At 39.1% G+C, this 144179-nt stretch overlaps 2 protein-coding genes and 2 long non-coding RNA genes across 8 annotated transcripts; 2 read left to right on the top strand and 2 right to left on the bottom strand.

The window, feature by feature from the left end:
* Window positions 1–27776: 27776 nt before the first annotated feature.
* Window positions 27777–89093, bottom strand: BZW2 (basic leucine zipper and W2 domains 2). 4 transcript variants are annotated; one of them, XM_019031272.4, is made up of 12 exons: window positions 88332–89093; window positions 69080–69144; window positions 60004–60180; window positions 52952–53055; window positions 51507–51572; window positions 48315–48450; window positions 44461–44570; window positions 39326–39496; window positions 37251–37397; window positions 36101–36239; window positions 29628–29750; window positions 27777–28235 (listed from the first exon to the last, which is right to left on the bottom strand). In XM_019031272.4, the coding sequence occupies exons 1-12, from the start codon at window positions 88634–88636 to the stop codon at window positions 28207–28209; spliced, it is 1572 nt and encodes a 523-aa protein (XP_018886817.2). In that variant the 5' UTR covers window positions 88637–89093; the 3' UTR covers window positions 27777–28206. The 4 variants fall into 4 exon arrangements, with proteins under 4 accessions (XP_018886817.2, XP_018886818.1, XP_055203349.1 ...); XM_019031273.4 differs by having other exon boundaries at window positions 88316–88498; XM_055347374.1 differs by lacking the exon at window positions 88332–89093 and adding an exon at window positions 73331–73370.
* LOC129523777 (uncharacterized) lies at window positions 45743–48507 on the top strand. The gene is made up of 2 exons (XR_008667388.2): window positions 45743–46160; window positions 48291–48507. It is a non-coding gene; the product is annotated as an uncharacterized lncRNA (long non-coding RNA).
* Window positions 88801–138262, top strand: ANKMY2 (ankyrin repeat and MYND domain containing 2). The gene is made up of 10 exons (XM_004045129.4): window positions 88801–89110; window positions 98140–98204; window positions 107317–107455; window positions 109405–109503; window positions 122144–122304; window positions 127283–127497; window positions 128279–128414; window positions 133195–133323; window positions 135531–135660; window positions 137096–138262. The coding sequence occupies exons 1-10, from the start codon at window positions 89044–89046 to the stop codon at window positions 137278–137280; spliced, it is 1326 nt and encodes a 441-aa protein (XP_004045177.2). The 5' UTR covers window positions 88801–89043; the 3' UTR covers window positions 137281–138262.
* Window positions 121889–143943, bottom strand: LOC129523776 (uncharacterized). Of its 2 annotated transcripts, none has more exons than XR_008667384.2 (4): window positions 143778–143943; window positions 135060–135178; window positions 133133–133277; window positions 121889–122022 (listed from the first exon to the last, which is right to left on the bottom strand). It is a non-coding gene; the product is annotated as an uncharacterized lncRNA (long non-coding RNA). The 2 variants fall into 2 exon arrangements; XR_008667387.2 differs by lacking the exon at window positions 121889–122022 and adding an exon at window positions 124837–124916.
* Between the last annotated feature and the right edge of the window lie 236 nt (window positions 143944–144179).

Genomic DNA, 144179 nt, shown 5'->3' with positions numbered 1-144179 from the left:
AAGGTGCGTATGCCCCCACACGCAGTTAATTAAACATTTTTTTTTTTTTTTTTTTTGTAGAGGTTTCACCATGTTGCCCGGGCTGGTCTTGAATTGTTGGGCTCTAGAGATCCTCCCACCTGGGCCTCCCAAAGTGCTGGGATTACAAGCGTGAGCCACCGTGACTGGCCTATTTTAAAGTTTCTTATTAATACAATAATAGGCTTGCAAAACAAACTTATTAGAATTTGTACTTTGAAAGTTATGGGCCAGCTGCAGTGGCTCACACCTGTAATGCAGGCACATTGGGAGGCCAAGGTGCGCAGATTGCTTGAGCCCAGTAGTTTCAGACCAGCATGGGCAACATGATGAAACTCCGTCTCTACAAAAAACACAAAAAGTAGCCACTGTAGTGGCATGTGCCTGTAGTCCATCCAGCTACTCCAGAGGTTGAGTTGGGAGCGTCATCTGAGCCTGGGGAGGTCAAGGCTTCAGTGAGCCATGATCACCCCACTGCATTCTAGCCTGGGCTACAGAGTCAGATTCTGTCTTAAAAAAAAAAAAAAGAAAGTTATGCATTTTCTTTAAGGGTAGTAGAGCATATACTTAAGTACCCATGCCTGGAAGTCATGTTTCCGTGACTTATTATCTAAAGATTTGGATGAGTTACTCAGCTTTGCTAAAATGGTTCATCAGCTGCAAAGTTAGATTAATAGCTCAACCTTACAGACTTGTTTTGAAGATAAAAGGAAAATTTATTGTTTGGCCATAGAGAATTTAGAATAATTGCTGAAATGACAATTATATTTGCCCATTCACATTTGCGGAAGCCTATGTGTTTATTTCATTAGTATATATTTTAATTTGGCAAATGTTTAAATTATGGCTGAGTGACAAGATTCCTAATATGGAAGCATTATAGAACACAATAGCGCACTGCATATTTAATAGTATCCGTTATATTAATCTGTCTCTAAAAGTAGTTCATGATCAATTTTATGTTGCCCACTTACTAGATATTTTATCATAATTATCTCAAATACTATAAAAACATTTTGACTTTTGTCTTATTCTAGTATCCCAAGTACTACAATAAGACATTTTGACTTATTTGACATTTTATCATTATTATCTCAAGTACTATAAAAGACATTATTAACATAAACTTGACTTCAGAAAATCAGCAGGGGCTGAGCATTGGGCCTCATGTCTGTGATCCCAGCAGTTTGAGAGGCCAAGGCAGAAGTATCACTTGAGCCCAGGAGTTCAAGAAAGAAAGAGAAAATGAAAGAAAGAAAGATAGAAAGAAAGAAAGAAAGGAAGGAAGGAAGGAAGGAAGGAGGGAGGGAGGGAGGGAGGGAAGGAGGGAAAGAAAGAAAGAAAGAAAGAAAGAAAGAAAGAAAGAAAGAAAGAAAGAAAGAAAGAAAGAAAGAAAGAGAAAGAAAGAAAGAAAGAATACTAGCAGAGCTGTTGTGCTTCATGCTCAATCTGGACTTCCCTGTGGGATTCGTAGTGTATTAATTGGCGTCTTGGTATCTTAGCTTCAGCTGCTACAAAAAAAAATCATAAGCCGGGCGCGGTGGCTCACACCTGTAATCCGAGCACTTTGGGAGGCCGAGGCAGGTGGATCACGAGGTCAGAAGATCGAGACCATCCTGGCTAACATGGTGAAACCCTGTCTCTACTAAAACTACAAAAAAATTAGCCAGGCCTGGTGGTGGGCGCCCGTAGTCCCAGCTACTCGGGAGGCTGAGGCAGGAGAATGGCGTGAACCAGGGAGGCGGAGCTTGCAGTGAGCCGAAATCGTGCCACTGGACTCCAGCCTTGGCGACAGAGCGAGACTCTGTCTCAAAAAATAAATAAATAAATAAATAAATAAATAAAATAAATCATAGACCGGGTGGCTTAAGCAACCAATGTTCATTCCTCACAGTTCTGGAGGCTGGGAAGTCCAGGATCAGGGGCCCAACATGGTTGGGTTCTCGGTGACGGCCCCGTCCCCAGTTTGCAAGGGCAGCTTCTCGCTATATCCTCACATGGCAGAGAGAGAACAACCTTTCTGGTACCTTTTTTTTATGTATATAAGGATACTAATCCCATAATGAGGGCCTGTTGGGAATGAAACTTTTGGAGTTTCTCTTCCATTTTGCCACACTAGATAGTAGCTACTGTCCCCAGCAGCCACTAGAGGTCTAAAGGAAAAATCACCAGCAGCGGATCCACCTGCATGTGCCCCTCCACAATGGCCTTGCCATCAGGGGTTGGATTTCGGGCACGGCTTCAGTGACATAACTACAGTGTGAAGGTTTAAGAGTTTTTACTACCTACAGACTCTGGAAGGCAGATTCCCCCACATGCCTGTAGGCCACCTACGTGGAGGTCAGGGAGTATAGGCAAGGAGAGACAGAGGGACCCATAAGCCAGTGCCCTTATTGGGTCCAGGGCATTTATCCCAACAGGTTTCCCATGGGGAGTTTTAATTGGTGGGTTTAGAGCAAGCAGGTAGGACTCTTGGGAGGTCACACAGTGACTGACAGGTGGTCAGGTGATCACTGTGGCATGTCTGCACAGTCCATGGGTGTAGGGGCAGTAGGCCAGTCACCTAGGTTGCTTCTAGCAGTCCCATAGGGCAGTGGTCAGCAGGGAGCAGTTGTATAAGGCAGATGTCTGGATCAGCCACACAGAGACACTGGGAGGAAGTATACAACTGGAAACTGTATCAAGGGTGACTGAGCCAAGCTTTTGGTACGGGAAAGCCCAACATGTTTCAACATAGGTGCTGAAGCAGCATAAATATAAGCATTCACTACAGGGCCCTGTCTTCATAACCTTATCTAAACCTAATCACCTCCCAAAGGCCCCATCTCCAGACACTATCACATTGGGAGTTAGACTTCGACATTTACATTTTGTGGGGGACACAGACATTCAGTGAGTAACATTTTGCTAGGGCTGCTGGGATCAACAGAATTTATTGTATCACAGTTATGGAGGCTGGGAGTCTGGAATCAATGTGGCAGCAGGGTGGGTTCCTACTGAGGGCTGCATGGGAGAATCTGCTCTCTTGGTTTCTGGTGGTTTGCTGGCAACCTTTGGTGTTCCTTGGCTTCTGCTGAATCATCCAAATCTCTGCCCCCATCAGCACATGTTGTTCTCCCTCTGTGCATGCCTGTGTCCAAATTGTCCCCTTTATAAGGACACAAGTCAGATTAGGAGACCATCCTACTCCATTATAACCTCATTTTTTTTTTTTTGACAGGGTCTTGTTCTGTCACTCTGAGGCTGGAGTGCAGTGGTGTGATCTTGGCTCACTGTAACCTCCACCTCCCGGGCTCAGATGCTCAGGAGATCCTCCCACCTCAGCCTCCTGAGTAGCTGGGACTACAGGTGCATGTCACCATGCCAGGCAATTTTTTAATTTTTTTTGTAGAGATGGGGTTCGCCATATTGCCCAGCCTGGTCTCGAACACTAGGCTTAAGCCATCTGCCTGCCTCTGCCTCCCAAAGTGCTAGGATTAAGGGTGTGAGCCACTGCACCTGGCCCATTATGCCCTCATCTTAACTAATTACATCTACAATGTTCCTATTTTCAAGTAAGTTCACATTCTAAGGTGTTGGGGATTACAACACCAACATATAAATTTGGAAGTTGATGCGATTCAACCCATAACACTTAGTTACCTTTAATATCTATACAACTTGGGTAAGGATATGAAACCTAGTTTTTCTAAGCTCTGAAGTGTTCACAGGCTATATTCATTTTCATACAATTATGAAATATGGTGTGATCTAACTTTTTTCACTTGATATCTTTCTTCTGTGAGAAGCATTGGTAATATTGAAATAAAATTCAGAGCTGTGTGTGAGGAACATTTATTTATAAAAAGGAACTGAATCCTACATGTAATGTAGGAACACTGCCAGATCAAATTAGCAATGTGCTAAGTTTCCTGGTATGGTACTTCCAGTGTTAAAAAGTGGTCTCTAAATTAGCTATTAAAAAGCATTTAATTTTGCATAAAGCAGCTTTCACTACAGAGCCTTAATTAAAAGCCAGTACTCAATTATTTATGTACCACTCAGGGTATTCAAATGACTTAGAAGAACTAGCAAGTGACATTTTACAGATTTGGGCCCTTTGGCATAAAGGAACTCAGGGTAAATTCAAAGTCTTGTTATGACTTTACTTCTTTGGGTTTGTATTCATTAGCCTTTAGAGAACACTGCCAGCTACTGCAGTCTCTGCTGAGATCAAAAGCCAAGGAGATGCTGGAAGTATTCTGAATATTTCATTAAAAGTTCTGAGAAATTTGAAGCTGTAAAAATTTTGCTAGCTCAAAGGAGAACAATTAGGCTGATAATACAAGCAGATTTCTCACCCCACGCCCCCTCAAGACGGAGTTTTGCTCTGTCACCCAGAGCTGGAGTGCAACGGTGTGCTCTCGGCTCACTGCAACCTCCGCCTCCCGGGTTCAAGCAATTCTCCTGCCTCAGCCTCCCAAGAAGCTGGGATTACAGGCACGTGCCACAACGCCCGGCTAATTAATTTCTCTGTATTTTTAGAAGAGATGGGGTTTCACCATGCTGGTCAGGCTGGTCTCGAGCTCCTGACCTCGTGATCCGCCCGCCTTGGCATCCCGAAGTGCTGGGATTACAGGCATGAGCCACGGTGCTCAGCCATACAAACAGATTTTTAAGAGCTAATTAATAATCACAGCCAAAGAAAGAAGACTCGGGTATCTAATGCAACTAGACCTCTGCAGCTCGGTGGTGACTAAGCAGGCTCTGAGGGTGTTGACGTCCCCACTGTGGTGAACTAGAGACATGGGCAGCTGCCTGCCTTGAGGATGCCTGAAGGGAGAGGAGTTTAAGAACATATCCATGCACCTCTAAAACAATGAGCAAAATCAGCAACATGGGCACCCATCCCTCCTCTTTGATACCTTGATGGTGTCCAAGAGGTGTTCTGCCATCGGGACATATACTGCAGGACAGCTTCAGAGGCTGACGCTGCCCATCAAGGGCAAGGAGCTCAGGGATGAATTATAGGAGTTGCATTCCATGTGTCCAAGAAGCAAGTCTAGTAGTTCCAGGTGTGGCTGTTTTGGGGCAGTGCTTGAAACCCAGTGGCTCAGTGGAGACTCAGGCCAGGTATGGCTCCAGCCAACAAACCTGAATCTCTGATTTTATATACATGGTGTCCCAAAAGTCTTAGTTCAGTTTTAGGTTGTAATATCTTCAGTAGTACAGATGCTGTGAATGCACAAAATGAGCTTACAAACTTACAAAATGAAGAAGACTATTTAAATTTATCTGTACTTAGTTTTGAGATATTTGAAAAATTAATTTTTAAAACATTTTAGTCCCTCTAAAGATGGCAGACACTGACACAACTAAAGATTAAGTTAAAAATGTGTTATTTGGCTAAGTGTATGAAATAATCATTAGAGAAATGCAAAGAAAAAAACACAATGAGATATCACTGCTCACCCATTTGGATGGCTACTATCAAAAAAAGGAAAGAAAAGAAAAGAACAAGTGCTGGCGCTGATAAGGAGAAAGTGGAACTCTTGTGCACCATTGGTGGGAATGTAAAATAGTGCCACTGCTATAGAAAACATAGTGGTTCTCAAAAAACTAATAATAGAACTACCATATGATCCAGCAATTCCACTTCTACACATATATCTGACAGAATTGAAAATAGGTCTCAAAGAGCTATTTGTACACCCGTGTTCATAGCAGGATTATTCACAATAGCCAAAGGGTGGAAGAAACCTAAGTGTCCATCAACAGATGAGTGCATCAACAAATGTAGCATATACATACAAGGGCATATGACTCAGCTTTCAGAAGGAAAAATATTCTGACGCATGCAACAACATGAATGAACATTGAGGACATTATGCAAAGTGAAATAAGCCAGTCACAAAGACAAATACTGTATGATTCCACGTATACGAAGTATCTACGGTAGTCAAATATTTAGAAAGTAGAATGGTGGTTGCCAGGGGCTGAGGGGAGAGGTAAATGGGGAGTTACTATTTAATGGGTGTCTTAGTTTGGACTGCTGCAACAAAATACCATAGACTGGGTGGTTTATAAGCAACAGAAATGTATTTCACGCAGAAGCTGGAAATCTAAGATCAGGATGCCAACATGCTCAGATTCTAGTGAGGGCTATCTTGTAGGTTGCAGATTGTTGACTTTTTTTTGTAACCTCATAAGGGGAAAGAGGGCTAGAGAGCTCTCTGGGGGTCTCTTTTATAAGGCCTAATCTCATTCATGAGGGCTTCACCCTTACCACCTCCCAAATTGTCTTCCAAAGACTCTGCCCCCTAATACCTCACATTGGGAAATTTCAACCTATAAATTCTGGGGAGACACAAACATCAGTCCACTGCAATGGATATAGAGTTTCAGTTTTGTAAGATGAAAAAGTTCTGGAGACTGGTTGCACAGCAATGTTAATATATTTAACGCTACTGAACTATACATTTAGAAATGGTTAAGATGGTAAAGTTTATGTTACATATTTTTTACTACAATAAAAAAGTATTGAAACTTTCTCAAAACTTCCTGATTGTGATACATTTAAATCATTACATTTTCACTTTTTAAAATTTTGAAGGACTTATTCTTCTGAAATTACTAAAACTTAAAACTGCAGTAGGACTTTTGAAAGATCCTATGCTTTGGGACTTCTCTCCATTATGGAGAGAACTCCATTTATGACAGTTGGTGTGCGCTATTAGTGGGCTTTAGGTTTGCAGAAGTGTCATTGCTCTAAAATCCATGTTGCAAATAAAAGCTTCCATATTACTTTGAAATACTTAACGTTTACAAAGTTTGTATGGATTTGAAACCATTTGCGTTATCACAGAAATTTCAATATCACATGAGGCAATGAAGGAAGTGAAGTGCCATTAGATTCTTAAAATATAATTTCAAACGTATATTTTTGTTTCTTTTCAAATGTGTATTTTTGAAGGGTCATAAGAACAGTTTAAATTGTTTCAATTATAATTATGAAAATTTCAACCCTATAAAAAAAAGAAATGCTGGGAGAATTGGACATCCACATGCAAGGTACAAATGCACTCTATTGAGAAGAGTCAGAAGGATCAGAAGACACATAAACATATTGTGCTACAGAGAATGGGAAGATTTTTTTGTCGTGTTTTAAAAATGCCAATTTAAAAAATCAATAAGTATTTATTTGCAAATAAAGTTTTACAAGTAAAGAGGCTATGAGTACATAGCCTTCTTAACTTACATGACTGAACTTTTATTTTTTTAACTGGCTGAATTGATTACAACAGTATCAATGAAATCATAGTCAGTAATGATCACCAGGCTGGTGAGTAAATTCAACCTCCTAGACAAACATTGTTCGCAACTTTAAGTGAACAAACAATTCTCTAAAACAAATATTTTCACAAACATTGTTTTCATAAGACGAAAGGGTTCTAAGGTCAATAGTCCTTACAGCATAACTAATAAAAATAAATTTTAAATATAAACGTAAAAAAAAAAACCCCAAATTGACATATTAAGGGAAATTTCCCTTCCCCTTTTAGTAAACAGACTAAGATATTCTGTTTTAGGATGATAAGGGACACACTACATGTAGATTTAACTTATTTTTTATGGCAAATAAAGGCTAAATATCTTTATTCATTCTCTTTCTCCCTTACCTCTCTAAGCACATAGTAATGACTAACCTAGTACCTTTCATTCTCAGTCTATTATTTCAACACCTTTTCATTTTTCCTTACAGGTTTGCTTTTAGAAATCTTTGTCTAGTACCTTTTTTTCCCGCTTAATTTAATCAAGGCTTAATTAAAGTATCTGGGGATATAATTTCTTTTACCTTATTCACTGTGAATGAGCATTATAATAAAACTTCTTTATATTCTGATTCACATTTTGACAGTCATTGTAGGCTGAATAATAGCCCCCAAAGATGTCCTTTTCCTAATCTCTGGAACTTGTGAATATGTTACTTCACATAGCAAAGTGTAATTTACAGATATGATCAAGAAAGGATTTTGAGATGGGGAGAGTAGCCTGCATTATCCAGGTGGGCCCCATAGAATCACAAGAGTCCTTTAAGAAGGGGAGTAGGCCCTGTGACCAGAGAGGTAGAAGCTATACTGCTGGCTTTGAGGCTGGAGGAAGGGTCCACTGGCCAAGCAATGTGGACAGCCTGTAGAAGCTAGAAAAGGAAAGGACCTGGATTCCTCCCTAGAGCATCCAGAAGGAATGCAGCAGCTCTGCCTATTGTAAAATAATACATTTGTGTGGTTTTAAGCCACTACATTTGTGGTAATTTGTTTCAATGCTAATAGGAAACAAATGCAGTGATCTGTAATCAGCTATCAGTCATCTCTTTTGTGGGATTTGCACGTTAAGCCTGTGGCGTTGCTTTTAGGTGTTTGTGAGACTAATGCTGTTCGAGTCACTGCCTCCATTTACTGACCAAACTGAAAGGTAGTTGAAGTCTCAGGTGAATTGTGTTGCCTAAGCTGTCTTATAATAAATAGTCAGAAGCTGGTGTGGGGTGGCTCACGCCTGTAATCCCAGCAATTTGGGAGGCCCAGGCGGGCGGATCACTTGAGGTCAGGAGTTTGAGACCAGTCTGGTCAGCAGGGTGAAACCCTGTTTCTACTGAAGATACAAAAAGTAGCCGGGTGTGGTGGTGGGCACCTGTAATCCCAGCTATTTGGGAGGCTGAGGTGGGAGAATCGCTTGAACACAGGAGGCAGGGGCTACAGTGAGCCTAGATTGTGCCACTGCACTCCAACCTGGGCGACAGAGTGAGACTCTATCTCAAAAGAAAAAGAAGCTAGGATTCTCCTACATGTGGCTAAGATACAGATTAGAAGGCGTATTCACTATAACAAAATCACTAACAAATTAATCTTAAAATAGACAATTTAGAGGACGATTCAAGGAAACACCAGTACCTAAACTCAATTAGTGACTCTTATCAGGAAATGTTAACTGCTCATCCCTGCTGAATCTAATTTGGGTTTCCTATAAATTTGAGTAGAATTAACTCACCCTGAACCTTTATTATTTGAGATAAGTCTAGAACCATCAGACCACATTGATATAAAAAATGTTTCTCCACCGCAATACTTTTATTTTCCTTAATTAAATATTGATCTTGGAAATTTCCTCTGACTATCCTCTCACCTGTTTGGTTCAGAGCCCAGATTGCCTACTGCTTACTTCTGCCTCCATGTAGAATAAAAATATTATTCCATCTCCCTTCATTCTCTAGGCCAAATTCAGTGCTTGCTCTCTCGTTCCGGCCTCATTTATGTTCTGAGGCAGTAAATGGAGGGCGGTTCTGCTGTGTGTGTCCTCCAGCACTTTCTGCTACAATCCTGCTGAAAGATGGGCTGTGGGAGTTCAAATTTTAAAAAAGGCAAGGCACAAAGTTAAACTTAGTTCATTTTGGGTGTTGCAATCCTAGGAACCAGCACTACCTCTAACCAGGCCAGTCATGTTGCAAAACTGAGATCTTCAACACTGTTTTTCATTTTTTAATTTTGTTTTCAGTGTTTAGGGGAAGAAAAGAAGAATGCATCCAAAAGAAACACTACTAGACCATAATCCTTAATTGATTATTGAACAATTCAAATTTATTACCTGAGTTTTTTGTTTTGTTTTGTTTTGAGACAGCATCTTGCTTTGTTGCCCAGGCTGGACTGCAATGGTACAATCACAGCTTACTGCGGCATTGAACTCCCAGGCTCAAGCGATCCTTCCACCCCAGCCTCCCAAGTATCCGGGACTACAGGTATAGGCCACCATGCCCGGTTATTTTTTTATTTTTTTATTTTGAGACGGAGTCTCACTCTGTCACCCAGGCTGGAGTGCAGTGGCACAATCTCAGCTCACTGCAGTCTCCTGCCTCAGCCTCCAGAGCAGCTGGGATTACAAATACAAGCCACCACACCCAGCCAATTTTTTATATTTTTGGTAGAGATGGGGTTTCACCATATTGGCCAGGCTGGTCTCAAACTCCCGACCTCAAGTGATCTGCCCGCCTGGGCCTCCCAAAGTGCTGGGATTACAGGCATGAGCCACCACACCAGGTCCTGGTTATTTTTTTTATTTTTTGTACAGACAGGGTCTCACTATGTTGCCCAGGCTGGTCTTGAATTCCTGGGCTCAAGCGATCCGCTTGCCTCAGCCTCCCGAAGTGTGGAATTACAGGTGAACCACTGCGCCCGGCCTATTACCTGAGTTTTTAAAAACAAAAATATAATTTGAGTTATCCACTTCGTATTTCTTAGAACACGGGCCTTTGCTTTTTTAAATCTTTCCCCCTCAAACAGTATTATGTAGTGTTCTTAGGCTAACTGCTGAGTTGTGAACAGGAGAAAGGGGCCATTGGAGCAGGCACTTCATTATGTCAGCACCAATCGACATACAATTCCTTTTTGTTACATACAATTCCTTTTTGTATCTCTCTTACTCTTCACACCACATTTTCCCCTTTCTTCTTCATTTTTCCATTGTGAGAACATGTCAGAAGGAAGAACAGCCCTCAGGACAAAAATGAGATTCAATTAAGAGACTCTGATATTCAAAATGGCACATACATTTCATCTGGGAGGCAGGCTGTTGGCTATAACTAACTTTCATGAGTTACTTTTGGGAAGCCCTCACTAGCTGGGTGCTATTTGTTTTTTTCCTGAGTGCACACATTTTTAGCATATTTTGCAGTCCAGTTTTCAAAGGCATCTACTGTATTGCTTCAGTTACAAATCTTTCACTGTTAGAATCATTCTTTACTTTCAGAATGATTTTAAGAACTAGAATATTTTCCCCATATCTAACATAATGCACGAATCATAATAGATTTTGGGGAGTTAATTTGTTTGCTTCCAACTTTGTTGGCCATTGTATATAGAAAATAACTTTTTTTTAATACAAGGGGGGAAATATCAGTGGCTTTTATGAATTTCATTGATTGTTAAAAAATTGTGATTTGTGGAATTAGAAAATCTTTCAATCTCTCTGTTTTTTTTTCTTTTCTTTTTTTTTTTTTTTTTTTTTGAGATAGGGTCTCTATCTTCACCCAGGTTGGAGTGCAGTAGCACAATCATAGTGCATTGTAACCTCAAACTCCTGGACTCAAGTGATCCTCCCACCTCAGCCTCCTAACTAGCTAGAACTACAGGCACACACCCCCACATCCAGCTAATTTTTTATTTTTGTAGAAACAAGTCTCACTATGTTGCCCAGGCTGGTCTCAAACTCCTGCATTCAAGCAATCCTCCCTCCTTGGCCTCCCAAAGTGCTGGGATTACAGGCATGAGCCACCATGCCCAGTCTAATCTTACTCTTATAATCATTTTTTAGGGTATCTTGAGAGTGTTGATTCAAAGAGGTCAGAAGGCAGTTCTGGATCATCTCTAAGTCTCAGGTCTTATTTATGGAACTGTGGAATAGTTCTTAGAAAGACTCAGAGAAATACTAGAGGTCATCGTGTCTAACCTCTGCATTGCAAGAGAAGGAACTCAAGACAAGAGGAGATAAGAATGAACAACAGAGAAGCTGTGATCTTTTGACTTCCAACCTGATGCACTTGTCTCAAAATTATGCTACTTCAGACTTTGAGCATCAACAAACATGGTTCCCCACAAACGATTATAAGAATAAAGAGGTTGTAATATCTATTTTAGAGATTTTTCTGGACTGTTTAGGGAAACATAATTTTGATCTGAAGAAAACTTGAATTCATAATATTTTCAGCACTTAAATATAATCTTGTTATCCCCACGTAATGGTGTGTAAGTCTGTTCTCACAATGCTATGAAGAAATACCCACAACTGGGTAATTTACAAAGGGAAGAGGCTTAATTGACTCACAGTTCAGCGTTGCTGAGGAGGCCTCAGGAAACTTAGAATCGCGGCAGAAGGCGAAGGAGAAGCAGGCACCTTCCTTACAGGGAGGCAGGATGGAGTGAGTGCAAGCAGGGGAAATGCCAGATGCTTATAAAACTCTCAGATCTTGTGAGATTCACTCATTATCATGAGAACAGCAAGGGGGAAACCACCCCCATGATCCAATCACCTCCCACCTGGTCCCACCCTTGACATGTGGAAATTATTACAATTCAAGGAGAGATTTAAGTGGGGACACAGAGTGAAACCATATCAAATGGAATAACCACATAATGGTTAAGAACATGGCTTCTGAAATAAGATTGCATTGGATCCATTTTTATTATCTGTACAACTTGGGTGTGTTCCTTAACTTTTCTATCTTTGTAATATGTGAAAATATAATCAATCACATTGATCTCAAAAAAATTATTTGTGAAGATCAAATAAATAAGGTATACACCATGTTGAACATCATTGCTAGAAATAAAGTCACTCAAATATAAACTATTAATTTTATTGTTAATAAATATAGAAAGACATTAATTTTGCCATCAAGTAAGAATAGCTCTTTAGAGAGATATGATATGTCAGAGAAAATGAGTTTTTTTTCTTTGTTGCTGTTTTTCTACTCTCACCCCTGATGAAATGAATTAAAAAGGAAGCTAATCTGAACTGAAAGTAAACTACAGAATTAATAGACCAATAGTCACCAATTTTTTGAAAGGACAATAACTCAAGATACTCACATAGATAGACACACACAACATAATAAGGATCAGTGTTCTCATGCATTAAAATATACTATTCCTAGTCTCCAAGTCTCATTGGCCATAATTAAGATCTGTATGCAACAAAATGTGGAACTTATTTTATTTTTTTAAGACTAGTCAAGTGAGGCGGTGCACGGTGGCTCACACCTGTAATGCCAACACTTTGGGAGGCTGAGGTGGGTGGATCCCTTGAGGTCTGGAGTTCAACACCAGCCTGGCCAACATGGCAAAACCACATCTCTAAAAATACAAAAATTAGCCAGGCATGGTGGTGCACGCCTGTAATTCTAGCTCCTCAGGAGGCTGAGGCAGGAGAATCCCTTGAACCCAGGAGGCGGAAGTTGCAATGAGCCGAGATCACGCCACTGCACTCCAGCCTGGGCAACAGAGAGAGACCACGTCTCAAAAAAAGAAAAAAAAGAGACAGACTCTGATATTCAAAATGGCACATACATTTCACTTGGGAGGCGGGCTGTTGGCTATAACTAACTTCCATGAATTACTTTTGGCAAGCCCTCACTCACTACCTGGATGCTAGTGGCTCTATCTCAAAAAAAAAAAAAAAGGAAAAAATTTATTTTTTTTTTAAAAGACTAGTCAAGTGCAGTAGTGAGAAAGGGAAAAAAATATACGGAATTTAAAAAGAGAAAAATGGAAATCTTGTCATTGCTGAGTTTTTCTACCTACCTCTTCTCATTGTCCTTTTACTGAGCACTAGAATTTAACCTTAAATGAAAACAATCTGTGAATATACATTTGATTCTAATGTAGAGAAATGTGAAAAATCCATTTCTTTTGCCAAATTTAATTATGCACTAAAAGAAATATTTTAGTAGTATTTTTATGAGATTGTTAGAAATTTGAAATTTTCATAAGAAATAAATTAATTAATAAGAATTTTTAAAAAACAAAAAAGTATTTTAGTAATCTGCCCTGATTTCTTTCTAAGGATATTGTTTGTTTAAATTTTTACTAAAAGTCGAATAGGAGGAGGGGATCGTAAAACTCCCTCTGTCTATACTAAGCCGTGTGTCTGTCCACATTTTACTTATACCTCATCCTTACTTCCAGGGAAGAGAAGCTGCTGATCTCACCATCGTATTTAAAGCCATGGATGAGGAAATAGTTGCTCATGAGTAGAAACATTGTATGTGTCAGAAAGTGAATATCTCAGTATTGAACCTCTTCCTGCCTCCATGCTGTAAGTACAGATAGCAGGGCCTGCCCTCTGGCCAGCAATTTCTCTTCTTCTTTTTCCATGTGGCTTGTCAGGTAAATAGTATCAGGGTCTCTCTGGGAGCCTGATAATCTCTTTCTGTCTAAAGATACCTCTAAATATGCTACAACCAAGATATAGACAGATGTGGGGAGGTAAAGGGAAGGAGTAGGCTCAGAGTGTCCTCTTGGTTTTACCCACACCCTGAAAAAGATATTGCAATATATAGGACATGGTGATATTTCTATTTACTCTTGATTCTTGTGTGTATAGTTCTCTTGGGACCCTCATAGGGAGTGAGAGTGGGGAGGAGCAGCAGAATAATTTATCAGGGGAGGATTTCAGCAGTATTGGGACTTTTGCCATAACAAACAAATCTTATTTTACTTCCTACTAGGCTATACATTCTCCATTTCCAGTAGGTTTGTAACTCAGTTTTTTTTGGTTATTCTATGATTAGTCCTATTTAATACTTAATGTTCTTAAATATGTAAATATGTGATGGTTTGCTTTGTGTGTCAACTTGGCTAAGGTGTTTTGTAGATGTGGTTAAGATCTACAATAAGGTGACTTTAAGTAAAGGAGATTATCCTCATAATCTGGGTAGGACTTATCCAATCAGTTGAAAGGTTTTAAGAACAAAAATTAGGTTTTTCTGGTTTCCCAAGTCTTCACAGGAAGAAATTCCACCTGTGAACTGCAATCTTAGCTCTTGCCCAAGATTTCTAGCCTGCGTTTTCTGTGGACTTTAAACTTGCCTGGTCACCCCTACAACACATAAACCAATTCTTTGCAATAAATCTCTCTCTCTCATACACAGACACAGACACTTATATACATGTACGTGCATCTGCAAATCTGTGTGTGTGTGTGTGTGTGTGTGTGTGTGTGTGTGTGTATATATCCTGCATTCTACTGGTTCTGTTTCTCTGGTAGAATACTAATATAGATTTTAGTATCCTTATATATAGATATTACACTACAGTAAATAATTGAGACATTGAGTAAGCTCTGGAAAGTAATGAAACCCATAATCTGTTTCTAAAATGGTTTATTATCATTATCTCTAAGTGCTTCGAACAAGTTGCTAATGGAGGTGATTCAAAAGCTATCAGGGAATATGGCAAGATTTGTAATTTTGTGTTTTTCCAATCAACTAGAGCATAACAAGGTATAGTATGTTTTGAAGGTGCTACAAGCCCACAAAACAATCAGAGCCCTGACAGCTGCCGTGCCTCTGATCCCCTGCTCAGATGGTGTGATACTGATGCTCGTTCACTGTGTGGTATTAATTTTGTGATGTGATAAGCTATGATCTAAAGAAAGTATTCCTTTCCCACATCACATAAATTCCCAGTTCCTAAGTTTTAATCAAGATTTTTATCCTATAGGACCTAATCAGTAGGTAGGTACATAGACATAGATAGATAGATAGATACATAGATAGATAGACAGACAGACAGACAGACAGAAAGATACATACATACATACATACATACATGCGTACATACATACATAGTATAGAGAGATAGCTTTTAGCCTGGGGGTAGTTCTAGAACAATGATTTGAAAGCTGCTTGACTTCTCATCAGGAAAAAATGGAGCCATAAGACAGTGGAACAAGATCTTTAAAGTGCTGAAAGATAAAAACTGCAAACCCGGAAGAACACTGTATCCAATAAAAATATTCTTTAAAAATTAAAGCAAAATAAAGATATTTTCATATAAAAGAAAACAAGATCATTTTTCAGCAGATTTACACTACTAGAAATTCTAAAAGTAGGGTTTAGTTTTTGTTTTATAATTAATTTGTACAATCATTATATGTATATGTAAAAAAAGAAATGATACCAGATGAAAACTCAGATCTTTAGAAAGAGGAACACTAGATACAGTAAATAAATGGATAAATACAAAACCTAGTTTTCTTTTTCTCTTTTGTTTTTAAATTTGTTTTTAGTTTTTCTAAGTTTCAGGGTCCATTGCAGGATGTGCAGGTTCTAACATAGGTAAAAGTGTGTGCAATGGTGGTTTGCTGCACAGATCAACCCATCACCTAGGTATTAAGCCCAGCATTTATTAGCTATTCTTCCTGATTCAATCCCTCCCCCAACCCCAACAAGCCCCAGTGAAAAACACATTTTTCTTAATTAAAAATGAATAGAACTGTTTAAAACAAAAATTTATAACATTGTATTTTGGAGTCCATAATGTTTACAGATGTAATGTATATGACAACTATTATACAAATGATTGAGGAGAGGGTAAATAGACCTGTACAATTACAATGTGTATTTTATGCAACAGGTTACAATAGTAACTCTCACTAGACTGAAAATTGAAGATTGTACAGTGAAATCCCTAGGGCAACCACTACAAAGATAACATAAAGAGGTGTAGCTAAAAGGCAATAGATAAATTAAAATGGAATTCTAAAAAATATTCATTTAATCCAAAAAGAAGGCAGGGAAAGAGGAACAGAAGAGTACAACCAGAAGGAACAAGCAGGAGAAAACTAAAATTATAGACTTAAAGCAACTATATTAATAATGAGCCAAACATACCATTTAGAAGGCTGAAATTATCATAATAATTTTTTTTTAAAGCAAGACTTGGCCCAGTGCAGTGGATCACGCCTGTAATCTCAGCACGTTGGGAAGCTAAGGCAGGATTGCTTGAGCCCAGGAGTTTGAGACCAACCTGGGTAACTAGGGAGACCCTATCTCTACAAAAAATATACAAATTAGCCAGGCATGGTGAGATGCGCCTGTAGTCCCAGCTACTTGGAGGACTGAGGTGGAAGGATCACTTAAGCCCAGAAGGTCCAGACTGTAGCTAGTCATGATCACATCACTGCACTCCAGCGTGGGCAACAGAGTGAGACTCTGCCTCAAAAAAAAAAAAAAAAAAAAGAATGCAAGACTTAGTAATGTGCTCTGTGCAGAGGAGTAATACTTTAAATGTAATGACACAGATAGGTTGAATGGAAATGGATGAAAAAGATATGTCATGCAAACAATATGCCTAAAAGGGTGGAGTGGCCATCCTAATGTCAGATAAAGTAGACAAGAGGCCAGGCACGGTGGCTCACGTCTGTAATCCCAGCACTTTGGGAGGACGAGGCGGGAGGATCGCCTGAGGCCAGGAGTTCAAGACCAGCCTGACCAACATGGCAAAACCCCTTCTCTACTAAAAATAGAAAATTAGCCTGGCGTGGTGGTGCACACCTGTAATCCCAGCTACTCAGGAGGCTGAGGCAGGAGAATTGCTTTAACCTGGGAAGCGGAGGTTGCAGTGAGCCGAGTTTGTGTCACTGCACTCCAGCCTGGGCGACAGAGCAAGACTCCATTTCAAAAAAAAAAGAAAGTTAAACTGAAGACTGTTAAAGTTGTTTATAAAAATCAGATATCTGTGGATTAAAAAGTAGACAAGACAAAGATTATTACCAGGTAAAGCGGGACATTTCATTGGCCAACTCATGAGAAAGACATAACAATCATAAATCTGTATGCATCTAATAACAGAGCTTCCAGATGTATAAAGCAAAATTGGCCAAATTAAACAGAGAAATGTACGGTTTACAGTCATAATCTGAGATTTTAATACCCCTTTCTCAGTAACTGATACAGTTACCAGGCAAACAAAAACAAAACAAAAACATTAAAGATGCAGAACTTCTGAACAACACTATCAACCACCAAGACCTCATCCATATTTGTAGAACACTCCACCCAACAACTGTAGAATACACATTGTTTTCAAGTGCAAATGGCATATTCACCAAGATAGACCATATGCTGGGCTATAAAACAAGTCTCAATAAATTTAAAAGCTTTGGAATCTTACCATTTATGTTCTCTTACCACAATGAAATTAAACTAGAAAGTAATTACAACCATATATTTTAAAACTCAAATATATGGAAATTATACAATGCACTCGTAAATAATTCATTGGCCATTGTCATTGCTCAAAATATTTCAAAGCCATTTAGCAGGTACAAGTTATGACGTGAAACAGGTTGTGATTTGAACAAAACACTAGAGGCCAAAGTGAAGTTTTTCTAAAATCCATGAAAAAACTTTAAGGTTGGTCCAAAGCAAGATACATGATCAAATATTTCATCTATTATTTTATCCTCAGCATCAGAATTTTAAAATCCTTTGTTGCAAGCTAGTTAGCCTGGTACCCTCCTATCTAGACTGCTAGAATCATATACACAGAAAATTCATCTTTCCCTACTCTGTAGCACCTGTGTTACTCTCTATTCTCTGAAAGTTTTAGATATGTTGTCAATAGTCATCTCTTAGATTTCCTTGTATTTAGAAAAGTTGTTTTTTGGTACTACAACAAAAATTGTTGTTTGGTTGTAATTGTTGGTGAGCACACTGGAAAAAAGAAAAAAAAACTAAATACATTTTCACTGTATTGCTCACTAAGATAAAAAAATCAAGAAAGATCAGTTTTAGGACTATTACTTTTCACTGTGTTCCCACACACTTGGGAATGAGTTCAGATTAGCTGTCATATGGCTAGAGGGCACTAACATCTTCTATCCTCTTACATCAGGTAAAACCCACTGAAGGATGCCAGGACATCTTTCTCCAGAGATATTTGCCAGTTTTTAATCAGCTTTCAGGAAAAAATGAAATCTACCATCTCACTAATCCCTTATCCTGTGCCAAAGCCTGGTCCTGCCTCAGTTCTTGTCTGCTTGCCCTTATGTCTCCTTGGGAATGTGTTCCAAGATGTTTTGACACCTGAACTTTGGGTTAGGTCAGTGTTCTTAAGCCCAAGCTTGCATCCAAATCACCAGGAGGGCTTGTCAAAATAGATTGCTCGGTCCACCCCCAGAGTTTCTGATTTTGCGTGTCTTGGGGGGATCCTGACAGTCTTCATGTCCAGCTAGCCCCCAGGGAATATCAGTGCTGCCAGTCTGGAGACTACACTCAGAAAACCATGAGGATTTCCTGCTAAAAAGAAAAGATAATGCTACGGAAAGGTCTAAGATTCCTCAAAGGATTTAGTTGGTTGTAAAACATCAAGGACTGCTTCTTCCCTGGGGACTAAAAAATAATAATAATAATAATAAAAAAATCAAGGCTATTTGAATTGAGACATTTCCCACTCTCCTGTGCCTCTTAAAATACTTTAAAAGTGTTTTATTTTATTTTATTTTATTTTTTTATTTTGAGACAGAGTCTGGCTCTATCACCCAGAGTGGAGTACAATGGCTCTATCTTGGCTCACTGCAACTTCTGCCTTCCGGGTTCAGGCTATTCTCCTGCCTCAGCCTCCCAAGTAGCTGGGACCACAGGTGTGAGCCACCACACTGGCTAATTTTTGTATTTTTAGTAGAGACGGGGTTTCACCATGTTGGCCAGGCTGGTCTCAAACTCCTGATCTCAGGGGATCCACCCACTTCGGCTTCCCAAAGTGCTGGGATTATAGGTGTGAGCCACTGTGCCCAGCTGAAAAGTATTTTTAAAAATACAAAATAAAAATACTTGAAAATACTTAAAAAGTAAAAAAAAAACTTTAGGATTTTATGGAAAAAAACCGTCAGAAGCAGAAAGTCAAATATCACATGTTTTCACTTTCACAAGTGAGAGCTAAACAATGGGCACACAGGGACATAGAGTAGAAGAATAGACACTGGAGACTACGAAAGGCAGGGGTGGGACTGAGGGGTGAGAAGTTGCCTGTCGGGTACAATGTACGCTATTTGGGTAGTGAGTACACTAAAAGCCCAGACTTCACCACTGTACAATCTATGCACCTAAGAAATCTGCACTTGTACTCCCTAAGTATATAAACATTTGTAACAACTTTTAAAAAAGAATAATTGGCATTGTTACAGAGCCTGGTTAGACAATCCTCACAGTAAAGTTCTTTTTGCTTCCTTTGAAAACAAATAATAAGAGAAAGTGTCAGGAGTATTTTATAAATAAATTATGGGCCCACAGTGTGTTGGCTCTGTTCCAGGGAATGACACAATCAATAATGATGTGTTGTTGTTTAGTGCATTAATCCAAATTCTCATGAAGTAGCAGTCAGGCTGTGGCTCCAATGCTGAACTTGTTAAAGAAGGTATAGGAAAAATTTAGGATGAATTTTTGATCAACTCTTTAAAAAGGATTTCTTTCTTTCTTTTTTTTTTTTTTTTTTTTGAGGCGGAGTCTTACTCTGTCGCCCAGGCTGGAGTGCAGTGGCGCAATCTCGCCTCACTGCAAGCTCTGCTTCCCAGGTTCACACTATTCTCCTGCCTCAGCCTGTCGAGTAGCTGGGACCACGGGCGACCGCCACCACACCCGGCTAATTTTTGTATTTTTAAGAGAGACAGAGTTTCATCATGTTAGCCAGGCTGGTCTCGATATCCTGACCTTGTGATCCGCCCGCCTCAGCCTCCCAAAGTGCTGGGATTACAGGCGTGAGCCACCACCTTCGGCCTAAAAAGGAATTCTTCTTAACGCACATTCTCTCACTTAGCCATTCGAACTTTACGGGACACCAACTTCCTGCCAAGCTATGTGCTACACTATATTGCAATTGAAGATACAGAGTTGAACAAAATACAATCTGTCTCCTTAACTGAAGACATAATGGACTTCAGAAAGTCAGCACAGAAATGGAGCTTAGTAACCATTCGGCCCCGCAGTTCTCCAAGTGTGGCTCTGACACAGAATAGTGTCATCTGGGAACTTGTTAGAAATGCAAATCCTTAGACCCCAGCCCTACTGAGTCAGACACAGGCTGGCAGGGGTGCAATCAACTGCAACAAACCCTTGGGTGATCCTGATGCATGCTGAAGTTTGAGGATCAGCAAGGTAGCCCAGTCATATTTTACTTTCCTTAGGTCACAGACCACTATCTGATGAAAACAGAATTTTGCAGATTACTTTGGGTGGCTCACACTATTGGTTCAAGGCTGAATCTTGTCCAAGCTCTTATTTTTACAATTAAGCAAAGTAAATACCAAGAGTTAAGTGACTAGCTAATTAGTTTAACAGCAAATTAAATGGCAGAATGGTGTCTTTGCACTCAAGCCAATCAATTCCAAGTTCCTATCTCTACCCCTTCACTTACACAGCAGCAAAAGTCAAATGTGGGAAGAAGTCCAAAGGACTGAAGCCACAGTCGTTTATGATTTCATTAAAAAAAAATCTATCTTGCCCATAAAGATGTGACTACTTTTCCAGAGAAGACGCGGATGATTTTTTTTTTTATGATGAGGAAAACCATGTGCTCCAAAGATTATCTCTGAAAAACAGATATGTACCTAGAAATTATTCTCTGCCAAGAACATAGTGCAACATTCAGGCTCATTAAAAAATAATGTTCTCATTTCACATGTTCCTGCTGAAGGAGCTGGGCATTATTGTTGCTAGGTCAACTGTGGCTACTTAATCACACACCAGAAAACAACTAAACATAAAGAACAAAAAAAAAGGTAAAACAAGGTTGAGTAAAAGAAGACATTAACAAAATAATATTAAATGCATCCATTTCAAACACAGGCAAAAATAATCCAGGATCATGATTTCTTGGGTGGAGGCTGGGGTTGGGAGAGGCAGCAGGAGGCTAACGTTCAATTTCTTCATTGGATCACTGATTACCCAGGTGTGCTATTTCCATTCAAGCCAAAGACTTAGATGCACTTTTCTATATGTTGTATGTCAATAAAATAGTTAAAACGCACATAAAACCAAGATGTAAAGGTTTCAGTCATGCAAAGATTAGTTCTAAAAAGGTGTTTTATGTGGAAGAAACATTTTACACCCATTTATTCCACAAGAAAAGGTGTACCAAGGTATATACCAGGTGTAGAGTATACCAGGAGGGACTTTGAAGTCTATCATTTCTCAAAAGTACAGAGAGCAGAAAGGAAATAATTACCATTAGTTCAGAGAAGATGAGGTCAGAAACACTGAATCAGCATGAGCTGGGAGGTGTTTTAGAAATTAGTAATGGGACGCACATTGTCTCAAGACAAACAATTCTGTGACTATGGAAGACATGATATGTTTCACAATTGTTGGTTTCTTGGTTTGCAAATGGAAGATTTTTATTTCCCTCTACCCCAACAAAATTTTGCAAATTGGAAACTGCTGAATTTCAGGTTTCGAAGTGTAGCGTTCTATTTTTAGACACTAACATAATTTTAAATTTCTTACTGAAATGATACTGCCTTGAACTATGCCCAAAATGGGAGTAAAATGTATTTAAAAGTATAAATGCAAATCCAGAAAGTGACATCACATTGTGTTAAAATGTTCAAACCCTTTAAGCCAAATTCCGTGTTTTTTCTAAATAACCATAGATGAACAAAAATTTATATAAAGGTATATTTTAAATGCTAATTTTTAGAAGCAAAAAGTTAAAGATACTTATACAGAATTCTGGAATAATTAAATAAATTGTGACCCTTCTGGACCAAGAACAATGACATGTTTAAAAATCATGTTTTTGAAGAATAGTTATTGATATTGTAAAACGAGAGTATGATTAAGGAGCAGGATATAAAAATAATATAGAATAAGCACATTAATTTTAAAATTATGAATGTATCAGATACTCTAAGGAAATCTAAATAGGTATGAAGAATAAAAATTATTGTTTCCCTTTCTTCGTCCCATCACTGTCCAAGATACATGCACAAATAACATTTATAACAATTATTAGATAATATTTTCTCTTTTATGCATTTATAAGGGTAAGGTATACATACACATAACTTTTTTGATAAAAAAAATTCTTTAAAACTTGCATTTTTCCTTGAATAATATATTATTAACATCTTTTTTAGTTTACCTTAACTTAAAATCACTATCTCAAGTTTTGTTTGGGAAAAATACTTCATGCTAGAAAATGTCAAGTAGTATTCTAAAACTGTTCGAGTCATAGATTAGAAATGCATATCATAGGACCACCCTGCTTAGCTGCTTCCAGATTCCTGACCTACAGAAACTATGGCAGAAAAAATGTTTTTAAAATGTTTATTGTTTAAAGCTGCTAAATGTTAGGGCAATTTGTTTCACAGCAAAAAAAAAAAAAAATTTGTTTCATGATATAGATTTATGATAATTTTAAAGGTAGTCATTTCCTTCCTTCCTTCCTTCCCTCCTTCCTTCCTTCCTTCCTTCCCTCCTTCCTTCCTTCCTTTCTTCCCTCTTTCCTTCTTCTTCTTCCCTCCCTCCCTCCCTCCCTCTCCTTCCTTCCTTCCTTCCTTTCTCCCTTCCTTCCTTCCTTCCTTCAGTTCTTTCTTGAGGCAGTTTCTCTCTTGTTGCCCAGGCTGGAGTGCAATGGCACAATCTTGGCTCGCCAGGCTGGTCTCAAACTCCTGACCTCAGGTGATCGACCTGCCTTGGCCTCCCAAAGTGCTGGGATCACAGGTGTGAGCCACCGTGCCCAGCCAAGTGGCTTTTTTCTTATACACATTTTACATCTACCAGCCTGTCACTAATACAGTGATCAGTGCACATAGGTCTTTGGGTACAACTGTGGAATGATTTCTAGAAATGGAGTGCTGGATCAATGGACATGCATTTTTAAAATCTTGATATTTATTGCCAGATTGTAACTGTAAAGGCCATATGTGAAAATAACTCACTTTTCATACAACCAACGTTATTGATTTTAGTAATTTTTTCTGACTTTATTATTTTAAGTTGTACATCTCCAATTAACAGTAAGGTTGAGCATCTTTTCATTTTAATTATCCATTTGAATTGACTCACCATACTTTGTATATTTTCAGTTAAATTCTTTATTTTTTCTTATTAATTTATAGAAGCTGTTTATATTTTATTAACTTTTGTTATTTTTATCCATCTATTGAAGCTCTGCTGATCCTGTATGCATTTGGTGTTTCTCATTCATATGCCTTTCAGTATAGACACATTTTAAACTTTCTATATTCAGAGCTTTTTTTTTTTTTTTTTTGCTTTTGTGTCTTGTTTTCTCTATGTGAAGGCTATAAAGACATTTCTCTGTTTTTTTAGTGCTTTCATTGTTTTACCATTAGGTGAAAATTTTAATTTATTTTTTAAAGACAGGGTCTCACTCTGTCACCCAGGCTGGAGTGCATAGCATGATCACACCTTATTGCAGCCTCAACCTCCAGGTCTCAAGCAAATCCTCCTGCCCCAGGCTCGAGAGTAGCTGGAACCACAGGTGGTGCCACCATGCCCAGTTTGTTTAACTTTTGTAGATATGGGGTCTCATTGTGTTGCCCAGGCTGGTGTTGGGCTCAAGGGATCAAGGGCTCCTCCAGCCTCCTTGGCTACCCAAAGTGTTGGGATTACAGGTGTGAGCCACCATGCCTGGCAAGGTGAACATTTTTAATTTATCAGATATTATTTTTGTATACATACTACTGTGGTAGCCAGTCTCCAAGTTGGCCTGAAATTATCCTGATGTACTGGTATTCACACTCTCACTCAGTTCTTGTATACATTATACAGGGCTGGTCTACGTGACCAATAGAATATAGCAGAAGTGATGTTATGTCACTTCCCATATTAGGTTATTAAAGGTGACTTCCTTCTTGGGCTCCTTGTCTCTCAGATTAATCTGGAGGAGGCCAGCTATTATGTCATGAGGTCACTCAGGCAGTTGAGTTGAGGTTCTGGCTAAAAGTCAGCAAGAACTGAGGTCCACCAACAACCTTGTGAGTCACCCTGAAAGCAGATTCTACAGCCCTGGGAAGACAGCGACTCCAGCCCATGGCCTGACGGCAACCTCATGAGGCTGAGCTGAAGCCACCCAGCCAAGCCAGTCCCAGATTCCAGATTCCAGACCCACAGAAGCTGTGGCATCACATATGTTTATTGTTTAAAGCTGCCAAATGGCCAAATGTTAGGGTAATTTGTTCCATGGCAATGGATAACTAATTTAACTACTTTTAAAATAGAAACTGGTTTTATTTAAAAACAAACAAACAAACAAACAAACAAACAGGAAATTGTCTTTCAGAGAAAGACAGGGCTTTTGGTTTGAGGATTCATTACTGAGTCCCTGCTGTTTGAGCATTCCTCTCCCCTCCCCATGCGTGCTGACCTTACAATCACTACTTCAAGTTTTGTTTGGGAAAAATACTCTGTGCTGGAAAATGTTAAGTAGTATTCCATAGATTTCTAGTTCCATGTTGGTTCCATTCTAAGCCCTTGGATAACTGTGCTTTTTGGTTACCTTGGAAATGCTGGAGCCAACAAAGTTGTTGGCTCACATTTTTTAGTCATATTCTGCTAAAGTGGAGCAATAACTCTCTTACACATTGACATATAAAAACACATAAAAGTTGACATAACATTTGTAGCATGTTTTCAATATTTTATCTTTAAATTTTGTCAATATATTAGAGATGCATATTTAACTTATTCAGTTTATAGAATATGCTGGCCATGTATCCTAACTGGCAGTCAGGATGTGTCAACTTAGTTGGCCAAGTTTATTTTTCAGTTAAAATTTTGCATTTTTTCAATTCAAATAAACACATTAATAGACACTCATGGTATAATTATTATTTATCTTCAAAATTACAATTTTTAGATACATGGAAGGGGGCAAGAGCAGTGACTTGCATCTATAATCTCAGCACTTTGGGAGGCTGAGGCGGGTGGATCACCTGAGGTCAGGAGTTCGAGACCAGCCTGGCCAACATGATGAAACCTCCGTCTCTACTAAAAACACAAAAATTAGCTGGGTGTAGTGGCTCACGCCTGTATCCCAGCTACTCCGGAGGCTGAGGCAGGAAAATCGCTTGAACCCAGGCAGAGGTTACAGTGAGTCAAGATAGTGCCACTGCACTACAGCCTGGGTGGCAGAGCAAGTCTCTGTCTCTAAAAAAAAAAAAAAAAAGATAGATGGAAGAGTAGATAGATAATAGAGACTTGCCACGAATTGATGGCCTGTTAGAAATCAGCCACCTCTCCCATCAGTTTCCAGCTTTTCACTCAAGGGACTAGCCTAAAAGAGCCACACATTCTAGAACTGTCCCTTTGTTTAATGCCATGTGCTTGTCATCCTTGGGGCAGTGTACCATATTGGAATGGATGCATTAGTACTTTCTTTTATAAAATAGGAGGAAGCCAACCATGAAGGGGAAGTCCGGGAAGGAAAATCAGCATATGAAAGAGGGACATCATCCAGTAGGTCAATTTTAGGACAGAATATATATGTTACCTCCAGGACTATGCTAAGCACTCCAAGGTGACATAAGCTCTTTATTCTGTGAATTTCTTCTTGGCCACAGTTGTCCTGTCATTATTTCTTGTGCAATGAAAATAGCATTCTCACATATAGATGATTTTTCAAACGGAGGCTGAGGCAGGAGAATCGCTTGAACCCGGGAGGCGGAGGTTGCAGTGAGCCAGTATCATGCCACCGCACTCCAGCCTGGGCAACAGAGCGAGACTCTGTCTCAAAAAAACAACAAAAAAAGATCGATTTAAACAGATATTACTCTGTCCATAGCTGGGGCAGAGAACTTGACAATGCTCTAACTAGGCAGAAAGAAAGACATTTATCAAATATTTAAAAGATGGGAAGACTGGTCCAGTACAGTGGCTCACACCTGTAATCCTAGCACTTTGGGAGGCTGAGGTGGGCAGGTTGCTTGAGCTCAGGAGTTCAAGACCAGCCTGGGCAACATGGTGAAACCCCATTACTACAAAAAATTTAAAAATTAGCTGGCTGCGGTGGCATGTGCCTGTAGTCCCAGCTACTTGGCAGGCTGAAGTAGAAGGATTGCTTGAGGCTGGCTGGGAGGTTGAGGCTGCCATGAGCTGTGATCATGCCACTTTACTTCAGCCTGGACCACAGAGGGCACGAGCCCCTCTCAAAAAAAGAGAAAATGATCTATCATTTTATGAATATAAATAGTGGTCGAGTCATATGGAAAATATTTTTTCTTTTCTGAAGACAAACAGGAAATCAGAAAACCCTCTTTAGATACAGGATGATGATGATACAACAATGACAATTTTCCTTTTGCTTATCTTAATGAGTACATGGGTTACTAATGTATCATCCTTTTGTTTCAAGTCTTAGATAAAATGTTTCCTTCTTAGAGATTACCATCACCCTAGCACCAGGGCAGTACCTTAAGCTTTCCAAAAGTCAAAAAAAAAAAAAAAAAAAAGACTTCTGTATAAAGCTTTCCTAAATGTTCAGATGTTTCGTACTGTTATGAATACTATTGAGAGAAGAATAACTTAAAGGATAAAATAACTTAGCCATAAATAAATATAAACAAAGACCTGAACCTATATACATAAATCTTTAGCTCTCCTCTAACTAGGGAGAAAATAGTGCTGAGGAAAACGAGTAATGTGAATCATATATTTATATGCTTAATTATTAATAATATAACCATGGTATTATTAATAAGACCAATGTGCATGTATTTGGGGGTTAATTTCTCCTTTGCCATGAGGATAACTGAAATGTATTACTCATGAGATCAGAGAAACAGAACAGTTTTTTGTTTTTTTTTATTTGAGACGGAGTCTCGCTCTGTCGCCCAGGCTGGGGTGCAGTAGCGCAATCTTGGCTCACTGCAAGCTCTGCCTTCCGGGTTCATGCCATTCTCCTGCCTCAGCCTCCCGAGTAGCTGAGACTACAGGTGCCCACCACCACACCCGGCTAATTTTTTGTATTTTTAGTAGAGATGGGGTTTCACTGTGTTAGCCAGGATGGTCTCGATCTCCTGGCCTCATGATCTGCCCGCGTTGGCCTCCCAAAGTGCTGGGATTACAGGTGTGAGCAGAATAGTTTTTAATAGATGACAAGAAATATAACCATTCAATATTGTGGATGGAAAGAGAAAAAACACCGAAATACTATCTGTGTAAGAAGTCATGTACAGGAAAGAAATAAAAGCTCTGACAATATAAGCCCAGATTTTTAAAAAGCCATTTATTTTAAAAAACTGGTTTGTCAAATCACATACATGAGCAGATACACAACTACCAAAGTGGCCTGTAATAGACACCAGTGGGGCGGTCACCACACAGTACCTGAAAAATACAGCTAAAAAAGGAGGAGTCTGTTGAGTATTTAATTTCAGATCCTACTTGACTCCTTGTTGAATGGCTTTAAGTTAGCATATAGTGAGTGAGAGGTAGAGTCCCAAGTATAATAGCTGATGCCTCAGGGCTCCATTTAAAAACAAAACAAAAACAAAACCATTTCTCCCTCTGCACAAGGGAAGCCTATCCTATTTTTTTTTTCCTTTGCGAAAACAGAAGCCAAGTTTCTCTTCTCAAATGGTTCAGCATTCCCAATCAAAAAGTGGTGTGTGGTAACCTAGGTATTGTGCTTGTTGAGCCATTTAATTTTCCTCACCTTCCGATTCGGATTCTAGGAGAGAAGAAAGAAGTGAGATATTTCCCCCCAGATTCCTCTAATTAAGGTCAAAAGTTACTACAGTCACCAACCCAGAACCCTGCCATTGCGCCAGCATACTTTTACCCTAGGCACCCATTATAAGGTAAAATAGTCACATGAGGGCAGATAGCAAACTCTTGCTCTTTTCTGCTTTCATGTAAATTTTGCCTGTCTAAAAATGCAACATGCATACATATACAAATACCTATAAATGAATACATTTTATATATATTAAATTTATACATATAAATTATATAAAAATTTGAATATATATAAAATTAAACAATATAACTTTTCTTCTTTGGATCACCTAAGATAAACTTTTTATTCTTTTTTTTTTTTTTTTTTTTGAGATGGAGTCTCACTCTGTTGCCCAGCCTGGAGTGCAGTGCTGTGATCTTGGCTCACTGCAACCTCCGCCTCCCATGTTCATGCCATTCTCCTGCCTCAGCCTCCCGAGTAGCTGGGACTACAGGTGCCCACCACCATGCCCGGCTAATTTTTTATATTTTTAGTAGAGACACGGTTTCACTGTGTTAGGCAAGATGGTCTCGATCTCCCAACCTCATGATCTGCCCGCCTTGGCCTCCCAAAGTGCTGGGATTACAGGCGTGAGCCACGGTGCCTGGCCTAAACTTTTTATTCTTAATTGAATTCACTTTATTTATTTATTTATTGAGATGGAGTCTTGCTCTGTCATCCAGGCTGGCGTGCAGTGGCGCAATCTTGGCTCACTGCAACCTCTGCCTCCTGGTTCAAGTGGTTCTCCTGCCTCAGCCTCCCGAGTACCTGGGACTACAGGCGTGAGCCACCATACCTGGCTAATTTTTTTGTGTTTTTAATAGAGACAGGGTTTCACTATGTTGGCCAGCCTGCTCTCAAACTCCTGACCTCAGGTGATCCACCCACCTCTGCTTCCCAAAGTGCTGGGATTATAGGTGTGAGCCACCACACCTGGCCTGAATTCACTCTTACTCACTATTATCCTTCCACTTTATATTTCCATTATTTAAAATTGCCAGTTAATTGGTAAAGGTGTCATAAAAATCTATAGAATTCCATAATGCGTGATTAAGCTAAATGTATTTTTCTCCTTTCACATCTACTGATCATTTCTTCCTTATTGTCCTCCATCAGAGTGGATAATTTAAGCATTTCATTTCTTTCTTTGTTTTTACGTGTAGAGATTTTTATTGCCGCGATTTCAGAAAGGAAAGCTAAGATGTTGGCAAAATGTTTGATACGAAAGATAACTCTAGAATTTTAGTTTTAGAAAATCAAGTAAAATCTGTGGAAGAGGTAAATATTTTGACATATAATGAGACAGTGTTTAACGGTCATCAATGTTTGTAAACAGAATCATACCTTCTTCTGCATTTTGTAACCACTCAACAAATTTCTTCATCTGGTCAAGAAAAACACTTTTGCCTTTAGCAACATGTGCTTCCTTATACCATTTCAGTATTGCTTCTTCGCTCAGAACATCAGCTGCAATTTTAAATAAAAGATTTCAAAGTTACTATACAAATGTCATGTTTCAAAACAACTTCATGTCTTACAGTTTAATAGAAAGCAATCACTTTAAATATAAAGCATTCTGTTACTTATCAGAAGACAGGAACCAAGTTGATTTGCATGTAGCATAGTGCCATATTTTGATAGCTTACTAAAGGCTTAAGTAGTGATGATGATGATATACATCTTCTTAGGCATGATATAATGCAAGCCTATAGCTCACTACTAGGACTTGGAAATCTCTCACAGTGCTAATTTGCTGGTAGGAAATAGAATTGTTTTGTAATTTTGAAAATGAATCAGCAATTCCAGCATTTTAAAACATTTTGTGTCCTGCCAAGTTCAACCATATCTTGATTAAAGAGTAACCTCAAATGACCAGTGTCTTTTAAGGGGATTGGGATTTTCTTTTTTTAGGAGAAAAATGACAAAGGAAAAAAATGTAGATAGTATGCAATAATGATGTTAGCAATTAGATATAAAGAGGAACTTCTGGGGTATGTTGTGGGAGTAATACACACCTAAACTGAAGTTCTACACTTTCTCCATCACTAAATCACGACTTATTTTCCCACAGTACATCCCAAATTACAAGAGTAATATTTTTCCTCTACTACATTAAGACAAAATAGACATATTAGCTAATTTCCTACAGGTTTCTAAAAACAACAAAAAAATGTTAACTATCTTTTGTCTAAAACTCTAAATTCCACAAATGTGCCTTGATATTCTCAACATAACATTAATTGAGAGGATTTAATGTTAAGAATAGGAAGGAGAATATAAAAATAAGTGTACATATTCTCCCAATGTTCTAATGGGTTGTTCTAACATTCTTCTAATGTTCCAATGTTCTAATGGGTTGTTGTTTGGGAATCTGTAGTGGGAAACGAGACAGAAAACAGGTACAAAGCATTTATTATTGTCCCCGAGATGTGCTCAATTCATTACAAATACTGATAAAGCCATATAATGTTAATAAATTACTTTAATGATATATTTTCAGTTAAAATATAATTTCAACTTATGAAAATGACAGAAACAATTTAATATTGTTTTCATTGAAAACATCACTGATATTTTCATAACAAAAACATTGGCTTTTTTTATTTTTAAAGAATTATTGGATCTGGGAAAATGTTCTTGAATTAAATTGAAGAGGCTGAGCTGACTAAAATGAACATGATTTGTTTAGGAAAATAAAAGGTTTTTTAAAAAAACATGTTTATTATCATCACTAAAAACATTACATTTTGCAAAGGAAGCAAGAAGTCTGGATTTACTTATACAGCCTGGATGTAAGAGCTACAATCAGGGGTCCTATAGACTTATTCTTAGCTTTTAGTTATTTTAGCTCTTTGTTTCCAGCTCTCCACTGAGATAAAAGAAATTTCTACTAGCCATCAGAGCCTAATTGTCACAGAGCTGAGGAGCAGGCAGTTGTGTCCCGAGGAAGTGACCTGTTATTGTGTAAGACTGCCTTGCAGAGACTTTTAAAGAACATTAACAGGGATTTTAAAAGACCCTTTTACATAACTTGTAAATTATCTTTAAGATGCTTATGATTAGATCAGTAATTATCAAACTGTTTGGATCATGTCTTCCTGCCTGTAGGATAATTTTGAGCATATACACCCAACATATGTATATTTTTGAGTTTATAAATTATATTCATGCACTATTAAACTACCATTATTAATGTTCTACACAAACAATATAATTTTAAACTGTGACAAACATGGAAAGGAGAATTGTTTTTTTTCTCCACACCTTAATGAATTGAGGATGATACAAAGTACAGGTTGGAAAGCTGATGTAGACTGCAGTTTAGTGATACTATTTGTCTGAGCTTTCCTTTTGAAGGTTGAGAGCTCATTCCTGTGTTTTATTGCCCCACAGAGGCTGAAAGAGACCATGCAACTACTAAAATGCTTGTCAATGTCACTGCTTGTGAAAAGCACACTAAATGATAGGTAAAACCTATCAAATGCATTGTTTATTGCAAATCTTGTGCCTTGATATTCTTAAGTTACCATTAATTGAGAATACTTAATGTTAAGAATAGGAAGGAGAATTTAAAATAAGTCTACATATTAACGGTGCAATGTGGAGTTCTTAGAACAACCCAGTGTAGTAACAACTACTTGCTGAAAGATCAAACTTCTAGTACCAGAGAATTATTAATTAAAAGCTACTGAAATATCTACACAGAGCACCATATGAGGCAAAGCATGAACATCGAAGAGTTTAAGAAGAAATTAAACTTCTCTTTAGTGAAAGGAAAGGTCTGAAAAGGAAGGAACTCCTTGAGGGACAAAGAATTCAGACAATTTTTTCCCTCACTAAGGATAAAGTAGGGAAAAGAGTTAATTAAAACTGAGAAACCATTTTTGGTGGGATATTCCATAAATGCCTATTAGGAATATAGAATAACAGTAAAAGACAGTAAGAAAGGAAGACATTGTATGATGGCACATAGAGACTGGAATATATGTTTTCCCCTTCTATCTGGCCAACTTCTTCATAATGTCTGGTGAGATACATGTACCTTGAGAGCCTTCACTTCTCCCCCTCCAAATTAGCTTTAACAAGTTAGGTCCCCTTCCTCTGTGGTCCTATCCCTTCTGACACCCTCTGTGTGAGGCTTATTTCAGCAATTGACATGGTGAGTATAATTCTTTGTTTTCTTCTACATCCTGAAATTCAGGAAGTCAGGGACTATATTTTGTTCATCTCATTTCCAGCATTTAATGAAAGACCTGCCCTATAGTATCCATTCAACACACATTTAAGGAATAAATTTGTTAACTTGATGAGAAAAAATAAATATTTCTCAATTTGTAGAGTTCTACTGTATTCATGAGGATCGAAGAGACAATACTGTAAAAGTGGCTTGAGAACTGCTAAATTTTAGATCATGTTAGTTGTTTAGAAACTTAGTCTGAAACTATGTCACTTGAAACTCTTGAAATTCAGAAATTTTTTTATTAGGAATGTCACATAGGGACACAAGTCAAAAATAATTTACCCTAAGAATGCTGGGAATATATGCTGAGAAGGGCACTCACCCTTTTTTAGAACTAGAATAAAAAACTCCTTTTAGAAAAATTTGCATGCAGGATAGAATTTAACCTAAAAAATTTCTGCAAACAAGAAAACCCATGATAGAGATAATAACAGTACTTGACAAGGTAGTTTTACACATTTTAGACCATGCTGAGTCTATAGGACTTATCTTCAGGGAAAAAAGAAGAGAAAATTATTTTTAAAAGTCAATAATGTGATGCTTGAAAGTTAGCAACGGATTTACTGTTTCTTACTACCTTAGAAATATGCAAATCTAGATTTTAATAGAGAGTCTTTGCAAAATGACCCATCACTACTTTTTTTCTTTGCTGACTAGTATTATTTAGTTTATTTGCTTTTATTCCACTGTTATTTATGTAAAAGATTTATAAATCTTTCAATAATGATACTCAATTAAGTAATTAGATTTGCCAAGGGGGACATGGCTAATCATATGCCCAAGTTTCTGCTATCATCAAGTTCTGGACATGTTGGGAAAGGGGAGGTGTGTGTGTGTCCATGTGTATGTTTGTGTGTGCTGTGTGTGTAAGAGAGAGATAAAAATGAAAATTAAAATGGAGCAATGGTTTCCATTACATTTTAAAAACTTGTTTTAGAGCACTACGTTCCTTATGACAAACTAAAGGAATCCACAGAAACTTGGTAAAAGAAGCAGAGAAGACTCTATTCCCTATGTGTAAAATGTGGATATGTACATGAAATCAAAGGTAAGTATAATCTTGAACATGTCACTGGAGTTCATAGCATCTGTTGCTTCTTGAATGCTATACACTTTACACCAGTGATCCTGGTACAACAGTCAGAGCATCACCTTGGAAACTTGTTAAAATGAAAATTCTCAGGCCCAACCCTGGCCCTACTGAATCAGAATCTCTGGGGGAGCTGTGTTTTATAACAAGCTCTCTGGGTAATTCTTAGGCATATTAGGAAAGGAGTGCTTTAACACTCACTGTTTATTAAGTTTCTCTCTAGGCATATAAAACACGGAATGAGAGCATCCAAATCTTTACAGAAACAAATCAAATACATGTCTCCTGGTGCACAAGTGTTTGGTGGACAAAATAAGGTGAAAGTAAAAATCTGGCAAAAAACAGACAAGATGGTAAACATAGTTAACACAGTAACGCTCTTAACAGTGGTATGGAACAATCATTCCTCAGGGATTGCATGTTCTCCAGAGAAAATATGGAATCATTTCACTTAAGAAAACAGACTATATATATCATTCTGTGGAAAATTACAAAATTACCTAGAAAATGGTATTGAAAATGTTAGTTCAGTGATGTGTTTTAGGTTTACATTTTTAAAAAAGTTTCCCAATTTCATTTCCAAAAATAACTAAGGCAGAAATAAAATTGATGTTGACACTCACCCTTCCTGTGTTCCCTGGGGCCAGGTCATACTTGCTGCAGACCTCACTAACTTTAGGTTATTTAAACGCTGATTACCTAGTTAATCAATGAGCCTAAGAGCTCATGCCTCTTCTTTTTACTTCCTAGTGCTTACTTCTTGAGTTATTTTATAATTTCAGGTCATACTGACCCTTAGCATCTGGGGCTGATGAAGAAGAAAAAACTCAAAGTAGCCAGTTTTACTACCTGTCAGTAGTTGTTATAAGAAGTCTAAAGGAAAAGGAGGTTGGCATTAGAGGTTAAAATGAGAAATCTGAAGGATTTTAATAGTTCATGTGCCACCTAGATGCCATTTCCCGTAACAATGGGTTTGCTGATTCTTTGTGATTTCATTACAATAATATGATAGGGTGCTCCTGAAGATGAGACTCCAACAACGATGTCTCAGTTAAAAAAAAAAAATTGGTGAGAAACGCTGGTTGGGTTATCTTTCAAATGACAAGAAAGCAAACTATGTTCAGGTAACTAACTAGTTTACGAACAGTTTGGTTTTCTGTAGTGGAAAAAATTTACCACCCTCAAAACAAATGTGAAACCTGTCCCATAGGTCTCTCTGCCAGTTTTACAAATGGAGCCAGCTGTGGCCACAGAAGGTTGGGCCCCACTTCTCGTTCTTGGCTGCTGGGTACCATCTATGAATTGGTAACATGGCTTGCAGGTTTGGTTCTGATGGGTGGATCGCTTTGGGTATCATTGGGTGGGGCCTAGTTTTAGGACACTGCTATCTTATGACTAAATCCAAGAAGACCCAACTCAGATCTGGTTGGAGAAAATACCAATTACTGAACTTCAAGTGGCAATGGGTGGCCATCATATTTTCCTCCTGACTATTATAATTGTTGCTGAATACCTTTGTGCCCTGAAAAAGTAAAATATCACCCAAACACTTGTGGACAAGATTCATTCATTTGAGGAATCTACGTGGCCAATAAAAATTCATTGTGAAATGCTATTAAGCATTTTTAAAAGAGCTATTATTTATCTAAAACCTTTATTTTCCAAATTCCCAAGATAAAATTCAAAATAGACAAATTTAGGAACACATGAAAGGGAAAATAAACATTTGGCTGGTATTATTTTAACTTTTCTGATATTTATGAATATAATAACATAAAATAAACATGTTATAATGTTCAAAATGTATCATTTCTTAAGTGTTCCTTTCTCTCCCTCACAAAACTACATAAATGTAGGCCCAAAAAATAGCCTAGGACATTTTTGTATGCTGTAGGTATACAGATTGGGATCGGTTAAAACCTTTAGCATTCATTTTTTAGTGCCAGTTGTCATGGCAACCTATTCCTTATAAATACAATGAAAAGACAGTAAATGTGAAAACCTAAAAATAGCCATTCCCTTGGAAAATAGGAGAATGGCTGGGCCATGTAACTAAAATACAAAGTAAAAAGGCTAATTACTTCAGTAATTTTAAAGTCAGATTTATGGTACCTAAAAGGGCCTGAACATAATATATATAGTATTTTGATAATCATTGTTATTAGAGCTAATCCTTACAATTCAAAAACAGGCTCAATTTTATATAATTACATTTTTTTTCCACCAACCCCAAGAAACAATTACCAGTTCATCTACCAATGAGAAGTGCCCAGGGGCCTAAGCAGGGTTTCCGAGGCAACGCATATATGGCGTGTATGCCCCCTCTCTCTACATGGTATGGTTGCCTCAATAAAACTTTCACAAATTAGCATCTTGCTGTTCCTCTCTAAACAGAGCCCCATGACCTCCTCTGCCTCATTGCCTGCTCTGCCTCTCAAAGAGCTTCAGCAAAACACAGAAGCACAGCAGTGGCACGTGGATGGATACCTTTATAAAAGAGAACCACAATCTTCTGAAAGGCTTTCATGAAATGGATGTTGTCGTAGCAGTATTCCTGAACCTTCTGGAGGAGGATCAGCTCTGACTGGCCTTGGGAGCTGAACACGGCCAGCAGGGGAGCATATTGCTAGAACAGAAGTGGAGAGTAAAAGCCGTCACTTGCGTGGGAGGTACAGAGCCGACACTGCTGGAACCATAACAGTAACCCGGAGGGTTGCTTAGAAAAGACTGACTTTCAGGATTGATACCTTTTATCATCATATTGTGCCCAATGGGGTGAGGGGAACAGAACAGTAGGAACAAAGCAGTATAGTCGACCTGTGAGGGAACTGGGAAGAAGATTCACACTTTTTCAATGGCAGAGCCACAGTCCAATAATACAATGGATATTCTATGAGGATATGACCTCATTTTCGAAATATCCCTTAGACATAGCAGGCCAGCAATTATCTTTAATATAGGCAGATTCTCATATGTGGTCTCTTAGTGGGTACAGGGAAAGAATCTTGATGAGCTGCTGGGATAAAAAGCATTCATTTAGAAATATCCTTGACTTTCTGACACTGATGCATAGCCATTGTTTTTCTGAGACTTACTCAATTCAATACTTATCTCTTTCAAAGGGCCTTCCCTGATCAGAGTAACATGGGCAGTTTACTCACTGCTATGTTCTCATGAATGCTGGGTGCAAACTTGGAAAAAAATTAGGAAGTATATGTTTAGTCTGAGTCTAGGGTAATTGTAGTTGGAACCCATTTGTCATACTCTCAATTAAGACAAATTTGGGCCTGGTGTGGTGGCTCACGCCTGCAATCCAACACTTTGGGAGGCCGAGGCAGGAGGATAGCTTGAATGCAGGAGTTCAAGACCAGCCTGGGCAACACAGCGAGACTACATCTCTACCAAAAAATGAAGAAATTAGCCAGATGTGGTGGCACGCGCCTGTAGCCCTAGCTACCTGGGAGGCTGAGGAGGGAGGATGACTTGAGCCCAGGAGTTCAAAGTTGCAGTGAGCCCGGATCGTGCCACTGCACTCTAGCTGAGGCAAAAGAGTGAGACTCTGTCTCAAAAAAACAAACAAACAAAAAAAGCTGCAGTTTGCCCTTGGCTGGGTCAGTTCCTTGCTAAGGGCTGTTACCTTCAGGTGCTTCAGAGCCTGCTCTGCAACAAGTTCTTCCTTCTTGTTCCACTCAACAGCGTTCATTATACAGGTCCACAGAAGACCAATCACTGCTGTTTCTGGAAGATCATTCCTCTTCATTTCTTCTTTGACATAAAGCACCACCTACATTTCATCGAAATGGGGTCAGAAAGTAACAGGCAGATGGAGGGCTCCCATCTCCCCCCTAGCTGCCCAGTCAATCAAGGTTTTGGGGCAGCTAAGAAACAATCTGCTTGGCTTCTCCTTTCCTTGTCTGCATTCTCAGACTGGAAGAGGGAGAAAAACTATAATGATTTGTTCTCAAAGCAAATTTATTTTTAGTCCCAAAATTAATAGGCTTAGCTCTGGCCAGGAGCTGCTGGATAATGTGGAGTAAGAAAGGATTTTTGTTTCCTCATAGAGAAACCCCTTTGAGTCTAGTAGAGTAGGGATACTTGAGCCAGTTTGACTTTTTGGAGATTTAAAGAAGGCAACAGAGTTGTGAACTTTTATCTCCATCCCTAAACTTTAAAACCTCTTGACGGATACCATCTTGGGTTTGTACAGGTCCATTCTCCACAATTTATTCTTCAATGATTACTTTTGATGATCCTTATGCCCCATCTCAGTGAAAAGTTAATTTGTAAATAAATTGTAAGTGCAAAGGCAATTTTTAAATTTCATATACATCAATTCAGCAGTATTCAGCAACTTATTTTCTCCTTTGAATTATGTATAAATATGCAAATTTATACTCAACCCTGAGAGTATGGAATATAGGCTTGCCTAACTTAATGTATCTCATATCAAATTTATTTGAAAGGCTTTTTCCTTTTAAAATAAAATAATAAATAGAGGTTTGGGCCTCAGAAGTGATTGAAAGTCATCATATATCTCCAGCATACTACTTTGTGAGTAGTAGTAACACCTTTTTTTCCTCCCTTTTCTTTTTTGCTGGAAACACATTGCTTTCTTGACTTCTGGCCTAGAGTGTAGAAATGCCAGCAGTGACTTGAGCAGCCTTCAAAAGCAGAAGGAGCTAGGCAGTCCCAGTCCCTGTGCTGGCTGGAGGAAGCCACATAAAAGTGTGACATCCTGGCATCTACAAGCATCACAAGGCTTTTTATGTTTGCTTCTTTTCCCCATGGAAAATCATGTACAAATTCTTGCTCGGAGAAATATGATTAAATATACTGCTATCCTTAATACCATGAGACTTAAGAATATTTGTCATTCCAACACCTCCACCTGCTGGATAGTATCAGTCCTACATTCTCCAGGCTTCAACCATGTGAGCTGCCATGCAGGGCTTGGAGCATGGAAGGAGGTGTGTGTGGGTCAGGCATTTTAGAGCACGTGGAAAAAAAGAAAGGACTCTTTATATTAATTTTTAGATTGTTGCATGAAAGATTTTAAAACTTCATATAGAAAGCTTTCTCCAGATACACTAAAAACAAAAAAAGATATAGTCATAGCTTTGTGAACTATAGCATGTATATATAAACTATGTATATGCATATTATAAAAAATATAGCTTTTACATTATAGGGAAACACAGCTCTTCCAAGTGTGAGTGGGATTAAACAAGTCACTGATCCAACTAGTCTTTTCCCATGACAGGAATTCAAACTTTTTTCACATAAAAAGCCTACATATTCATACAGAGTGATGAACAAAAAATCCAGTGTTAATTCCAAACACTAGACAAATGCTTAATCAGGTTAGATAACCTGCAACAAAATTTAAAAACTACCATATAATGGGCTATACTGATAGTGGATGGTCAAATCTCTTTGACAAATGAAATATTTTGAAAATCATAGCAGCCTGGTAAAATAAGTCAGTTGTGTGGAAATCACTATTAATTTCTGGACCATCCTAGAGTGTTAACAAAAATGGAGGATTCTAAATCAATACTTTGAAGCTGAGTTAATTTAAATGGTAGGAATAAGTGGATAAAGTTTACAGCAATAAGCATAGGACAGACTTGTTAAGGAAAGCCTTTGCTACACAGCCCATGTAATTCCTCTCATTCATGTATATTGAGGTGATGTCTGCCCATGGTCTCCCACCTCCTTGATCGGGCATTCCTGAGAAAGACGCTCCTGGAGCTCCTTCTGCAGTTCCTTCCTGGTGCCCAGGGACTGCTGGACTCGGAGGAAGTCGGAAAGCTCCTTAAGACCTGCATCAGTGAAGTATTTAGCAAAATGATCCACACTCTGTCTGTTAACTGGAAACAGTTCCTGAAAAAGGGAAAAAAGACTGCTATACAACAAGCCATTCAAATTTCAGCAAGCATAAAGGACAAAAGTCTTCATTTCACTTAGAATATCTCACATTTGGAAGAAAAGAATAAAGACTGTTTTACAAAACAACAAATCGCTGGTATATTTATTGAGCTGAACATCTTCTGAAATCAGGCAGTTTCACAAAGAAAAAGAAAAAAAGGGTAAGCAATTGAGATAAGCTTGGACCCTACTGTGGCAATACTGAGAGATGAGGCTTTTAAAGAGTTACTGGATTATAAAGGCTCTGCCCTCATGAATGGATTAATCCATTCATGGATTAGTGGGTTATGTTGGGAGGGGACCTTGTGGCTTTAAAAAAGAGGAGGGGAGACCTGAGCTAGCACACTCAGCCCCCTCGCCATGTGATACTCTGAGCCTTCCTGGGACACTGCAGAGTCCCCACCAGCAAGAAGGCCCTCACCAGATGCAGCCCCTTGACATGGGACTTAGCCTCCATAACTGTTAAGAAATAAGTTCCTTTTCTGTATAAATAACCCAGTTTCAGGTATTCTGTTATAAGTAATAGAAAAGGTCTAAGACACCCACCCTACCAACTCTAGTTTATTACATAATTCTGATGGAAATTTTCAAAAAGAGCAATATACCATAGCTGCTTTCATATTTTCACCTCATTTCCATTTTACCCTACACAGTTTGGCAGAATCTCAGTAACACTTAGTCATGATCTAATCCTGGGTGAGTTCAACTCCCATCTATGAAATTAAGATGATTTTCAAAGTTCTCACATTTTTCAGACTGCTGCAGGGTCTAAAAAATATATCCAAGCTTTTGTATTGGTTAGACTTGCATATATATGGCCAATGGCTATGTGGTTCCAGAAAGAGCCTCAGTAGATCGATCTGCAATGTGTTTGCCACCACCTATAGGAACACAGCTGGAGGGCTCCTATGTCAGGATTCAAATTTCAATGTTCTATCATCCTATTAATTTCCCCTGTTGAGTCATATGTTTCAAAAATGTCAGAAGAGAGCTGGTGGGAGCAGCTATCAAACACGCATTCATAATAAAGCAAACATTTTATACCACACTGAAACTGCGTCACTGATATTTCCTCTACTGCTCCACATCTTCCAAATCTGCAGGGAAGGGAACTAATGTATTTTTATTGAGTTTCTTCTATGAATCAAAATGTACTGGCACTTTCCTCATAATAACTGTGTAAAGCAGACATTTTTCTAGATGATAAACTAAGTTTCAACAAGGTTAAGCAGCTTGACCCAATTTATGCCACCAAAAATATTTAAGAACAGAGCTGTGTGCCCCCAAGTCAATACTTATTCCATACTCTGTGCTAGCATTCAATATTCTATTTAGGAAGAGTGTGACTGCAAAGTTTGATTTAAAGTTATGTTCAGAGCAATATGCCATTAAACATATCACTCATAGTTCACTTATGAACTACAGTCCAAATTCTTATGAATAGTATATAATACATTGAAAATCATTATTCAGATTAAGTTGAGGGGAAGCCTGGCTAAATCATACCATGTCATTTTTTGACTTGGAACATGGTTTGTATTTTTTTAGAGAAACCATACCCTGGTACAAATCTCTATCATCTCATCCCTAGATTAAGGTCTCTCTGCTTTTGCTCTTGCTCCTGAGTCTATTCCCAAAGTGACAGCAAGAGTGATCCTGTTGAGAGTCAAAATCACATTACACACCATTCTGCAGAGAATTTCCAAAAGTTTTCTATCTTATTTGGAATACAAGCCAAAGCCCTAGATGACATGGGCCTTGCTACTTCTCTGAGCTTATCTACACTTTTGCTCTCACCTGCTCTCCCCTTGCGGTCCCCAATATCCCATGCCCCAAGGCCTTCCCATTTCCCATTCCCTTTGCCTGGAATGCTCTATGTGGAGATATTTAAACAGTTCACTCCACACCTCCCTCAAGTCTTTACACCAATGTCATCTTATCACAGAGGGCTTTCCACCACTGAAAATTACAGCCCACATTTGGAAGCTCTTTAACTCTTTCCTACTTAATTTTGTTTTGTTTTGTTTTGAGATGGAGTCTTGCTCTGTCGTCCAGGCTGGAGTGAAGTGGTGTGATCTTAGCTCACTGCAGCCTCCACCTCCCGGGTTCAAGCAATTCTCCTGCCTCAGCCTCCCGAGTAACTGAGATTACAGGTGTGTACCATCACGCCCGGCTAATTTTTTGTATTTTTAGTACAGACAAGGTTTCACCATGTTGGTCACGCTGGTCTTGAACTCCTGATCTCAAGATATCCACCTGCCTCAGCCTCCTAAGGTGCTGGGATTACAGGTGTGAGCTACCACACCTGGCCCCTACTTAATTTTTACCTTTATTATAACACATATTTTACGGGTTTTAGTTTATGGCCCACTCTCCTGAAATAGAATGTAAGCTTCATGAAGGAAAGGGTCCGTTGGTTTGGTTCCTTTCAATCTCCCCATCTCTTGGAAGTTTCTGGCATATAATATAATTGATACATACTTATTGAATAAATAAAGGAAGAGATCAATATCTTTGATTTCTTAATCACTATTCTCTTTGTCAGTAATAAGGGTTGGCTTCTCCCATCCCCTCACCACTCTGAGTTGCTACAAATTGTTCTTTCTTCTGTATTGTAATAGTGGGTGATAGCTAAAGTCTGGTAATACACAACTTTTCCTAAAATGTAGTAGTTCAGAGTTAAAGAGAATTTTGTTGTATATGTTCATGAAACAAAATTTCCTCCTAAAGAGTGGAACTGACTCACTAGTTCCTCATTCTTTTGTTGATTCAACAAATATCAGGCAGGCATAGTGCATAGGCAACTATGCTGTTCTCACCCAGTTTATATGTTTCTCACAGAAACCACCACCTATGTTCCATATATATACACAAACACACAAATATGTACACACACACACACACACACACACAGAACCTAGTAAAAACAGCTAAATGACATGTGTTTCCAAAAAGAAAATGAATTTTATAAATGAAGCCATCTAATTAAGCTAACCGGGCTATAGTTGTGAATATCTTTAAGAAAATTACTGCTTTAAGAAATAACCGGATAGATTGTATCTTTGTTCCCAATCATCCACCTCCTCTCCTTCAAAAGAGTATTAAGAGAACCCCCTCCTTGCTATGTCTATCTGCAGAGGTGGAGAAGCAGCCTATTAGTGGACTGGATTTTCCCAATCTATTGCCAGGCATGGCAGCGTCCATAGGTGAGTTTTTAAGGTACTTGAGAGGTTCAGTTCAGTCTCTGTGTTCTGGTACTCTGCCATGAAGGCAGAATGGCCCAGATGGGAGCTGCTCCCTCAGCCTGTGCCCGAATGAAAAGGCATGTGGAACTAAGCTAGGCTTAGCCAAGATAGAGCTCATCTATAGACAACCCACAGCCTCATGGACAAGAAATATGTTCCCTTCATATGAACCTCCACCTTCCTCAGCAACCTATTCACTTATCTTCTTTGACTTTTGCTTCTGTTTACAGGGATTTGCCCTAAGTCCACTACAAAGTAGGTTTCACGAGGGCAGGCAACTTTTCTATCCTGTTCTCTACTGGCTCTGCAGCTTGTGGTACCATGCCCAGCACAGGGTAGACATTCAGGAAACATATGAGGAATGAAAATTATTATGAACTAGAATCTAGACTTCTGTACCTTTTTTACCATAATCTAAAAACTTTAAACACACAAATCTATTTAAGGTAAACTTCAAGAAACAAAGTATTCTTAAGTGATTTAAATTGCAAGTATTTACATTTAAAATTACTTTCATGTGTTCTTGAGGAAAAGAGATAGTCTTAGAATTATCTCATGGGATTGGACCCTTGCACACTGAAACACACTGGAAGAGAACAACAGAGAACAGGCCAGGTGAAGAGAAGATGGCAGGGCTGTGTCTTATTTTTACACTTCATCCTAGAACTGTAAAAGCAATTCCACCTGGAGAAATCTTGGCATTTCACAGCTGCTGCATCAAGAAGAAAGAAATTGTAGGGAGCAGATAGAAATTATAAGAACAAAATATTTTTCTGGATTTTCTTATAAGAACAAAATATTTTTCTGGATTTTCTTAGAAAAACACAAAGATGGAGAAATAAAAATATAATCAAGCAATTGTGACACAATTAACTTGTTTACTTTCTGCAACAGCTTAAGTATTTCCAGGGAAATCTTGTTTAAACTTTTATTTTGTTAGCAAACTATTTAACACACATTTGAGACTAGCACAGTCTGACTGCTACTCAAGACAGACATCATAAGTATTTGATTAAGTGAGATTGATGAAATTTTTATCATATTAAAACCTTAAAATGTCTAGAAAGTTATGATTATAGGCTGAGTGTGGTGGCTCACGCCTATAATCACAGCACTTTGGGAGGCTGAGGTGGGCGGATTACTTGAGGTCAGGAGTTCAAGACTAACTTGGCCAACATGGTGAAACCCCGTCTCTATTAAAAAAATCCAAAAATTAGCTGGGTGTGGTGGAGAGAGCCTGTAATCCCACCTACTCGGGAGGCTGAGGCAGGAGAAATGCTTGAACCAGGAGGCAGAGGTTGCAGTGAGCGAGATTGTGCCATTGTACTCCAGCCTGGGTGACAGAGCCAGACTCTTGTCTCAAAAAAAAAAAAGTAAAAAAGTTATGGCTATAAAACAAAGTCTTAATTCTGATGAAATGTTAATACTATGTCAACAAACTTACAAATTTGGAAGTCTATATTCTTCACAATTCTTTAATTTTATTGTGCCATTTGTTCACAAAATAAAGATTAAAATGAAATTAGTTTCTACTACCAATTACACAGAAATAAAAGGAACAGTGCTCCAAGTCAACACAGATCCAGGGATCTTACTCATATACTACATTGCAGGCATTGCTTAAGCTCCAAGAAAGGCATCATACATACAACCCTTTAACCAGAAAACACTTACAAGCAGCCTCTTGTCTAAGTTGGCTTTTCTCAAAGACGAGGTAACAGAGTTGGCATCTTTTTCTGCCATCCATGCTTTGAAAAGCTTGACAGCAAATGAGGCCGCAATGCCTGTTCAAAAACAAAAGAGAATTTCATTCCTTTTACGAGCAAAACCAACTGTGGTGGTGTGCAAAGCAACCAGGTTTCCTGAAATGGGTAAATAACTAAAAGACTAATTTTGGTACAAATGAAAAGTCAGTAGACCTCTAGGCAAATTCTCCTCTTCTCATTACTCAAAATAGAACATTTTCAGGAAAAGGAAAATAAATTAAAATATTTTTCAAATTTGGACTCCTTGAATCCAACCTGGTCTAACTGCAAGTTTATTTTATTTTACCTTGGTCAAAAACATATTTAACACCCAGTATCTTCAGTGTCATTGCCTTTATTTCACCCTCTGGTTCATATGTATTTCATGTTTGTAACAGTGATCTTGAGGCACAAGAAAGTAAATTAGGAGACACAAAACTGTAATGTCACCTTTATCAAGTAATTTGCTAATAAAGGATGCCAGTACAAGAACACTGATAGTGATAGATACAATAAGTATTGCTACGAATAGATGAACACATATCATTTACCTTAGTTTTGCTTTTTATAAAAAGCATTTTATTTATTTATTTTTATTTTAATTTTTTTTTTTTTGGGGATGGAGTCTCACTCTGTCGCCCAGGCTGGAGTGAAGTAGCACGATCTTGGCTCACTGCAATCTTCACCTCCTGGGTTCAAGTGATTCTCCTGCCTCAGCCTCCCAAGTAGCTGGGATTACAGGCATGCACCACCACACCCAGCTAATTTTTGTATTTTTAGTAGAGACAGGGTTTCGCCATGTTGGGCAGGCTAGTCCTGAACGCTTGACTTCAGGTGATCCACCTGCCTTGGCCTCCCAAATTGCTGGGATTACAGGCATGAGCCATTGCGCCCAGCCATAAAAAGCATTTTAAAATATTCTTGAGTTAAGCTATAAAAATACCGAGGCTGTTTCAAGTTAAACTCTTCTGGATTTAAAAAAAAATCATTATTAAGCTAGTTATGTTAAATCAGGAAACCATTTAATCACATGTCCACATTTACATCACCACTTATTTCCACATAGAAATAATCAGATAACAAGAAGACAGTTCTATGAACACTTCAAATTTCTAAATTTATGTTGCGGTTATTTAATGAAGAGTTAAGATGTAACTGAAACATTTAACTGATTTTTCTAAACTGAAGGTTCTACTATTGTTATGAGCTAATGATAATGTGGCCTAAGCAGCCTCTATTCTCTTTACCTCCTTCCTAAAAGAGGTCCCCTTTTATCCAGTCCAGGTGACTACTGATTAGTCTAAGTCCTGGTACCACCCCTTTCTGATGATTAATTTAGTGACCTCGCTTAAGCTCATCTGCCCAAGTCACGCCCCTGGCAATTGCTACTGGACCTGCACTGGTCATGCAGCCTGTGTCAGCCAATCAGCTGAAGGAAAGATAAATTATCCTCTGTTCAGGAGAAGTGTTCTTCCACTAAACCTGAACCAGGAAGAATATGCCATAACTGTGACAGCAGGCATCTTATAACAACTAGAGGGGGCACCATCCTTGGGATGAAGTTAATGCTATGAATGATAACAGGAGAAAAATACTTAAGTCCTGAATGATACTGCTGTTCAGCCTGAGGTCTGTCCTAATTTTCTATTTATTGTTACATAAGAAATCCATGTCCTTATATACCAATTTGACCCAGGTCTTCCAGCAACTGGAAAGTAAAAGCATTTAATTGGTCTATCATTCATATAGACACCAACTAAACCAGATTTTCTTCCCTTGAATAAGCAAAGAAACTAAGTTAAAAAAAAAAAAAAAACGGCTATAACAACAACTGAACTGAAAGTTCATGTTAAACAACTTAAGATGAATTTTTAGCATTATCATTAGCTCATAAAACCAATATAAAATTTAATATAAATTAACAATAGGCTGTAATCTGTATCGTAAAGAAAAACTATGCTTGAAACTAGGAGCCTAAAACTGAGATTTAACTTTCTTTATAGTTACTCCTCTGAGTAGGATAATCCCATCTCCCTTGGTCATTTATTGGACGAGTTGGGGAAAATGATTAATTTCTTAACCATTTTCTTTATTTCTTTTTTTAATTTTAGATAGTCTTTCTCTGTTGCCCAGGCTGTAGTAAGATGATGTGATTATAGCTCACTGTAGCCTCAAACTCCTGGGCTCAAGCAATCCCCTTGCCTTAGTCTCCTGAGCAGCTGGGATTGTACAGGTGTGCCAACACACCTGGCTAGTTTTCAAATTTTTTTTTGTAGAGAAGAGAGTCTTGCTTTGTTTCCCAGACTGGTCTCAAACTCCTGGCCTCAAGCAATTTTCTTACCTCAGCTTCCCAAAGTGTTAGGATTACAGGCATGAGTTACCATACCTAGCCATTTTCTTAATCCTTTTCCAATTAGGAAGCAAGGGTTTAAACCTCTAGTTTGTAAAAGATGGCAGAGTTTAAGGAAAAGCCGTATAACAGAGGTACTATGCTACTTCCATAGCAAAGTTATTTTTCTCCTCACCACCCCCCAAACATTTTACTATAATAATTTCCAGACATACAGAAAAGTTGAACAAATTGAACAATGAACACTCACATGCCCACCATCTAGTTTCTATAACTAATATTTTGCCATATTTGCTTTATCACATATCTATCCACCTAATAATGTAATTTTTGGATATATTACAAAGGAAGTTACAGACATCACTTAGGTTTTTAAAAAAACTAGAAAGGCAATTATTTTCTGTTAGGTTGGCTAGGATAATTTAAAATAATTAATGATTAACATTTATATTCTATGTTGATTTTCTGTGTGCAAAATGGCTAATAGCAAAAATAAGATGCGTGTTGTATTGTGAATTTTCTTCAGGGAAATACTTTAAAATGTCATAATACTAATAACATCCAACAATTACAGAGTCTGAATTGTCATAAATCTGAGTGATTTTAAGCTAAAAACTGGAGTCTCTGAATAAGACCAATTGACTCTCAATTTACTATTCTTTCCTTAGCTACAAGAAAACTATGACTCCTTTCTTTCACTATAGGCATGAATGAGGCTAGGACTTCATATACGTAGGAGGAAAACTTTAAGTTCTCAGAAGAAACAGATGTTCTCACAAAAGCTCTTTTAATTTATTTTTAAGGAAAAATAACTGTTTTGTGTTGCATTGTAATTTGACTATCATTATCCTCCTACAAGCAAACAGCCGACTTTTATTTTATTCTATAACCAAATCATGGTATGCATGCCTATCCAACCCTTAATGCCTTAAAATTAAAACAAGACTCCTTCTAATGCAGCAGACTTAAAATTGTTTTCTGAAACTGAGACAATGAATATCTTAAAAAGTGCAATCAAAATGAATATCTGAGCATCAGTTTCTCTAGACCTTGAGAGGGGAACAGTTTTTGTTCTTATAATAGGGGTGAGAGTTAAAGGCTGCCATTTTGTGTCAAAGGGCAAAAAGATTACCAGATCGATTTCGGGGTATTTGACCTAGGCATCAAGTCTTCCATGAGATTTTAATTTGCTATTAGTCTTTCTTAACATGTCTTTGTACAGGCGTGCATATTTTTTCCTTCAAACTTCCTACAATTAACACGTCCACTCCTTTTATTATTTGAAAGGCAATATACACCCATACACAGATATTCTCTTATATGAAGAATGAGTAATAGAGGACACCAAAAAGAGCCACTGGCATTTTTCTAACTATCTGTGACTTTATTTTTCTTTTGTTGTCTGACAGGCGAGAAAACAGGAGCCTCGTTACCTTCTTTGACTAAGCTGTCGGTGAAGAGACTGGTGAGGATGGTGGCGGGCAGGGTGCCATTGCCCAGCAGAATCCCCGACAGCATCGCCAACTTTGTCTGCTCTGTTTCGGAAAAGGCTTTAAGGAAGAGGAGAAGCTGTGGGTCAAAAAAAAAAAAAAAGAAAAAGAAAAAGAAAAAAAAAGGAACCATGTCTATGAAGCAAAGGACTGAAGTGGGAAGATAAACTGTGAACATCCATGGCTACGTGGCACACACACGGAAGGTCATATGCAAAGCATAGTAATTCATTTCATGATAAACTGGATGCTGTGGAAAGTGACTGGAGCAGGCAGAGTTCCTTTCTTCTCAGTTAATTTACTCACAGCTGTAGATAACATTCACGGAAAGGAAAAGAGATATTTGGATGATATGTAAACAGATGGATTTATGTTTGACTATGTGCATGCAAAAGAGTTAAGTATACATGATGGACATGTTTTCTGAAATGTATTGTTTTTCAAGTTTTTCCACTTCTTTGGGCGACTACCTCTTCCCCTGCTACATGTACCCATTTTCTCTGAATAGAATTTGTACGGCAAAAACATAGAAACAAAAAAAAGCCCCACAAAAAAAAAAAAAAACAGGAAAGAGTCGAAGTTAAGCTTTTGACATTTAATATATACTTTTCTGAGCTCACAGAATACAACAGTCTTCAAAACAAGACTGTTGAGGGAGAAAGGGGTTTTCTAGGTTCTTGATGTTTTTTTGGTAAACTTTTAGATTCTCTTGCCGCAGAGGCAGGGAACTGAAAAAGTAGCAACCCTAGAAAATTTGAATGTAAGCTCAAAGCAAATAAAACGAAAAACCCACTTCCTGTATTAAATTCTAAGAGTAGTCAGCCCTGTGGGATGCCCTTCTCTCTCCTGACTCTCCTCTGCTTTGTGCTTTGACTACATTCTACTGTTACTTTCTCCATTTCAGCAGTTATTAGGCTTGCCATGGAAATTCCTCAGGGGCCACTATCACCACAGGGGCCTTGCTGATTTTCCATTATTTTGCGCCAATGCAAAATTCACTGGCATTGATAGAGACTTAAGTGTCTCCACCCTGATGACATGATTATTCCACTAACTGCGTAGGGGATAAGAAAATATTAACTTACTATTCCCCAAGAATTGAAGGATTATTATATTGTAGACTATTGACATTATGTGAAAGTGGCAGAACTGGAACCAAACCAGTCCATTTGCCTCTCAATTTATACCTATTAAGTTCTCAACAAATTAAAAAGAAGTTAACATCTAAGTAAGTGCCAGGGAGTGAGGGAATGAGGGATTGAAAGGCTTAAGTTCCAAGGAGCATTAGAAATGGGGAAGAATGAAAGAACTAACATAAATATAGACAGTTCATGTCAATTTGTCCTTTCCCTCCATTATAAAAATAAATAACACTTAAACGAGAATAATAAAAATTAGCCTCTAAAATAAAATTTTAACACCACTTCTTTAAGCTCACACATATAACCATATTCATTTAAAATATACTTAATCACATAGAAATGGTACAAAAATTAGATCATCATAAAAATAATAACCACATTGCTCAATTATATTAATCAACATTAAAACATAATTACATGTATACACACATATTGTTTTTTACTGCATTATATGCTAATGATAGCTAAAACTTGTTGAGTGGACCAGACACTCTTCTGATCCCTTTATGTGTATTAATACCTACAACAGGCTCCATCTCCAATTACAGAAAAGAACACTAAGGTACAAAGATATTAAGTAATTTGCCCCAGGTCAAACTACTACCAAATGGTTGCTTTGCACCTCGCATTTCCACTTAATTTGTCATGGGCATTCCCTTATTAATACACGTAGTTATGCCTACATGTATAAAAGACTGCATAGTATTCCACTGTATAGATAGATTGTAATTTAATTAAACAGTCTTCATCTCCCACCAATGAACATTTAGGCTATTTTTCAATACTGTGGTGACATCTTTATACATATAGCTTTATATATCCATGCTAATGGATTCTTATAAATTCATGATGGCTGGGTCATGGGTTATGTAAGAAACATTTCTTTTAATGACTATTGCCAAATTGCTCTTCAGTATTATACACGGAACCACTTTGAACTGGGCGGGGTGGGGTGCAGTTAGGTGGGGAGGAGCGGGGAGAGTAAGTAAGTAGGGAAGAAGTAAGTATATGTTATGGTTACTTTTTTCACTTGGTTTTTTACTTTAGATAGTTATCTAAAATTGGAAGCAATGACAAAGTAACAAATCTGAAACAAGTAAAGGTAGTGGGTGCTATATATAAATACAGGAGTTACAAATTGGAAGAGGGAACATGCAATTACTCAAAAGAGGACATCTTTAAGGAGATGCTACTGTGGATTTCACTGATGAGAAAGAGTACTGAGATTTACACCCATACACTCTATCTCCAAAGAGGTGCTTTTATTCCCTTTGCTAAACTGCATACAATTAAAGAATTTTGCTGAACATTAGCTGCTGTGCTACGTTCTTTCATAGGCTTTAACTACTTAAATCACTTTATCTAGTTTTCATTTTAATCTCTGCAAGGTCAGAGGTTATAGCCCGTAAAACTATTCTTACTGAACAAAGCACACTGTCTTACATTAAATATTAATGGAAAAAGTCCAGAATAATCACATATTTCTTCCTATAGCTATTAGCTAATGATCTTTCATACTTATTTACCAAACATGTATTAAAAACTCACTATGTGTTTCACATACATGTTATTACATATATGGCACTTCTGCAATATCATTGTACATGTAAAATTTTATTCTATTTTATTTTATTTTATTTTTTGAGATGGAGTCTTGCTCTGTCGCCCAGGCTGGAGTGCAGTGGAGTGATCTCGGCTTACTGAAGCCTCTGCTGCCCAGGTTCAAGCGATTCTCCTGCCTCAGCCTCCCAGTTAGCTGGGATTACAGGTGCATGCCACCATGCCCGGGTAATTTTTGTGTTTTTAGTAGAGACGGGGCTTCAGCATCTTGGCCAGGCTGGTCTTAAACTCCTGACCTTGTGACCCACCCGTCTCGGCCTCCCAAAGTGCTGGGATTACAGGTGTGAGCCACCGTGTCCGGCCACTTATAAAATTTTTATCCACCCCCATGGCATTACTATAAAACAGATAGGCATTATATTTGAATTTTTACCTTTTTCATTTCATCTTCAAATGCCTTCTCCAAATACTTATATCTCCTGATGAGTTTATTGAAGACCTAAAAAAAAAACAACCATTAAATATTAGGTCAACCAAAAAGACACAGAAGGAGGTATAGAAACTCACTATAATGACACCATAGATCTATAGTAATAAAAGTGTATAGTTAAACAGGCTCACACTGTAATATAAGAACTATAAGGATTTCAAAGATGCTATCATGACCTAGGGGAACAAATATGATCAAAATGTACATGTAAGATAAAACGAATTCATTCAAGAATATAGCAGGTAGAAAAAAAAATTCGACGAAAATAAAATAAATGTGATTTTTAAACTGTGAGATGCAGAGACTAAAAATCACGGAAATGAAGGTGTTAAAGATATAACCACTTAGATAATGATGTGATGGGGAGGAGAGCAAAGTGCAGGACAGATTCTACTCTAGGTGGACAACAAACATGTTTCTAGCAGATGAGCAAAACGTGTTATAATTTACTGGCAATAAAGGATGACTGGCCCCTACAGTCCTGTTAGAACTCTGAAGCAAAGTTTGCAACTGTATTAGTAAGATTCTAGACAGTTTTCTAAGTGGAATGATGTTTTTATGTAAATGAGGATTTGGTAAATATTGGTTATTTTAATAACTGTGGAAATGATTTCTTAATCTAGTTCCTTTTTCTCCTACACACAGGCTATACTCCTACTTACAACTCTTGGTGTATTCGTTTCCTAATGTAATCAAGATGGAGTCCAAGAGTGAAAAATATGGTTGCCCTTTATGGAGAAAGAATGACTCAGGCAGGGAATTAACACACAATAAGAAAAACAAATAAATTGCATTAAAATCCCATAAATTTTATTTCCAACTTGCACTAATACTTACATATTCCTTAACATGTATACAAGAAAAACGAATTCTCCTGATCCAAGAATAAATATTTAAATTCCCACAAGAGAGGTTAAAAAAAAAAAAAAGCATTATATTCTTGTAGTTCTTTTTGTTTTGTTTTGAGATGGAGTCTCACTCTGTCACCAAGGTTGAGCAGTGGCACGATCTCAGCTCACTGCAACCTCCGCCTTCCGGGTTCAAGTGATCCTCCTGCCTCAGCCTCCCAAGTAGCTGGGATTACAGGCGCCCACCACCACACTCAGCTAATTTTTGTATTTTTTAGTAGAGATGGGGTTTCACCATGTTGGCCAGGCTGGTCACAAACTCCTGACCTCGAGTGATCTGCCTGCCATGGCCTCCCAAAGCGCTGGGATTATAGGCTCGAGCCACACTGCTAGGCCTATTTTTGTAGTTTTAATGCCCATTATTTTCATAAGTTTAAAGGCTTTCTAAGATTCCTATTTAAAAAGTGGGTGGACTGTAGAGCATCTATAGAGTTTTCCTCAATCCTCTTCAAGCGCTTCAATCTCTCAAACAGGCTCTACCTGAGCATAGTTTCGGATGGTTTCATGATCTTCATTTGCTGAAAACACACAGTGGTTGGTCATCTTGGTCTTGTCACCATCATCTATGCGCGTTCCTCCAGGGGCTAAAAAGAGAAAGGTAATTGTAATTAGGATAATACTGAAATTGAGAACAGCATTTGCAGAACAGATCAATTCTGGCAAATGAAAGAAAATAATCAAAGTAGATGTAAAATCTAAGAGTCACATAAAATTTCAAAGAATGACATGTATGTATAGATGTACACACGTTGCTGTATATTTTTTCCCTTTTTTTGAGATGGAGTCACACTCTGTCACCCAGGCTGTGACAATTGTGCAATGGCACAATCTCGGCTCACTGCAACCTCCACCTCCCTGGTTCAAGCGATTCTCCTGCCTCAGCCTCCTGAGTAGTTGGGATTACAGGCATGCACCACCATGCATGGCTAATTTTTATATTTTTAGTAGAGACGGGGTTTCACCATGTTGGTCAGGCTGGTCTCGAACTCCTGACCTTGTGATCCGCCCACCTCAGCCTCCCAAAGTGCTGGGATTACAGGTGTGAGCCACTGCACCTGGCCTATTTTTTTATTTTTATTTTTTAGACAGGGTTTCGCTCTATTGCTGGAGTGCAGTGGTGCAATTATGGCTCACTGCAGTCTCAACCTCCAGGGTGCTCAAGTGATCCTCCTGCCTCAGCCTCCCAAGTAGCTAGGACCACAGGTGTGTGCCACCATGCCCAGCTTATTTTTTTGTAATTTTTGTAGATACAGGGTTTTCCCATGTTGCCCAGGCTGGTCTTTAACTACTGGGCTCAAGTGGTCCTCCTGCCTCAGCATCCCAAAGTGCTGGGATTACAGACGTAAGCCACTGTAGTTGGCCTTGTATACTTCATGTTTCTAATATAATACAAATTAGTTGTTTCATTCATACTCCCACCATAGTGTACTTCATTTTTGTTCCACATCCTTGCCTTCACTACATCCTATCACTATAAGTCTGGTTCTTTCCAAAGTATATTCTTAATCATGGAAGCAAAGAACAACCTTTATTCAGTAAATTTTTCAGTAAATATTCAGTAATATTCAGTAAATATTCTCAATGCAACTCCAGACACTTCCCACTCCAGGACATAGTTCTTTCTTCAGGCTTGCTAACATTTTGCAAGTATTTTGCAGATACTCTACTTAGATCACCAACTACAAAACTGACCAGACCTGACTCATAGATCTTTTTGCCTTCTACTTGGGTAGCTATTACAATTGCTCCCTCCTTTGCTAACCCAGTTATCCACGACTGGTTGAATAGCATGGACTCCGATGCTTGCTATTTGAATTTGATTGCCCAGCTGCTATGTTGGCTAGAAGAAATTATTTTATTCTCTCTCATCTTTTTTTCCCCATGGACTCAATAGATTAGATGCCTTTTTCTTCAATAACTTTCCATATTCAAAGGGTCCTCCTGTAAGTTTCAATGGTAGCCATTAGAAGCATTAGTTGATTAGAAGAGCAGAATGAGAACATTAGGAATTTTTATTTTCTAATTTTACTTCATTGTAATTAAGGTAGAAGGTTTGGGTAGTTAGATTAATATCTTTCATATACACAACAAATGTTTGTAGTGTATATACTTATACCAGCTACTGTGCTAGGCACCAAGGATACAACAATAGTCAAAGCTGAAAAGACAAACACTCTCTACTCATTAGCCACTCCCTTTATTTGTTTGTGTATTAGTGTATAATCACCTTGACTTAACTTGTGACTTCAGATCTCTGGATTAAAAGGGCCACCCATAGCCACCTTTTTTAGCAGGCATAGGCAAATGAGAATTCAATCAAGTTATACTTTCCTTAGCTTATCATCCCCTCTATGGGCTTCAGACTTCAGCATAGAGTTTAGTAAGTAAATTAGTTTTTGGAGAAGTCAGCCCCTTCAAGAGTCTATTTTCACTCAGTTAATTTATGCATGAGATTTAATTAGCCCTTTTAAATGAATATAACCACCTGGAACTGTTGCGGGAAGTCAGGGAACCTGAACGGAGGGAGGGACCGGCTGAAGCCATGGCAGAAGAACACAAATTGTGAAGATTTCATGGACATTTGTTAGTTCCCCAAATTAATACATTTATAATTTCTTAAGCCCGTCTTTACTGCAATCTCTGAACATAAATTGTGAAGACTTCATGGACATTTATCACTTCCCCAATCAACACTTACGCAGTTGAAGATAAGGGATGAAATATGCCCTGGTCTCCTGCAGCACCCCCAGGCTTGTTAGGATTGGGAAATTCCAGCCTGGCAAAATTCTAGTCAGACCAGTTGTGTCTGCTCTCAACCCCTGTTCCCTGTTAAGATATTTATCAATGACAGTGTGTGCCCAGCGGGACATGGACCTTCATCAGTAATTCTAATTTCGCCCTGGCCTTGTGATCTTGCTCTGCCCCCATCTGCCTTGTGATATTTCATTGCCTTTGAAGCATGTGATCTCTGTGACCCACACCCTATTCGTACACTGTCTCCCCTTTGGAAATTGCTAATAAAAACTTGCTGCTTTTGCAGCTCAGGCCGACATGTGATGCCACCCCCGGAGACCCAGCTGTAAAATTTCTTTCTTTTGTACTCTTTCTCTTTATTTCTCAGACCGGCCAACACTTAGGGAAAACAGAAAAGAACCTACATTGAAATATTGCAGGCTGGTTCCCCTGATATGGAACAAACTTAGATAACGATCTTCTAAAAACTCTGGGCTAATTATTGCTATTGCTTTTGATAGAAATTATAAAACTGAAAAGTTTGATATTGAAACTACAGACTTTTGAGAGGTATGTTTTTTAAAGTTACATTGTTTAATGAAATAAAACACTTATTACATATTAATAATATTGCTACATCTTGCATTAAAATTTTCGCTGATATTAGGACCAAGTATTGTTTGCCATTTCTAACGTTTTTGGAGTGACTGCTGTTTTTCTCAAGGTAGAAGTGAACTTAATACTTTTATTGTATTTACTATACGAAGGGTAATATTGAAAGACCAAGATAGCTGCTGTTTTAAGAACAATGGGGCCGGGCGTGGTGGCCCATGCTTGTAATCCCAGCACTTTGGGACAGATCACCTGAGGTCAGGAGTTCGAGACCAGCCTAGCCAACATGGTGGAAAGCCCATCTCTATTAAAATTACAAAATTAGCTGGGTGTGCCGGCACACGCCTGTAATCCCGGCTACTCGAGATAATTGCCTGATCCCAGGAGGCGGAAGTTGCAGTGAGCCAACACTCCAGCCTGGGCGACATCATTAAAAAAAAAAAGAACAATGGAAGAACGTAAATTGTGAGTGTCAAGAAAATTTCTACATAACAATTAAACAAAGCATTTATGTAAGAAGAATGCACCTAGTGGCTTCAGTCCTTACATCACGTGTCCGGACTCAGTAGACATCTGGTGTTGCACAGCTTATACCAAAACGTTTGGCCCTATGTTCTTCTTGAATGTATAGACATGCAGTGAAGAAGTGAAATCTGGGCTGCACTAACCAATGGAAATTACTTAAAACCCTTCACCAAACCTTTCACTTAGGCATTGATAGCACCCAGATGGCCAAATTATTATTTACTGGACCAGGCCTTTTCAAAACTATCAAGCAGATAGTCAGGGCCTGTGAAGTGTGCCAAAGAAATAATCCCCTGCACTGCAGGCCATACATTTCAATCCCTGTATCTTTAACCTCCTTGTTAAGTTTGTCTCTTCCAGAATCGAAGCTGTAAAACTACAAATGTTCTTCAAATGGAGCCCCAGATGCAGTCCATAACTAAGATCTACCGCGGACCCCTGGACCGGCCTGCTAGCCCATGCTCCGATGTTAATGACATTGAAGGCACCCCTCCCGAGGAAATCTCAACTACACAACCCCTACTACACCTCAATTCAGCAGGAAGAAGTTAGAGCGGTCGTTGGCCAACCTCCCCAACAGCACTTGGGTTTTCCTGTTGAGAGGGGGTACTAAGAGACAGGACTAGCTGGATTTCCTAGGGTGACTAAGAATCCCTAAGCCTAGCTGGGAAGGTGACCACATCCACCTTTAAACACGGGGCTTGCAACTTAGCTCACACCCGACCAATCAGGTAGTAAAGAGAGCTCACTAAAATGCTAATTAGGCAAAAACAGGAGGCAAAGAAATATAGCCAATAATCTATTGCCTGAGAGCACAGTGGGAAGGACAATGACTGGGATATAAACCCAGGCATTCAAGCCAGCAATGGCTACCCTCTTTGGGTCCCCTCCCTTTGTATGGGAGCTCTGTTTTCACTCCATTAAATCTTGCAACTGCCAAAAAAAAAAAAAAAAAAAAAAAGAAAAGAAATCTGGGCTACAGAGATAAATCTGCTGATCATGGTAAAGGAAACTTTAAGAAACTCAATACAAATTATACAGATAATTTTATATGGGGAGGTGGTTAACAATGGAAGCCAGGAGTAATGTAAGAAGTGGCATGCAGAGAGGTAGAAGGAGGTCTAAGTGGTCTCGTGTAAGAGAAGAAAATAAAAGAGTTCAAGAATGACAAAAGGGCCAACAGTGCTGCCTAGAGGTCACTCAGTCTGAAAAGGGTCCATATAAGTGACTACTACAGTCATGTGACTTTGGCAAGAACCAAAACTCGCTGAAGATCACTCTGATAAAAATATATCATAATTAACTAAATACTAGAAGTCAATAATATATTAGGAAATATTCAACTCCACTATTAAAGTTTTAAAATGAAAATACTTATCCCTTACCTAATTGACAGAGATCTAGAGAACTGATGAAATTAGGTAGCTAACATTGTTCAAGGTGTATGTAAATAGGAACTCATAATTTTTGATAAAATATTAAATATAATGTTCCTTTTGAAGACTGTTTTTCTCTCTCAGCTAGGTAGATGGAGACAGATATAGATAAAAATATCTCCATCTTTTATTTAATCCATTAATCCCTTGCTAAGTAGGTAGAGATGTAATCAGGTAAAAGCACAAAGATATGTGCATACAGATACTGATAACTGTTGTTTATAAAAGCAACAACTGCAAACAGCCTAAATATTCTTTTTTTTTTTTTCCAGAGAGTTTCACTCTTGTTGCCTAGGCTGGAGGGCAATGGTGCGATCTCGGCTCACTGCAACCTCCACCTCCTGGATTCAAGAGATTCTCCTGCCTCAGCCTCCTGAGTAGCTGGGATTACAGGCACCCACCACCATGCCCAGCTAATTTGGTATTTTTAGTAGAGACAGGGTTTCTCCACGTTGGTCAGGCTGGTCTCGAACTCCCGATCTCAGGTGATCTGCCTGCCTTGGCTTCCCAAAGTGCTGGGATTACAGGTGTGAGCCACCATGCCCGGACCCTAAATATTCTTTAACATTCGTTTGGCTTTAATTCTTTTTAGAATCATCCAGTATAACACTCATGGGTGTGCAAGGCAGCAACATATTGCTGAATAAATACAAATCAGCATGCAGAATATCGTATTTGCATAATGTCACCCATTCTCAAAATTTTATGAGGTAAAGATATTTCTTTTTTCTTTTCGAGACAGAATCTCGCTCTGTCACCCAGGTTGGGGTGCAGAGGCTCGATCTCAGCTCACTGCAAGCTCCGCCTCCCGGGTTCAAGTGATTCTCCTGCCTCAGCCTCTCTAGTAGCTGGCATTACAGACAGCCGCCACCACATCCTGTTAATTTTTGTATTTTTTTATAGACACGGGGTTTCACCATGTTGGCCAACCTGGTCTCGAACTCCTGACCTCAGGTGATCCACCTGCCTTAGCCTCCCAAAGTGTTGGGATTACAGGCGTGAGCCACCACGCCCGGCTGCTAAAGAGATTTCCAGAAGGGAAGTAACCAAAATGTTAACAATGATTTTTCCCGGGTAATGGGATTTGAGCTCAATATAGATAGCTGTTATACTTAGACTTGAATTATCTACAGTCATAATGTAAGCTCTTCATAAACAATAAGAACAACAAAACTAATTCGGTATGTGGCAAAAACTAGCAATGCAGAATGACAGAAGGCCTAGTAGTCAATGGGGCCATGTACCAAACAGATTGCTTGAAATAAGAGCTCAGAGAAAAAGGAACTGACGGGCAGTTCCACCTCAAGATGGAGGAATGTATGCACATTCTTTTTCAAAGCCAAGGTAGGCTGGCTTAAGCAGTGTTTTCTCAAGGAAAGGCAATGATGGCACTTTGGGCAAGGCGATCTTTCATTATGTTGCATGTTCTTTGCATAGCAGGTAGACAAATACCTGCCCTCCCCCCTCAAGTCTTTTTAAGAACTAAAACACTTGCACACATTTGCAAACTGAAAATTCCTGGCCTAGTAAATTTGACGGTTTCTAGAGATTTACAGCTACGACAGGAACTAACGATAAGAACTCAGATCTAAGAATGACTATGAGAGGAAAAATGGGTGGCTATTATACTTAATAAATATTAGAATCATCTACTTAATAAACTTAAATAGTATTTGAAGCCTACTTTCCAGATGCCTCTGTTCTATAAGGTATAGCTTTTATTTTGTTTTCACCTATCTTTAACAATTTCTAATCTTCTATCTTTAATTTTTCTTACACTTAAAATTTAAATGATTTTTCACAAACCAGGTTTAAACTATATTCCTTATATGCTTTATTTATGGATGAAATGGCATTAATTAAACCTTGGAAATTTATACACTAAGTTATAGTCTTTTGCAGAAATTACCCCTTTTATGGCCCCTCCAAAAACACTGAAAGATTAGGGACATATGAGAAAGGCGGCTTTTAGGAGAAGCAAAGTGGCCGACTTTGTTGTAACGTCAACCAAAGTCCTCCATTCTATGCTTCTATTAACCAATAATCATTTCACATCTGCATTAATACCATTCCAAATCCTAAACCAGGTAAAATTATAGGCTTCCATTTGTATTTTTATTAACTCTAATAAACATAAACTTATAAAGACTCTATCTTATAAGGAAATACTTCAACAGAATTAAAAATATATAAATATACTACAAGAAGAGATAATGCATGGTTTACCAAGCATACTGCCAGCCACCAGGATATCGAAGAGTGTGTCTGCATAGCGACGATAATCTAATCTTGAGCCTGTAGAGTCCAGAAATTTGGCTACAGCTTCAAGGTCATCACCAGCCTCATTAAGCCCCTGGACAAGTGTATCCCTGAAGACTGTGGGTTCGAATTTCTCTTTTTCATCTAAAATAAAACAATTCAAAATAACAGTCAAATAAATAAATAAATACTGAGAGTATAACAATCAAAACTTTAATTCTATTTTATCTAAGATAGGAAAAAAAATCCACAGAGCATCGCCAAAGAATATATGAGAATATACAAATATAAACAAACAAATAAAGATGGCATAGGGGAATAAGAAGGGATGTCTCTTTTAAAATAAGTTACTGTAGGCTGGGTGCGGTGGCTCACGCCTGTAATCTCAGCACTTTGGGAGGCCAAGGCAGGTGGATCACCAGAGGTCAGGAATTCGAGACCAGCCTCGCCAAAACAATGAAACTCCGTCTCTATTAAAAATATAAAAAATTAGCTGGGCATGGTGGTGGGTGCCTGTAATCCCAGCTACTGGGAGGCTGAGGCAGGAGAATCACTTGAACCCAGGAGGTGGACGTTGCGGTGAGCAGAGATAGTGCCATTGCACCCCAGCCTGGGAGACGAGTGAAACGCTGTCTCAAAAAAATTAAAAAAATAATAATAATTTATTGCAGAGTACTTAAATATTTAATAGATGTAATGAGCCATATATGTATATCTACAGCTTCAGGACAGATGTGCTAAACTTTTTGGTCTCATGACCTCTTGACACTTAAAATGTACATTTGGAATTAGGATTCCAAAGGATCCTTTGGAAAAAGACTCTGGAATCCTAATTACAAAGGATTAGGATTCTGAACTTTGGAACCCTAATTCCAAAGTTTTGGATCCTAACCCAAAAACTCTTTGGAATCCTAACTCCAAAGCATTCCAAAGGGAGTTTTTGTTTATGGAGGTTCAATCTATGGATATTTATTTTAAGAAATTAAAACAAAACATTTTATAGTATTTATTTAACAAAAAAAATTAGTGAGAAGGATAGTATTGTTTTATATTCTTGCAAATTCTCTTTAATCCTGGCTTAATGGCAGACAGATCAATTTTCATATCCACTGCATTCAATCTACTGCAATATCACACACCTTTAAACTCTAGAAAACTCCACTGTAAAAGTATGAGAGAATGTGTGAAAGACGTGAATATCTTGGTATCATTATAAAAATGGTTTTGATTTTGTGGGGCTTCAGAGAACTGACAGGGATATAGATATTATGTAGCTTTTTTTCCTTAGAAAGTGGATAAGACAAGGCCAGGCGCGGTGGCTCACGCCTGTAATTCCAGCACTTTGGGAGGCCGAGGCGGGCGGATCACGAGGTCAGAAGATTGAGACCATCCTGTCTAACGTGGTGAAACCCCGTCTCTACTAAAAATACAAAAAATTGGCCAGGGGTGGTGGCGGGTCCCTGTTAGTCCCAGCTACTCGGGAGGCTGAGGCAGGAGAATCGCTTGAACCCGGGAGGCGGAGCTTGCAGTGAGCCAAGATCGCACCATTGCACTCCAGCCTGGGTGACAGAGCGAGACTCCATTTCAAAAAAAAAAAAAGAAAGTGGATAAGACAAATACAGAGCAATCACAAAGGCACACATGAAAAGCATAAATGAGCTGTCACAGTGAAATGGACACATGAGTCTGCAGAAGTAGTTTGGTGTGGTGATTGGAAGTTTGGGTTTGGAAAGAGTTTTGGTTTAGACTCTAGCAAAACCTTGTGGAAGGTCGACTTGGAGCCAGGTCTTGAACAAAGCAGGGATCATATACTGTTGATAAGAAGTGAAGATGACAAACTACATGTCAGATTTGGTGGAAAAGAATGAGTGGATTAAAGGTAAAGGGTCTGTAGTTCAACTCAAAGGACATCACCCTTTTTTTCCACACCCATGGAGAATAAGTCTGGATGTGAGGAGAGAGGAGCAAAGGATGAACCCAAAACTTCAAAAGAAAAAATTGTATCACAGATATCTCTAGAGAGAAAGGTGAAAGATACTGCAACAGAAGTGGGAGGGATGGAGGGAAGAGAATACTATAAAAATATTTCATAAATAAAGAGTTCTTGGAAATAAAAAATATGATAGGAAAAGTAAAAAACTCAATGGAAGCATTAAGAGAAAGCTAAGATTATCTTTCAGAAAATAGAAAAAAGGTCAAAGACCTAGAAAATAGTAGCAAAAAGAAGAGAAAAAGGGCAGACCTGTCAAATATCCAAAAAAATACATCGAATAGACAGAATGAGAAAACAAAGGAAAGGAAATTTTTTGAAAAATCTCAATAAATCTCACAGAAATGAAAGATTGTTTCCAAGTACATGGCTGTCTGGGAACCCAGCACAAAGACTGAAAGTGGATTCACACAAAGTACATTGATTACTGTGAGATTTCAGAATACTGGGAACAAAGCAATTATCTGAAGTTTCCGGGGTGATAAAAAAAACAAGCGGTATGTAAAACTTATCAAGCAACTAAATTGCTCAACAGAAATACCAGACACAGAAGACATTTCTTCAAAATTCTTAGGGAAAAGTATTTCCAGGCTAGAATTCTTGTTAGTGTTCCGATTTTTTTTTTTTTTTTTTTTTTTGAAACAGGGTCTCACTCTGTCACCCAGGCTGGAGGGCAGTGGTGCAATCTTGGCTCACCATAACCTCCGCCTCCTGGGTTCATGTGATTTTCCTGCTTCAGCTTCCCAAGTAGCTGGGACTACAGGTACATGCCACCACACCCAGCTAGCTTTTGTATTTTCAGTACAGACAGGATCTTGCCATGTTGCACAGGCTGGTCTCAAACTCTTGCCCTCAAAAGATCCACCTGCCTTGGCCTCCCAAAGTACTGGGATTACAGGCATGAGCCACTGTGCCTGGCCCAGCCAAACTACTAATCAAGGGTAAGAGCAATACGAACATACGTATACTGAAACACCCAAGGCCTCAAAAATGGATAATAACTGAAGAGTAAGTCATGAGATCCCAGGCAAGAGGGAAAAAACAAGACAGGCAATAGTACTCTTGTGGATAATGGTGAAAGGACATTTCAAGCTTTTTCTTAAGTGTTTTGTATTAAGAGATTTGTACAACAAAGGGAAAGGTTAGGGTTGGCTAGTTTTAAGGCACAGAAAACTAAGCCCCCCAACTCAAGAGATAATTACATTTACTAAATCAAGAGATAACAAAATAACGTTATTTTTTAAAAATGCAGTCATATCATAGTTCAGCTGTGAATAGCATGTACAATGTCACAAAACTATAAACCCTAAACATTGGTGTAGCTGAAACTATACGACACAATGAAAGAATAGAGAAGGACAGGAAGTATGGGGATGGGGGGAAGCAAGCAATGAAAGAGAGCTGAATCATCATTTTCCATAGTAGAAAAGGCATATCTACTATCTCCAACAGAAAAATCAAGAACTAGCCATACTATGTGCATGCATAACTTTGATAAAATTAAAAACTACATTTTAAAACCATATAGCAACTGCCTAGTTTGTACTGCTTGTAAGTGGTCTAACAGAAGGGCTGGGTTGTAAGTGGTTAACACTAGTCACATCAGCGTGAGAACCAGAGAAGAATGGCATTCCCAGTACCAGTCAGAGTCACGCAGCGTGAGATACCATAAAGACACACATAAATTAACTGGGACAATATTCATCATGAACAAGAGATAAAAAGTCCTTTTGATGCTGTAAGCAAAACATTATGCAGTCAAGAACATGCAAATGGTGACTGCAGAAAAAATATAATTAGGGTCTTGTTGTGTAGAGGGGGAGGAAAACGGATAGGAATTCTAGAGGAATACATTAGGTGGAGTGGGAGGAGGGGATAACTGGGTTTCTACACAAAAGGAACCCACTGAAAAACACAGAAAACTTCACCTCCCACTCAGGGTCTAGCCAACAGGCAATTTTCCTTCCTTGTTGAAAAAAGATATTTTCTTTCCTATAATATGAGAAAGGTGGAAGTAAAACAACTACATGCTGTTATATTAAGTCTTGTGACCAGTTTCCAAAACCAAATAAAGTCATTCCCACAAAGGCCCTACCACATGGTTGGATGTTGATTCAGGTGGTAGAACATATTTTGATGATTTGAGAATTACAAATGGAGGCACTGGGAAATGTAAATGGATAAATGAGGAAAAACCCAGATTATGCCAAGAATCCATGCAGAGGACTTTGTTTTCAATGTAAGACACAACTTAAAAACTTGTTTGTAAAAAGATCTTCATCCTCCCATTCCAAAAGAATTATCAGCAAACAGGAAAAGGAAGATAGCATACTACAGACAAGGATATTTCAACAGTGAGCAATAAGGGTGGTAGGTCAAAATGATTACTTACAGCTTGGAAATCTTAAAAACTTATGATGGACCGAAAAGACTAATAATTGTTTTGCAGGCTGAAAAAAGCTCCCAGCTGCTAAAACAAAGTGCCCATCAAAAGGACTAGAAAATTCCCACATAAGAAAATAGCAAGAACACTAATGAAAACTTGAGAAACAAGACAACATTGGAACTAAAGAGTCTTTTTCATCTGAAAGTACAGTAAATATAGTTTGTATTTTATTAGAGGACAGTCTAGCAGAAATACTAACAAAATTTGAATGAAAATATGCCATTGCCTCCTTGGATTTCCATTTGGCAGTTCAAGTCTCCCTTGAAGTGAGAAGGATATAATTAGGGTCTCCAATTTAAACTGTGCTGGTGAATCATAATTGTGATACTGAAGAGTTAGTCATCATAGCCCTTGTACTGACACACAGAAGAAATGGGCCTAATTCTGACACTCAAATATGCGTATACATTATCTAACTTGCTTACTGCGGGAACTACAGTAACTGGTTAAAAACACATTAGTGAAGTGATATAATAGCAGAACTTACATCCCTTTCTGGATGTCACTGAGATGTAGCAATGAATTTTAAAAATCACATATTTTCTTTTTTCCTGTAAAATCAAATGTATTTTCTAATTATGTATATACATATACTCATATTTGCACATATATTTCAAGATTTAAAGGTTTGCTCATTTAGTTATTAACACCACTTACTATAAAGCTAAAAGTGATTCAAAACCAATATTACATGGCTGGGCATGGTGGCTCATGCCTGTAATCCCAGCACTTTGGGAGGCCAAGGTAGATGGATCACTTGAGCCCAGGAGTTCTGAGACGAACCTGAGCAACATGATGAAACTTCATGTTTACTAAAAAATACAAAACTTAGCTGGGTGTGGTGGTGCACGCCTGTAATCCCAGCTACTCGGGAGGTTGAGGCACAAGAATCGCTTGAATCCGGGAGGCAGAGGCTGCAGTGAGCTGAGATTGTGCCACTGAACTCCAGCCTAGATGACAGAGTGAGACTGTCTCCAACAACAACAACAAAAAACATTATTTACAGAGCTAAAGTCTCAGGGAGAAACCTAAGCACATGGTCATGCTGAATGCCTGCAGTTTGGCCTTTTTTTCTCTCTCTTGTTTTCACTAATTGTAATCCAATTTTTCTAAAAATGTACAGAAAGACCAGTTTGATTATTAAATGTTTCATTTAGCAAAGCATAATCCAATCGCTCATGGGGGAAATTTTCATCCTTTCAGATTTCCACAAGTCACAGGAAAAAACATAATTACTATGGAGAATATATCATAAGTGAGATGTGTTTCATAAAGGAAAAGAGAATCTGATTAGAGTTCTATTATATAATGTGTCCTGCCATGACGTTTGTATTTTAATGCTAAGCAATAACGACAATGCAATAAGAAATACATTGTCATACTAACTTGGCACGCAGGAGCACTGGCTTTGCTAGGAAATGTTTCAAAGTGAAGACATATCTTCAGAAAACAGCCTATCACAAGGACCTTGAAATATCCTCAGTAGTAATTTTCCCCAGCTCTACAAAATTGCTAACCACTTATTTGATGTCAGCCCCTTCATAATAGCAAAGAAAAGTTAAGGATGAGAAATCATCAGGAGGCGTTTCACTACTAAGAGGAGCAGAAAATGAAGTTGACTCAGTTTTTATTCCCCCATCAGGAGTTTGGCACAAAATGGCTCAAGTGTTGCTTAAATCTCCAAGAGATATGAGTTATATGAATCTAGATCAACTGGCAAATAATATATATTTCTCAGTGGCTCTCCCTGAGTACTCCAACAGCACAATCTTGACCAAGTGATTCAGAGGCAAACCAGTTCTGAAGGAGAGAAAACTTTCTGGTTCTTAACTGAAGACAAACGTAAGGGCCAGTTTACTCGCTGACTCACTTCTGCTGTTGGGCAACACATTCTGAGGCCCTCTCTTGAGCTCAGTTCCAGTGAATTAGCGTCACACTAATAAAGATGCTTGAGGTGGAGATCCAGCTCTGAGATTAACACGATCCCCCAGGGGCAGGCAATAGCAAACATTTCTGTGCCTCATAGCTGGGCATATATTAGCTATTATCACATTACTAGGCTCCACAATACCTTCACTGTAATTAGGTTTCTGAACTATATTGTTCATTACTGATAAATCCTTTTAAAATCATCCATGTCCTTTTTTCCAAGACTGCTTTAAACAATAAGACAATGAATTCTGGTTAGCACTTTGTGTTTGATATCTGCTTCCAGATGGCAAGGGGCAATGTAGTGGGGCACAATTTGTAAGACTAAGATGAGGACTGAACAGAGAAGTGGCTCAGGCTATACTTGTACTTATTCTTCTTATGCGGATAGGCCAGAAATGAAAAAAAATAGAAAAGGGAGAGTGCAAAACAGAAAAACTGTACAAAGTAACTATTTTCTGGTCACTTATTTTTTTTTAATTTTTATATTTTACTTTGAACATGAAGCTTCCCAGCAGACAGCACACAGTTAAATTCAGTGTTACTGCTTCCTAGTGACTCTTACAAACTCTTCTGATCCAAATGATCTATTATATTGCAATTTCTTTTCCTTCTACATGACTAGACTTGTTACTTAAATGGAGACAGCACTGCAAGAGAACACAGGCTGCTTAGCACTGACTGCCAAAGGCATATAAAGTCAGTTATCAATGAAATAATTTAGTCCTCCAAGATCATTACATGGTCTGCTCCAACATCTTTTATCTTTATACATACTTCCTTAAATATTTTTCAGTAATTCCCTTAAACTTTATTTAATTTAACCACTCACATCATGTTTCCTCTTTGAAAAAGTTTCCCTATTGAGTTCCAGTTCAGCTTTTTTTTTTTTTTTTTTTTTGAGATGGAGTTTCACTCGTTGCCCAGGCTGCAGTGCAGTGGTGCAATGTCAGCTCACTGACCTCCCAATCCTGGGTTCAAGTGATTCTCCTGCCTCAGCCTCCAGAATAGCTGGGATTACAGGCATGCGCCACCACGCCCGGCTAATTTTGTACTTTTAGTAGAGACTGGGTTTCTCCATGTTGGTCAGGCTGGTCTCAAACTCCCAACCTTAGGTGATCCACCCGCCTCGGCCTCCCAAAGTGTTGGGATTAAAGGCGTGAGCCACCGCGCCTGGCCCCAGTTCAGCTATTCTTATATCCAAGAGGACCTCTATATAATTATGCAAAACTGACTAAATATAAAATCATGTTTAAAATATTCTTGGCTTGGTGTAGTGACTCATGCCTGTAATCTCATCACTCTGGGAGGCTAAGACATGAACATCGCTTGAACCCAGCTTCAACAACATAGCAAGACCTTGTCTCCACAAAAAAGTGGCTACTTGGGTGGCTGAGGTGGGAGGAGCACTTGAGCCCAGGAGGTTCAGTCTGCAGTAGCTGTGATGGCACCACTGTATTCCAGCCTAGGTGTCAGAGCAAGACCCTATTTCAAAAATAAATAAGCCCATAATTAATTAAAAATAAATAAATAGGCGGATCACAAGGTCAGGAGATCGAGACCAGCCTGGCCAATATGGTGAAACCCCATCTGTACTTAAAATACAAAAATTAGCTGGGTATGATGGCGGGTGCCTGTAATCCCAGCTACTTGGGAGGCTGAGGCAGGAGAATCGCTTCAACCTGGGAGGCGGAGGTTGCAGTGAGCCGAGATGGCGCTGCTGCACTCCAGCCTGACGACAGAGCAAGACTCCGTCTCTAAATAAATAAATAAATAAATAAATAAAAGTCTTTTATACAGGCCAGGTGCCGTGGCTCACATCCACAATCTCAGCACTTTGGGAGGCCAAGGGAGGAGGACTGCTTGAGGCCAGGAGTTTGAGACCCTGTCTCTACAAAAAAATTTTTTTAAAACGTAGCCAGGTGTGGTGGTGTGCACCTATAGCCCCAGCTACTTGGGAGGCGGAGGTGAAAGGACCACTTGAGCCCAGGTGTTTGAGGATGCAGTGAGCTATCATCACACCACTGCACTCCAACCTGGGTGACAGTGCAAGACCCTGTCTCTAAAAAAATAAAGTATTATTTACACAAAAAGAATGCTAAGATGAACATTATAAAAAAACAGTCACTCACACAAATAGAAATTTTACCAGTCATCATCAAAATGGGTCTATAACTACTGTTACCACAATTGAAGACACTTGAAAATATGGTTTTTAAGGGGAATTTAGTGCAGTAGATTTATTTTGACTTCTTCATTTCTGAAAAATTAAAAAACTCTTCAATATCTCACTTCCTAATTTACTTTTCATTTTATCATCTTTGCCATCAACGTTTTCATAAAACGACAAAGAAAGCAAAAACCAAATACAATGCTAATGTCAAAACCAGTAAAATTTATCAATTGCCTTCATAACCTCCTAAGACAACCTGAACAGAGATGTCTATCCCATTCTGTAGATGAAAACAAGTAGCACATTAATTAACTTTTCCAAATTAAATAACTTGTCCAACAAGTAACTGGCAGTTCTATGGTTTCACTAAAGCACTTCAGATTCTACACTCAGAGCTCAAATGAGTAGAATCAGTGAGGCTGGGGGAAACAGGGATCATTCAGATTCTTCTCCAATCTTATATTTTGGTTACAACTTCAAACAGACACACACACACACAACCTACCCCTTTTCCGAGTTTTGAACCGCTGGCCTGTTAGCACTGGCTTCTGATGCTTATTCATAAAATTTCTGAAAACAAAGAAAATAAAGATTATGTATTTCAAATAAGCAGTTTATATGGAAAACATATGGCCAATAAGTTTGGTTGAACATATGTTCAACCTCACTCATTACTGAATATGCCTTTTTTTTTTTTTTCAATTGAGACGGAGTCTCGCTGTCGCCCAGGCGGGAGTGCAGTGGTGTGATCTCGGCTCACTGCAACCTCTGCATCCCGGGTTCAAGTGATTATCCTGCCTCAGCCTCCTGAGTAGCTGGGACTACAAGCGTGAGCCACCATGCCCAGCTAATTTTTGTATTTTTAGTAGAGACGGGGTTTCACCATGGTGGCCAGGTCTTGAACTCCAGACCTTGTGATCCACCCACCTTGGCCTCGCAAAGTGTTGGGATTACAGGCGTGAGCCACGGCGCCCAGCATAAATACACTTTTAAAAATGAGATCTAATTTTAAGTTGGACTAGCAAAAATTTTAAAGTGTACCAATACTCAGTGTTGGCAAAGGACATAGGAAAAACAACCACAGACACCAACTTTGATGTAAAGGTTAAACTCCATGAAATACTTTGAGGAAAATTTTGGTGAGTATTTACTATATTTACTATAAATATTTACATGGGCATAACCTTGGTCCAGCAGTACCCTACCAGGAATTTATCCTGTAGTTATCTTCACACAAGAATGCAAATACACTTGCATATGTAAAAGGATTTAGTTGCAGCATTGTTGTATACATAAAAAATGGAACATGAAATGTCCTCAAATAGTTATAATTTAGGCACCAAGTGGAACACCACGAAGCTTTATGAAAGCAAGAATCAGATCTAACTGTACCACATTTCTGATCCTGGCTACCTTTCTGACGATGTATGTATGTTCAATACACATCTCGTCTCATCGCTCATTGAGTTCCAGTCACATTGATCTCTTTGTTGTTCTTCCAATAGGCCAGATAAGGTCTGGCTTCTGAGGCTCTGTTCCTGCCTCTCTTTCAGGAAAGATCTTCCCCAGCTGTCCACATGGCTATCTCCTTGCAATCATTCAAATGCCTCCCTGAAAACGGAGGTCTTCTCTGACCATCTCCACCATAGTGGGCTGTTGTCACTAGCTCTCCTTACTTAGCTTTATTTTTCTTTAGCAGTGCCTGCCATTTTATTATTATCTCTTTGTCTGGGGTCTATACCCTCCATGAGTGTAACCTCCACTAGGACAGGAACCTTGTAGGTTTTTATTCCATAGAGCTCCTTTAGCTCCTCCATTCTGTATCTTTTATATTGAGCAAAGTATAAACATATAATAAATACTTTTCAAATAAGTTGCTGGACTGTTATGGAAAGATGCTCAAAGGATATTGATAGTGGGAAAAAGCAAGCTGAATAAAAGAATGTAAAGCACTTGGTTAAAAGGAGGGTGTATAGAATATATGGTTTTCTATGCAATAACAATTTAAGAAGGCTACAAGAAACTGTTAATAGATTTTTTATTTTTTTGGTTTACCTTAATGGACAGGCATTTGAGTACTTTATACTATTTTACTGGATTTAATACACAATTTAAAAATTGCAATATATTATCTTTGAAAAAATGTAAGGCCTGCTCCACAAGACTTCTTAAAAACTGAGAATATGCTTGCTGACTTAAATATTATAAACTGAAAATATGTCTAGATTGCTTCAATTATGAAGGCCAAACATTCAATATAACATGCATTATTCAAGCAAATTATTTAATTACCTTCCAAAGCTTTTAGATATTCATTTGGAAATGTCTAGATTTCCTTAATTACTTATACCATCAAACAATAAAAAATTTACATTATTCAAGTAATTTAATTACTCCCGAAAGTTTTTTTTTAAAAATCCTTAAGAACATGAAAAAAATATGTACCAAATTTTCCTTCTTACACATAAAAGAGAAACTTGTAGCTTCACATAATAAAAAATCTGTTCATTATTGAAAACTTCAAGTTAATCATTATTTTAGAAGAGAAACTAATCAAAAGTCACATAAAAACAAAAAAAGTAATTACATGGCTTGAGAAATAATTTTTACCAACCCTATAAAGTAAAATGAACTTAATACATCACGCTGGGGGATACAAAGGTTATTAAGCCAGAATCCATGCCCTCGAGAAACTCACTAGGAGGGATACAATTCAAACATTTGCAACACAATGTAATAGTTCAAACAGTAGAAACACAGACCAGTGTAAGAATAAAGTAATTGATTGCTTATGTGTATGGGGGCAACAGCAACATATCGAAATCATTACAAATGCTATAAACTTAATCAATGAATTCCCATTTCATTTGATGGATGTCGAAAATAGAGCTTCTAATGCATCATTTATATTCACCGCAAAAGTTTCATTCAGAAACTTTCCTGCTGGCATTATAAACAGATTCACTCTGGATTAGCCAATACTTTATTGTTGCAAAAGTGATGATGATATACATATTATTGTCTCCATATTTCCCAAACACAAATATTATACAAAATGTATTTGTGTTAGCAAAGAAAAATATGTGTCAAGAATTTGGGTGTTGGGTCTTGTACCAAGATGCAAAAAGAATGTAGCTCAACTGGACAGAAATCTCTCCAGCAGACTTCTCTGCCAAAGATGTTTTTCTTCTTTCTTTCCATCCTTCCTTTTTCTTTCTCTCTCCTTCCTTCCTTCCTTTTTTCTCTCTCTCTACCTCCTTAGAGATGAGGGTGTTACTATGTTGACCAGGGTGACTTCAAACTCCTGGACTCAAGCAATTCTCTCATCTCAGCCTCTTGAGTAACTAGGATTACAGGCGCACACCACTGTGCCAAGCTAAAAATGGTTTTTAATTTGTAATTTCAAAAATTCTAAAGTGTGAGTCCTTCCTAAAAGTTTTGTTTTGGGGTTTAGAACACAAACTCATGGAATTCCCTAATTAACTCTTTGCACCTTGTTTTTATCTTTTCTGTTAATGGAGAAGTACCACCAAACACAGCATATGAAAGAATTACTCTATTTTCAAATGTTTAGCTTTTATACTTACTTCCTTTCTAAGTATAAAAGTTTGTTTCTTTATAACCCAGGTATGGGGGCTTACTTTTCATACCCTCAGTATATTCCATGTGGAGAAACACATGATAACATGTAAACATAAAAATGCATGCAAAGACTTTGGTATAACACCCAAAATTAACACAAACAAAAACTCACCCACTGGTGGTGACAGACTAAATGAAGATATTCTGCTCTCCAAGAGTGTCTATCCTTCAGCTGTTACTATTTGGAGCAGAGGCCCCACTTCCCTCTAAATATAGCTCTTCATGCTACACTATAATCTGCTCCAGTAAGGGTCAGCCTTTATAAGGTACTCACTGAGCCCTTATAAAAGCCCTGGCCTAAGAGAAGCAAGGACACTTTGAATAAGAAACTGCTCGCTTCAACCTAGGAAGATAACAAAGACAGTTCTATTAGGCCAATGTCAAAGGCTGTTAGTACACTGCCCTACAATGTATTTTCAAATCTAATAACTAAAAATACTTAAGTTTAAAAAAATAAAAGTTTAACAGTATCCTCAGAGACAAATCCCCACGGTGGTACAACCTATGCGTCATGACAATTTGGCTTCTGTTTTAAAAACTATAAGCCACACACAAAATACGCACATATTCTACCAAAATGGAACAGTTCCATGGTTTAAAATAATATTAAAATTGTATGTGAAATGGTAAACAAAATGGACTAAAGTATTTCACATGTCACCTAAGAGACTACATTTCTTGGGTACTCCACAAGGTAAAAGAAGGCGATAAGAATACCAAAATGATCCAATCAATCAAATATTTAGAAACTTGATACTATATTAATGAATTGAACACTTTTGCATAAATTCCTATTTTAAGTGTAAATTGAAAGGTTTTTAGGTCTAACCTATTACATTTATTTCTGTTACCTACCTCAGTCTGTTAATCTTCTAACTGTCCTAGCATCTTTTTCAAATTCGGTCCCTTAGCTTGCAATGAGACTCTGGGCCCAGGTGTGACAATGAGCCACACTGGCACAGATGAATCTCATGGCAACTGTGCACTAATCCTTCCAGTTACCCAGCCCACCTTAAGTGGATTAGCACCTTCGATGTAGACTGATCAGTCTTACCTAGGACTCTTCTTTAGTTCTCTCCATTTTGGAAAGGAACTGATCTACCAGAGGACTTACCTTGTAGTTGTCCCTACAAGGGAATGACTGCTCCTGTCTAATTATCCAGCACTTTGGTCTTAGATTCTATTTTTGACTGTTCTGGTATGACTCATCTTTGAACTATGATAACCTGCCTTACGTAACATGCTATATTACTAACATGTGCTATGCATATGTTATTCAAACAACTTTACGAGCATATATACTCTAAAGCAGGGAACACAACACTTTTTGTAAAGAAATAAAAGAAAAATATTTTACTCTCTCTGAGGGATATAAGGTTTCTGTTCCAACCACTCAATTCTGCTGTTACAGTGTGAAAGCAGCCATGGACAATATGCAAACAAATGGTCGTGGCTGTATTCCAATAAAACTTCATATTAACACAACAAGTGGTGGAACAGACTGGACCCCCAGGAGGTCCTTTGTGAACTCCTATTCTAGCGCATTGTATCCAATAGAAGTGTCTGTGATGATGGAAACGTTCTATATCAGCACTATCTAATATAGTAGCCACTACTGATCCCTTGAAATGTGGCTAGTGACTAGAGAAATAAATGTTTAATTTTATTTTATTTCCATTAACTAAATTTAAACAGTGTGGCTAATGGTTACTTATGTTAGGCCGTGCAATTCTTATGTCCCAAAACACTTAAATTTGATACAAAGATAAAAATACATCTAAAGAATAGACATTTTTAATTAATAGTTTTCAAATAAAGTAGCTCGAAGAGTAGTCTGCACAAATTTCAAAGCCAGGTGGCTATAGTGAGGAAAAAAGAAAAATTACCACATTTCAAAGTAACACTCTGTGTGCAGTCAATACTGTTTAAGACTTTAGGGAAAAAAGACCTTTTTTTTTTTTTTTAAATATGGAGTCTCGCTCTGTCACCCAGGCTAAAATGCAGGGGTGTGATATCTGCTCACTGCAGCCCCGACCACGTGGGCTCAAAAAATCCTCCCAAGTAGCTAGGACTACAGGCACACTACCAGGCCCGGCTAATTTTTTATATATTTTGGTAGAGACAGGGTTTCCCCATGTTGCCCAAGGTGGAAAAAAGACTTTGGAGTCTAAAAATTATAGGGCAACAACATAAAAAAGGATGAGTTCATGTCCTTTGTAGGGACATGGATGAAGCTGGAAACCATCATTCTCAGCAAACTATCTGAAGGACAAAAAACCAAACACCGCATGTTCTCACTCATAGGTGGGAACTGAACAATGAGAACACTCGGACACAGGAAGGGGCCTGTTGTGGGGTGGGGGAGGGGGAAGGGATAGCATTGGGAGATATACCTAATGTAAATGACGAGTTAATGGGTGCAGCACACCAACATGGCACATGTATACATATGTAACAAACCTGCACGTTGTGCACAGGTATCCTAGAACTTAAAGTATAATAAAAAAATAAAAATAAAAAAATAAAAACAAAAATTATAGGGCAACAATATCATCCCCAAAGTATAAAACGTTTCATAAAGATATAATAACAACACACAAAACTCAATAAAATTGAGACACTTCACTGCAGTGTTCTCATGAAGTACTTTGTATTTAATAACAAGTTTCAAGAATTACCTTTTATTCTATATTTTAAATGAGTAAAATTATCTACTATTAAAATAAACTTTAAAAATTACCCATAACTATACAACATTTTCCTTTCCATTAATGCTAAAATTAAAAGAACAAGTAAAATAAAATCCTTTACAGAAAATAAAGGAATCTAGGAATCTTTTGGGTTGATAACATTGTATTATCATTCTCTCCAAAGAAACAAAAAATAATTAAGTTGGTTCTAAAAGTTTAAATTATTGACACTCTAAGCAACAAACTAACTATATGCCTATAATAACACTATACAATTTGTTGCCTGAAATAACATTAGCTTGTTTAATATCCTTATCATGATTTTGTAACAGCCTCTGCCTACTCAAAATCACTCAGCCAGTACAAAAAGCTTAATTACTAACAAATACTATGAAAGTTGTAGTATTTATAATAATTGAAAAAAATTAAAATTCAAAACATGACACAAGTTATTTGGGCTTTAATAACTCTTTATAAGGTAGATAGTTGGCACAAGTAAAGAGTCCACCATTAAAGTTCCTCACTGTAAAATATATACATTTTTGAGGGGAATATACTTTTTTTTATTTTTTTTTTTAGTTTTTAAGAGTTTCGCCATGTTGCCCAGGCTGGTCTCGAACCCTTGAGCTCAAGCAGTCCTCCTGCCTCAGCCTCCCAAATTGCTGGGATTCCTCACCTGATCCTGTTTAATGCTTTTTTTTTAAAGTTATTTTTATTCTTTTATATTATTCAGGATAAGAATGAAAGGAATAGGGAAATGACAGCTATATATATATATATATATATTTTTTTTTTTTTTTTTTTTTTTTTTTTTTTCTGAGACAGAGTCTTGCTCTGTTGCCCAGGCTGGAGTGCAGTGGTGCGATCTTGGCTCACTACAACCTCCACCTCCTGGGTTCAAGTGATTCTCCTGCCTCAGCCTCCCAAGTAGCTGGGATTACAGTTGCACGCCACCATGCCCGGCTAATTTTTGTATTTTTAGTACAGACGGGGTTTCACTATGTTGGACAGGCTGGTCTCAATCTCCTGACCTCATGATCTGCCCACCTCGGCCTCCCAAAGTGCTGGGATTACAGGCATGAGCCACTGCGCCTGCCCGACAGCAATATTTTTATATTAGAAAAAAGAGCATTTGACTTTATTTTTCCCTTAGAGCTGTTAATGCAAATCTGCTTTAAGAAAACATAAAGGCAACATGATAAAGTTTTCATTTTATTATAATACTTCCAAAACTACTTTACACCTTAAACTAATTAGAAGACCTAAATTGTAAATGCTTGAATGCTTGTTTTTAAAATTTCCTTTTAAATAAAAATAAAAATATTACAAAAATTACATTTTAAATATCCATGTAGAAACAAATTAAGGCAACTACACAATGTCACTTACTTTATCTCAATGAAGCTATTTTCAAAAACTTTTAAGAAGTATAAATTAATTCCTAAAATCCTTTCATTCTAGGAATCACTTCCTGGTCTCTAGTTACTGCAATTCTACTTTTCTAAGAGGTCCCTTAAGGCATGTGCATTCCTTCCTCTGGGCCCTTGCACTTTCCCCAGATGGGTAATCTCCCAGGCCCTGCCCTTCCCCCAAGGGCTAGCCAGCTCATTCAATCTTCCAGATGGTCTAATTTTACTGATGTCATTCTTAGGTCTTTCAACACTCTGAAGACACAAACACATATACACTACCCACATTGTAGCATACTTTGGCTTTTAGAAAACCCATCCCTCAAATATAATGTTTCAGGGTACTTTAACAAAACGCCCTAAAACTTCTGCTCTCGATACGTTAAGACCCTTAGGTCTGAAATGTCAATGAAGTGCTGAGGTTGAGAAACCCTACTGTAGAGAGGAAACAATGGTGAGCAAAGCCAGAGGTGGTCCCTGCTCTCAAGGGCTGAAAATTTTGCACCCAGGTCTGAACATACCAGTGGCAACTAAGCACATATTTTATTGAACTACTTACTCGTATTTGCCAAACACTGGTGTCAAATTTTAGAAAAAAAAAAGTTTATCACTAAATAGATAGTCATATCTCAAACCAAAAGTACAGTTAGAATGTACAAAATACATGTTTCCCAGTCTCTGATACTAACAATTTATTCCCGAAATTGGTAATTTTACATCTTATGCAATTTAGTGGAAGGGCAGAGGATAGGCAAGAATATGGGTTTTAAAGAGAGCAGAAAAAGAAGCTCAACACCAGCAGACAAACTTTTTCTACTTTAGGATATTGCATCAATGGAAACAAAAACAAGAAAGAAAAGAGAAATTTTAATATACAATGTGTGACTTAAAAATGTTAATTTCTATGACTTTGAGAAAACAATGACATGCTATGTAGATACTATATTCTAAATGCAATATTCTATATACATGATGTGATCTTGGCTATGTAAAATACATTTACGTCCAATGGTGGTCAACGTGAGTAGTGGGTTCAAGGCACCTCTTATTCTTCTTACCTATACTTGCCTATATTTTCTGTAATATAAATACATATCCTTTTTATAATTAGAAAATTGTATATACTTAAGTGAAAACGTTTTAACCTCTTTTGAAGTTCAAACCAATTCTCAAAGAGTCACGAGCAATAATAACATTTTTGCATAAAAAGATATGTGCCACAGGATCTAACTATCATTCCCTACTGAGAGAAACCAAAGTTTCTTGGATAAATGGCTGACTCCAAGGCTGGAGCAGGGGAGATTCACTATGATCCTGGGATGTCTTGTGTTCGCAAATTCAAAAGTGTCTAAAAAAAAATCAAGCTAGATCAAAACAACATAAGAGCCATCTTGAGGACAATTCCACTGGCCTAGCCCAGGGCAATTTGAGGACCCAAATAACTAAGGATAATAGCTAATAACCCATTCAAAAAAATACAAACCCATAGGTCCATGCTCATAACTTTTAGCTTCATTTTAAAGAAAACAAATTTTTCAGTACACAAGGAAAGGGAAGTAAGTGAAAGATTTTCTTTCAGCAGAATGTCAACTAATAAACAGAGAATGAAACATTGAATTAGAAAACCACCATTTTGCAACAATTAAATAAAAAATTGATTCATGCAAGAGTAATCAATGTATGCTAAACCTACGTGTGTGTGTGTGTGTGTGTGTGTGTGTGTGTGTCTGTCTGTCTGCGTGCGCTGGGGAGTGCTTGATGATCAACAGGATACTTACATAGCCTCCAAGCATCTTCACATAAATTTTTTTAAAAATATAACTACATATTGGAAAAACAAGACCATACCTTAACCAAAGGACAACATACAATCACTACAACTCCAGATGTTTTACACTTAGAAGGACATATTGCTCATGTGGTACCCCAGACACAAACACATGACCTGAATAGCTAATCATGAGGAAACAGATGTATATCTAGGGACATTCTCCAAAGTAACTGGTCTGTATTCTTCATCAATGATAACGTCTTTCCAAAACAAAGGTTGAAGAACTGTTCCAGGAGAATTAAAGGTGCATTGCTAAATGCAATACACATTCCTGGACTGAATGCTGTACTGGGAAAAAATATTTATGTATATATATATATAGTCATTCATATATATATACACACATATATATGTATATATACATACATACATACACACACACACACACACATATATATATATGACTATTGAGACAACCTAAGAAGTTGGAGTATAAAGATAAAATTATGGTATCTATGTTAAAATTTACTGAAATTTTTTTTGCACTGTGGTTCTGTAAGAAAAGTATCTTATTTTTACAGAATAAATACTGAAGAAATAAGGGATAAAGGCAGAAAGTGTATGCAACCTACTCTCAAATGATTAAGAAATAAAACTAATTATGTACACATAGAACCCTGGAGCAATGGCAAACACAAGAAGCCATATGTATTTTAGGGCATGGCATGGTGGCTCCGATCTGTAATCCCAGCACTTTGGGAGGCAAATATCATATGATCTCACTCATGTAGAATCTAAAAAAGTTGGTATCATAGAAGTAGAGAGTAGAATAGTAGTTTCCTGGAAACAGGAAAATAGGAGTGAGGTGGGGATGGGGAAAGATTGGTGAACAGGTACAGAGTTACAGTTAGGAAGAATAAGCTCTAGTGTTCTATTGCACAATAGAGTTATTATAGTTAACAATAATGTATCATATACTACAAAAGAGCTAGAAGAAAGGATTTTGATTGTTCTTACCAGAAAGAAATGATGAGTGTTCAATATAATGAATATGCTAATCACCCTGATTTAATTATTACACAACGTATGTGTATGGAAACACCACACTGTACCCCACATATGAAAAATTACTATATGTCAGTTAAAAACAAAAATGTTACATAGTAACTTAAGTAATTTAAAAAAACATTTTCCAGCATTTACCCATCAAAGTAATTTATTCCTTCAATAAAGAAAAACTATGAACTAATAATGCTTCCATTAATCAAAACCCCTTTTAATTAATAGATTTACGAAACTTTTTTATAATTTCCTCTGGAGTCTACAGATCATTCTTCTGACTATCCTCAATGATGAGAAATTTCCTTGTTTGATAGAGGATTTAATTTTAGAAAGTCGCCAGAGATCATTCAGAGTCTAATCCATTGAAAAAAGTAGGTGGCCACTTTGAAGCTATCTGGTGTGTCCAACCAGGTTTTTATGACAAACTACGGAGCAGAAGCAAGAAAGTAGGTGATTAAACTGAGAAACAACAGCATCTTTATTTGAAAGTGAGAGGTAACCTTTAAAAATCACTGATTATAAGGTCAGCTCATCATGTATATTACAGAATATTTAAGAAAAATTAGAAAAAATCTATCAGTCTAACTTTCAGTAATGACCACTGTTCACACTTAAACACAGTATAGTATACAAGCTGGGCACGGTGGCTTATGCCTGTAATCCCAGCACTTTAGGAGGCTGAGGCAGGCGGATCACCTGAGGTCAGGAGTTTGAGACAAGCCTGGGCAACATGGTGAAACCGTGTATCCACTAAAAAAAAAAAAAAAAAAAAAATTTAGCCAGGCATGGTGTTGCACGCCTGTAATCCCAGCTACTTGGGAGGCTGAGGCATGAGACTCACTTGAACCCTGGAGGCAGAGGTTGCAGTGAGCCAAGATCATGCCACTGTATCACAGCCTGGCTGACAGAGCAGGACTCCGTCTCATAAATAAATATCATCCGTTTTTTTCTTGGGTGGGGGTTATATACAGAAAAAAATTAAAATTAAATTCTACCATCTTTTCTCATATTATGCTAAAATACAATTTAAAAATGATTTGCATTTGGACTTGGAGTTATATAACTTGATTCAGTGATATCTTCTGAATCTTTATTTTAAAAGTCATCTGTTCCACTGCATCACTTTAGGAAAAGCCGAAACTCTCATAGAGAAGGAAATGTCCTTGAAATTTGTTAATAATATTATAATTTTAAGCTTAGAAAAAAGCAAGATGGTCTCTATATTATTATTATTACTTTTTGAGACACAGTCTTACTCTGTCACCCAGGCTGGAGTGTAGTGGCACAATCTCGGCTCACTGCAAACTCCGCCTCCCTTGGATTCTCGTGCCTCAGTCTCCCAAGTAATTAATTTTTGTATTTTTTTTTTTTTTGTAGAGATGGGGTTTTGCCATGTTGGCCAGGCTGGTCTTGAACTCCTGGCCTCAAGTGATCTGTCCACCTTGGCCACCCAAAGTGATGGGATTACAGGCATGAGTCACCATGCCCGGCCGGTCTCTATATTATTTTAACTGGTGTTTTAAAACTTTAAAGTAATAACACACTGATGGCAAAAACAAAACAAAATCAAACAAACAAAAAACCCCAACACAGTACAGAAGGGTAGTGCTCTTCCCAATCTTTCGCTCTTGACCTTATATCCTAACCCCACTCCATGGAGATGATAATAATTTAAACCCTTTAACATCATCCTATGTAACCTTTTAGAAAATGCCTATGCATTCGAGATTTTCACCTCCACTGAAGACAAAAGTAATATTTATTATTAATGAGTATCCTCATCTCCAATGTTCCTTCCTCCAGAAAAGTGCTTTTTCATTGGAAGATACCTAAATACATATTGAGCTTTACATAGCAGAGGAGAAAGATGATTTTATATGAGATTTACTTTCCACCTAGAGGAAAGGAGCTATGGACAGCACACACAACACTGGCCTTGCTAACTGAGGCGAGGAGAACCAGGAGATGAAAATCAGCAAGAAGTGGAGTGGCAATGCCAGAGAGCAAGTTAGTTTACAACAGACACAAAACTGATGGGAGTGTTGGTGACTATTACTCCAATGGGAAATCAGAAGACAAGTTATTACAGCAAAAGGGTGTTGAAGTGTTTGCCTCTCTTCAGAGGATTTCTAATCAAGGAAAAGAGGAAAATAAAATCTTCAGAAAAAAAAAAAAGAAATAAAAAGAAAAGTAAGGCCTAGACTGGTAGCCAGTGAGAGAATTCTGTTTTGGAGCAATTGCTTAAAAATCGTAATAGTGGACCTTCAGGAAGCTCAAAGGTGGTGGTGGGCATGAGTCCAAATATTTGCTCACTTACTAGTTCTCTCAACCAAGAAACTCCCATCCTCCCAGAAGGGGACCTGCCCAAGCCTGTCTAGCAGGTGAAGCTTTATTTGAAGGGCTACACACACACACACACACACACACACACACAAAGTTACTTTCCATATGCATGCTTATTACATAATGAGAGCATGAACTGGATAGAAATGCCAAGCCTAGTCTAGGGCACGCTGATGACATGGGACTGGATTCCCTAACACAACTTTACAGAAGTGGACATACAAAGTTGAATTAAAGGAAATAAAAAAGAACTAGTACAGAGCTACAAGCTCTCTGAATCATACATTTTAAAAAGGTTTAAGCCAGGTATGGTGGCTCATGCCTGTAATCCCAGCACTTTGGGAAGCCAAGGCGGGTGAATCACCCGAGGTCAGGTGTTCGAAACCAGCCTGGCCAAGATGGTGAAACCCCGTCTGTACTAAAAATACAAAAATTAGCCAGGCATGGTGGCAGGCGCCTGTAATCCCAGCTACTCGGTAGGCTGAGGCAGGAGAATCACTTGAACCCAGGAGACAGAGGTTACAGTCAGCCGAGATCACACCATTGCACTCCAGACTGGGCAACAACAGCGAGACTCCGTCTCAAAAAAAAAAAAGGTTTAAACCTACAGAGAATCATTCATTTATTTGTTTGCCAAATATACCAGGTCTGGTACTAGTCAATAGGGATGCAGCAAGCACTAAATCAGGCAAGTTTCATGGAGGTCACTTTCTAGCAGGTGGAGCTTTGTTCCAAGTATTGCACAATCGGGCAGAACAAGTTAGCAAGCACTGATGGTCTCCACTATGTTTAAAGACAACATATGATGCATTAGAGTTGCAGTTCTGTTTATTAACGTTTTAATAATTAAGTGCGTGTTTTTTTACTTTGTAACTTACAAGTGGCATCCACGTGGAATGGAATACTTTGAAAACCATGGATGTAAGCCCAGTCTCTAAGCTAACCTTCAGATAAGGCACTGAGATGTCAAACCACTTGGCTGAGGTCAGGAATTCCATTCTAGCATTGGTAAGACAGTGGAGATCAAAGCAGGAAGATCCCTGCCCATCTGGAGCTTATGTACATGGAAGAGTTGGGGCCAGAACCTGATCCACTGTCTCCACTCAGTGCATTTTCCAAGGAGCCAACAAAAGCTGTTGCAATGTCTTAGAGAATTATTTATGTGATTCTCGAAGACAGCTTTTTCATTATTTGCCTCATAAATTTTATAGTTTGGAATAAGATGGAGTAGCGCATAAATATTAATTTAAAGTTGAGTTCAGCACTTGGATAAATTGAATTAGCATATGTTACTTCCAAAATACCAAAGAGTTCTCCATAGAGTTCTATTAAGCGGTGGGGGGAAAAAGTCATTTATCTTTAGAGAGAGAATTTAACAATATTGCCTCTTAGGGACATACGAATATTAGGAAATTTATGGCACCATAATTTCTAGCACTATAGGATACAGTTTTTAAATTGTTTCCTGCAGAAGCTCAACTCTAACAAAAACACAATCTTCACACTCCCAAATACTAACACCGCATCCTTTTCCTCCAGCCAGCAGTTTCCTCTGCACCGTCAACTAGGGGTTCTCTTTCCTGCTTATAATAGTCCCATTCAATTACCTTGTTCACTGAGAAAAACATATAACATTTCTTTTTTCTTCTTAGAAATGACCATAAATCCAGGTTAGTTTGAAAAGCATTAAAGTCTTCTGTGTGGATATATAAAAAGGATGACAGTAGAATATCATCCAATAGTAGCTTATGATATATTCTCTATAGTGCTAAACATTATTATCCCTTATTATTCATCTCTGCCCCAGGGCTTTTCTTGAGATTTATTTAGAAGTCCTCAAAAATAACAGTACACCTGTTATATTTTTTAAAGTTCTCATCTAGCATAAAAATAAGTTGAGATGTGAAAAGAAAATATAATGCTACATCTGACACAAAAAATAATTCTACATCTTAAGTTATTGTTTTCCTACTAAAATATTAATATTTTCAGAATGGAATTAAAGATAGCCAAAGGATTATACTATCTTAAATATTAATACAGGGCATTATTCTTTCTTTTTGTCATTATACTTTTTTCCTTTAATTTTTGAATAAACTTAAAAAACATCAATGGAAACACCTATTGCTAAAAATCAAGAAAGAATAATGAGAACATTATCTTTTTGGCATTTAACCTTAAAGAATGGTTCATTCAATGAGTTATTCAAATCTTTATTTTCTAAATAGATAGTTTACAAATATGACTACCTGAACAATTTTGGCACTCTTCACTTAATACATGCCAAATTTAGAACGGGGCAAATCATTCCACTTGGCACCTAACTGCCCAAAAGATACTTGCTAAAGAGCGCCATGGCCTCAATACACAGAAATGAGTGAGTTAAGAATGAAAAGTATTCTTGTTTATGACCTGCTAATATTGGTGGATTTCATATTAATTAAATATTCTTTTAAAATCCCAAAGTCTAGGATGACATGTTATAAAGGACATTTAATATATCTAAAACACAATAAAAAATTGTAAACATCAAAAAATCAGTTTAAAAAATTGCACAAATTAGAAAGTAGGTGTCAGATGAAGTATTCAGCTAAGCAAACACTGAGTAAGAACCTACCAGTCACACCCTGTCCTGGGCCTGCTCCTGATTTTCCTAGACTAATACTTATCCTATCAGTGCTGACATTGCTCGAAACAGTTTTGGTACTCTTTTTTTTGGAATGCCTTCTGAGTTGGATTATGACGCAAAGAAGAACATCGGTATCTCCACTTCATTCACCTCTTGATTTTCTCAGTTAAACTAAATATATCTGTACCCCTTCTTCAGAATTTTCTTTTCAAAAAAGATGAAGATTAACTACCAGTAAGATATTCATCAATTTGTTCTACAAGCACTGAGTAATGCCACCAACCTTTTACTTTTTGGAGAAGTTAAAATGTGATGTCAAATGTTTATGGAAACGCATTGTTCACAAGACAGTTCTTTGCAGATTTAGGTGTAACTGTTTTAACACTTAAATGAATAATCACATAAGCGAAACTCCAAGTATAGAAAAAAGAACATTTGTATTTATATTACTTTCTTATGTTGTGTTTTAAAAAAAAAGATTTCTTAGAGGCTGTAATACTTCCAAATTTTCTTTTTAAAAACTTCATTATGGAAAATCTCAAATATATCCAAAAGTAGAGAGAACAGTATAATCAAGTGAATACACTCATCACCCATCTTCAACTGTTAACATAGTCAATTTTATCTCATTTATATTCTCATTCAGTCTCTCTTCCTTTCTGTCACAGAATTATATTAAAGCAAATCTCAGCTGTCTTCTCATCCAGTTCTGAAATAATTCTGTTCCTATCTCTAAAAGATAAGTAATCTTTTAAAAATATAACCGTAATCTACTTCAAACTTTAAAAAATCAAAATTTCTTATTATCAAATATCCAGTCAATAAAGATACCTAAGTCTAAGGAAAAAAAGTCAAATGTCAAGAAAAACAGTACCCTGAAAGATGTAATACTCAAAAATGCAACAAAAAGGCAGCATTCTCCTAATGGAGAGAGCTGGAAATCAGGGTCTTTAATGGGGAAATCTAAGAATGGCATGCCAAATTTGTAACATGTGCACAAGAACAATTTTTCTTGGTTGATAGCATTCATCAGAATGTCAAGAAGCTTGAGATCCAAAACATTTAAAGACTTTCTGCCTCTGGTTATGATTGTGCGTGCTTAGTGCCACCTCACCTCACATTGCCAGGAAGGATTAGTCAAGTAGGAAAACAAATCCACCTAAAATAACTTAGAGATCAAACTGAATTCAACTCAGCTTGTACTGAGCATACACTAGGTGCAAGACACTGGGTTAAACCTGAGAAACAAAGATAAATTTGACCTAGTTAATGTATACTCTAGAATGAGAAGGGACCAAACAGATTAATAATAACTATAATAGAATGCGATGAGAAAGTGCTTGTTTTAGGTATTTTCATGGAGATTCAGATGAAGAAGCAATGATGTCAATTGAGGGGGGCGGTAAAAGAGGGGTCGCTAGAATCCGTAAGAAGAGAGAATTAAAAGGCTGCCAGCAATGATACCAGTAGCCATGTTGCATATCAATATCCTCCATGTACAAAGATTTTACTTATAACCCTTGCCAAGAGACATGAATAAATGTATTTACTAGCATGTATATTTCCCTTACTGGATAGAGAGGGAGAGATGAACACAAAAGCTGAAGAAAAGAGGTTTTGTTTAAATTGTGTCTGGAAAGTTGAATAGTTCATCAGATCTGGAGAGGAGATTCAGTGAAAAGGGAAGGGAAATCATTCGGAGGAGGAGAAAAGCAGGAACAAAGGGGTGGAAATTACCGGCAGGTTGGGGAACAAGCAGAGTGGTGACCTTAGAGCCCAGTGTGTGGGAGGGCCCAGATGACTGGAAATGCCTGCTGAGACCATGGATGGATTGGAACCTTCCAGGCCAGACCCAGCCCTCTATTCTGTGGCCAGCAGAGAGCCATTCAAAGAATGATGGGTGCTCAATGTTTATTGAACTGGTAGTTCCCTGAATTAGCTAGATGGAGACAGGTGAGAGAGAAGCACGCTACTTAAGATGCATTGCAATAGGTCTAGAGTGGTAGTAATAGAAAAGATATGAGAGGACACATACAACATTTCAAACATTTCAGAAATCATTATTCCAATTCTGACTCTGACACTTCCTAATATGGGATTGTGGGCAAATTATTTCCCTTAGCTTCTGTCCTCTTATTTGCAAAGTGGGTATAATATTGGCTAATTCCTGGGTTGTCATAACACTAGAATAATTCTATGCAAAGCATCTGGTAGAATATCTAGCACAGACTAAATACTCAATATGAAGTAGCTATCTTATTATCAATAAAACTTCTTTGATGTGAATCTGCTTTAATATGCTTATTATCTAATCTTATCCCTACATTAAATATTTACACCATACAAAACTACTAATGTAATCAATCCATCTAATGAACAGTACCCATTATGAATCTGTTTCTAGAAATGTAAACTGAACATGATTTATCTGCATTTCTAGGTAGATGTTAGATTCTCTTTCAACGTTATTGTCTCTAAATTCACTGGTCATTTATTCAGAGAGCACTAAATACCAACCAAGTGTCATAAGGCATCAAGAAAATAGATAGTAAGCTGCTATCCTCGAGGAACTGACAACCCCAGTGAGACAAACAGGTGTGACCTTCAAGTAACCATGGCCCAGATTTGGCACAAGAGATGGAAATACTAGCAATGAAGTACCCAATTCTGTGTATGCATCTGCTGGTAAGATGCTAAATCACATGTTCCAGGAGGTTACCACTCAACTGTTTTTTTAGGTTTGTGGGTTTCTTCCGCATGATACTATGTTATAAATCAATTGTAACTCTGAACTAACAGCATTACAAAAGATTGGTCACTCTCAGGAGCCTTACTACTTGCTTGAACAGCCACATCATTATTAAAGCATCATCCAACAAAAGTATCTTTGTTATACACTGAGATGAATAATTTCAAACCATTTTCATGTAAGATGTTCTGGCTCAGATCTGTCCCAGCCTTTAATGCTGAAGCTTTAGGGGGGAAAAACAGCTGGAGTTTAGGAAAGATTTTTGCTAAAGGCAGGAAATAATGATAAACATATTCCAGGAGATTTCAGATGTTAGTGAAAGCTTCACGCAAAATAAATGCCTAAGGCCAGAGGAAAATGCATTTCGCTTTTCGTATGGCGCTATGAGAAGAAACAGTGGTCCTGGGGATGCTTAACAAAAACCACCTACATAATTATTCAAATATTTCTCTTTGACACATACACGTCTCTTTGACACACATACTGAGAGAAACATCAATACTACTCTGTAGGGAAACAACAGTAAAACAACACTAATTTCCAAAGAAACTTTCATTGATGATGTAAATATAAATGTGCACCCTGGAGAAATGACTGATACCCGCATTTTAGCAAGCAAATCTTATTCCGAAATACACACTTGTATTTACCCCCCATCTACCTATGGTCGAAGCTCCAGGCTACGTATTACAGTTGAATGAAGGTTGGATTAAGAGGCTAATCTAAGGCTATATATAGGCAGCAACACCAATTTAATCTCCGCCCTCTCCAACCTCCCCACCCTCCACTCCCTATTTCCATAAATCTCAAGATCTGAGTTACAAAGAGAACCGAGAACTCTAGCAGAGCAAAGAAGCCCTTCCTTCCCCCTCCCCCAGGCTGTCTCTCATAAACCAAGTATTAGTGCAACTGTAAATTGTTTCCAAACATCTTTAACAAGCAACATTGGGCGATCAGGTTTTCTTCTACAGCTTCCACAGAGGCCAAAGAGATGACAAGTAGTGGGGAGGGCGAGGATCAACAGCGTAAAAACTACCTTCTCCCGAGTCTGTTCTCACTGACTCGCTAGTAAAGGGGCGCTCTCCTCCCGACCCCTACCTAGCCCAGAGCCCCGGCCCCAGCCTCCCCGGGAGCCGCATCTGGCGGTGCCACGCACGAGACCATGTGCACCCGCCACTTCCCACCGCGTGGCTGGCCCCCGCCCGCCCGCCCGCGGTCCCAGGGTCTCCCGGGGCGGCCAAACGTTGCGAGTCGGAGGTCTTCATCCCAGGGCACTGATACCCCGTACGCGCCGTGATGATGAGGTGGAGCGGGGGCTTCTCCACCGCGAGGCAGGAAGCCGCCCCAGGAGGCACATGCTTCCTCCCCGCCAGCCCCTGCCCGATGGAAACCCCGGCGGGGCGGCAGTCGCTACTCTCGCAACCCTCACGGCACCCCTTGCCTCACCTGGGCTGCTTCTCACCTGTCCGAGGAGGTAGCGACGACGCGCAAGGCTGGGGGCTGCGGCGATTCGTGCAGCGGCAGCGGCAGCAGCAGCAGCAGCAGCGGCGGCAGACAATGGAGGAGTGAAGGACAGACACATTGACATAGACACACGGAACCCGGCGCAGCCCCGCCTCCCGTACCGCCCCCGTCTCCTAGACCGCCCCCGCCCAGACCGCGCCACTCCCGGGGGAATGGTGGGGGTACGGCGACAACCTGGGGCCTCTGCACGCCCCAGAAAGCCGTCGCTGAGCACATAACTGCCAGCTGTAGAATTTTCAACATTACATATGGCGAAGTATCTGAACCGGACAGGATAGGGGAGCGGAACGTGTAGGAGGAATTTAATTCCCCCCTACAGCTTTCTGCATTTGGTTTTGTCCTCCCAGGTTGCTCCAATGGCGATCTCTCGCTACCGCCTCCTGCGGCTCCTCCTCCTCGGCAGGGCCAATGACAGGCGGCAGGCGGTGACCGCCGCTGGGCCTGCAGAGACCGTCCGCCTGGCTCGCCCGAGCTCGCCCGCTGTCCGCCAGCCCGCGGGAAGGAGGAGAGAAGCGAAGCGTTTCCGCGGTTGGCTACTCAGTGTCTTGGTCTCAAGTTGCCTCATTGCGGCTGGCGGTCCCAATACAGACGCATCGTTTCTTTTTTAATACTTCCTAAGAAACGGAATAACCTTCAAGCTGGCGGGAGCAATGGTTCACATAAAGAAAGGCGAGCTGACCCAGGAGGAGAAGGAGCTACTGGAAGTCATCGGGAAAGGTACGGGTGCTGGGCTGCGACGCGGCCGCGGCCAGCCTGGCCGGGGGGCGTGGCGGAGCCCGGGGGGGCGCTCCTGGCCTGGGTGACCTTTGGCTGCGGTTCTGCAAGGTTTGCAGCCTGGAACCGGGAAAGAGCGTTTCTCCCTTTGGTCTGGGAAAGGTTGCAGGGGCGGAGAGGTGGGGAGGTAGAAGCAGTGCTGGGACAAGAGGGGTAGTTACAGAGGCTCGGCCTCTAAATCCGCTTTTGGAAACGTACGGATTTCCACGCCCCGCCTTAGGTTACTGTGAGCGTCCCGGGGTGTGGACCCCAGTGTGTGAATTCTTCACTGCTCCCGAGGGATTTTGACCGCGGTCGGTCCTGGTAGTTTCAGGTTCTTAGGTGGGTGTCTAAATGACCCTTTAGACTTCCGCAGGCCTAATGATCTGGATCCTTTGCCAATCCCCGCCCCCGCTTGGGAGTGGAGGGCGCCCTTAGGGAGAGGGGTTCTTCATAAGGGCACAGAACTAGGTCTGTAATTTGCTGCATTGAGACTTCCGTATCCAGGGCCTCCCTGGCTTCCAGAAGCCCCGACAGCCTCAGGAACCCTAGAGAGACAAGGAAATTGGCGAGGCCTCCACACCCACCCCTCGGCCCACGTTGCACAGATGAGACCTTCTAATCGCGCTCCTTCGCGCTTTCTTGTCCACTCCCCCAACGCGTGCCCCACTTCCGCAGTGCTGAGTCCCAGCGGGGAGCCCCGAGGACGAGCCAGAAGCCATATTTCCCCGGAGTCCCCGAGTGGACGTCCCAGGGGAGTTCCCTGCCGAGTCCCGTTACCTGGCAGGTGACATCAGCGTGACTGCATGCTTCTTCTGCACCCTTACGGTGCAGGGATGGTGATGCGTGGGACTCCGGGCAATTAATGTGGTGATTTTAAACTCAGTAATAATATAGCCATGTTTGTCCTCGAATGGCAGAGATGCCAGTCATTGCAGCATAAGGCTTCCCAGTTTCCAGTTTTATTTACTTAGTAGCCAGGCCGAAATGTGGAATCCTAGAGAATAAGGCAGATTTATTCTTCATAGCGACAAGGAAACTCTACATGAGAAGGAGAAAAAATTCCGGTTTGAACTCAACAGGTGCTGATAAGCTGAGCCCACCAGATCTGATCTCAACTATTCTAAGTCAGTCACAGCTGTATCTATCAATGATGTGTTCTTTGCCTGGAATTTGGGCATTTGGGTTAGAGTTTAGATTGTTGTACTGCATGGTTCTTGCTGACCTATTTGGCATTTCGGTCTTTCAGTTCTTCCTGTCTCTAGGTAATTTCTCCCTGCCTTTGATGGCTCCGGGATTCAATTAAGCAAACATGCAAGTTCTAGCTGTGTGCCAGGTACTGTGCTGGGCAAAAAGGAGACAAAGGATCAATTCACAATCCACGAGGGACAAAAATTCTTTTAAGCAGGACAGAGCTAGTACATGTCCTCTCTCTCTCTCGCTCTCGCTGTCTCTTTCTCTCTCTCTCTCGTTTGTTTGAGACAGTATCTCACTCTTCACCCAGGCTGGAGTTGCAGCTCTCTGCAGCCTCCACCTCCCTAGTGGCTGGGACTACAGGTGCGAGCCACCATGCCCGGCTACTTTAAAAAGATTTTTTTTTTTTTTTTTTTCTGTAGAGATAGGGTGGTGGGGGTCTCCCTGTGTTGCCCAGGCTGCTCTCGAACTCCTGGGCTCAAGTGATCCTCCTGCCTCGGCCTCCCTAAGTGCTGGGATTACAGGCATGAGCCACTGGGCCTGGCCCATCATGTGATCTCTTAAAAGTGAAAAATAGCCGTTTTATAAATTGAGTCTTTGAGAGGGGAGAAGGGATTCCTTGGATACATTCTCAGGTGTCCATCAGTATTTATTTCGAAGATTATATAAACCTGAATTAATGTGCGTTTATTCTGGTTACTGCTGTGGTATTTCTGGGCTCACATGGTGCATCAAGTTGCATGAGTGCACTGATGCTTTCACCGCTTTAATTGGACCGTGCCAATGAGAAAAGAACTGATGTGGACCTCGTATGTGATGCATTCTTGTCAAATGAAGGTCTGTGGGACATCACTTGCACTCATAAAAGTAATGGGAGATATGAGAAAAACAACCATAGCCAACGTTTATTGACTGTTATTGCAAGCCACACATAATTTTAAGTACTTTACATATATTAATGCATTTAATTTGGATGAGCTAGGAATTAATTTTAAGCTGTGACAGTATGAGAGACAGCATGGGATAGTGGTTAACCATGCAGGTCTGGTTTGAAATTCTAACTCATTTACTGGTGATGTGGCCTTTGGGCAAGTGACTTTTCCTGAGCCTCAAGTCCTCTGTGTGAAAAATAGGAATAATAATAATACCTACCTCACGACGTTGTTATGGGGATGAAAGTAGTTAGTATAGTTAAAGCATTCGAAATACTGCTCGTGTTTGTGATAAGTACAGTAATCTTCACTTTATAGGCAAGGGAACTGAGGAACTGGGAAGTTAGGAAACTTAGTGTCAAACCGGTAAGTGGCAGAAAGTGGCAGAGCAGAGGTATCACAGGGCCCATAGGTAATAAACAGGCTGTACTTAAAAACAAACTAAACAAAACATGAAACAGTACCGTAGCAGTCCATACAATATTCACTTTGAGAGGTCATTTAGTTTTAGCAAAACAACATCTGTCAAGTTAACTCAGTTTTAAATGTTACTGATTTTGTAGTTCTGTGTGCATTAAATTTAAAGTAAATTTTTATTTTATAGTTGAAAAAAGGCCATAAGCAAAGTTTATATTTGTGCCCAAAAGAGGCATTTTTTTTTAAAGTGGGTGAAGTGAATTTTTTTTTTCTTTCATACGTTTTTCAACTTTGAAAAACTCTAGATGAGACAATAAGTTCTAGTACTTTGAACTAACAACTTTTCAGCAAAGTCTAGCCTGGCATCTTGGTCAATCTGAAATAAACTCGGCAAATATTTAAGTGATTCCCATCTGCCGGCCACTGCTCTCCAGAAGGACAGACTCTAAGTGGGGCTTTTTATTTATTAGAATGCCAAGAAGTTCCAGATGAAAATGAAAATCTGTTTCCAACATACCCATTTAAATCATAGTTAATGACAGCATTCATTTAACAGTATGTAAGAAAAATTGAAATCACTGAACTGTGTTTAACTGGCTTATATTACTTGTAGAGTGACCCATTCTTCTAAGCTTTGATACCTTTTTCATTAATCTCAGAGCAAGCACTATTATGAAATAAATTAAACCTTTTTTAAGGCTATGAGCTAGATAATTTTCACATTACTTCTCTTATTTAGTACCTGAAATTCCTGGGCTTACTGTTGCTAACAAGAAAGTATTATACTTCCTTTTTTTTTTCATATCTGTGTAAAGGAGCTATGAAACAAGTTTGGATAATAAGGCTTTTTCTTACCAACTTTATTGAGATACAATAAATTGCACATATTACAGGTAGTACACACTTTTTAATCAGTTTTGATTTAAACATACATCTGTGAAACCATCAGTAAGATCAACATAATGAACATCTTCATCACCCCCTAAGAAGTCCTTATGTCTCTTCGTGATCTGTCACTAACTTCATCCCCATCTGCAGGCAACCACTAACAGATCTCTGCCTCTGTTGATTAGATTTCTCTATTCTAGAATTTTATATTAGTAGAATCATACAATAAGTATCCTTTTTTTGAGGGGGGGCTGGCTTCTTTCAACATTATGATTTTGGGGTTCATATTTATTATGTGTACCAATAGTATGTAGTTTATTTTCTTCTTTTATTTCCACTGGAAGGATATACTACTATTTGTGCATCCATTCCCATTGATGCCCAATTGTTGTTTCCAATTTGGGACTATTGAAATAAGATCCTGTTCTAAGGTCCTGTGTTGTTAATAATACTTCTGGTGTCTTTATGGTTGAGAAACATTCAAGTCTGCTTATAACCAATTATAGTACAGAGTTCAAAGAAAATATTAACTTAAAAAATATGGTTACCATTAGTTGGATGGCTGGACAGGTTATGCAACCTATATGGGCTTCATTGTCTTCATTTTCACAGCAACAGCTCTTTTAGATACTCTCAATTTTATACAGTGCTCTGTAATACTAATTTAAGATCATTTTTTTTTACAAAGTCTAAAAATAGATATGAGTAGGAGACCTTTTAGAAACATCGCACAAATTCACAATTTCAAAATGCATGTTATAATTAGAAGTCTCCACTGTGTGTGTGTGTGTGTGTGTGTCTGTGTGTGAGACAGGGTCTCGCCCTGTCACCCAGGCTGGAATGCAATGGTGCGCTCTCGGCTCACTGCAACCTCTGCCTCCCAAGTTCAAGCAATTCTCCTGCCTCAGCCTACTGAGTAGCTGGGATTACAGGCGTGCACCACCACGCCCGGCTAATTTATGTCTTTTTAGTAGAGATGGGGTTTCACTTTTAAAATATATTTATAGCTTTATATCTATGATTATATCAAAATCTATATCCATATGTTCTTGTTTTAAAATTAAGGCACTTTAAACATTTTTACATGATTTTACTTATACGTAAACACTATAACAACTCACAAAGCCAAATAGATTTCTAAATCCTTAACTTGATTATATATTCCTTAAAATATCCGTTTTCATGGCTTCCAATAAATAATGATTGCAATCCAGCTGGACATAGTGGCTCATGCCTGTAGAGTGACCCCTCTGCACTTTAGGAGGATCCAAGAGGATCACTTGGACCCAGGAGTTTGCCACCAGCCTGGGTCTCAATATAGTGAGACCCCATTGTTACAAAAAATGTAAAAATTAGCTGGGTGCGGTGGCGTGCACCTGTAGTCCTAGCAACTCAAGAGTCTGAGGCAGGAGGATTGCTTGAACCCAGGAATTCAAGGCTGCAGTGAGCCATGATCATGCCACCGCACTCCAGCTTGGGCGATGGAGGAAGGCCCTGTATCTATAAAAAATTAAAACAATAATAATAACGATTGAAATCTATATGTGTTTGAATCTCATGGTTGTGTGATGAATTGCCGAAAACAGAATGTTTGTTTCTCCTGTTCTGTTTGTTTTGGCTGCATCTTCTTGTCTTTGGTAGAGACCCGTGTTCCCGATCTAGATATTAGAAATGTTACAATGAATTATATTGTGCTGCTCTGAATACAAAATAAAAAGAAGATCTAATAAAGGCTTATATGTGCTCCACATTAGGACACTCCTCAGATAACTGTGGGATGGATATTGTTATCCTTATTTCATAGATAAGGAAACTGAGAGTTTTACAGGTCTTTTTATTTACTTTTATTTGTTTATTTACTTGTTTTTTTGAGACAGAGTCTCGCTCTCGTCGCCCAAGCTGGAGTGCAGTGGCGCGATCTTGACTCACTGCAACCTCCTCCTCCTGGGTTCAAGCAATTCTCCTGTCTCAACCTCCTGAGTAGCTGGGACTACGAGCACGCACCACTACACCTGGCTAATTTTTGTATTTTTTTTTTTTTTAGCAGAGATGGGGTTTCAACATGTTGGCCAGGCTGGTCTCAAACTCCTGACCTCAGGTGATCCATCCGCCTTGGCCTCCCAAAGTGCTGTGATTACAGGCGTGAGCCACCATGCCTGGCCAAGTTTTGCAGGTCTTGTTCCACTTTATAGTATTCCTGAAAAAGCTATAATGTAGTAGAAGAGAGAGCAGTAACACTAAGAATATCATTCTCTTTTGAGACAGGGTCTCACTTTATTGCCTAGGCTGGATTACAGTGGCATGATCATAGCTCACTGCAGCCTCAACTTCCTGGGCTCAAGCAGTCCTCCCACCTCAGCCTCCTGAGTAGCTGGGACTACAGGTCCATGCCACCACACCTTGCTAATTTTTTAGAAAATTTTTTGTAGAGATGGGGTCTCACTATGTTGTCCATGCTGGGAAAATATTATGTACATAATCTTTTCTCTCCTAAAATGCTTGTTCATCCAGATAAAGTGATCAATTCCACCCTAATGAGGCAGGTTATGCTGTATTTTCTTCTTTGGTTTGAGCAGTTGGAGAAATTCTCTAAAGGGAAATAAATCACTAATTATTACTTTGATTAGTTTTGGTCTGTTGTTTCTTATCTCCAATGAAGGTAAATGTTGGCTCCTTGCACATCCCTTCTTATAGTACTCTATCTTCCACCCCCAGCAGTTTGTTAAATCAGATTTAACATATTTATTTCCCAGAATAAAGCAATTAATCTTTTACACTTACTTGTAAAATATTATTTAAGTCTACTATGGACAGTAGGAATGACATAAAGTAAAAATCCTTCTGTGTGAGCCATGTGTTTCACATTTCTATGCTATTCTGGACCTTCTATAATTTCCGACTAATGTCATTACATTGTGAACACCAAATTGGAAATCATCACAGTTTTTCCTCTTGGAGTGTTTTGCTCATCCATGTTCCAAATCTATTTTTATTCTCTAGAAGCCCAATCTGTTTCAGATTATTTTTCTCATTCCAGCCCCTGCATTTCAAAAGGCTAACCTTAGTGTGATTGTGGGTATGTGTACATGTATGATATAAGAAGAAGTATCTATTTGGTCTCTGCCACTGGCTCCTAACACAGAGCTCCTAAAACCCTTATAATCTCCTGAACAATAGGGGTGCTAGGTGCATCTATTGTTCTAATATTTGGTCTTTGACCCTGGTACCTGACACAGAGTTTCTAATCCCTTGGAATTTCCTGGGCGTTAGAAATGTCTTTTGTTCTAATGAGGCGACTGTTGGATAGCTTCAGGATGGGGGCTGGTCATGAGAAAGTCCAAGCCGTGATTAGAAGGTTGAATTTTTCAACTCCACCCCTCCCCGCATCTTCAGGAAAGGGAGAGGAGCTGAAGACTGACTTAATAATAGGTCACGCCTATGTAATCAAGCTTGCATAAATATTACTGAACTACAGGTTGCAGAGAGCTTCCAGATTGCTGAACTCGTGGAAGTTCTTGGAAGAATGAGTGCCTGGAAAGAGCGTGGAACCTCTGTGCCCCGTGCCACATACCTTGCTCTTTGCCCCTCTTCCATCTGGCTGTTCATCTTTGTCCTTTGTAATATTATTTGTAATTGATGGGTAAATGTAAGTCGTGTTTCCATGAGTTCTGTGAGCTGTCCTAGCAAATTATGGAACCTGAGGAGGGGATCATGGGAACCCTGATTTATAGCCAGTCAGAAGTACAGGGGCTTATGATTGGCATCTGAAGTGGGGACAGTCTTGTGGACTGAGCCCTTGACCTGTAAGATCTGACTAACTTTAGGTAAACAATGTTAGAAATGAGTTAAATTATAGGATACCCCATTGGTGTCCAATGGAGAATTGCTTGGTGTTTATGGGGGAAACCCCATATATCTGGTGTCAGAAGTGAAAGATTGAGACTATTGAGTGAGAGTTAAGCAGGAGAGAACAGTTTGTTTTCCATTATACATGCATCATCTTTAAAATATATTGTTCCCTTACAGAATATGTTAACTTAGATTGTTGGCTATTTGGCAAACACCTTAGAGAATTATCAGCCTGTTCTCTAATGAGAGCCAAATGTTTATGATCTTAATCCCCATTCTACTCTTCACATGTAGCAGGCTTTGACATGCTCACAATCCCTATAGTATTCTCCCTTTCTTGCAAAAACATCTCTTGGGCAGATAGAAAAAGAAAATAACTTTGGTTCTCAGTGGAGAATGGGATTTGGATGAAGCATCTTCCTCAAGAGAAACTGGGGTGCAGGGTTTTTTGCTCTGGTTTTATTCTTCTATAAAGATTTTTGAGAAAGTCTCTGAAGAGAAGCCACAGATACGAATAAGGTTTCATGTAGAACTGGCTTGCCCTCGCATAGCGATTCGGCCAGTGATACTAACTGTTTTCAGACGGAATACAGGGTCAGAAAAATGCACTATTTATAAAAAAAATAGCTGCCATCATACTCCAGGGACGTGTAGATCATTCACTTGACATTTTCCCAACAGAGCTACTTCTCTATCTAGGAGATGTTTCTGTTTCTTCTCTGTTGGTGAGGGGAACTCAGGTGACTTGCTTAAGAAGTGGGTCAGAGAGAAAAAAGCATGCTAATCTTTATTTTGCATTTCACCTTAAACTCTAGAAGGCTAGCAGAGTTTAGCACATTCTTGCACTACAAGTCTAAATTTAAAGAGAGGAAATAACCTGGTTGGGAGACTTATCTATTCTTTTATGTTCTTTTATAGGAGAGGCTTATCTTAGCCTTTCTCCCTCAGCACATTCAATTTCATTGACCTCTTCCCAGTAAAACCAGAAATTTCTTGGCAAAATGTGTGGCTGGCTTGTACTAATGATAATAGCAACATTCTCTCCTGCAAGTATGCTTCTGTCATTATGCCTTATAGAAGACTGGAAAAACCTGACAACTTTGGCCCAATTATAGCTTCTTTCCAAATTTACAGAGGAGTGACCTTAAGGTTTACATTAGTTGACTTTCAGGATGGTGAGTACTGATCATAGAGCACTTTAATGTAGTACTAGGCATTAAAGATATGTTTCACCTAAGTATTTCCAAACCAAGCATTCTATTATAAATATGTCATCAATTCACAAGATGTGGTGCTGACAAATTATATAAATACTGACTGCATTTTGAATTCCAAGTATTACATTGACTGGAATTTAAGCTTCAGATGGTGATTTGGATTAGATACCCTTTAAGATTTTTTTTCAGTATTAAGTTTTATGCTTTGTGGTTATTGTATTACTGCCAAAAGGAAAATGTGGCCAGTGTAATATACTTTAAGGTCAGTGAAAATAAAAACAAGATGGAGCTATTTTTAGTTTCTGTAAATCTATTCTACTGGACAATTACTTTGTAAAATAAATAGTATGTGATTGGATGTTTCATTTCTTAGCAACCTACACTGACTAGATCTACTTTTACAGATAACTCCTTAAGGTTTATTTCCTTGATGTTAGATTTTTCTCTTATTCTAGTGATAAATAACCTTACTTTTCATCTTTTTTTTTTTTTTTAGGTACTGTCCAAGAAGCTGGAACATTATTATCCAGCAAGAATGTTCGTGTCAACTGTTTGGACGAGGTAAGATTTTAGAAGTTTAATAAAGGATTTTACTTCCTATAAGAAGAGATAATATATCCTTTTTTTTTTTTTTTTTTTTTTTTTTGAGATGGAGTGTTGCTCTTTCGCCCAGGCTGGAGTGCAGTGGCACAATTTTGGCTCACTGCAACCTCCGCCTTCTTGTTTCAAGTGATTCTCCTGCCTCAGCCGCCCAAGTAGCTGGGATTACAGGCACCCACCATCACTCCTGAGTAATTTTTCTATTTTTAGTAGAGACGGGGTTTCACTATGTTCACCTGGCTGAGCTCGAACCCTGACCTCATGATCCTCCTGCCTTGGCCTCCCAAAGTGCTGGGATTATAGGCATGAGCCACCATGCTCAGCCTTCAAATCTCTTAATACAAGTCTTTTTTCTAGCATTTTTGCTCATATTACACTAATAATTCCTAAACTAAATGTAAGCAAATAGGTCACAAAAGAAAAATAAGCATGTAAAAATAGTTTAGTCTTATTAGTAATCAAATAAGTGCAAATAAAGTCAAAATCATATTATTTCTTGTCAAGCATGGGGAAAAATGGACTTTTAAATGCTAATGGTTAAGTGTAAATTGATGTACTATTCTGTAGAAAATTTTGGAATATGTATCAATTTTAACTGAGTGTATTATTTGATCCAGCAACTTCAGTTCTAGGGAAAGTTCAGTGAACTTAAACTCAATTTCCTAGAATAGTTGCTTCTAAAATAAGTTTTGGAAATGGTGGTAACATCTGAGCATTACAGTAGCCATTGGCCATGTGTCACCATTAAACACTTCAAATAAGGGAAGTTTGACTGAGGAACTAGATATTTAGATTCCTTCATTTCTTTCAGTTATTAGCAGCTTTATTGAGGTATAATTAATATACAATAAGCTATACATATTTAAGGTGTAAAATTTGTTAAGCTTTGATATATGTATATACCTGTAAAACCATCACTATAATCAAGATAATGACGATATCCATTACCTCAAAGGTTTCCTCATACCCCTTTGTAATCTCTCTTTCCTGCCCTTCCCCACCCACTCCTGCAGAAAGCATTAATTTGCTTTTAGTCACAATATATTAGTTTGCATTTCCAAGAATTTCATATAAATGAGATCACACAATAAGTACTCTTTTTTTAATCTAGCATCTTTTATTTAGCATAGAGATTCACCCATGCTGTAGCATATATTATTCCTTTTTCTTGCGAGTAGTTTTTTTTATTGTATGTGTATACCATAATCTTTTTATCCGTTCATCAGCTGTTAGAGTTTTGGGTTGTTTCCAGTTTGGGGACGATTACCATAAAGCTTCTATGAACATTTATGTACAAATGTTGGTATGGACATATGTTTTTATTTTTTTTGAATGATTTATCTTCTCTTTATGGGTTGTATGTTTTTATTCTTTCCCTGTTTGATTGTTTTTTACTGGGTGCTAGACATTGTCAATTTTACCTTATTGGGTGCTGTATGATTCTAAATACTCCTGAGCTTTTTTTCATGAACACAGTTAAGTTACTTGGAAGCAGTTTGATTATTTCAGTTCTAGTTTTTAATGTTTGTTAGGTGGAACTAGCAAAATGCTCAGTAAAGGATTTTTTTCCTGGTGTTGAACTAAGGCCCTTCCTTGTCCTCTATGCAATGTTCTCAGATGCTTGAGGTTTTCAAGCCTGGCTGGTGGGAACAGGCACTCTTCCTGGCCCTGTGTGAGCACTGGATGCTATTCCTTGTAATGCTGTCAGCTAGTTATTTGCCCAGGCTTGGATAGTTTCCACATGTGCGTGTGTTGATCAGTACTCCAGCCAAACACTCTGAAGAAACCCTCTGCAGATCTTTAGAATTCTCTTTCTGTGCAGCTCTCTTCTCTCTTTTACTCTTCCTGGGAACTTAAGCCAACTTGGTGACCCTGGATGCTCAACTCCATCGCCTCAATGCAGTCTGCCAGGCTCAGTCTGGCTGACCTCTCCATATACTGTAACCTATAAACCCTGTTAAGGTGATAAGCTAGGCAATTGCAGGAGCCAATTCGGTTGCTTTCCCTTTCTCAGGGATCACGTGTTTTATTGCCTAACCGACAGTGTCTTGCAAATTGTTATTTTGTCTGTTTTTCTGTTACTCTAGGAAGAAGATAACTCTGGTTTCTGTTACTATATCTTGGCTAGAAGTACCGGTTTCTAATTTTGTTTAATTTTAATTAATTAGAAGTTAAATTTAAATAGCCATATGTGGCTAGTGGCTACTATATTATATAGCACAGTCTAGTGCTAAAAAGTTCATTGAACTTCATTTTCTCATGCAGAAGGGAAAGGGGTTCTGTTAACTCTTTACCCACACATGGGTAGCAAACTTAATATCAGACAAAATAAAGTTTAAAGCAAAAAATAATTGTATGGACATTCTGTCTTATATATTAAATTAATAATACACCAAGAACATAATAGCCTTAAGCCTTTTCTTATAAACTTATCAGCTATAGGCATTGAGGTTCATAAAGAAAAAAATGATGGTGCTCAAAGGAGAAATCTGTAAGATCGCAACAGCACCTTTTAGAAACTAACAGATTAAATAGAAAAAAAGTAACATAGGACGTAGAAAATTTGGATAACCCAGTTAACAGTACATGGACTGTATATTAGCAGAAAAAAATAGTATATCTTCTTTACATGTAACATTGATAAAAATTAATCCATGTATTATACTATTTTATAAAGGAAATTGTAGCTTATTTCAGACAGCTTTGCTAAATGTAGTATAATACATTCGAAAAGAAACAAAAATATAATCCAAATAATGAAGCACATATCTTGGAATTTGTTTTTTTGTCTCTAAATAATTCTCAGGTTAATGAAGATATAGGAATAAAAATTGCTGACTGTTTACAACTGAAAATAACAACATTTATCAAAAGCTTTGTTTGCTGGCCAAAGTGATACTCAAAAGAAATTTTGTAGTGTTTATCATTGCACTTTTAATCTTTATGGTGTTCTGAGCTTTCAATTCATGAAATTATTAAAAGAGTAAGTATACTAAAAAAAAAGAAATGATTTAGAAAAAACAGAAATAAAAAATTTTAAAAGCAGATAAACATAAGCAACAATATAAAAATAGATAAACTGGAAATAATCAAAATTAAAAACTTTTGTGTTTCAAAGCATACCACCGAGAAAGTGAAAAGACAGTCTACAAAATGGGAGAAAAATTTTACAAATTATATCTGATAAGGGACTTGTAACTAGAAAATATTAAGAACTTCTACAACTCAATAATAAAACAATATATAACTCAATTAAAAAATAAGCCAAGGATCTGGATAGATATTGCTCCAAAGAAGATATACAAGTGATCGATACATAATGAAAAAAGGCTCAACATCATTAACCATCAGGGAAATGCAAATAAAAAGCACAATGAAATACCACTTCATATCCACCAGGATAGCTATAATCAGAAAGGTGGTATAGCAGGTATTAGCGAGGATGTAAAGAAATTGGAGCCTTCGTACATTGCTGGTGGGAATGTTAAATTGTGTAGCCACTTTGGAAAATAGTCTCGCAGTTCCTCACATGATTAAACATGGAGTTACCATATGACCCAGAAATCCTATATATATACTTAAGAGAAATGAAAACATATATCCACACAAAATTTTGCATATGCAAATGCATGTTTACAACAGCATTATTCATAATAGTCAAAGGTAGATACAACCCAAATGTTCAACTGATGAATACATCAACAAAATATAGTATAATCCTATGATGGGTATTATTCAGGTACAAAGATGAAAGAAATGCTGATATTTGCTACAATATGCGTCAACCTTGAAAACATTAATGCTAAGTGAAAGAAGTCAGTCACAAAAGATTGCATATTTTAGGATTCCATTTATACAAAATACCAAAAATAGGCAAATTCATAGGAACAGAAAGTAAATTAGTGGATGACTGGGGCTGAGTAAGGGAGTGGGGGTGAAGTGGGAAATGACTGCTAATGGGTATGGAGTTTCTTTCAGGGATTATGAAAATATTCAAAAATTGATTGTGATGGCTTCACAACTCTGTGAGTATATTAAACCGATTTATTTGTACAAAGTAGTTGAGTAAATTGTATGCTGTATGAATTGTATCTCAATAAAACAGGAAAGAAAAAACAGTAAAAATTATCAACTTAAAACCAAAATATAGATACAGCTTGGGAAGTACAAGCAAGAAAACAATATGTATAAACAGTAAGGAGGAAGGAAGGAAAGGAGAAAGGGAGGGAGAGAGGAAGGAAGGAAAGGAGAAAGGCGGGAGAGAGGAAGGAAGGAAAGACGGGGGGAAGGAAAGGAGAAAGGGAAGGAGGGAGGGAGGGAGAAAGAAAAACATAACTGCAATTATAAAGAAGATTGTCATAACTTTGTTATTCAGATAACACATTTGGAAACCCATATGATCTTTGTAGAAAATTAAAATGGATATATTCATCTCATATAGAAGTAGAAAAACTGGGCCGGGTGCAGTGCCTCACGCCTGTAATGTCAGTACTTTGGGAGGCCGAGGCGGTTGGATCACCTGAGGTCAGGAGTTCGAGACCAGCCTGGCCAACATGGTGAAACCCCTTCTCTACTAAAAATACAAAAATTAGCCAGGCGTGGTGGCGGGCGCCTGTAGTCCTAGCTACTTGGGAGGCTGAGGCAGGAGAATCGCTTGAACCCTGGAGGCGGAGGTTGCAGTGAACTGAGATTGCACCATTGCACTCCAGCCTGAGTGACAGAGTGAGACTCTGTCTCAAAAAAAAAAAAAAAGTAGAAAAACTGGAATAATCAATAATTGGAATAATAAATAATTAAGGAAAATTTGTATAAATATTTTTAAATCTCCTACCACCTTCAAAAGCTGCAAACCAGAGTAAGCTTTACCAAACTTTAAGGACCAGTTAATTCTCATTTTACACTAATTATACCATTAGTTTAGAAAAAGGTGGGAAGATACTCATTTATTTGATAAGGCTAGCATAATGCTGATGCCAAATAGTAAGAAGTTCCACAAAACTATGGACCCAATTCACTTTATAAATACAGAGGCAAAAATTCTAAAAATGTTAGCAGGTTGATGCAGCCATCTGTTAAAAAAGGATTATAAGATATCATAGCCAAGTAAGGTTTTTCCAAGAATGTTAGGATAGTTCAGTTTTAGAAAACCTTTCAGTGTAATTCACTATATTACAGAATAAAAGAGAAACAAATAGGATCACCACAACAGATGCTAAAATGTATATTATAAAATGTAATAACCTTTGATGGTATAAACTAACAAATTAGGATAGAATGACTCTTCTGTAACCTGATAGGTTTGCAGAAACCTTCCACAAACTTTAGCATCATATTTAATGTTCAAATAGAAGTACCAGAATCAAGACAAGAAGTTTCCTATGTGTTCCTGAAGATTGAGTGGGCTTCAGACAGACTTGGCCTCTGTGATGATCCTTGAACACAGCACAGAGTTTTTTGCACTTTCATTCCCTTTCCCTGGAGCATTCTTCCTGTAGTTATCTGCATTCCTTGCCTCCCTAACTCCTTTCAGGGCTTTGTTCAAGTGCCACCTTTTCAGCGGGACATTCCTTGAATGTCCTCTTTAAAATAATAGTCTTCTCTTTCCCTCTGGCACTACTCCCCTTTGCTTAATGTTATTTTCTTCCAGCACTTGTATCACCATCCATCTAGTCACCTGTACTGTAAGTCCCAGGGACTTAGACTATGGGAGGCATGAAGTTTGCTTATTGCTACCTCCAATGTATAGATCATTGTCTGACATATATTAAGCACTCATTAAATATTTGCTGAATGAATGGATGCTGCATTTAATGACATAGAATTCCAATGTAATAACCTAATGTTGATTGATTCTTTGACTTAAGAATTATGGGAGAGGAACTTTATTTTTAAGGGGATTGTATCTAAAGAATTGTAGAAGCTCGTTTCTCATGCTATTCAGTTAAGCAGACTACCTACAAGGTTATCTTTGGGAAATGACAAGGACGTGAGGATTTTTACTCTTGCATATCATTGAATCTAAGATGTCATGGATTTAAAAATTCATCTAGATATTTTTTAAATGAGGGGAGTGGAAACTGATGGTAATTTGTGAGACTTTAGTAAAGTGAAAATTGTGGAGATTTTAAATATAAAAGTGAGATGCATCTTAGAATTGATGAATTACAATATGATAACATTTTATGAAATTTATCACTACCTTTCTAGTTTGAGTAGAGATGGACATTTAATATTCTGTCTGATACTAAGTTATTTCATCTTTACAACTGTAATATAACATTTTAAATTAACTTGCATCATGTATTTTGAACATGGGAATATTCTCTTCTACTTCTAGTAGATTAGCAGTATTGTTTCAAATTATTTCCTTTTCAGGATATTTACACTGAAATACTATAAAAACACTAGAATAAATAGAAAATTTATAGCATGGTGGGTTTATATCTCTATGGAGCATCGAAATTTATTAATATTACTTCTTTTTACTTTGCCCATGGGAAAGTTTTTATAAATCATGTGGTACTAGAACCAAGATAATGCATAGTAATCATTGCAGTCAAAATTTATAATTTCCTTCGTACTGTTCTAAATTCTTATAACACAAAATTGTACTGAGATAGGAAAGTACATGTGATATCCACTTCTTTGAAAAATAAGTATAAATTTGTTACTTATCACTAGTTTTTTTTCTAATACCCAGGACCATCTACCACAGCACTTAAATTTGGTATCTGAAAATCATATACTGCATTATACACATGACAAAAAGAGCAGGTTCAGAGATTGCACAGCAGATGACATGATTGGGATAGACATTTACCTTTTTTTTTTTTTGAGACAAGAGTCTCACTCTGTCGCCCAGGCTGGAGTGCAGTGGCGCCATCTCGGCTCACTGCAACCTCCACCTCCCAGGTTCAAGTGATTCTCCTGCTTCAGCTTCCCGAGTAGCTGGGACTGTAGGCACCCACCACCAAGCCCAACTAATTTTTGTATTTTTAGTGGAGACAGGGTTTTGCCATGTTGGCCAGGCTGGTCTTGAACTCCTGAGCTCAAGTGATCTGCCCACCTCGGCCTCCCGAAGTGCTGGGATTACAGGCGTGAGCCACTGTGCCCGGCCGATACTTACCTTTCTGGAAAGAAACTCTCTCATTGGTTTGCTCTAAAAACCAATTTCTGCTAAGGTGACAGCTGATAAACAGAAAAGAACAAGTGAGAAAGAGAAAAGAGCCAGGAAAATTTTTTTTAAATGAGAGGAAAGGGAGTAGTAGGAGACAGGTAAATGGGCAGAAGTGATTAACACAGATGACAGTGAAAACACAAACACAGGAAAATAAGGACAGTTGGCAATGTGAGATTCAAAAGTTTTGCATATCTCTTTTGCTCTTAAGCAGATTATCACATTCTGTTGAAAGCTTTGTGTTTTGTTTTGTTTTGTTTTGTTTAAACTAGAGGCCAGTTCTGTAGTCTGGGGATTATTCATTCTCAGAGCTAGATAACCTCTTGTTGTAGGTTGGATTGCTGGGCAATTGACTGCCCACCTGTTCTGGATAAACAGAAAAAAACTAACTCCATGGTGAAGTCGGGGTCCTAAAATCTGCAAAAGAAACAGCTGTTTGCTTCTTTGTGGTGGCTTTTCTGATGGGCCTGTGTCCTTCCCCTACCACCCCTCAGGCTACACACTAGCTTCTTATGGACAGATTCTATCATCCTTTAGGAGATATCACCCTAGTCATGCTCGCGATATGGTATTGCCTTATTTAAAAGCTAAAGGCCATGCAGTCCATTCCTACTCCCTTGAAGCACGGCAATGATATTTACCCACACCCACCCACCCACTCCCAGCATACTAATATTCCATCTCTGTAGAGACTCCCAGCTAAGGGAGTCTTCAAAGTTATCATCTGCTTATTATTTTTCCATTCTTACTCTCAAGAAATGTCCATTGCTTCCACGCAGTTGCCTCTTGTGCAACTGAAAGGTCCCAGCCTCTCTATCATTCTCGTCTCCACAACCCTCTGAACATAGTGTGTACTGCATTAACAAGATGATGGCTTATGTTCATAATAATAATCTGGAAGCATCAAGAATAATTTACATTATGTTAGCATTCTAAGCTTCACTAAGGTAACGGATTATATGTTTTACAGAGCTTTTCATCCAAAACAACTTTGATGTTTTGGTACTTACAGCGTTTCGCCTACACTACTGAGAAAATTCACTCATAGTAACAGCTCATCCGTTTATCTACCAAATAATAGTAGTGCCTAGTACATAAAAGGTTGGATGTTTCGTTGAATATGCACAAAGCATATGGAGACCAAACAGTGTAGCCTAGCGTAAATACTACCAACCATTTTTCCATATATATACAATCACATATAATCAAATCATATGTATGATCAAAATATATGTGTGATTTGACCAAACAATATAGCCTAAATACTACCAACCATTTCTCTATATTTATACAATCACATATAATCAAATCATATGTATGATCAAAATATATGTGTGATTTGGGGAATCATGGTTTTAAAAAATGATACCACTGTAATATGCACTTCCTTCACCTTTTCTCATTGACAATAATTTGTGAAAAATGTTCCAGTTCAGTAGATACAGATGAATCATTCATTTGATAGCTTCATAATATCCCATATTATGCATATACCATACTTTATTCAACTTTCCCCTTGAGAGGCATTATTTGAGATTTTTCTTCTTTTAAAAAAATGTGTTTGTATCTGTTTGTTCATTTGCTTTCTGAGAAAGTAAGTATGTTTGGAAAATGTGGGTTTCAATCCCTGCCCCCACCATTTATTAGTCATGTGAGGTTGAGCAAGTCCTCTCTGAATCTGCTTGCTAATCTGTAAAAAAATCTCCAGTAATAAAACCATCTCTTCCTCAGAAGTTTATGGAAGATCCAAGTGTGGAAGTAAATATAAAAATACATATTATAATGACCATTTTAATTAATTCATATTCGTTTTATGTTTCTAATTGCAGAAATTGTTCATAGGTACAGAAAAGATAAAACAGTAAAATTAATACTTTTTTCCTCTTTCTATTAAAGAATGGAATGACTCCTCTAATGCATGCAGCATATAAAGGAAAACTCGATATGTGCAAATTACTACTGCGACATGGAGCCGATGTAAATTGTCATCAGCATGAACATGGATACACAGCCCTCATGTTTGCTGCACTTTCTGGTGAAGTTTTAGTATTTATAAATATAAGTTACCTATACAAACTTGTTATAAGTACATATATACTAAAAGATTAAATTCATTTTGATTTTAGTAATTTTATGATCAAGTTTTATGGAAAGGAATGATGGCAATTGGTTTATGAAAAGCTATAATGCAGGAAATAAATTATATAGTGAAGTTGGTGATTTGTTTCTTTTGTTATTTAGATCAATTGATTCTTTATGTGGACAACATTTTGATGGAATTGAGGAACTGGATCTGTTTTTCTTTCAAGTTACCTCCTTTGATGTTCCATATCTTTATATTTTCAAGTGACATGAAAACTTCTTTCTTCTCTTGATCAAACAGTTGCCGTGATAGAGCCGTCTGTTTGCCTCACTGGCACTTATGTACTAAATATGATGATCCATTTAGAAACTTACTCGGATTTGTATTGTTTATTATTTGCTGAATAAGGACAATTTAGAAATACTGTCTAAAATTAAGTGGGATTATCTGTAATTGGTGCAGCTCTTTGAAAAATACAGAAGTAATATCCTTGTACTTTGAAGATAATAATCTGTATTTTCATAATCCTGGAACCCAGAAGCACTTCTAAGCATTATATAAACCACAGAATCCAAAAAGGACAATATTGATAAAAATTTAACATTTTCATTTGTAGGATATACCATAAATAGTTAAAATGCAAATGAAAAACTAAAAATATGTATTATATATCTTAAAAGATTATATTGTTAAATATAAAAAGTTCTTTTAGCTGGGCACAGTGGCTCACACCTGTAATCCCAGCACTTTGGGAGGCCAAGGCGGGCTGATTGCTTGAGACCAGGAGTTCGGACCATCCTAGGCAACACCGTGAGACCCCGTCTCTACCAAAATAACAAATATTAGCCAGGGACAGTGGCACACGTCTGTGGTCCCAGCTACTCAGGAGGCTGAGGCAGGAGGATTTTTGAGCCTGGGAGGCAGAGGTTGCAGTGAGCTGAGATCATGCCCCTGAACTTGAGCCTGGGTGACACAGTGAGACTCTGTCTCAAAAAAAAAAAAAAAAAGACTTCTTATAAATCAATTATAAAAAGAAAAATACTACAGTAGAAAATTGGATGGAAAACAAAAGAAATACAACTGGCTGATCAAAATATAAAACATTTTGCACAGTAATCAAAGAAATGCAAATTAGAACAATAAATTTTATTTTTTAGCTTATTATACTGGCAAATGTTAAGAAAGAGCTATAATGCTCAGGAACTTCTTTACACTATTTGGGGGAGTGCATGTCAGTCCAACCTTGCTGGATGGCAGCCTGGCAAAATGCATTTAAAATATGCATAATCTTTGATCTGGCAATATTTCCCAGGAACTGTTCCTAAGGAAATCATAATTCAAACTTGAGAAAATGAATGGAAAATACTTTTCACTGAGTATAGTTCATAATAGCAAAATACCCATAATGACTACTTTAGTAGAAGAATGTGAATAGAATAATGTGTATGTTTAGATAGAAAAAAGGTGTAGAAAGATAGATGCCCAGTGGTTAATAGTTCTTCCAGAGCCTGTAAGTGTGAGGAATGGGATGGATTAGTCGATATTAAAGGGGAATCCTATTCATTTTATCTCTTTTTAAAAAATTGTTTTGTATGCATATTTTGATTTTATAGTGTTACCTCTCGGAAAATATATTTCATTTTGTTTAAAAAGGCAATATTCAATTCCATACTGCCTTTGCATTGCTTGATTTGTTTTCCAGAAAATAAGGTTAATTTCTAAGGTTCTATAGCATTTTATTCTTTACTGTAGTTATGATTCATGTTTTAAAAGAATGAAAATATCCACATGACAGAAACCTAAAACTAACTGGGGGAATAAAGGGTATAGAGAGTTTAGAAAGGGATGTTTAAATTGTGTCCTCCTTAACATTAACAAATGTGTTCCCTTTAAAACTCTAGGTAATAAAGACATCACGTGGGTAATGTTAGAAGCTGGTGCTGAAACAGATGTTGTCAACTCTGTGGGAAGAACAGCAGCTCAGATGGCAGCCTTTGTGGGTGAGATTTTGCTGCAGTTTTACATTAGATTATACCCAAAATTTCCCTTGTGGAAAAAAAACCCACTTTGCTTCTCATGGTGAAAATATTATCATGTTGCTTTAAAAAAACTTAAGTATTTACAGTCCACTGTAACTTAATGAAACACCTAGTGACTCTGGAGAAAACAAATGGCTATTTCGAATTTCCACTTTTTGGAATACAAACAGTAGTGGGGCCATTTTAATTGCTCACAAATGCTTATAACACGTATATTTTATGTCTCCGATGGAAGTAGCTAACCCTAATGTTTAAGAATGCTAACCGAGAAGTCAGTAATCCCAAGTTAAATTTTGGCTGTGCCACGTGATAGCAAAGTACTTAATAATTCTGACCTTCAGTTTCCTCATGGTAAAATGTTACAGGGTTATTGTGAGGATTAAAAGAGGTGATAGACTTGAGCTTTCCATGTAACACTAAATAAATGGTATTAGTTACTGTTGTTAATAATTATTACAACAATGACATAACTCTTAGGAAAGAGTACTTGATAATAATATACAACTACTTCGTTATCATTCTCATCAACCACAGACGTTTATTTTGTGTGCCCAATAATTCTTGGCATGTTAATCCTATTACTTGACATAATGTAAGGAAAGAGTGGGAGTGAATTCTTGTTCTTTGGTATTTTGATACCATTGAATTGGTGGTGAAGAGAGTCCACTGAGAGAAAAGCAAAGAGCAACATCTGATTTATTGGGAGTGCAGTAAGTGGCCTTATAGGGACTAATAATTCATTAAACAAATAATGTTCACAACCTATAAAGCAAGCATCACTGTAGGTGTCTTGGTTATAGTGACAAGACAGGCTGTTCATACTTTCATGGCACTTAAAGGGTAATAGCAATGACAAATGGTGCGAAAATACATACTCCAAGGTAGAACTTCAGAGCTCCATAAAAATACATAGAAGAGGAGGATCTATCCAATTCAAGGGGGTTTTGAGAGAAGTCAAGTTCAGATACAGTGTAAATTAGGTGTGGAGGATAGTAACTGAATATTATGTTAAATTTTATTAGAACATTTTCTTGAAACTACTAATAGAAGCTGCCATTGATTAAGCCAGACACTCAGTTGCTTTATGACAGCTTTTTCTGTTAGAAGAAGTATGCTTATTTTAATTTCAAAAGGACTTGAGAAAGGTATGGCCTTGTGTAAGCTTCGGAGAAATATTTTAACTCCCGTGTGTATAGGCCCCAAGTTGCCCCATCTCAGTTCTAAGCTAATTTTGAGGGTGTCACTGCAGGGGGAAAGAACACTAAAGTAGGAATCTGGAGACTTGAACTTTAGTTCATGTGTGCTGATAATTAGTTATAGGATCACGGGCAAATTCCTTTACCTCCATAGGCCTCAGTTTTCTGATCTGTATGCAAAGAAGCAGGGGAATTAGGTGATCTCTGAACTTCTATTTAACTGTACAAGTTTTCATTATATCCACAATGTAACAAAATATTGCTCAGATACAGGTAAAAAAATTTCCCAAGATCACAGGTCTGGAAATGGAGGAGTCTCTTCTTTCAGGCATTAATACAATGTTCCTTTCTTTTTCTTAACACTACAATACTAACAAAATTTTTACTACAGTAAAAATTGTTTGCAATCCTATCCTAAAATAAGAGTAATGTTTTCATTCCATTTTAATATATTTAACTGATTTCACAGACAGAAAATTACATTGCACCCTTCCAGTTGTTACTGTACTTTCCAAATAATTAGCCTTTAAAAAAGCTCATTCTCCCCTTTTTGTTTCCTTCAAGTGGATCAGTATGTATACTTGTGTACATACATACATAAGATTTTTGTTATTTTTTAAAAATGCCACCCATGACACAGCAGATATTCCTTGTAACTTGTTTTCTTCACTTACTAATACATCATGGAAGTTCCTCCCATCTCAGTAGGTGTAATTCGTTTCCTTCAACAGCTATATGATACTCCATGATATAGATGTTCCACAGTTCAGTTAGCTCTCCCTTATTGACAGATTTTACAGTTTTTTAACCGCTTTTCTACAAATAATGTAATAATCATCCTTGACTTTCTGTTTTCTACAAGTTAGTACTTGAATATTTTTTACTTGTTAGAACTTTAATATCTCTAAAGTATTTCTTAGAAGTAAAATTGCTGAGACAAAGGATATAGAGTTTTTATTTTTATTTATTTATTTATTTATTTATTTTTGAGACGGAGTCTCACCCTGTCGCCCAGGCTGGAGTGCAGTGGCCCAACCTCAGCTCACTGCAACCTCCACCTCCCGGGTTCAAGTGATACTCCTGCCTCAGCCTCCCAACTAACTGGGATTATAGGCATGTGCCACCACGCCTAGCTAATTTTTTTTGTATTTTTAGTAGAGTTGGGGTTTCACCGTGTTGGTCAGGCTGGTCTTGAACTCCTGACCTTGTGATCTGCCCGCCTCGGCTTCCCAAAGTGCTGGGATTACAGCCACCACGCCCAGCCTAGAGTTTTAATTTTAATGTAAGTCTAGAGTCCTTTCCAAAAGGGCATAGTAATTCACAGTAATATCCTCATCAGAGCTGGGTATTACCATTCTTTCATTTTTGCCACTCTGATAGTTAAAAAGATGGTACATTGTGAACTTACTTTCCCCTCATTATTTATGAAATTAAGCACTTCTGTTGTTGGTAATTTGTATTTTCACTTTTGTGGATTAACCGCTCATACTCTTTATTCATTTTTTTGTGGGGGGATGCCCTTTGTTATTGCTTTGAGGAGCTTTATGCATACAAATCCATTATCTAACAAATGTGTTTCAAATATTTTATGCCAGTCCTCCTCTTCCTCCTCCTCCTTCTTCTTCTTCCTTCTTTCTTCTTCTCTTTTTTAACTTTATGGAGACCTTTACCATAGGAAATTTATTTATTTATTTATTTTTATTTTTTTTTTGAGACAGAGTCTCACTCTTTCACCCAGGCTGGAGTGCAGTGGCATAATCTCGGCTCACTGCAACCTCCACCTCCTGGGTTCAAACGATTCTCCTGCCTCAGCCTCCCATGTAGCTGGGACTACAGGTGTGTGCCACCACACCCAGCTAATTGTTGTATTTTTAGTAGAGATGGGGTTTAGCCATGTTGGCCAGGCTGGTCTCGAACTCTTGACCTTAGGTGATTGTCCCACCTCCCAAAGTCCTTAGGATTACAGGCATGAACCACTGTGCCCGGCAGGAAATTTATTTTTAAGTAGTCATATTTTTTCTTTTATAGCTTCCGTGTTTCTTGTTTTGCTAAAAGTGGGCCTCTTGACCAGGAGTTACATAAGTATTCTCCTAAATATCCTTCAGTTATTTTTTATGATTTTTTTGGTACATGTAGAATTTATTTGTTTAGAGTTCATTTCCCCCCAGATATATAGCTAATTGTGATGGCACCATTTATTACACCAGCTAACATTTTCCTACTAAATTGAAATACCACCTTTGTGGTAAGTTAAATTCTCTTTTACTAAATGATTATTTAATTATTTGCAGAGAATTAACATTTGTATGAGGTTAGGACTTTCCATCCAATTACACAGTACACTTTTATATTTCTTTTAGGGGAGGGGACTGACTTTTGGTCTTTCAGTAATATTTAATAGGTTCCTTCATATCAATCCTTTCTTTCAAAATTTATTTCTTAGTAATTTGTGGTTACTGTCCATATGGTAAGAATTTGCACTACCTCCCTCTCCCTCCCCCTCCCCCTCCCCCTCCCCCTCCCCCTCCCCCTCCCCCTCCCCCTCCCCCTCCCCCTCCCCCTCCCCCTCCCCCTCCCCCTCCCCCTCCCCCTCCCCCTCCCCCTCCCCCTCCCCCTCCCCCTCCCCCTCCCCCTCCCCCTCCCCCTCCCCCTCCCCCTCCCCCTCCCCCTCCCCCTCCCCCTCTCCCTCTCCCTCTCCCTCTCCCTCTCCCTCTCCTCTCCCTCTCCCTCTCCCTCTCCCTCTCCCTCTCCCTCTCCCTCTCCCTCTCCCTCTCCCTCTCCCTCTCCCTCTCCCTCTCCCTCTCCCTCTCCCTCTCCCTCTCCCTCTCCCTCTCCCTCTCCCTCTCCCTCTCCCTCTCCCTCTCCCTCTCCCTCTCCCTCTCCCTCTCCCTCTCCCTCTCCCTCTCCCTCTCCCTCTCCCTCTCCCTCTCCCTCTCCCTCTCCCTCTCCCTCTCCCTCTCCCTCTCCCTCTCCCTCTCCCTCTCCCTCTCCCTCTCCCTCTCCCTCTCCCTCTCCCTCTCCCTCTCCCTCTCCCTCTCCCTCTCCCTCTCCCTCTCCCTCTCCCTCTCCCTCTCCCTCTCCCTCTCCCTCTCCCTCTCCCTCTCCCTCTCCCTCTCCCTCTCCCTCTCCCTCTCCCTCTCCCCTCTTTCCACGGTCTCCCTCTGATGCCGAGCCGAAGCTGGACGGTACTGCTGCCATCTCAGCTCACTGCAACCTCCCTGCCTGATTCTCCTGCCTCAGCCTGCCGAGTGCCTGCGATTGCAGGCGCGCACCGCCCCGCCTGACTGGTTTTCGTATTTTTTTGGTGGAGACGGGGTTTCGCTGTGTTGGCCGGGCTGGTCTCCAGCTCCTAACCGCGAGTGATCTGCCAGCCTCGGCCTCCCGAGGTGCCGGGATTGCAGACAGAGTCTGGTTAACTCAGTGCTCAATGGTGCCCAGGCTGGAGTGCAGTGGCGTGATCTTGGCCCGCTACAACCACCTCCCAGCCGCCTGCCTTGGCCTCCCAAAGTGCCGAGATTGCAGCCTCTGCCCGGCTGCCGCCCCGTCTGGGAAGTGAGGAGCGTCTCCGCCTGGCCGCCCATCGTCCGGGATGTGAGGAGCCCCTCTGCCTGGCTGCCCAGTCTGGAAAGTGAGGAGCGTCTCTGCCCGGCCGCCATTCCATCTAGGAAACAAGGAGCGCCTCTTCCCAGCCGCCATCACATCTGGGAAGTGAGGAGCCTCTCTGCCCGGCCGCCCATCGTCTGAGATGTGGGGAGCACCTCTGCCCTGCCGCCCAGTCCGGGATGTGAGGAGCGTCTCTGCCCGGCCGCCCCGTCTGAGAAGTGAGGAGACCCTCTGCCTGGCAACCGCCCCGTCTGAGAAGTGAGGAGCCCCTCCGCCCGGCAGCCGCCCCGCCCGAGAAGTGAGGAGCCCCTCCGCCCAGCAGCCACCCCGTCTGGGAAGTGAGGAGCGTCTCCGCCCGGCAGCCACCTTGTCCGGGAGGGAGGTGGGGGGGTCAGCCCCCCACCCGGCCAGCCACCCCGTCCGGGAGGGAGGTGGAGGGATCAGCCCCCCGCCCGGCCAGCCACCCTGTCCGGGAGGTGAGGGGCGCCTCTGCCCGGCCACCCCTACTGGGAAGTGAGGAGCCCCTCTGCCCGGCCAGCCGCTCCGTCCGGGAGGGAGGTGGGGGGGTCAGCCCCCCGCCCGGCCAGCCAACCCGTCCAGGAGGGAGGTGGGGGGGGGTCAGTCCCCCGCCCGGCCAGCCGCCCCGTCCAGGAGGGAGGTGGGGGGGCCAGCCCCCCGCCCGGCGAGCCGCCCCGTCCGGAAGGGAGGTGGGGGGGTTAGCCCACCGCCCAGCCTGCCGCCCTGTCCAGGAGGGAGGTGGGGGTTCGGCCCCCCGCCTGGCCGGCCACCCGGTCCGAGAGGTGAGGGGCGCCTCTGCCCGGCCGCCCCTACTGGGAAGTGAGGAGCCCCTCTGCCCGGCCAGCTGCTCTGTCCGGGAGGGAGGTGGGGGGGTCAGCCCCCCGCCCGGCCAGCCACCCCGTCCGGAAGGGAGGTGGGGGGGTCAACCCCCCGCCTGGCCAGCCGCCCCGTCCGGGAGGTGAGGGGCGCCTCTGCCCGGCCGCCCCTACTGGGAAGTGAGGAGCCCTTCAGCCCGGCCAGCCGCCCCGTCCGGGAGGGAGGTGGAGGGGTCAGCCCACCGCCCAGCCTGCCACCCTGTCCGGGAGGGAGGTGGGGGGGTCAGCCCCCCGCCCGGCCAGCCAACCCGTCCAGGAGGGAGGTGGGGGGGGTCAGTCCCCCGCCCGGCCAGCCGCCCCGTCCGGGAGGGAGGTGGGGGGGCCAGCCCCCCGCCCGGCGAGCCGCCCCGTCCGGAAGGGAGGTGGGGGGGGTTAGCCCACCGCCCAGCCTGCCGCCCTGTCCGGGAGGGAGGTGGGGGTTCGGCCCCCCGCCTGGCCGGCCACCCGGTCCGAGAGGTGAGGGGCGCCTCTGCCCGGCCGCCCCTACTGGGAAGTGAGGAGCCCCTCTGCCCGGCCAGCCGCTCTGTCCGGGAGGGAGGTGGGGGGGTCAGCCCCCCGCCCGGCCAGCCACCCCGTCCGGAAGGGAGGTGGGGGGGTCAACCCCCCGCCTGGCCAGCCGCCCCGTCCGGGAGGTGAGGGGCACCTCTGCCCGGCCGCCCCTACTGGGAAGTGAGGAGCCCCCCCCGCCCGGCCAGCCGCCCCGTCCGGGAGGGAGGTGGGGGGGTCAGCCCACCGCCCAGCCTGCCACCCTGTCCGGGAGGGAGGTGGGGGGTCAGCCCCCCGCCTGGCCAGCCGCCCCGTCCGGGAGGGAGGTGGGGGGGTCAGCCCACTGCCCAGCCTGCCGCCCTGTCCGGGAGGGAGGTGGGGGTTCGGCCCCCCGCCTGGCCAGCCGCCCCATCCGGGAGGTGAGGGGCGCCTCTGCCCGGCCGCCCCTACTGGGAAGTGAGGAGCCCCTCTGCCCGGCCAGCCGCCCCGACCAGGAGGGAGGTGGGGGGGGTCAGCCCCCTGCCCGGCCAGCCACCCCGTCCGGGAGGTGAGGGGCACCTCTGCCCGGCCGCCCCTACTGGGAAGTGAGGAGCCCCTCTGCCCGGCCACCACCCCGGCTTGGAGGTGTACCCAACAGCTCATTGAGAGCGGGTCATGATGACAATGGCGGTTTCGTGGAATGGAAAGGGGGGAAAGGTGGGGAAAAGATTGAGAAATCGGATGGTTGCCGTGTCTGTGTAGAAAGAGGTAGACATGGGAGACTTTTCATTTTGTTCTGTACTAAGAAAAAATTCTTCTGCCTTGGGATCCTGTTGATCTGTGACCCTACCCCCAACCCTGTGCTCTCTGAAACATGTGCTGTATCCACTCAGGGTTGAATGGATTAAGGGCGGTGCAAGATGTGCTTTGTTAAACAGATGCTTGAAGGCAGCATGCTCGTTAAGAGCCATCACCACTCCCTAATCTCAAGTACCCAGGGACACAAACACTGCGGAAGGCCGCAGGGTCCTCTGCCTAGGGAAACCAGAGAACTTTGTTCACTTGCTTATCTGCTGACCTTCCCTCCACTATTGTCCTGTAACCCTACCAAATCCCCCTCTGCGAGAAACACCCAAGAATGATCAATAAAAAAAAAAAAAAAAAAAAGAATTTGCACTACCAGCTCCACATCCAGCTGGTTATGGATAATAAAGAGAAAAGCTATTGATTTCTGTATTTTTTTCTTATTTTTATTACAGTTTACTGGGTTTTCTAGCTATTAAATTTTATCTTGTTTTCCATTTGAATTTGCTTCAGGCTAAGTAAGAAGAAATAATAGTGATAATTGACATGTCTTTTTCCTGTTTTTAATGAAAATATTTTTAGCTTTTCACTTTTAATATGATATTGCTATTGGTTTTATCATTGTATAATGTCACTCTTTTTCTTGTTGAATTCTTTTAGTTCTACTTTTACTGATATTACAGCTATTCCTAATTCCTTTTTTTGTCAATAATCTGTTTGCTCATCTGTTATTTTCAATCTTTATCATTTCATTTAAGTAGTATAACTTATAAACATATAGGTGGGTTCTGTTTTATAATCTAAAATGTTAGTTTCCCTCTCTTAACAGGTATTTAGCTTATGTATATTTAATGTAATTACTGATATATGTGGTTGCATTCCTCCTCTTTTACCTCATTTTTACTCTTTATTTTAATTGACTATTGTTTGTGCATGCATCTGTGTGTGTGTGTGTGTGTGTGTGTGTACACATGTATTTCCTTAAAGTGATTGGCTGGTCAAAACTGCACAGTACCACATCCCCCATCCCCAAGGCCCCATATTTACCCATTTAGCAACTTTATAAGATGAAATCCTTATACTTCATTTATTTCTCCACATTCTCTGTTTTTGCCTTGTCAGGCCACAGGTCTTTCCTTTCTGCCTTCTCTGATACTTCCTCAAAACCTGTGCCAATCACACCTGTAGCTGTGGACTTTGCTTAGAGAGTCTAGTATTTTTAGCACAAGCTGTAATGAGAGTGTCATTGACAGGGTGTTGCTTCTCTTTCAGTAATCCATGCCACCAGCTGTGTGATTTGCCTGTCATCTATGTTCACCCACTCGTATGAACTCACTCTCTTACTGTCCTCTCTCTCCTCCCCTTCATCTCCATTTTTGCATTTTTGTCTTTCGATCTCTGTTCTCATTTAGATTTTGGTTATAGGACCTTTTCAGATGGGTCACGTAGGTTGTATATTCTTTGAAACCCATCATGACAAAACTATTAATACCTTTCTTTCTGAAGTGTGAGTCATATTTTGCCTAGCTTTCTGACTCATATCACAGTTCTTTTCTCTCAGACATATAGAAGTTATTCTACAGTTTTCTAAGTTCTGGTTTTGCAAATGAGAATTCAACTTACTTTCCGTTGTAAACTTTACATTTCTCATTCTGGAAGAGCGTTTGATTTTCAGTTTATCCTTGAAAGTAAAAAATTTGAAAAGGATATGTCTTGTTGTATGTGTGTGTTCCTATTAATCACACTCATTGAGCCCTGTAAGTCTAGAGGACTCAAATCTAGTGATTGTAATATGGGAGCAAAATGATGTACTGGCTTCTCCACCTGCAGCATTTATTTTCTATATTAATAGTATTATTTTATTTAGTATATTCAGAATTTATAAATTTAAAACTAGTAAAATATTTAAGAATTTCAATTACAAAAATTTAAACCTAAACGATTAAGTATTTACAAAGATAGACTTTAAACATATTATTCAAATATGTTATTAGCAGATTAATTAAAATAAAATATCAAAATAAGCATTACCTAAAATGAAAAACCTTAATCTGGAAAAAAAGGTAAAGTAATACTATTTTTTCTTTTTAAAAAGGTATAATTAGGCCGGGCACAGTGGCTCACGCCTGTAATCCCAGCAATTTGGGAGGCCAAGGCGGGCGGATCACCTGAGGTTGGGAGTTCGAGACCAGCCTGATGAACATGGAGAAACCCCACCTCTACTAAAAAATACAAAATTAGTTGGGCGTGGTGGCAGGCACCTGTAATCCCAGCTACTCGGGAGGCTGAGGCAGGAGAATTGCTTGAGCCTAGGAGGCGGAGGTTGCGGTGAGCCGAGATCGCACCATTGCACTCTGGCCTGGGCAAAAAGAGCAAAACTCCGTCTCAAAAAAAAAAAAAAGGTATAATAAAGAAATCCCTAGTCTTGTGACAGTATCTTTGTTATGTAGCAATTATTTTTATGTACAGATATTTCTACCTGCTGCCTGCTTTTCCTAATTGTACTAGTTGGAGGACTGATGAGAAGATACAGTTATAAGCTAATTCCATATTTTTCTCTGACTCCTTTATCTTCAAGTCTTCATATGTCTGGTTCAGTACTTTTGATGAGCTATTTTAGAACTTTTTTGTGTGTGTGTGGGAACACCTATGTTTTTATTGAAGCTGGATGTAGATTTTGTTTTAAGGAAGCATGTGCAGTCTTCATCTTCTCTGGTTTCTTCACATACAGTTGTAAATTTCCTCACAATTACTTGGGTTGATTTTGATACTGTGTTCATAGCCCACTTGCATTAGATTTGCTTGGTTGAATGTCATTTTTCTGTCTTGAAGATTCTGGAAGGAGAGGTGATCATTTTCTAAACAGAGCACCTTGGCTCATTTCACATTTTTAATATAGACTGCTACTGTTTGACTTCTCAAGATGTATATACTGGGGAAAGAAATAAAAGAAATACCCACCTACCCCAATCCCCCCAGAAAGAAAGAAATTGGGTGTTCTGGTACTTAATAAAAGCATCGAGTACCAAAAATGGTATTGTGATCACTATTAAATTCTCTTTTCAAATCAGGGAAGTTTTCTTTTATCATTTGTTTAATTCTCCATCTATTCCTTTTTTTCCTTTGAGATTTCTGTTAATTTTCACTATTAGATTTCCTGGATTTGTTCTTTAGCTCTTTCATCTGTTGTATAATGATTTCTATATCTGAATTTTTCTGTTTTGAGATATTTCATCCACTCGATCTTTTTTGTTTGTTTTGTTGAGACAGGATGTCTGTTACCCAGGCTTGAATGCAGTGGTGTGATCAAAACTCACTGCAGCTTTGGCTGGGCATGGTGGCTCGTGCCTGTAATCTCAGCACTTTGGGAGGCTAAGGCAGGCAGATCACCTGAGGTCAGGAGTTTGAGACCAGCCTGGCAAACATAGTGAAACCCCATCTGAAAATACAAAATAGATTAGCCAGGTGTGGTGGCACACACCTGTAGTCTCAGCTACTTGGGAAGCTGAGGCAGGAGAATTGCTTGAACCCAGGAGGCAGAGGTTGCAGTGAGCCAAGATCATGCGACTGCACTACACCCTGGGCAACAGAGCCAGACTCTGTCTCACCAAAAAAAAAAAAAAGAAAAGAAAAAAAAACACGCTCACTGTAGCCTCCAACTCCTGGCCCCAAGCAATCCTCCTGCCTTAGTCTCCCAAGTAGCTGGGACTACAGGCACATATCACTGTATCCAGCTAATTTTTTAAATTATTTGTAGAAACGGGTTTGTGCTATGTTACCCAGGCTGGTCTGCACCTCCTGGGCTTAAGCAGGAGGCTGCCTCAGCCTCCCAAAGTGCTGGGATTATAGGCATGAGCCACCATGCCTGCCCTTCATCCTCTGTGTTACTAATTTAGTTCTCAATAGTAACCAGGATCACCTCTTTCAGTTTGCCTGTTCATTTTTAAAATTTGAATCTCTCTGCGGCTCTTGAAAGTATATGTATATATTATAATTGAATCTGCTTAAGTGCATTTAGTAGCTGTAGTTGTGGTAGTTATTGTTATGGTAAATGTTACCCACACACTTTCAACCCAAGAAGCCCTCTGTTGGAGGCATGGCGTAGTCTTCAGAATTGCTGGATCCCCATACGTACCTTGTTCTGTACCTCCCAGGAAGTCAGGTAAAGCTGATAGGGTCCTGGATCAGTGGAAGAAGAAAATTTAATGTCTCAATTAAGACATTAATTAATTACTTTAGAAAATTATCACTCTCCTTATAGAATCTTCAAGAAGAGAGAAAAATGACATTCAACCAAGCAAATCTAATGCAAGTGGGTTATGAATACAGCATCAAAATCAACACAGGTAACTGTGGGGAAATTTACAAATGTGTATGAAGAAACCAGGGAAGATGAAGACAAACTGCATATGCTTCCTTAAAACAAAATCTACATCGAGCTTCAATAAAAAGATAGGTGTTCCCATAAAAAAAAAGTTCTAAAATGTCTCATCAAAAGTATTCAACCATTTAATTGAGACATTAAGCTGGTTTGGTCAGCAAACCAGCTGAGGCACAAGGATGAAGCCTGCCACTCCTGGGTTCTCCCAGGAACTTTCAGGGACAAGCAGAGCCCTCTGCCAGCCGCAAGCACCAGCGTCCAGCTGGCCCACAGTGCCATCCCCACGCAGGTCACCTGTTGTCGGCAGGATCAAGCAGGCGCTCCCAGGACCAAGCACAAGCAGGCAGGGGCCGTGCAGGCTACCCAGGGGGAACCACTCTCCTGGAGCGGGGGCCATGGCGTCTGCACGATCTCCCCAGGCGCGCCTCCGCTGGTCCCCCAGCCCTCATCAGGCAGAGCCGAGGAAGAAGTCTCCTCCGGAGATCCAGGAAGAGCCTGTGCCCTCCTGTGTGCCCTGTGGCTTCTGCCTGCTTGCCCAGAGTGGCCACTGCTTTGCTCCAGAGAGGTAGTGGAGAGGGAGCTAGGGAGGGGAGGCCTCAGGAGCACACTTGCAGACCAGCAGCTTCGCCAGGGAAGAATTTGCTTTCATAGAACCATTTTTAACTAGAGATGGCTTAGAGAAGTGGCTTGGAATTCTATGCAAAGCCACGATGTGGATTCCAAGCTTATGGGAGCAAAAGCCTTTTCTCTACATTTCACAAAGAGGGCAAGCTTTTCTCAAATTAAGGGGGTAGGGGATAAGGGGGAGAGGGGTTTAGTTTAATATTATCATAATAGTAAGAACAATACTTTATATGGAGTAAATTTAAATTTTATGTAAATACAACTGGATGTGATTAGGGAAACGAGCATCATTTGCGTAGGCTGGGAAGAAGAGACATTTAACTTACAAGCAACTGTTAGAAAATACTTAAGGTCTCTTACAAGTTGAGCAGTGCTTTCTTTTGTAATCCACATAATCTTCATATGTATTTTGGATTCTGTGTCTTTCAAAGATTGTTTATCAACTTTACAAGGAATGTTTATAAATGTTCTCTAAAATATTTTATCTCTCCTCCTCCTCCTCTACTCTCCTTTCCTGAAAAATAAAGATATTGGTGCATGTTTACATCACAAAAATAGCAACATAATTAATTTTAAAAACCAGATGTGTTATTTTTAATACTAAAACTACAACTTTTCTATTTTTCTATGAAAAGGTCAACATGATTGTGTGACCATAATCAACAATTTCTTTCCTCGAGAGAGACTGGATTATTACACTAAGCCCCAGGGACTGGATAAAGAGCCAAAACTGCCCCCAAAGTTGGCAGGCCCGCTGCACAAAATTATCACCACAACGAATCTTCATCCTGTCAAGGTAGTGTGGTGTCTACCGTATTTGCTTTTTATGTAAATGTTGCTTCAGAGTTTAAACTGCTTTTATTATACACGATCATAATTGTCTTGGGTTGGGTTTTGTAGATGTAGAGCTTGCAGTGGGCTCTTTTGGCCTGTTAATTTATTGAAGGAACACTCTCCGTTGAAACCTGGAAGTGAGTGAGCGAGAGAGAAACAGACTAAAGCATCAGGAAAAGCCACGCAAAGAGATGGGTTTGCTGAAGCCTAGCTTCCACCTCATCCCACCAGGAGCTCTGGAGTGTGAGTGGCTCCAGAGAGGCAAAGGAATTCTTTTGTATTCATCAGTCTGTTGTTGGGTGGGGCCTGTCTCCAGAGGGAAAGGACAGCCTCCCACATAGTACCAAGTGAGGTGGCTCCCTTTCAATGAGGGTAGTCTCTGGAGAAAAGACCATAGTAGCTGACCCTGAGAGCCCCGGGGGCCTGGTATACACACCTGTTAAAAAGGATGTATGTGGGGGCACTAACAGCATCTATTACAATAATTGTCTTTCTAAGAAAGATTCTGAAATGTAATCAAGAGCACATTTTTAAGCTAAGTGGCTATTTGATGCCTTTAAATAACATAGTTCTTCCAGTAATTCATCAAATCAGATTTTCAAATTTCATAGGCCAACACATAAGTTCAAATGGCTTAACTGGGAAACTTCAAGAGCTATTCTGAAACATTTCACTGCTATTGTCTTCCAGATTTTAAAGATACAGGCTTTTGCTGTTGTTGTTTACACATAATTTTTTCAAAAAAATCCAGCTAAACAAGTATAATTTCCTCAATAATCATCACAGAAAACTACACAGCTACATGTGTGCTACAGTGATGAGGTCCTATTTCAATTTCAGTATCTATCACATGCCTTTACTCATAGAGTAAAGATTTGATGGTAGTTCAGAGCTGTTTAAGTGAGCAAGATAGTAAGTTGTGTCAAAAGTTAAGGTTCTTCCTTAACATAAGGCGTTACTATCATGTAGTAAAATAGATTTCCCCAGAAGTTTATTACAAAAGAAGAATCTGTGGAGTCTGCTGAGCATCATGAAAATGAGTGGACAGTTCTTATAAGGTAACTCTTTTGAAGACTGACACTCATTCAAAGATATAAGATCTAAAATGTGTATTATCTTATTACTTTGTTGATGCACCCTGTGCATCTTTCTTGAGTACTTGAAGGTTGAGAAACAAACCAAATTTACTCATTGTGTGTTCCTCCACCCAAATTAATTTTCTAGGCCCTTAAGAGAGATGACAAACTAGTAGATACCTTTCCCATCAGACAGAAAAGTGAAATCTGCTATTTTTATTTTAGAAAACTCAGAGTTTTTCTTAATATTCTAGAAGAACTGCCAGAGGCAACACTTGTGATACTAAGTGGGCAAATTCAGTTGTGAACTGCATACTCATGTTTCTAGTGGAGATTACAGAGGGCTTAGAATTTAACCTTTAAAAAATATGTATTTTCTTCTGAGTTACTGTTTCTCTCCCTCCCAGCATACCTAGGGAAAAGAGAACTCCCAAGAGAAGCATTGACCTCTGTCCATGGCACTCTCTCAGGCATGGGCTGGCTGGGATGGGGAGACAGGTTTCTGTCAGGGTACAGTATTTCTCAATGTAGAGAATGTGTGTGGTTCTATAAGACCCTTGTTCCTCCACTGCCTGAGCAATACAGGATATTCTGGCTTAGACTGACTTGAAAAAGTTCCCTGTATTTTTCTGATTCACTGTCTTTCATATCTATGTTTCTACCCCTTCAGATTGCAGTAAGGGCTTGTGGAATTTTTTTTTTTTTTTTTTTTTTTTGAGATAGGGTCTTGCTCTGTCACCCAGCCTGGAGTGCAGTGGTACTGATCTCGGCCTTCCAGGTTAAAGCGATTCTCCTGCCTCAGCCTCCTGAGTAGCTGGGATTACAGGTGCCTGCCACCATGCCTGACTAATTTTTGTATTTTGGGTAGAGACAGGGTTTCTCCATGTTGGCCAGGCTTGTGGAATAATTTTTTATGTTTACTTGGAACCCAGTCTTTCAGGGTTAAATGTCCTAATAATTATTAATACTCTACCTTCAGTTATCTTTGAAGGTATATATTTTAAGTAAATTAGATTGAGGGCGTAATTATGCAGACAATAATTTGTAAAGGTATATAGTCTGAAATAGACTACATAATATTTTTTAGAGTATAAAGGGGGCTATCCTATTATATACCTTCCTCCAGACCAGACCTTGCTTTTTGTAGGTATAAACAATCTATTCGCTCGAAACCTTTTCTTTTATCCACCCTTGGGATATAAATGCCACCCAGTTGCTTTTGTTATTGTGGCCCATTTTTATTGCTCTACCCCCTTTTTAAGCTAGCATGGCCTTTCCTATGGAGTATTATTTAAAAACTAATAACCACTGTGTAATGTTAAACAGCTTTTAAAACAAGCTCAGAAATTCTCCCCAATACACACCTCACTTTTCATTACAGTGCACCTAATATAGCTGTATTTGTGTCTAGATTAAGTGGCTGCCATAGCAATAAGGATGCATTTGTTTTCAAAAGGGACTTGGAGGATTGTGCTGATGCCCAGAATATGAAGGTTATCTAGGAGAAAAACAAAATCACAGAAAAAAATATCAGCAGAGCAGGGTCTCTAAGTGGACAGGAGGCAGATGTGCACAGAACAATCATGTCTTTGATTATTGTGATTTTCAAGCCCAGTATTGTAGATTTAGTAGTTTTTAAAAATAGGATTTAAAAAATAAAAAGAATTCGAAATGCCACTACATAAACATATTCTCAGGTAGCGATCCTTTGAATGGTAAAAATTTATCTAGTTTTTAATGCCAATAGAAATATATTTATTTGCTCCTCCTCATTAATTAATAAAAAGGATTTCCTTTGTAATATATTACTTCATAATGCTGCAGAGATTAAGGAAGGAAACAAGTACAAATATTATTCTTTTGTGTGCAGCTATGTAGCTGTTTCAATAAGCTCATGTTAATGATGTGGTTATTTGTCACTTTTCTTGGTGTATATTTGTGCTGTGTATTAAAACATAGATAAGGTCTGATGTCTCCAAACAAAAAATTATTAATCTGGGCTCTGTTTGAAATTTTTTGAAAGAATTCTCACTTGTACGTTTAAGATTCTATAGTTGATTATAAATGCCATATATAAAAATACTGATCAAACAACTTTAAATAATTACAATTAGCAGAAGTATAAACAGATAATTAATGAGTCTTTTCTTCTCCACCATAAATTGTCAAAGTATGTTTTGGTAGAGAGAGTTATCAATAAGGATTCTGATTATACTTACTTCATTAAGTCTAATAACTTATTATTAAGTGCTGGATTTTTGTAAAACACTAGATTGTGTATAAATCTAATAAATGTCAAAAAGTGAAATTGGTTTAATTTTACAAGGACATTTAATCTGTGTTAAATTTCTAATTAGAGGGCTAGCTATGGGCTTTACTAATAGATGATCTTTTTTCATGCCTAAAGAAAAGAATCTAATTCAGGAAATCTACCTGTTGTTCCCTGACATGTACAGTCCCTGGGATATTGATTTAGCTGTAACAGGTAGGTTAGCAAGTACTGACTGACTGTCTGCTCTGTGCATACAGTTGTGTCCCTGTTACATTTGTTGTGGTCTTTGTGCTCCTTAGTTCAGCTAGATCCAAGTTCTTGTCTTACAACCAGGAAGAATTAGACAGGTGGACACTGGACAGTGAGTGGAGTAAAATTTATTAAGTGAGAGGAAAGCTCTCAGCAAAGAGGGGACGCAGTGCGGGGTGGTTCCCCTACCCAAAGGCGGGAAAGTGCCCCATGTGCCTGGGTCCAGGTCCTTTTATGGACTCAGAATGGGGAGTGCATGCTGATTGGTTTGTGAGTATGTAAAAAAGGTTAAAGTGAAGACACCACTCAATGGTGGGCACAACCGTGTAGAAAACCAGTTAGGAAAGGGTAGGTGTATGTAAAATAGGTGAAGGGTGGGGATCAATCAGAAGAAATTGAGTCAAACAGGAAGACAAGTTCTCAATCCGGTTCAAGGATTTAATTTGTAGCTTGGCTTTCAGGCTTTAAACTGTCTTTGGCTTGGAAGTGGGGATTCACCGAGGACCCACCCCTATTCTCTCTAGGCATTTGGCTGCCTCCTGCCACTCTCACATTCATGTTTACATTACTGTTATGCCACCATGGATATTTACAGCAGTCCTTTGCAGACCTACTTCAAATAATCTACCCTACAACAAAGCTAATACAAAAATACTCCATATTACACTAAATTTGAGCATAATCTGTGCATACATAGGAAATGTGGGACTCATAACGTGTAAGATTTGATCATTCTAATATTTCCCCTTTAAAGTTATTTATGGCTTCCTCTTTGACCTGTTCTCATTACTGTAGATGATTGGAAGCATCTTCAGGAAAATTTCCGTAGAGAAATATAGTTAATTGGAAAGTAAAGCATATTTCATTTTTAGACTTCATTCTGAAAAAATCTCATTTTCTTGTGCTTAATAAGAATTAATGAGAATTGTAGTTCTCCTAGCCATGAAATTCTAGAGCTGAGTAATGTTAACTAAAAGTGGTTATTGCTTAATGATTTGATTCTTTATGTAAAATGTACAAATTTGCCATGTTTATCTTTAGTAAAAGTGCATTTAACAGAGACTGTAAAATCATGTGCTCTTGAGTGGCATACTGGCACTCTGGTGTAGGTAGATGATTATAACTTTGATATACAGAGTTCAAGAGATTCCACTATTTTAGGGTCTTTCTATATTAGTTCTATAAGTTCTGGGTAATTTGCATTCTAACAAATAACATAATAACTTCATGATCCTAAGGAAGGCTTTCTTTGGTAATCTTTTGAAATCAACTAAATGGACTACCTAATTTGTACGTGGACAAGTCTCTCCTTTAATACCTGAGTACACTGGGATTTCCTCTAGATCGTGATGCTTGTAAATGAGAATCCTCTGCTGACAGAAGCAGCAGCCCTGAATAAATGTTACAGAGTGATGGATTTGATTTGTGAGAAATGTATGAAGCAAAGAGACATGAATGAAGTATTGGCTATGAAAATGCATTACATAAGCTGTATCTTTCAGAAATGCATTAACTTCTTAAAAGATGGAGAGAATAAACTGGACACCTTGATCAAAAGGTACTCTTTTTACTATGTCATTTATAAAATACACTCAATTGAATATTTTTTTTAATATGAAGCCTCATTATTACGTGTTTCAAAATTAAACATTTTGGCAGCAATTGCTGTTGTTGGAATCACATTTAGTCTTTGACAAACAGAGAATAATATTATACTTATATTGAGTGATTATTCAGTTCTGTATCCTTTACTGTGATGTTTTTGTTGTTACCAGCAATTTACAGATGAGGAATCTGAGGTTTGGAGAGGTTAAATAACATGTGTAAGATCACACAGCGAGAAAGTGGCCCAAGTCCAAATTTGAGAATATTTTATGCCCTAGGTCGCAGCCCTAGATTTGTAGTGGCATCCAGGGTGTCTCTGTTACTGTACCTTGGAGAAATGTGTGTTATGCTGGTTCTCTGACCACCAGAGATCAAATTCTCTTGCATCCTTACCTAGAAAAGGGAACTAAGTCTGAAGGGTGTGGCTCTATGAGAGTTTTCATTCTTAGTACAAATAACTGACATGGTAATAAGTAACTAGCTAATCTGATAAGTGTTTAGTGTGTTTTATGGTGGTAGTCACCTTTGCATATTCATTTAATGGGCTGGAAAACCTTATAAGGCCTAGCCTAACATATAGGTTGAACAGCAATTTGAATTGAGCCCGTCATCATGATTTGAAGAGACAAAGAAAATCATAAGTAACAGAAGAAACTACTAAAAACTGTTGGGTTCAACTAGGAGAGAATGCTTAGTGATTCAACTCCAATTACTCTTTAAAAAATATCTTTCAGCTTGTTAAAAGGCCGAGCTTCTGATGGCTTTCCAGTGTATCAAGAAAAGATCATTAGAGAAAGTATCAGAAAATTTCCTTACTGTGAAGCTACACTCCTCCAGCAGCTGGTTCGAAGCATTGCTCCTGTTGAAATTGTAAGACTCCTCTTACCTAAGTTGTCTCTATCAGTAAAACCTAATTCCCACATATTGTGTTGTTAAAGGCAAGTTCTCTTTAGTATTTATTTTTATTATTTCAGAATATTTTTAGGAACAAAGGTGGAGATAGGTTTGCCTGCCAAACCTGTTCCTGTTTATTTATTTCCCATCTCACGATCCTCTTCTTACCTTATTATGGTTCATAGTTTCATAAACAGGACGTCCCTATGTTGAAATGTAGATGGTTAGGGTAGAAACTTACATTTTAAGTACATCCACTATGTAATATAGGTACACACATGTACACTTGTAGCTATATGAATTACCAGCACAAAGTCATACACTAGATGCAAGTATGAATTGATCGCCTAGGGGGATAGTGTCCAGGCAGTGGGGATGTAGTGGGATAAGCCATGGGAAGGCTCACTGTGGTTCCTGATAACAATCTCAAAGTATGCCTCAGCTTCCTATAATCCACCTTAATGCCTCTGATTAGAAAATGTCCATACTTAAAACCTATTTATACTTACCCACTATATAAGTGCATTTTGTTAACTTTATCTGTTATTTAAATTACTTACTATTCATTTGTCATATATTTTAATTTATTTGGCCTCTCCTATTTTGCGACAGAGTCTGTTTCTGTCGCCTAGGCTGGAGTGCAGTGGCACAATCTCAGCTCACTGCAACCTCCATTTCCCAGGTTCAAGCGATTCTCCTGCTTCAGCCTCCTGAGTAGCTGGGACTATAGGTGCACGCCACCACGCCCAGCTAATTTTTGTATTTTTAGTAGAGATGGGATTTCACCATGTTGACCAGGTTGGTCTCGAACTCCTGACTCAGGTGATCTACCCACCTCGGCTTCCCAAAGTGCTGGGATTACAGGCATGACCCACTGCACCCAGCCACCTTTTCTATTTTGAATAGGTTTTTGTTTACCCTATCTATACGCATTCATGCTTTTATACGTTTCAATCAAAAACTTGATCAGCTTTTGTCTATCAGGCAAGAAATTGATCCTAAGACCAGTCCCATCCTGGCTTTCTCCCTCCCTCTGGCAAATCTGGTTCCCTTCTCTGTGCCTTCTCTCTGGGTTGTTATGTCATTCTCAGTGTGGAACATCAGGGCTTCAAGTGGGCTCCAGATGCTCCTTCGTACGTTAAGAATTCACCTAGTCTGAACCATAAAATAAACAAGAAAGACCTGAGCAGACAAGACCATCTCATAAAGCTCATGCATTAACTTGTTCATGTGTGCTCCCCCTACTTTCAAGAGTTTCTTTACTCATACTTTTTAATATAGTTGGCTATTTAGTGTTTATGCTTTTGGAAGAATAAAGTTAGCAAATTATGATTTGTCAAATACAAATGTTTCTTGGCAGCACATATCAAAGCCCAACCAACCATGAATTAAATAGATGAGGGTTTATGTATTCACATATACATAGATGCCCAAAGGTAGGCAGACTAGGTCTGGCATAGTGACTTAAAAATAGTTTGGGGACCCAAGCACTTTCTCATCTTTCCCTTCCAATATTCCTTAGCTGTGTAGGTTCTCATACGCATACTTATGATCTCATGGTTACGAGGCATTTGATGTTCCTCCTCCAGCTCACATTCCTATCCCAGGCAGGCAGGAAGAGCAAAGGGGTCTATATCTGGAAAACATAAGTTCTCCCAGAAGCCCTCTGCCTGTGTCACATGACTTTCCTTAGCTACACAGGAGTCCAGGAAAATTATTTTTTTTGGCTTTTCTAAACACTGCTGCTCTGAACAAAATTACACTTCTGTTACTGAGGAAGCTGGGAGAATTGATATCAGAGAAGCAACTAGCAGTACCTGTTATGTGGGATTTCCAGCACTTACAAATGGTTGCTGACCTTTCACCTTCCTGGGAAAAAACAGAAAAACTAAAACAGCAACCCAGAGTTCTTTTAAAAAAAAAAAAAAAAAAAGCAGGTCTATATTGTGGTCAACAAGTTATCCTAGCTCCATATAATAGAATAATGTAATTAGAGTTTATAGAGTATAATTATTATTTTATTTATTTATTTATTGAGGGGAGGTCTTGCTTTGTTACCCAGGCTGGAGTACAGTGGCGCAATCTCGACTCATTACAACCTCAGTCTTCCGGGTTCAAGTGATTCTCATGTCTCAGCCTCCTGAGTAGCTGGGACTACAGGCACACACCACCATGCCCAACTAATGTTTCTGCATTTTTAGTAAAGACGGGTTTTCACCATGTTGGCCAGGCTGATCCTGAACTCCTGACCTCAAGTGATCTGCCCGCCTTGGCCTCCCAAAGTGCTGAGATTACAGGCGTGAGCCACCGTACCTGGCCTAGAGTATAATGATTAATGTTTATCCCAGTGATCTGAGTCATCAAGAAAAGGTTTATAATAAAGTTAAGATAGTATTTAATGCATTTTAGAAAGACTTTAAGCATTTTTGTTCTTTGAGAGTTTTATGTTCTTCTGTCTAGAAAACTTCATCCCAAATGCTTGTGATTGTGCGTATCACAGCCATTGTTTACTGCCTAATTGGTTTTCATATTCTGCAAGTTCTAACCCTCTGAAGTGATGCCCACCTTTTCCCCGCATACGATGGTTCTCAGGGCTGGCTGCTGTGAGCTTCACTGTGTTGTTTTCTGACAGTGCTAATGCCTGGGCCCTCCTGCTCAGCTTTTGGTTCCCTCTGCTGCGGTGGAACTCTGGCGTCTGCCTGTCTCAAGGCTCATCACAAAAGAGAATTCGTAGCACTTTCATGCTACTGGGTCTGAAAGCAGACCCAGTCATTATTATTTGTATTCAAGAAGAACATGGTAGTTTCAAAATGAGTGCTACTTTTAAAATACTTCTTGAATCTTTGAATATTTTCTTTGACTATTTGAGTATACAGAACAGTGTAGGACATTGTTACCAGGTGATATTTTTAAACCTCTATTATGTACAGTTGGTAAGATAATATAAAAACAAATATTCTTAGGAAGAAAAAGCAAATACTCAAATGAAAATGAAAATTATAAAGAGTGTCAAAATGCTGGTTTGGAACAAATGAACAAATTTGAAAAACTCAGAACAAAGAACTATTAGGAGTAGGTAAGAAAAATAGAAACGCTATGATTATTTTTTGCTAAATAGGTTTTAGTAGCATCGTCTCAGACAGATAAATGCTTACCCTTATAATTTTTTTTTTTTTTAAATACAAGGTCTTGCACTGTCACCAAGGCTGGAGTGCAGTGACATGATCTCGGCTTATTGCAACCTCTGCCTCCCGGACTCAGGTGATCCTTCTGCCTCAGCCTCCCAAGTAGCTGGGACTACAGGCGTGCCACCATGCCTGGCTAATTTTTGTATTTTCAGTAGAGTCGGGGCCTCACCAAGTTGGTCAGGCTGCTCTCAAACTCCTAACCTCAAATGATCTGCCTGCCTTGGCCTCGCTCAGTACTGGGATTACAGGCGCTAGCCACCACAACCAGCCCCTTATAATTTTCTTTGTAAAAAAAAGTTTATAGGCCAGGCACGGTGGCTCATGCCTGTAGTCCCAGCACTTTGGGAAGCCAAGGCGGGCGAACCATGAGGTCAGGAGTTCAAGACCAGCCTGGCCAACATGGTGAAATCCTGTCTCTACTAAAATTACAAAAAATTGGCCAGGTGTGGTGGCTCACACCTGTAATCCCAGCACTTTGGGAGGCCGAGGCAGGCAGATCACGAGGTCAGGAGATCAAGACCATCCTGGCTGACACGGTGAAACCCCATCTCTACTAAAAATACAAAAAAATTAGCCGGGCGTGGTGGCGGGTGCCTGTAGTCCCAGCTACTCGGGAGGCTGAGGCAGGAGAATGGCGTGAAGCCATGAAGCAAAGCTTGCATTGAGTGGAGATCACACCACTGCACTCTAGCCTGGGTGACAGAGCGAGACTCCGTCTCAAAAAAAAAAAAAAAAAAAAGTACAAAAAATTAGCTGGGCGTAGTGGCGGGCGCCTGCAATCCCAGCTACTGAGGAGGCTGAGGCAGGAGAATCGCTTGAACCTGGGAGGCGGAGGTTGCAGTGAGCCAAGATCGAGCCACTGCACCTCCAGCCGGGTGACAGAGTGGGACTCCATCTCAAAAAAATAAAAATAAATAAAAATTATAAATATTTTTTAACCTATTTTAATTTTCCATTGCCCACTAGTAATAAGTTTCACACATTTGGTTTTTCTTAATACTTTGATTCAATTGCTGCATGTGTGTTTCTTAACAAATTTGGAACATACCAATTATAATGGTGATAATTTATTTGAATTGCAAGCCAACATCAAGTAAATGAGTTTAAATATATTGTCTTTAAAATACTTAGATTGTACTAAACTTTTCAGAATTAAGACAGTTAAACATTTTTGATGTGCCCTATAATTGTCTCACGGACTATGAATATTTTCTGGATGTCAGTTCTCAGAAAAAAATTCTGCTCTGGAGTTATTGTCCTAAATCTGAAACGCTATGGGCTTACTGAATTATCCTTATTGGAAAAATACTTTTTTTCTAGATTAAGGGTGTTTTTTTCTCTTTAATTATCTGGACATATGACTGACTTTTCAAATGTTTTGTACAGAAAATGGTATATTCTAAAAGATTTTTGTCATTTTGTCTTAAAGCCTGTGTAATCTATAGCCTTAATGATTTCTTCCTTTTTGTGTCACATTGTAGGACGGCAGTGTCCGTGGGCTGATACCTCTGTAGTGTTTCCATGGTGATTTCAGAATTTGTTTTTTCTCCTCTTCATGCCCACTGTAGGGTTCTGATCCCACTGCATTCTCCGTCCTTACCCAAGCCATCACTGGCCAGGTGGGTTTTGTGGATGTGGAATTTTGCACTACCTGTGGAGAAAAGGGAGCAAGTAAAAGATGTTCAGTTTGCAAAATGGTAAGAATGGAGTTCTTTTTATTTCATTGACCTCTGGTTTAGATGCAGGCCAAGCTGATGATTGAGTTTTCATATTCTGTAAGAGTGGACATTAGTTTTCTAATAAATTCTAGTAATGAAAATATTCTATTTAATACTTAAAAAGTAGTTTTGGAAAAGAATTAATAGGATCAATATAGTTCTTTACTGTGTCTGTCTTCTGCTAAACTGCCAGTCTTCCTTTGCCTCTTTGCTGATCACCTCATGGAAAGAAAGGATATGAATGAATGAATATGAGAAAATAAGAGAAAGGTTTTCCGTGGGGCACGAGACCAAGGCTGGTGCAGATGTGAAACCTAGAATAGGACAGTTCATAAATATACATTCTTTACTCTTCTGATGTTGACTTTAATGACAGTGTCTTCATCAACATATCCTTGTAAAACTATAGTTTCTGACTGTTACCAGTCTTTAATCCCTATGGACTGTACTGCCCCCTTCTGCCAGAATTATCTTTGTAAAAGGCATATCTGATTGTGTTGTTCTCATATCCAGATACTGGACACATGCATGTGTCCGTACATTCACTTAGTCCTATAGGTAGCATCAACTGCCTGTTGACTTTAAGGTTGAAATTCTCCAGCATGTTGTATGAAACCCATTATAATCTGCTGTAACCTACTTCTTCAGCTTCATCTTGTTTAATGACTTACTTCTCTGAACCTGTTTCCTGAATTAAATGAAATTCCAGAATTAAACTATTTATATTGGTTAATTATGACTGCTTATAAAAACTCACTAAAACTCAGTGCTTAAAATGATAATCATTTAGTCTTTCTCTCACAGTTGTGGTTGGCTGTTCTCAGCTGGGGCAGTTGTGCTCCATGTGACTCTCATCCTTCTTGTACTAGCAGGCTAGGCTGAGCATGTTGTCATGGCAATAGCAAAGGTACACATGGGCAGGTAGAAACACAGAAGACCTCTCAAGGACTAGCCTTGAAATTGCCATGTTGTTTCATGCTGTTGGTCGAAACAAATTACATGGCCCAATCTGAAGTCAAGTCTCCTCCCCTTCAGTGCAGAGAACTTTGAAATCATGTGAGAAAGTGTATGAATGCAAGGATGAATGAAGAATTGGGGCCAATAATACAATATATGTATAAGGGCCTACCACAGTGCTTAGCATATAATAAGTGTTTAATAACATTCATTCCCGTCTCCTTTCCACCCCTACTTGCAAAAATATAAGGCCATTTACAAAAACTTCTTGCTGTTCTTGAACGTATCATTCATTTCCCTGTTCCTGCATTTTTGTACTAGATATTTTCTCCAGTTAGAATTCTTCTTTCCCATTTTTCTGTCTACCTTGACTCACCACAGCTAGAGTGAGTTGCTGCTTCCTCTGTGCCTCCATCACTCTTACATCCTGTACTGTGTTAAGAAATTATGTATTTAGGTGCCTGCCTCTCTCCCTTCTTCCATATCTTTCTTTTTCTTGATGCTAGCTACCTTTGGGACAACTGTATCTTCCTTGTCATTGTACTGTACCAATTCTGGCACATAGCGGGTTCATAATAAGCTATTTGCTAAAGTCTTTGGTAGACTGTTTGTTATATATTCATTATTGTTTTAAAGTAAAGCTACAAACTATAAATCTAAATCAATACACAGATACTGTGTTAGGCCGTTCTTACATTGCTATGAAGAAATACTTGAGACTGGGTCATTTATAAAGAAAAGAGGTTTAATGGGCTCACGGTTCTGAAGGTGTACAGGAAGCATGGTGTGGGCATCTGCTCAGCTTCTGGTGAGGTCTCAGGAAGCCTTCAATTATGGTGGAAGGTGAAGGGGGAGCAGGCATGTCACATGGCAGGAGCTGGAGCAAGAGGAGGTGGGGGAGTTGCCACATACTTTTGAACAACCAGATCTTGTAAGAACTCACTCAGTATTGTGAGGACAGCACCAAGGGAAGGGTGCTAAACTGTTCATGAGAAAACCGCCCCCATGATCCTATCACCTCCCACTAGGCCCCACCTCCAACATTTGGGATCACAATTCAGTATGAGATTCAGAGGGGACAGCATCCAAACTATATCAACCACGTATTATGGTTTTAAAATAAAGTATGGAAAATGACATTTTTATAGCTTAGTTCTTGGTTTAGTCATAGTTAGGAAATCATACAACCCAAGCTCTGGAAATGAAAATAAACCAACAATTGCTTTCAGGTAATATATTGTGATCAAACCTGCCAGAAAACACACTGGTTTACTCATAAGAAAATCTGTAAGAATCTGAAGGACATTTACGAAAAGCAACAGTTGGAGTCTGCCAAAGAAAAGAGACAAGAGGAAAACCGTATGTATATAAAAATCGAGTTCACTCTGCTTTTTAGTGGAGAGAGAGATGATAGGTGATCTTAACACACTGAAACTGCATCTTCTCTGGAAGCCATAGGAGCTCAGGAGTGACCAATGTAAGAATCACATTTAAATTTAAATGTGTCCCGTTTTTAAGTTCTTAGGATATAGTCAGCCTAGACATCACTGGAAAACAGAGACATCAAATTCTGAGGGATGTAGCTTATTTCATATTTTACATTCTAGCTTAGGTGACTGCCCTGGAACAATGGGACTCTTAATGGGTATTAACTTATATTCTGCTCATGAAGGATTTTAAAGTCTTTGAATAAGGGAATTAATTAAATTTCCACTAATGGCTACCAGAAGATTTTAAGGGTGGAAGCCTTTAAATTCCTTAATTAAATTTCAGAACTACAGGTGAAATTACAGAGTATATTTATAAATCATTCATTAAATTGCAGATCTAATATACAGATCAAATTTCTACAAGTGTCAGAGCAGTGAATTTTGTATTATTTTTTTCTCCATCCCTCTTGAGGTTTTGTGACCCATTTTCATCAGAAATAGTGAGTTGCTTCAGCAGTGATTATCAGATTGGAGAGGAGAACTGCCCCCACCCTCATGCCTCATTCCAGAGAATATATCATATGTTCTGGGGGAGTGCATGTAATTTGAAAAAGATGCCTCGGTTATTCTGATACCAGGCATTTCTGCCTCCATCTCTCAAGGAACCATATCCCCTTTACTACTGGGTTGAGATATACTCTCAGTGGAATTAAATGGTTTGTACACAATTAAACCATTTATCCTTAAGAGAATAGTCAGGCTTTCTGACTGCCATGCCTTCTCATGTTTTCTTGACCAAACTTTTTTATTCTATGTGCTAAGGACAGAAAGTAACAAATGTTCATTACTAACACACCATTGAGGGAGAATAAGATTGTCAGTAGAATGGGCACTCCCAGTTGTTAAGCATCATTCATGCACCAAACACTGCTCTAAATGTTACAGACAACTGTATTCTTCACCAATGTAGGATAGCCTTTATTACCTACATATTATAGACAAGGGAAACAACTTCATGCAGGCAATTACCTCTCCAAGGACATCAAACAAATTCACAGAAAAGCTGTATTCAAATACAGGCTTTGTCAAATCCCAAGCAACAGTCTTGATTTAGAGATGGCTTTGGAGCCAGAGGCCTGAGTTCAAATGCTGGTTCTGCTGTTTCACTAGCCAGGAAACTCGCAGCAAGTTACCAAACCTCTCTCTTCTCAGTTTTCTCATTTGTAAAATAATGTTAGCGATGACAGTAGAGATACTAATATACCTCATGTAGTTGATAGGAAGATTAAATAATACATGTAAAGCATTGAGAAGAGTGTCTGACACATGGTAGGAACAAAATAACTTTTTCTTTTTTTAATCAGACGGCAAACTTGATGTCAATTCTAACTGTGTTAATGAAGAGCAACCAGAGGCTGAAGTAGGTATCTCTCAAAAGGATTCCAATCCTGAAGATTCCGGGGAAGGAAAGAAAGAATCTCTTGAAAGCGAAGCTGAGTTGGAAGGCTTACAGGATGCTCCTGCAGGGCCACAGGTGTCTGAGGAGTAAAAGCCAGAGCAAGTGCCAGTGTGGATGGTCCTCACCCTGCAAGAAGCTGGAAAACTCATGGGAAGGCATTGTCCTCGCCTTGTTATACCTGCGTGGCACCATGGCAGGATTCCACATTTCATAGAATAGAGGTTTTCAAGCAAACCCCTGTTGACCATGCCCTAATTTCCTATTGATTTCTGTTCTATAATTGAATGGATATTCCTATGGAAAATTTTTTGTTTCAAAATACAGGAAAAACATTCCTATTCCCTTTCTGAGGCTGGCTTTCCAGCAATTGTTTCAAAGGAAAATAGATCCCCTTAAAGAAAAAATACAGGCTTTAGGGAACAAAGGGACAAGCAGAACAGGTGTGGAAGAGAAATTTTCAGGAAGGGAAAAATTTATAGCTACAGAGGGTAGTTAGAAAAATCATAACTTATATGTGAATAAAATACATATAAACAGCATTTACTGTAGTGGCATTCTACTTATTAAGATGCAATGAAATGAAGAAAAGCTTTATGTTCAAGGACCTTTGCCATAGTTCAGCTAATTGTAGTTTTATATAGAAATGATCCTGAACACTCTGAACTTGACGTAGTCCTGCGGTGATATTCTATCTGCAGTATTTGTACCTCCAGAATGGCAGATCCTTCAGCAGGAACAAAGGCATATTGACGGTTCTCTCAGCATATGCATTAAAAAAGGTACTTCCTGAAACTTTTGATTCAATAATGACTAAACATACTATGTACACAATTACTGTAAGGCTAATTCACGTGCCATACTCCACCTGAAAGCCTGAGTAATCTTGCTGTAAGCTTTTCACGGAGCACTTCCTTTCCAGAAACTGATTTGTAACTCATTTAGAGAATGTCCTGGCGTCAGTTTTTAGCATATGTGGTATTTAAACAGAGCTAGAATGTGATGTCTGAAGATAATGCTGCATTTCTAAGTTTCTTGTGTGGATTTTAAAATAAATTGTGCCTACAAATATAAACAACTCATCTTGTTTTATAATTTGTTGGGGAGTGGCAAATATTAGAGAAGTATTAGAGAACTTAAAAAATAATAGGGAACTTGACAAATATTGGAGAACAGCAAAGTAATAATTATTTTAATATGTACAATTGCAGAACAAAATGACTAGAATTCTCACCTCACTTTGCTGATCAAATTCTATCTTGTGGATTTTGTTTGTTTGTTTGTTTTTGTTTTGAAATGGAGTTTGGCTCTTGTCGCCCACACGGGAGTGAAATGGCACTCTCTCAAGCTCACTGTGACCTCCGCCTCTCAGGTTCAAGTGACTCTCCTGCCTCAGCCTCCTGAGTAGCTGGGATTACAGGTGCCCGCCACCATGCCCAGTTAATTTTTGTACTTTTTTTTGTTTGTTTTGAGACAGAGTCTCGCTCTGTTGTCCAGACTGGAGTGCAGTGGCGCAATCTCGGCTCACTGCAAGCTCCGCCTCCCCAGTTCACGCCAGCTAATTTTTTGCATTTTTAGTAGAGACGGGGGTTTCATCACGTGAGCCAGGATGGTCTCGATCTCCTGACGTCGTGATCCACCCACTTCGGCCTCCCAAAGTGCTGGGATTACAGGCATAAGCCACTGCGCCCGGCCATTTTCGTATTTTTAGTAGAGATGGGGTTTCACCATATTGGCCAGGCTAGTCTCAAACTCCTGACCTTAGGTGATCCACCCGCCTCGGCTTCCCAAAACGCTGGGATTACAGGCATGAGCCACTGTGCCCAGCCTATCTTGTGGATTTTTATCTTCCTGACACTCCATTATTTTTTTCCTAGCCCAAACATATACCCTATACCACACACACCCTATACCATGCTGGCTCTAGGATGACTTTGAGTAAATTCAATGTTGAGGGTTAACTGGTTAGGAATTCAGCAAGCAAATTTAGACTGAATTTGTTAATCCTGACAAGCCTCCCTCAGAAAAAAATAAAATCATTCATCCGAGTACTTCATCTATACACACACTGATGAACATTTATCTTTAGGTAGTAAAGGAGCCCTACCAGCCCTCGCTCTCCCACTGACATGCTTTTTACCTGACTTCCCGGATTTTAGTGATTTTTTGTAATGTTTGTGTTACCATCAATTCTCCTTTTCTTCACCCCACTCTGTCATATGCTGTGGAGGACTCTGGCAAGAGGGCATGGCCCCTGTCTTTGCATACCATGGAGGGGTGTGGAAAAGCAGAAGAAATTGTCAGCCACTAAACTGAGTTATTTCCCTGCTCTGCATTAGCTGCAAAAAAAGAACATACATTTGGGGGAAAAAAGGCAGGCAGGTTTTATTCCTGTCCAGGAATGGAAAAGGAGAGAGCTCTTGCTCTAAAGACACCTTCCTCCCAAGCTGTGGGAAGCTGGGGAACTTTAAGGAGTTAGATGTTCGGTGGAAGATAGGTAAGCATATTCAGAGAGGAACTCCAGATGTACAGGCATAGATCATAAACGTGTCTCCATACACCCCACATTCAGAAAAGGCAGCGATTCTCCTCTGGGTGAGAAGCTTAGCGTTATAATGATATGCTAATGATCTAAAGGTAGCAAGGAGTCTCTGCTTCTGGTTTGCTGAGTTTCACTCAGGCCTTATCTTCTTGTAGTAATTGGCGAAGGGTCCTGAAACTCCTGGACCACAAGGAGTCCTTTTAAGCAGGCTTAAAAGGACTTTAAGTAAAAGAGACTAGAAAAAAAAAAGCTGTTTAAGAAAATAATGAGCTTCCTCAGCTGTATCTCCTGGACTTCCCTGGTAACAGAATTAGGAAAATAAATAGCAGTGGCAACGTAGAGGTACTTTTCTCCTTTATTGTCACGAATTACTAAATGAATCAGAACTAACAGAGCTGGCATGAATAGGAACTTTAACACTGGACAAAGAGAAATTCAAGCATAAGCCATATCAGTATCAAAAATTTCCTTAGATGTATGTTAAGAAAGGGGTGGTCAGAAAATGGGGTTGGTTCTGATTATCATAAATTATCTAAAACAGCATTTTCCATTATAATACCAACAGAACACGTGGTCATCTTATTTTTTTCCCATGTTGAATTGTTTTCAATATGCTATCAAAAAACTCTTCTCAAACAAAAATAGGACCTAAAGGATTTTGAATACTCTTACTATTCCAATACTTCTGGTACCTAGAGCTGATTGTAATACAATATTGAATTGGCCAGTTAGTTTAAGAAATCAGATTCTGCTTTTTAATTCGGTAGATAATAATAATAGCTAACAGTGAAAGTTACTCCGTCCCTGAAATAATTTTGTATAATATTCACAATGACCCTGTGAATTAGACTTTATCCAGTAGCACAGATGAGGAACTTTAAACAGGTTGCCTAATTTATCCAAAATTGTAGAGCTGGTGCTTGGCGAGGTCTGCAGTTTTAACTAGTACATTGTACATTCTTAACATGTTAACCTCACTGTAGTATCCCTGCAGCCAGAAGATCATACAGGGTTGAAGACAAGCTGTTATTTTACAGGGTGTAATGGATATTCCCAAGGCCCTTAAAAAAAAAATAATCACTGTTTTTGGTCAACTTTCATATATTTGAGTTTACTTGAGTTTAAATGTTATTGAGTATAAAACATCATAGAAATTCTCTCTCTCTCTCTTTTTTTTTTTTTTTTTTTTTTTTTTTTAGACAGAACCTCACTCTATCCCCCAGGCTGGAGTGCAGTGGTGCAATCTCAACTCACTGCAGCCTCCGCCTCCTGGGTTCAAGAGATTCTCGTGCCTCAGCCTCCTGAGTAGCTGGGACTATGGGCGCCTGCCACCATGATGGGATAATTTATGTATTTGTTTTAGTAGAGAAGGGGTTTCACTGTGTTGGCCAGGCTGGTCTCAAACTCCTGACTTTAGGTGATCCGCCCACCTTGGCCTCCGAAAGTGCCGGGATTACAGGCATGAGCCACCACACCTGGCCAGAAATTCTTATAGTGGATATTCTTGCAGTGTTTTCATCTTCTGGGGATCCTGTCTCCCCCACTTCTGAAGCAAATTAGTGCCCTTCTTGAGTGGAAACTGGCTCTTCCCTTTTAGGTGGTTTTATGGTTGTTGCCAGCAGTGATTGGCCTCCTAGGTCACAATGAAGACAATCAGAGCAATTCCCAGAGATTTTTTTCATTCCTGAAGTTGAAGAACAGGGGCTTTTATTATTATTTTTATTTGTTTCTCCTTTGGAGAGATTGTAAAGTACAAGGATTTGGCTTCAGAACTGAGGCCATGACCCCTGACATGTGAAGGCACCTGAAAATGCAGTTATTAAATGGACACCAGCGAGACGGGGATACAGAGAGGAAACGCTTATTTGAGCTGTCGAATCCAGTGGGCTCTGACAGAGTCCACACTTGGGGTTTACAAGGTCTGCTTACATGAGCAAATACATTTCCCATTTGGATTTCTGTCACTTAGAACCAAAGATTCCTTATTAATAATGTGGCAACTAGAAAACAAAAGCAAATTTCAAAAGTTAAATACATACAAATACAGGTAAAAGAAAAATGAAGGCATATAACTTGAATTTTATGATTATATTCTCTTAGAAAATTAACAATGGCAGTTCAAATTTCAAATTAGATTTAAGTACTAACCTCTGATTATCTTGTCCAAATTCCTACCCAAGGGGTCTGGGGAGTCATGCCCTACAAATCATGGATTCTCATCAGATGGGTTTTATTTGACCTTGTATATCGTGACTCGCTTTTCAATCTGACTGTGGCATAACATTATGAGACAAGGAAAAAATATTTAACCGCAAAATATATTTCCTTGCTATGCCTTGAAATTGCCCTGCGAAGTGTTTTGTGGAAAGGATCCACATTCTATAGAGAATCCCCTTCCCCCTTTGTTTTCCTTCCTTTCTTTCCAGATCCAGGAGATAATCAACTAAGAGCCAAGCACCCCTTTAGGTCTGATAAGAAACGTTTTACAACCTGCTCTCTCTCTCTCTGAAGTCTGCTATCTGAGAGATTCCTCCTCACAGCCCAATAAAACTTGGTCTCCACAATCCTTTATCTGTAACCTGAACATTCCCTTCTATGGATCCCAGGTCTTTAGACAAACTCAACCAATTGTCAACCAGAAAATGTTTAAGTTTACCTATAGCCTGGAAGTTCCCCGCTTTGAGTTGTCCTGCCTTTCTGAACCAAACCAATGTATTTCTGAAATGTGTCTGATTGAGGTCTCATGCCTCTCTAAAATAAATAAAATCAAGCTGTGCCCCAACCACCTTGGGCACGTGGTCTCAGGACCTCCTGAGGGCTGTGTCACAGGCCATGTTCACTCATATTTGGCTTAGAATAAATCTCTTTAAATATTTTACAGAGTTTGACTCTTTGGGTTGACAGATTGCAGTTATTTTTGTTGGAAAGAAAACGAACACAAAGTATTTTTCCACCTATTTACTGATGTTTATTTTGAAAAAAAAACTTTATTTAAAATTGGAATAGGGCATGTTTATGTAAATTTTGATAATATCGAAGCATCATTTCTATGGACAAAGACAATATCTTAATTTAGTAAAAAGAAATTTTCTTCTTCTCATAATTATTTCAGTAGATGAGCAGATTTTTCCCCCAAAGGTAGCTCTAGCCTGGTTCGAAGTGCTGGTTGTATATATCCTTTAAAGTCCTAGTTTTATAAATAGCCAAAGGCAAATGGTGATCATACTTTGCATAGAATAAATCAGGTAGCTACATAATTGACCATTTCAGAGCAATGTAGCTAGCTAATTCAAGTACTCACACGAAACCACTTTATCTGATGATTCCAAATGGTTAAGATTTTAATGTGAAAAAAATAATCCCAGGAGAAACCATGAGAGAATTCTTTATGACTTTAGCATGAAGGAGGCCTTCATAAATATACTAAACCCAGAAACCACAAAAGGAAACAAATTCAGCTACATTTAAAACATAATCTGAATACTTCTGCTCCTGGGAAGGTGGAGTAGACACACTTTTCACTATTCTTCCCACTAAGGAAAGCTAAAACCCCCGAAAAATTGTATATAAAACAAATATAAGAAGACTGTGAAAGTTGGAGAGGAGGTAGACTGGCTAGGGATCCTGGACCCAGGGTTCCACGTAGCAACACCTGCTGAGTTCTCCGGGTTTTCTTCCTGCCTCATGGAGCCCAGACTTGGAGCTGAAGAAGCTGGAAACATGGAAAACACCAACAGCTACAGACTTAAAAAAGTCCCAACAAAGGCCTGTCAGTCTGCCAGCCTGTCCTGTGGATATCCAACTCAAGATTGCAGCATCAACTCACACCTGAAGTTCTGGCTTCCCTACAAACTTTGAACTTGCCAGTCCCCACAATGGCATAAGCCAGTTCCTTAAAATGAATGTCTAGTTCTAGATATGCGTGTATTCTACTGGTTCTGTTTCTCTGGAGAAGCCTACTAATAGATCATTTGTCTTAGTCAATTCAAGCTGCTGTTACAGATTACCATAGACTGGGTGGTTAAAACTACAAATACTTATTACTCACAGTTTTGGAGTCTGGAAGTCTGAGATCAGGTTTCCAGCAGGATTGAGTTCTTGGTGAACATCCTCTTCCTGGTCTACAGAGTACTGTGTTACTTAAGTGGAAAAAGTAGGGTGAGCTGGTTCTCTGGCCTCTTCTTTTAGGGGACTAACTCATGAGGGCTCCACCCTCATGACCTATTTACCTCCTAAAGGCTCCATCTCCAAATATCATCACAATGGGGATTAGAATTCAACATAGGAGTTTTGGGAGGACACAAACATTCAGTCCATAACACCAAGTACAGTCCACAAGCAGCACAACTGCCCTTGGGATTAGTAATAGCTAATAGTTAGTAATAGCTAACATATATGGAGTACTTTAAGAAAGACAGTCTACCTAGCACTTGACATACATTATCTAACT

The sequence above is a fragment of the Gorilla gorilla genome, chromosome 6 (genome assembly GCF_029281585.2).
Source record: "Gorilla gorilla gorilla isolate KB3781 chromosome 6, NHGRI_mGorGor1-v2.1_pri, whole genome shotgun sequence".
NCBI lineage: Eukaryota > Metazoa > Chordata > Mammalia > Primates > Hominidae > Gorilla > Gorilla gorilla.
The sequence above is the reverse complement of the archived record's forward strand: the minus strand, read 5'-3'. Positions and strand labels throughout refer to the sequence as shown.

What these genes read in the sequence shown, in the direction of transcription:
- BZW2 (XM_019031272.4), bottom strand. Translation starts at nt 88,636, where the DNA reads ATGTTGAAAATTCTACAGCTGGCAGTTATGTGCTCAGCGACGGCTTTC. An exon ending in GTCGCTACCTCCTCGGACAG is followed by an intron (nt 69,145 to 88,331) that starts GTGAGAAGCAGC and finishes CTTTGTTTTCAG; the next exon opens with AAATTTTATGAATAAGCATC. An exon ending in AGGAATGCCCGATCAAGGAG is followed by an intron (nt 37,398 to 39,325) that starts GTGGGAGACCAT and finishes GATGAAATGTAG; the next exon opens with GTGGTGCTTTATGTCAAAGA.
- ANKMY2 (XM_004045129.4), top strand. Translation starts at nt 89,044, where the DNA reads ATGGTTCACATAAAGAAAGGCGAGCTGACCCAGGAGGAGAAGGAGCTA. An exon ending in CTGGACACCTTGATCAAAAG is followed by an intron (nt 127,498 to 128,278) that starts GTACTCTTTTTA and finishes AATATCTTTCAG; the next exon opens with CTTGTTAAAAGGCCGAGCTT. An exon ending in GATGTTCAGTTTGCAAAATG is followed by an intron (nt 133,324 to 135,530) that starts GTAAGAATGGAG and finishes AATTGCTTTCAG; the next exon opens with GTAATATATTGTGATCAAAC.